The 143,311-nt window shown below is 42.0% G+C and overlaps 2 long non-coding RNA genes and 1 pseudogene across 2 annotated transcripts; 1 reads left to right on the forward strand and 2 right to left on the reverse strand.

The window, feature by feature from the left end:
- Positions 1-22,457: 22,457 nt before the first annotated feature.
- Positions 22,458-27,905, forward strand: LOC141988083 (uncharacterized). The gene is made up of 3 exons (XR_012639652.1): positions 22,458-22,496; positions 25,338-25,390; positions 27,770-27,905. It is a non-coding gene; the product is annotated as an uncharacterized LOC141988083 (long non-coding RNA).
- Positions 26,132-27,744, reverse strand: LOC141987884 (U6 snRNA-associated Sm-like protein LSm2 pseudogene; annotated as a pseudogene).
- A 2,402-nt stretch (positions 27,906-30,307) lies between the features above and the next one.
- LOC141987278 (uncharacterized) lies at positions 30,308-117,929 on the reverse strand. Its single transcript, XR_012639485.1, has 5 exons — positions 117,639-117,929; positions 110,206-110,321; positions 91,550-91,648; positions 76,495-76,602; positions 30,308-30,432 (listed from the first exon to the last, which is right to left on the reverse strand). It is a non-coding gene; the product is annotated as an uncharacterized LOC141987278 (long non-coding RNA).
- Between the last annotated feature and the right edge of the window lie 25,382 nt (positions 117,930-143,311).

Genomic DNA, 143,311 nt, shown 5'->3' on the forward strand with positions numbered 1-143,311 from the left:
GATTTGTAATCCTTCAATTTTATTTCTGCAAACCCTTTCCATGGAACTCTCATTTGAGCCAACTGAAGGAGTTGGGGATATAGCATGCAGAAGAATTCTGAGAGAAGGCCTTTGAACTTGTACAAAAGTAAAGAAAAATCTCATCAATTACAAAACCACAGCTTTGATTTACTCTGTGCTTTTAACTTTTCAAAAAGTACAGATCGAAGGCACGATGCACCTGATTCTCCATTGTGCTTTATCTTATGTAATCATTCACACTAGTGTAAAGTAGGTGTAAAACACTACCCATTCAGAGTTAGTAGCATTTTATATCCATTTTGGACTCCCATTGCGCTAGTGTAAATGGAGTACACAAAATGCAGGGCAATAGAAAGTCAGGTCCAATCCATCTTGATTTCAACAGAACTTCACATCAGTTGAGCAGACAAAGTTTTGTCTGTTATGTAGGCAAAATGGAAATTGTAAGTCAAAGCTAAACCACATGGATATATATTTGCAGTACTGATTGGTAAGGAGAGGCTGTTGAGATTCAGGAGTCAGATCTCTATGTGTAGAGATAAGGTACAGAGATTCATTTTTCTTTTTGTCTTGTTCACCCATCGCATTTAACTCATCTATACAAATCACCTAGCATCATTGCAAGTAAAATCATGATCCTGGGACCTACTTCTTTAGGTCATATGATAAAATAAATAAATAAATAAATAAATAAATCAATCTATACTTGGATCTGGCAATTTCTATTTACCACTATTTATTTACAATTCCAGGATGTTGTTACCTTATTTCCATCTTTGTGCAAAACAACTTTGTGCATTTTTTAAAATCCATGTGTCTGCAACAATAAAAGAAAGTTGAAGAAGAAAAAGAATGAAAAGAGGCAAAACTGCTACTCTAGAGACAGGGTCAAAGTTTGGGTCACTCGTTCATCAGGCCTACAGGACAGGAGAGCCTTGCACTGCTCGAGTGAGCTCTTCTAGCCGGCACTCTCAGCAGTGCTAGCAGGCTCCAGGAGGTTTGTTACAGTGACAAGAAATCCAAAGGCAGAACTAAGGGACTAGATGAAGGGGAAAGCAATGTTTACTGAAAAAAATCGAGAGAAAATAAATGAAAACAAAAGTTGAACTGATAAACTTGGCTGAGTCTCACTTCCCAGTTATTAACTATACAAACAAGAACACGCTTACATCCTAGGGATCATGCATGTTGGTCCCTGCCCTGTTGCTGACAGGTTCCATGCTCTGAGTTTGCATTTCAGGGTCTACACAATCCATCTCTTTCGGTCAATTTCTCCCCTCTTTTTAGGAATAAAGAGAAGAACATGTCAGAAACAGAGATGGTAAGCATTCTCATTACCATCTGACTTCTAATCCAACACAATTGTACAATGAGCAACAGGAGCCTCATGCAGTTAATTCCAAGTTCCAGTTTACCCAATATTTGAAATCTTTGGAAATTTTTGAGTAAAATTGCTTTTGTTTCACAAGAATTTCACAAACCTAAGAACAGGCAGTTTTGACAAAAAATCTTCACTATGAATATTTCATCCAGCTCCACAAATGAAAACCTGCACTCTCTGTGACATATCCATTATGCCAGTCTCCTTGCCCAGCATGATAAGCCAAGAGGCTTCTGTTGCTGCTAGAATGATTTCCATGTGGGAAATGGGCCAATGGTGAGATCCTGACAAATGGCAAAACTCTACATTTTTATCTTTTATTGTTGTTGTTGTGAAAATGCAGCTACCACCATGTAAACAGAAATGCCAGTGCCCTGTAAACTCACACATCCCCCAGCACACTCACCTTAATAAATTGTGAACTTCAAATCCTAATTTGGACAATTGAAATGCTAACATCATTAGCCATAGGTCATTTCTCCCAAACCCCCATTTAATTGTAAAGAGGACATGGAAATTAAATGCAAAAAAATTAATGTTGCATTCACATCTGTCATACAATTAGAGTCACAAAAGTTAGGAAATGGAAAAGCTAGTTTCCAACAGCAACTGGAACTCAACCATATTCATGTTTTATGGTGTATGTTGGACAAAGAATTATACTGTAATATTAAGACACACATTTAACGAAAAGAAAACAGGAATATAAACTACAAAGTACCTGAGTGAATGCTGCTGTTTGACACATTTTTTTATTTCCTGACTTTGTGATTCTAACTCTGCAACCTTAATAGTGAGCCCATGTAATTTTTGCATTTAACAACTGAAAAACAGAAGTGTCTGCATGTTTCTCCACTACTTAGCATATCCAAGCATGTCCCTGGATCACCCCTAAACTATACAGCACTGCTTCTCAGTTCCCAGACCCTATTAAGATTCGAGGAGACACTTAAAAAGCCAGGACACTTGAACATAGTGGCACTTATACTAGCTGATGAATGACAGTGATAAATGAGATAAAAAAAATATTGAGGCTTTGACTGGAAAGGCAAAACAAAGCACATCTTTCTTTCTTTCTCTCACAGCTTTATCTATATTCAGATATTTCTGTCACACACACAAACACACCCCTTCCCTACACCTACCTTTTTAAAGCTGAAAACACCAAAAGAAAACTGAGTTCCAGTGCAAAGGATTTAAACTTCAGTTTATTAACCTTCCTTAGAATCCCCATAAGCCAAAAATCAAAGACTCAGTCAAAGAACCTTGGAGTTTGTTTAACAGTGGAACTTTCCATTTGCAGAGAAGTATTGAGTCACATCTTTCTCTGTAAATGGAAAGTTACACAGTTAATCCATATCCTATAATTAGTTCGTTTGAAAACTAATTGGAAATGATCTCTCCCACTTTCTGGATATACTGTGATGCCTACTTTGAGCAAGATGTGGCTCACAGTACTGCAAAGCCTCTATTCCTGTGTGCTTCTTTGCAGATGGCTGAGTAGCAACATTACAGCAGTCTCAGACCAGGCCAACCGTGTGCCTCCAGAAACCCCAGGAGGAGTGCTGTACACGTAGCTCACTAAAAGGCTATTTTTCTAAACTACTTATTCTTTTTTGGAAGTAGAATGCCCACTGATTCATCTCAACTGGGTAGTGTCCTTCCCTAGAGAGCTCTGAGGAGCAGTCAGAGCTGTTCAGATGACCTAGCTCCAAAATGAATACATCTGACAGAAGCTGAATAAAAATATTCATGCCCTTGAAAAAAATCTCATGAAGGGCAGTTAGGTGCCTAACTTCTATCTGTGCCTTTGAAAATATGCCCTCTTGAGCTTTAAAGATAATGTTCCAGATCCTCAGCTGGTGTAAACTGGTGTCATCCATTGACTTCAACTGGAGTGCTGATGATTTTCAACAGCAAGGAACGGACCCAATGTGTTTTTATCACTTGAAAGTTAAGGGTTTTTAAAAACACCTATACACAGAAGAAATGCCCTGTCATATGAGTTGCCTACCGGAGTGGGTGGGGATTGGTGAATAAATTATTTCAGAGAAAATAAATTAACAGATTAGAAAAATATTCTTTTCTATTTTACCACCATTTATCATTATAGCAAAGTAACTCACAGGGAGAAATACACTCATATTTCCAGGGATGATTAAGCCCCTAATTTCTTCTGGAAGAGGAAATAGTTGAGGTCTTGTGCAGGGCCGTCCCTAGCTATTCTGGGGCCCTATGCAGGCTTCCGCAGCGGGGGGGGGGGGGGGTTGGCTTGGGGGGCAGGAGGAAACCACCCCCCAGCACTCACTGGCAGCATAGCTGGGGCTGGGTTGCTGCACTTCCCACCACCAGTGAGTGCAGGCCTGGTCCTGCTTCAGTCCTCAAGAGAGTGGGGGTGGGGGTGGGACTAGGGCAGGAGTGGGAAGGGGTGTTTGGCAGAGCAGGGGTAAAACCCTTTGAATGCCCTGCCAAAATCTTGGCTAAGCCCTGCTTTATGGTAGTGAAGCTAGATGCAGGGGCCCAGGCAGCCAGCAGAGAGCCCAGCTACAGGCTCTAACGAGGGCCAGCTCACAGCAATGACTTGAGCTAAGTAGCGGCAGCTGGGCTGAGGAAGGGAAGGTCTATAAAAGCCCTGGAGAAAGCTCAGTCAGGAGGCTAGGCTGGGAGGGGATAAGAGGCTTACAGCTTTGTCTCTTCACCAAAGGCAAGGCGCCAGGAAATCCTGGGAAGGGTCTGAATGGGGATAGCTATTGGGGGAATAAAAGGGACTATATGGTTGCACTGTAAATAGAGACACAAGAGTGAAGCACCAAAGAAGGTGTGGGGACTCTTTATTTGGCTGGCCGGCACAGGCACAAGGAGGTGGAAGCCTGTGCTGACCTTGTGATGGGGTGGAGCAGGGGTTGGAAGAGGCAGGGCTTGGGCAGAGCAGGGGCAGGGGCTATGGGAAAGAGGCAGGGCAGTTGCGTACTTTGCGTATTGCTAGGGACGGCCCTGGTCTTGTGATCCTCAGAACATTTCCTAACCACAAAGCTGCTATAGACTGCCTTTGATAGTGTATTGTCCAGTACAAGAGGGACATTCTGATGTTTGCGTAAGACTTTGAACCAAAATTTGATTTTAATAACAATTAGTTTCCCTTCCTTTTTTGCTGAACTTCTAAAATAAAGCAATTATATGAATCAGTTTCCTTGCAAAACTCATTGAGATCAGTACAAGAATAAACTATGACCTGTGTTACGCAGGAGGTCAGATAAGAGGATCAGAATAGTCTCTTCTAGCCTTATAATCTATGGATATAGACTCTTAGACTGAGGCCAGAAGGGACCAGCGTGATCATCTAGTCTGACTTCTTGCACATTGCAGGCCACAGAACCTCACCTACCCACTCCTGTAATTGACCCATAACCTCTGGCTGAGTTACTGAAGTCCTCAAATCATGATTTAAAGACTTCAAGTTATAGAAGTTTATAGTAGTTTAAAGCTGCAAGTGACCCATGCTGCAGAGGAAGGTGGAAAAAAACCCAAGGTCTCTGCCAATCTGACCAGGGGAAAATTCCTTCCCAACCCCAAATATGGCAATCAGTTGGACCCTGAGCATGTGGGCAAGACCCACCAGCAAGACACCTGGGAAAGAATTCTCTGTAGTAACTCAGAGCCCTCCTTATCTAATGTCCCATCACTGGCTGTTGTGGACGTTTGTTAATAGTAGTTGCAGATTGGCTACATGCCATTGTAAGCAATCTCATCATACTATCCCCTCAATAAGTGTAACAAGTTCAGCCTAGAAGCCAGTTAGTTTTTTTGCCTCTACTGCTCCCCTTGGAAGGCTGTTCCAGAACTTTACTCCTCTGATGGTTAGAAACCGTCATCTAATTTCAAGCCTAAACTTGTTGATGGCCAGTTTATATACATTTGTTCTTGTGTCCATAGTGGCACTTAAATAACTCCTCTCTCTCCCTGGTGTTTACCCTCTGATGTATTTATAGAAAGCAATCATATTTCCCCTCAGCCTTCGTTTTGTTAGGCTAAACAAGCCAAGCTCTTTGGGTCTCCTCTCATAAGGTAGGTTTCAGAGTAGCAGCCGTGTTAGTCTGTATTCGCAAAAAGAAAAGGAGTACTTGTGGCACCTTAGCCATGAAAGCTTATGCTTAAGCTGTAGCTCATGAAAGCTTATGCTCAAATAAATTGGTTAGTCTCTAAGGTGCCACTAGTACTCCTTTTTTTTTTTCTCATAAGGTAGGTTTTCCATTCCTTGGATCATCCTAGTAGTCCTTCTCTGCACCTGTTCCAGTTTGAGTTCATCTTTCTTAAACATGGGAGACCAGAACTGCACACTGTATTCTGGAGGAGGTCTCACCAGTGCCTTATAAAATGGTATTAACACTTCCCTGTCTCTACTGGAAATACCTAGCCTGATACATCCTAGGACTGCATTAGCCTTTTTCACGGCTGCATCATATTAGCAGCTCATAGTCATCCTGTGATCAACCAATACACTCAGGTCCTTCTCCTCCTGTCACTTCCGAATGATACATCTCCAGCTTATAGCAAAAATTCTTGTTGTTAGTCCCTAAATGATGACTTTGCAATATTAAATGCCATCCCATTTCTATTATTCCAGTTTTCATGTTCATCCAGATCTTCTTGGATGATATTCTGTTCGTATTAGCAATACCTCCCAAATCTGTGTCTTCCGCAAATTTTATTAGCACACTCTCACTTTTTGTGCCAAGATCATTAATAAAAATATTGAATAAGATTGGTCCCCAGACCGATCCCTGAGGAACTCCGCTAGTAACTTCCCTCCAGCCTGACAGTTCACCTTTCAGTATGACCCATTGTAGCCAACCCTTTAACCAGTTCTTCATCCATCTTTCAATTCTCATATTAATCCCCATCTTCTCCAATTTAAATAATAATTTCCCATATGGAACAGTATCAAACGCATTACTAAAATCCAGGTAGATTAGATCTTCTGCATTTACTTTGTCTAAAAAAATCAGTTATCTTCTCAAAGAAGGAGATCAGGTTATCCTAGCACAAGCTACCGTTTGTAAAACCATGTTGTATTTTATCCTAATTTCCATTCACCTCTATGTCCTTAACTACTTTTTCTTTCAAAATTTGTTCTAAGACCTTGCATACAATTGAAGTCAAACTAACAGGTCTGTAGTTTCCCAGATCACTTTTTCCCTCCTTTCTTAAAAATAGATACTATATTAGCAATTCTCCAGTCACATGAATGATCATCCTGTTAAAAGAATTCTTTAGTTTTTGGTCTGAATGCTAAGAATGTTACTTTCTATTTCTTTCTCCTTTGTTCTTTCACCCAGCTCTAGTTATCCCAGGGAACATTCCTTAGGCTTACCTATGAACAAACATAGTAGCGCTTTAACTACACCTGTATAAAAGCTGCAGCAGTGTTACACAGTTATACTAGGATAAAAGTGCTCATACTAGTCTTGCTTGTTCCTGTACAGGAAGGGGGAATAAGCTATTTTAATGTAAGGCCCCTTTGTACTGGTATATCTGCATCCACATTAAGGGTTGTACTAGTATTACTTTATCAGTAAAAACCCAACCAAACAAAAAATAACACCCCTTGCTGACATAGTTATCTTGGTACAACAACTGTGTAGACCACACCGTAAAATTATAAGGTTATAAAACAGGTATCCAAATGTGAAGACATTTAATTATGCTTTTCCAGGGATGTTTACATAGCACTTGCCTATTGCACAAATATTTCAGAGATCATTTATTGTATTCTCTTTGGTATTTTAAAGGAACATAAGAGTAATTAATATCAGACCATTAGTCCATCAAATCTGCTAACTGGCTGTGGTGAATCATAGAATCATAGAACTAGAAGGGACCTCAAGAGATCATCTAGTCCAGTCCCCTGCACTCAAGGGAGCACTAAGTATTATCTAGACCATCCCTGACAGGTGTTTGTCCAACCTGCTCTTAAAAATCCCCAATGATGGAGATCCCACAACCTCCCTAGGCAATTTATTCCAGTACTTAACCACTCTGACAGTTAGGAAGTTTTTCCTAATGTCCAACCTAAACTGCCCTTGCTGCAATTTAAGCCAATTGCTTCTTGTCTTATCCTCAGAGGTTAAGAACAACAATTTTTCCCCCTCCTCCTTGTAACAACCTTTTATGTACTTGAAAACTATTATTATGTCCCCTCTCAGTCTTCTCTTCTCCAGACTAAACAAACCTAATTTTTTCAATCTTCCCTCTTAGGTCATGTTTTCTAGACCTTTAATCATTTTTGTTGCTCTTCTCTGGACTTTCTCCAATTTGTCCACATCTTTCCTGAAATGTGGTGCTCAGAACTGGACACAATACTCCAGTTGAGGCCTAATCAGCACGGAGTAGAGCAGAAGAATTACTCTCGTGTCTTGCTTACAATACTCCTGCTAATACATCCCAGAATGATGTTTGCCTTTTTTGCAACAGCATTACACTGTTGATTCATGTTTAGCTTGTGATCCACTATTGCCCCCAGATCCCTTTCTGCAGACACCTTCCTAGGCAGTCATTTCCCATTTCATATGTGTGTAACTGATTGTTCCTTACTAAGTGGAGTACTTTGCATTTGTCCTTATTGGATTTCATCTTATTTACTTCAGACCATTTTTTCAGTTTATCCAGATCATTTTGAATTTTAATCCAATCCTCCAAAGCACTTGCAACCCCTCCCAGCTTGGTATAGTCCGCAAACTTTATAAGTGTACTCTCTGTGCCATTATCTAAATAACTGATTAAGATATTGAACAGAACCGGACCCAGAACCGATCTCTGCGGGACCCCACTCATTATGCCCTACCAGCATGACTATGAACCACTCTCTTGGAATGATTTCCCAACCAGTTATGCACCTACCTTATAGTAGCTCCATCTAGGCTGTATTTCCCTAGTTTGTTTATGAGAAGGTCATGTGAGACAGTATCAAAAGACTTACTAAAGGTTTATGAATAAGTGATGCTTCTGAAGAAGATGAAATCACAGTCTTACCCTTCCACAGGGGGAGCCATTTGGAGGATGGTCCAGTTTCCATTAACGTCAATGGAGAGACTCCTACTGACTTAATAGGAACTGGATCAGGTCCCTAATCAGCTATGGAATGCTGTGCATAAGAAGGTGCGTGCTGCAGGCAACTAGCTTATTCTCTGAAATAGGAACTTTTGTTACCCATATTTTCTTACCTTGCCTAACTACACATTAAAAGCAGTGCAATTATCCAGCCCTCTTAAAAACCCAGACATCATATTTCTTTTGATGACCTCCTGTAGCAGTAAATTCCACAGGCTTATACTATGTACTATATTTCCTCAAATGGAGTCTAAATCTCATTGTCCTTTAATAGTTGAATCCTTTGAGTTTCAGGTTTGACTGAAACCTAAAGCAGAACTCCCAGCATGCAAGCCCACACTGATCAAAGGCAAAGAAAGTGTTTGTTCAAACTCCTGTGAAGTGAAAGTGATACATTTCAGATAGGTCTTGACAATATTGAAACCCTCAATTCACTTTCCTGCTTAAAAGCTTCAGAAATGATTTAGACTGCGGTGCTGTACAATGGCTGTATGCACACTATAACAGCCAACAGATGGGAAATCAAAGTTTTAGCCACTGCAGTAACAATGTATGTAGCAAAATTGTTCCATGAGCCCATGCTCGGCTCTGGGGTTATGAGGGCTCAAGAGGCCTTCCTCCCTGCTTAGGCCCCACCTTATAATAGGATTGCCAGGCATTCAGTTTTCGACTGAGTTGAGGCTGAGAACAAAGCCCTGGCTGAAAGTTTTGTTTTTCTTTGGGGACCAAGGTAAAGAAGGCAATCCAGGTCTTACATCTTCTCCAGCGGCCTAGAACGGTAAGAGATGGTACCTCAGGGAGGAGGAAATGTGCCCAACTTTCTCTTTTAAAATTTTAACTCCTTTCAGTTGTCTCAGCTTTATTTGTACTACCCATGCACCCACTTCAATATGTTACTATACACTTTCATTTTCCTCTGCTTTGCTTTAAGGTTAATAGCACTTCAGACTAAGCAAGATTCTAAGAATAAGGCATTAATATAATAGTTTTTCATCTAATAATACCTATCTCTTATATAGTGTTTTTCATCAGTACAACTTACAGCACTTTACAAAGTAGGTCAGTAATTTTCTCCCCATTTTTCAGGTGGGGAAATTCCTATGGGGAGAGAAGTGACTTTCCTAAGGTCTTCCAGCAGGCCAGTGGCAGAGATGGGAAGAGAACTTAGGTCTCTTGAGTCACAGTCCAGTGCCCTATCCATTAGGTATATCAGGGCGTGACCAGAGCCCCTCTGTACTTCAACAATTCCCAGCTGATCCCTTGTCATGAAACTGTAAAGCAACAAACTGAAAACTAATAAATACTTTATTATACATGCATTAGTTAACATGTGGCACTCATTGAAAGAAAGAGCCTAAATATCAGACAACTACATGGATAATATATTAGACAATGATAAATGAATAAGGGATCTAAATCCTCATGCTTCAGGGCATAAGCCAAACACTAACTGATAGGGGCTAGGAAAAACTTCTCCTTTGGGCTGATTATGGGATTAATGTACTTTCCTCTGAAGAATCTGGCTCTAGCCACTGTCAGAGACAGAATACTAGACTATTCATTTGATCAGGTATAGCAATTCCATTGTTCCTAAAAGTCTCAGCCTTCAGAATAGTAGTGTGCTTTCTCTAAACTACCACATTTTGAACTATGCAAGCCATGCTTTCAGACATGGGACTTTCTTTGATTTTGAGAGCTATGTAATTTCTTTTTTGGCTGTGAACAATTGCATTTTATTGGTTACAGTCTCTTTATTCATAAAGAAGGTAGTTCTGCTTCCCACCAAGACATTTCATTGCAATATATTCTGTTTGTTTAATCCATTTACTAGGTGCTTTTTCTGAGAAACTTAAGCACCCAATGATAAAGACCAACTACAAAGGATTAAAAATCTAGGAAAACAAGCAACCAGGCAAATCAAGTGCACAGTCAGTGAGCAGCAAAAACATATTCCATCTCTAAAAGAATCCATTTCCAAAAAATTGGAAGAAGGGGAGAAAGCAAGAGCGTGCCAGAAAGCTAAGAAAAATGGAAATAGCTGAAAACTGCCCATGATAGGAGAAATGAAATAGTAAAATGGAACTGGATGTGTGCCCAAAAGACAGCCAGACAAGGATTCTGGTGGACCTCCTCTAGGAGGAAGACCCAATTTTTAGGGACTGACATTCCACTCCCATCTTTGGGAAGCTAGTATAATACAAGAGATTCAGTGTTTCTTCTGCCTACACAATTCTTAATGAAGTTAGTGAGCCTATTGGATTCCCAAGGAATTCAGGATTGATTCCCAAGGCTGCCCTGCCACAGAAAGGTACCATGCCTCCCGGGTCTCCCTGTATCTGTGCATCTGTTACTACATCTCTTTCAGTGTACACCTTACTCCCCACTACTGTGGCTGACCAGCTCAGCTGTCTAGCACATAGAGGTTGGAGCCATAGCCTTGCTTGTCTAGTCTCGCTGTTTCACCAGGGTTCCTCAGAGTCTCGCTGTTTCACCAGGGTTCCTCAGAGGAGTATGAAGGAAGAAGTCCCTGTGTTCCCTAGAATGCAAGGACTACAATTCTACTTGGCCTTTGCACAGATGACACAAGGAGGGGGAAGAGTCGTTACACCCACCACCTCGAGTGTGACCCACATAAGTGCCAGGCAGAGTCTGGCCCCAAGTTAGCATTATGTGTGTATCTCATGGAGAAGCATCAAACATTAATTTACAATATAAATACAAAAATATAATGACAAAAGATGCTCAAAGAATGTAAGCCTGAGTATAAAAATTAACATCAGTCTTAACATATGGACACAACAACATTACAAATTCAGACCTTATACTTACTTGGGTTTGGAATGTGCACGTGCTAGAAGTATGTGTGCCATATGTCTGTCGACTATATTATGGAATAGTCAGCAGAGCAGCTTAACTGAAGTAACATACAGAATTAACATCATGAATGCTAACCAGCACTATTTTGCAAAAGGAAGAGTCTATGAAGATAGTTTTCTGGTATAACTAACTCACTCACTCACTCACACACACACCATGGTAATGAATGAAATTACAAGAATAAGGACCACTGTCCCTGAATTAGATTCTCATGGTCATAGCCAAAAGGTGGCAACATTTTGAAGGTGGTAAGAGAAGACACTAAGCACAAAGCTGACATGAGCAGAAACTAAGCCAATCCTGTGCTTTAAGCAACAATACTTACAGAATCAGCAGCCAATATATATGGTGGAAAATACATAAGCTTTTATTAATCACAGACATGGTATGACCAATACCAGCTTCTTCAGAAAGCACAACTGTATTCCCCCTTTTCTTTAGCTGGTATCATAACAGCCTCCTTCCTATTAAATATTTGTTACACCGGACATTTAAGAGGGAGCATGGTCTTCATAGCAGGGGAAGAAGTGTCACCTTCTCTTTGTCCAGCCACTGTCCATCCTCTCTTATTGCTTTGCTTTTATGAAATCTTAGGTAAGAAAAAGTTAAAGCTTTAAGAAAAATGCTGATAGAGTCACAGCTCCCCTCTAACAAACAGTGCAGAATATCAGATTCAATCATTTCTTTTACCTTCATAATCTTGTTCTGTATTTCCTTTCCCATCAGTGCTAATGATTCTAGTATTTCTGAGGAAAGAAATGCTCTCTCTTTCAAGATCATCTTGCTTGATTCATCCAGCGATGTTGTAATTTAGTGTTTGGAACACCATTGTTTATCTCAGTGGAAGCAAGTGGCCTGAACGATATCTCTTCTCTGTACACAAATAGGCTGATAATAAGCAATGAGAGAAAATACTGGAAGGGTTGAGAATTCCATGGAATGTCAGTAAACTTGTATGTTCTATATGTTCCTTTCCATTTGTCTGTGCAGAGGGAAGGTCACCAGTAAAACCAACCCCAACTATCAAAAAACCATGAATACCCTCCCCCCCCAGGATCAGAAGATTCACTTAAAATCACAAGATTTTAAAAAAATAAGATAGATTTGGGGTACTTTGCTGACTCATTTGAGACTTTAGGGTACATTCTAGTCATGATTTCAAGCTTTTCCCTACAATCATGTGGGCTAGAAACTTACTTTAAAAAAAATGAAATCTGAAATTCTCATGTAATAACTTGACTTCAGGAGTTGGGGCTTTAAAAAATCAAATATCACAATAGTTGGCAACACTATCAAGTTATGTTGTGGGCAAAGAAGGGGCACATAGCAGCTCCACTGATTGTGCTTTCCTGATTCCATGGAGGCACCTGTATCCCAAATCCATAGGACCAGCTTCTGTAGGTTAAGAGTAGGCATGAGGGGGACAGAGGTCGGGCTCGGAGGAGGCTCTTGACTATTATGGAAATGCACCTCAAAGTCCCAGAAAACAGAGAGACCAGGCAGGACAGCGGGCAGCACTGCAGTGACCGATTTTTCCACAGGAGACGAGACTTTGGAGTAGAACTCAGTCAGTGTGGAGGGTCTATATAAAGCCTGTACTAAATCTTTGGTTAAACGTTTTCTTTGGCTTGGTTGTTCTATAAAAGTTATTTATTTTAGCCCAGGTTAAAGAGCTTTTGATGAGTAAAGCAACAGCTCTTTGTGTGGCTCTTTATGTATTTTGTAATCTCATTTAGCCTTGTTAGGTCAGGGAAGATTTCTCTGGTTTTATGGAGTATTGTGGATTTTACCTGTTGATTTACTCTGCTGGAAGAGTTCACACAGAGTTTTAAGTCATTGGGCCTTCTTCTGCTGTTAGAGAGCCATGCAAAACCCCTATTTCTTTAAGGCTGGGAATTTCAAAGGGGTATAAGGGATCTCAGTAGCCACTGAAATCCCACTGAAATCCACTAAGAGTAGGGCACTTAACTCAAGTAGGCACCTTGGAAAACCCCAGCCTTTACTGGTGTGACTGAACAAGAAAAGTTTTTCACATGAATGTTTTAAGATTAGGTATTTATTAACTGGTGTTTGCTTAACTAACTGTATCTACTACTGTTAGCTCATTGGGCTTTCACAGTCATTTGATGTACTGTGGGGTCAATAGACGTATATATTTATTGGTAATTCAATATTGTGAGCACAGGTTCCTGAGATTTATTCTTCCTGATAGGGCCTTAATGTTGAATCTATGGCAAAACTGCCTGTATCTCATTTTAAGGAATAGGGAAAGAGGTTACTGTGGTCATGAGAAAGAACTCACATAAAGACTATGCAATTTTGTCATGTAATGAATGTCTGCCTTCCAGCTCAATGTGCAATTCCTTCATGACCAAATCTCACCATCCATACAGAGCCCTTCCTTAGGCAAATCTCTCATTTCATTCAACAGGAGCATAGCCTGCATAAGCATTGACAGATTTGGCCCTCAGTAAATATTTATTTTATAGAGAGCTATCTAAGCACAGAACTAGCAACAAGAAACCTTTGAATGAACCATCAGTGTTCCCATCTATAAAATGGGGATAATAATGTTTAGTTATCTAGCCTACAGAGGTGTTTAGGAATTAATTAAATTAAATTAAGTATTTATAAAGTGCTTTGAAGGTGCCAAGTAGCAAATAATCAAACATCTATAAAGTATTTATTATAGGAAATCTGCTCTAACTGCATGAATACATTTATTAAAATACATTTATTAAAAATGTTCTGGATATAACTTGACTTTGTTTCTCAGTACTATTGTCTCCCCCCACCTTAATTTGGCGACTTGTGAGCACTTAGGGATGATCCAGTTCCCACTGAAGTCAGGGGAAAGACTTTAATTGATTTCAACAGCAGCTGCTCAGCAGTTATGGGGGGGAAAGCTATTTATTTAGGTACCTATTTTGTGAAACCATTTAAGAAACTCATCTATAAAAAACTGCAGAAGTGCATCTGTTTATCTAGCAGCAATTCTTTTGTTCATCACATTCAAAAGATGAGAAATTAGGTTTTGTACACAGTTTGACTGCTTCTCTCACAGCAGTTTTAACTTAGTGTGACTAACTTCACACTATTTAATCTATTTGTTTGATCCAACTATCTAATCTAGTTTATGTATCAACTAATCTATTTAAATTCTCATACAGCACGCATGTATCTGAGCATTTCCCAAAATTATAGCATGTATTTAAGATTATAGTCTTCTCTGTTTTCCTCTCCCTGCAGCAGGGAGTGGATATTATGCACAAGTCTTATACAAGTTAAGTGTAAGGCCAAATATGCTCTCTTGCTCACTCTCTTTCATTTATAAGCTTATTTAGGATACCTCAGTCCTCTCCTGAAATAGGACCCAATTTTGCAACTGTTGTGTACATAATAATCCTCACTCACCATAGTAGTTCCTTTGACTTCAGTTCAATTTTCATAGTAATTTCATAGTAATCAGAAAGAGCCAAGCAGAATTCCATTTTTTTGATATCATAAATGTTCTCCTGCTAACTGCTCATTCTTCAAACGTAGATGCCTAAATGGCAACATAGAAATTGTTTCCAAGCTCACTTTTTTCTGTTTCTTGTAAGTCTTATTTTGTTCAGGATGATTCACTGTTTCACAATAAGCAGCAGATTGCATAATTTTGGGTACCTGATCTGTATGCTCATGTTACTGAAGAGTCATCTTTATACATGGAGGCTGTACTACTTTATTATCTAGTGGTGCGAAATGGGGACTGCTTCTGATTCTGTCCTGACCCCATGTTTTACCTTGGGACCTAACTAATTAGTGTCTCACTTCTCTCATCCATAGTAACAGCCCCACTTACAAAGTGCTTTGAGATCACATATGAAAGCTTCAAGGGAAAAGTAACACATTATTACTGTTGATCTGCTGATACACCATTGGAGGCACACATATACTAGAAGCAACAGGTCATTTATGCTGCTTCAGACACTGAAATAATCTGGGTGTACATTTCTTTTGTGACTAAAAATCAGGGCCCAGCAGAATATTACCATGTATTCATCATGGACAGGGACTATTATTATTGATTTACTTACTTACACCCAGAGGTTTCAATCAAAATCAGAGATCCACTATCCTAAATGCTATAAAAAACCCAAACCAGCCATACCTGCTCTCTACCCCAAAGAACTTACAAACAAAAACTGCTATTTAATGAGTCACTGAATAGTCTCTAATTGATCTCCCATTTCATCCAGCCACCTGAGATGCCTTGAGTATCTATCTTCCCTGATCAGGATGACTAGACAAGAATCCCTTTGTAGCATAACAGTGCTGTCTGTAACCTGGACACGGGCAACCAGCACCATGGTTACAGCACATGTCAGTAGTCAGGAATCAGAGCCCTGGATTAGAATAAGATGCCAAGCCAAACTCAGGAATCAGAGCCAAGGGTCAGGACCAGGTTACCTGGCACAAAACAAGTCAGGAGCAGAACTGAGAACAAAAAAGCCTTGTCACAACCATGAACAAATGATCTGGATAGCCACTGATCTGCTTTTGGGTTTAAGAGCTGGTCTGATGACTCTTCTAACGAATTCAATGGCATAACCAATCAAGCAGCCTACTGAAGCCAGTGCACTTGTTAGGTTGCCCAGAGACTACCTCTGCTGTAGGCCCTGCTGTCTGACACATTTTACTCCCTATTCATGTCACGGTGGAATGGTATAAGGCATTTTCGTCCAGAAGTTGATCATGAAGTATGTTTCCTTACCATGAGATCAGAAGATACTAATCGGGAAAAAATACAGAAAGCTTGAAATGACATTGGTCTCCTAAAAATTCTCAAGGGATATGAGCCCATATAAAGGAAAAAGATCCATGCATTACTCTGAAAAGAATATTATTTGTGGAGGAAAACCTGACAATCCGTAATGTTTCAGAAGCATAAGATTTGTACCTGTCAGATTCAGTTGAATCTGTGCAGCTTGAAAGATGGTAGAGTTTTTCACAGCAATCAAGAGACCACAATTAATAATCATTATTTCTTTTTTCATTTTAATGTATTTTTTATTACAAAGGCAGTCATGTACAAGGCAGAATAACTATAGTACATATGGATTTTTTTTTTTTACGTGAGGCCAGGAATTCAACTGAGTAACAAGCTGATCATATTTGGGAAAGCTGTTAGCCTGAATTACCACGGCAGATAGGCTGTGGGTAATGGTGTCAGATGTCCTAGTGTAGGTCCATATTAAAGGTTTGCAGGAACTCCTGTAACTGACTATGCAAACAGTAGAGTTGATCAAAGGAGCGATATGCTAATAAAACTGGTTACCTGATTGCTTGTGTTCCCGAGAGTAGAGCCCAGGATGTCTGACTGAGGTATTAGCCTACGGGAGCTTATTGTTGAAGTCAATTTGGTATCTCAAACATCAAAAGATAATTTAGCTATTACTGGAAAGTCAGTTAGCAAGCTGAAGCTGAGGGGCTGATCTCTATGTGAAATTGTAAAATGAGAGAAATAGACAGTGAATAGAAATTGTGTATGGTGAGATACATGGTCTCTTTTAAGAAAGGCTTGAGGAAGCCTGAGTCTGAATGTAGAGAGGGGGAATGACTTAAGTATACTGGCCAAGACTTTCAAAATGTGGACACCTGAAGTTAGACTATGAGAGTTGTGAATGCTCAACACACTTGAAAATCCAGGTCACCTGTTTAGGGGCCTAACTTTAAGGACCCATTTCAGAAAACCTGAGCTCCCATGTTAACCTGGGTAAACTATTATTTTCTTGGGGTTTTTTAACCTGTTTGGTCTAATCCTGTATTTGCACTGTATCTTGTAAATAAATCCTATAGTTATTAAAATGTGAGCAACTGGGAGAACTGTACGTAATTTAACCTCACCTAATCATTTTATGCTTTTTTTAGTGCATGACACTGTAATATCTCAATGCCCTCCATACAGGTTAAAAAACAAGAGTAATCTGAGAAGATCTTAGTTTCCAGTTCCCCAGTGACTTTTCTGCACACGGTCTGATGCTGCAAGATGCTGAATGCTTTCTTTGTGGTGCTCAGCACCCTCAACTCCCATATGATTTAAACAGGAGTTCAGAATGCTCAGCACCTTTCAAGGTGCTCAATGCTAGGTTCAAGCACTAAGTGGGGCTTTCTCGTTTATTTGTTCCCTAGGCTGCCATGATTCTTTGTTCTATCTACTGAAGTCTCCATCTGTCTACAGTGATTGTCTCTTTCAAAAGCTGAGAATACAAAGTAAATGTTTTCACAAACCGACAAGGCCATAATTTAAGTGGAGAGGTCAGCTGATAATTGTATTTGCAGGTACATATAGTGTTTCCAGTGAGGTCAAACTGCACATTAGAGATGAGTGTAGTGGAGTACAAAGGAGAGATCAAGAAGAGAGGGTATTTGTGACACAGGCACAAGCATAATTCAACGTACACACATTTTGTGTAGAAATTTATAATTTAAAAGACAGCATTTCATTCTGGGACTTCAGGGGCAGAGTGTTCCAGCAGCCATCTTGGGAAAGGTAAGGAAGTGTTTCACGGCTTCACAAATGGGATCAGTATCATCATCTAATGTGACCTGTTGCATAACACAGTCCATAGAACCTTACCCAATAATTTCTGCATCAGGCCCATAGTTGCTGGATAGCTATGATAGGGTTGCCAGGCATCTGGTTTTGACCGGAACACCTGGTCGAAAAGGGACCCCGGTGGCTCCGGTCAGCACTGTTGACCGGGTTGTTAAAAGTCCAGTTGGCAGCGCAGTGAGGCTAAGGCAGGCTCCCTGCCTGCCCTGGCTCCACGCAGCTCCACAGCATGTCCCTGTGTCCCCAGGCACAGGGGCAGCCGAGAAAGCTCCGAGAAAGCTCCTGTCTCGAGCACTGAAAACTGGATATTGGCCGATAACTGAAGCCAGTGGGAACTGCGGGGGCAGTGCGCATAGCTGCCTGGCCAGGCCTCTGCCTAGGGGCCACAGGGACACACCGGACATTTCCAGGAGCTGCACGGAGCCATGGCAGGCAAGGAGCCTGCTTTAGCCCTGCTGTGCTGCCGAGTGGGAGCTGTCTAACGTAAGTGCCACCCAAACAGAGCCCACACCCCAATCCCCAGGTCGGAGCCCCCTCCCGCACCCTAACTCCCTCCCAGACCCCACATCCCCACCGCCACCATAACCCCTGCCCCAGCCCTGAGGCCCCTCCCTCCAAGCCCCTCCCCCAGTCCTGAGACCACTCCTGCACCCAAACTCCCGCCCGGAGCCCGCACACCACATCCCCTCCTGTACCCCAACCCCCTGTCTCAGCCCTGGGCCCCCTCCCACACTCCAAACCCCTTGGCCCAGCCCGGAGCCCCCTCTTGTAACCCAAACCCCTCATCCCCAGCCTCACTCCAGAGCCCACACCCCCCACATCTTTTTCAAGATGGATTTGCAATAAGAACTGGGCTATCACACTTGATGGACAAACTTTGGAAGAATTGCCATCAAAGGCCAAATTTTCAAAAGTGATTTTGGGTACCTCAGTTTTTGGGCATCCAATCTGATGCATCTAAAGTCTCATGTGCTTGAGATGATGAGCGCCTGCAGTTCCTTGTGATTATGATCTCTTGACTTAGAGCCTATCCATGAGCCCAGGTGACTGAACTGCTCTCCCAATTTGACAGTAGGTTGTGGGGTGTGGATGATTGGACCTTGGATACAGTTTACATGCTCCCATGTATTTGTTCAGAAATCCCTTTTTTGAAACAACAGTCTTCAGAAGTGCCTTGCCAAATTAACAGTGTATAACAATAAGACCTATGTTTGTATTAGTCGTGTCATAATTAGAACCTTTAATATCTTGTATATTACTGACAAATAACCACTTTGCTTGCTTGTTGTAGTTATGGGAAACATTTCTAGGCAGGTTGAAGATCATTAGAACCACTGTGCCTGAGTGGCTCAGGCAGAGAAAAAACAGAATTATTACAAAAAACGATAGGCATTATGGGCTCCATCTTGCAAGGCACTGAGCACTCCTGTGGCGTGCTGAGTGCCCTCAACTCCCATTGACTTACGTGAGAGTTGAGAGTCATTGGCATCTCAAAGGAGTGTTGCCTGGAATGGAGAAATGTAGTGGCTTTGGACAACAGCTAAACCTGAACATTCACCTCTCACAGACTCTGGCACACAGCTGTACAGCACATACCACAATGACAAGCAAAGAGTGTGAAGCCTTTGATGAGCTAAACTATTCATGCCCTATCTTTAGCATGTTAATTAAACAGTCATGCCCATTAATGTGATTGAACTGATTGAAATGTGAAGCTTTGAAGAAACTGTCATGTCATAAATCGCTTGCAAATTGCTAATCATCACTTCAATAACCAGTCAGACCTACTAACATGGATCACCCGTTCCTCTTTTCCATGGTGCACTGACAATGGCATAATACATTCTGGAGGACATTTAACTTCAAAACAGCTGCTCAGTACCATGCTTAATGGGCCAGATTTTCAGCTGGCCTTAACCTGGCTGTAACTATGTGTGTGCAAATTTTCCAAATGCACACACTTGCATGCTTATTTGCTGTGTTTCTTTGCCTAATAACAGAATTTGCAAGCACAAATATAGCATGCATGCATATTTGTACAGATGTGATTAGGGACCATGTTTTGAAAAAGTGTTCCACTGTGTCTATCACGTTAATATTGACTAAAAGAACAAAATTGTGTTCTCTCTCTCTCTCTTTTTCTCTAACTAGGTCTTATATGTCCCCACAACACCCACCAAACAACAGAAATTTCTCTCTCTCTTTTCTCCTTCCCAGCCTGGAGGAGAAATTACTTGATTAATATATAGGCTTATTTGTTTGTTGATACTTGCAAAAGTAGGTGTAGTATATGTATTTGTAGAATTTATGGGTATGTGTTTACTGCAGAGTTAACTCAGGTTATCTACATTCGAGTTACTTCTCTCCAGTTAGCCTAGCTTGAGTGAGAGTCAAGCTGCTGTGTCCAAACTGTCACTCTCTTGTGTGTATCATACAGAGTAGTCATGTGAGCAGCTGGTGAGTTGTGCTAACTTCAGCTTTAGCCGTTCGCCCTGGATGGGCCAGTCAACTTTAGTTAAAGCATCAATGTTTTTTGTGTGTGGACAGGACTCAGGTTATAACTCAAGTTAATTTTGCAGTGAAAATTGTTCTTCCTCACAGGATTTAAGTCAAATAAAGGTGCTTTTGCATTTAGAGTCCTATGTTCATTTCTATTTCTTTTTTCATAGTCTAGATCCAGAGCCTGTGAAAATTCTCCTCCACTCATGAGCCTTCCCCTATTGGTTGACATTTTCATGGTTCCAGTGGGACATAGCTGTTGCGGGATGTCATGCTCAGAGCACGAATAGCAACCACCCAGGTAGTTAGGGTCAACCCTATGGAAGGTTTTGAATATCACGACAGCAACACTGAACTGAACTCTGTATTGAATGGGGAGCCAGTGTAAAGAGCAGACCACCAGAGTGATGTGTTCACAAAGACCTATGTTGTTAAGCAGATGAGCTGTTATGTTATGTACCATTTGGAACTTTATACCCAGGAATGAAATCTGTGGCTTCATTCCTATATATAAGGGCTGTATCTCCCCCTCCATATGAATGTGTATGGAAGAGAGGAAACTAATCAATAAATTATGCATCTCTAAAACAGTCACTGTTTGGAAGGCATACTACCACTTTCACAGCAGGACTAGAAACAGTAGGGCAGGGGCAGTCTGCAGCCTGAAAAAAGCTTTGAGAAGGGATCCACTGGAAACCCTCACATATGCTCTGCAGTATCTGGCCAGATGCCTGCAGGGACTCTCATACTGTACTCTTTTTCTAAACATCCCAAGCACTGGTAACATAGCCAGAGCCAGGGCCATGCTGCTCTTAGCTTCCAGGCCAGAGCTGTGCTCTGTGTCACACAGTGCAGCAAAAAGAAAAGGAGGACTTGTGGCACCTTAGAGACTAACCAATTTATTTGAGCATAAGCTTTTGTGAGCTACAGCTCACCACGAAAGCTTATGCTCAAATAAATTGGTTAGTCTCTAAGGTGCCACAAGTCCTCCTTTTCTTTTTGCGGGTACAGACTAACACGGCTGCTACTCTGAAAAGAGTGCAGCAAGGAACTTAATGCTGTTCCATACAGTATGCAACTCTTTAACATGGTATTTGTGCCACGTAGCCACAGAACTATGCCACATGGAGCAGCTATTCCCTGACTTCACCCCATGCTGCCTGGCCAAAGTCCTTTCCCTATGTGTCCAGACTGCCCCGAAGGGCCTGATACCATTTATGCAGAGGGCAGAGAGAGGGTGAATCATATGATGATCCCACCTTTCTGCTCCACACAGGGAAATGGGTATTGGTGCTAACAAGGGCTGTTGATGTGGCAAAATGATGTGAGGTCAGTCATTTGGAGCTACAGGGCTTGATAAAAAACATACAGTCTTATTTTTAAGCCTCTTGGGTGACTGTACTTTTCTGAGCTGTTTCACATGTGAATTCTCTAATGGAAGCCTTGTGGACTTGGAAAGCTTATTCTGGTTACAAGTATACAGGGTGACAGGTAAATGATTACTTTTCCTCTATCACTACCTCTCAGCTGGGGATTTTCCACTACAGTGTCATTGCTTAGGGAAAGTTTTAAAATGGCAGCAGAATCTCAAACTGTCTGATTCTAGTGCTGATATAGTGGTGCTTGATTTGCTTGACTAAGGAAGCTACTGGCAAAAAAAGCTACAGTTGGCAATTTGCTTGTCTCCCTGCATATTTTGGCTCCATATCAATGTTTTAAAGTTTTTTCCAGACGTGTGCAGAATAATCTGAACAGCTGTCATGTGACCAAATGTGAATGTGATGAGAACATTTTACATATACAGTGTGATGCCACAACTTAGTGTGATATGTTATAAATAAATATCAGTGTTAATGCTACTAATAAAAACTATAATCTCATTTAAGAATAAAGAAGTATTTGATTCTTCACTCACACTGTATTAATATTTTATCCTGATATAGGGATCTTACCCAGCAAACCCTTACATGAATAGTTCCAACATTAGGATTGGAGGAAGGACTACTGGCATGAGTAAGTAGATTCAGAGTTCGGCCCCTAATTATCATCAAATATATAATATATATGAACTATTAATATCACAACCAGGCCTCAGGAGTTGATGTTCTCACAAAAAGCTAAATTGATGTAACTTACACTTACTGCTTGCCTCATCAGTGCAGAAAATACACCTATTTAAACTTCCTTAGATTCACCTCTAAATTTTGCCTTGTAATCCATACAGCTTGAAATAAAACTGCAAAAGAGACGTGTAATTACCTCACCTGTAATTTGTTTACTGTTACAGAAAGATAACATTAGTGACAGTAAGAGAAAGTAATGAAACCTAACAGTTTTCATTAACTAAAAACTTCAGTATATGAAGAAGAATCATTGTCATGAGAAAATGTGTGTGTTGAGTCATTGAAGGACATACCAGACTGCATCTCTTTAAATCCATATAGTTTTCCTATAAATTCCACTTACTTTCTACTGCAAAGTGCAGGGAATACTGAAATGGTATGCAGTGTTCATTTATCTGCCTACGTTTGCAAAAGAGCATTTCTCAAAGGCATTGCAGTGTTTTCAGCTTCCTTCAGTGTTGCTCCATTGGAGTCAATTTACACTAGCTGACGATCTGGAACATGATGTGTTGTAAAACTTTGCAGGTGTGGAAAATTTGCTTTATTTTCTTAGGGCCATGTCTTGCCAGCATGCCACATGTGGAACTCCCACAAAAGCTAATGGGATTTCTGCATAACAACTGATAGTAAGATAGAACCCAAAATTTGTAATAACTATGCAAGAATTTTATAGGTAGTAATACAGATCCATATATGTTTCTGCATATTTTATTTACATAAATCTATTGTGCATTTATTTTCTACTTAGATTTTTAAAGATCACGTTTTTATTTGTTCATTTTCTGAAGGTCTTCTGTTTTTAATTTTTTATTCTATTTTTTTTTAATTGGCACTCAGTCTGTGTTTTTAACATGTAGGTCTCAAAGTACTTTACGCAGGTAAGCAAGCATTATTATGCTCCATTTACATATGAAGAAATGGAAGCACAGAGAAGTTTAGACCAACATTTTCAAATGTATGTGCTTCAAGGTGGAATCTTTAGCTTAAAGGTAGAACCTATATCTAGTTGTCTGATTTTAAGAGGTGCTGTGCACCAGTACCTCCCACTGAAGTTAATAGAAATTTAAGAATCTAATTGTAGGAGCCCAAGTTTTTAAAAATGGCCTGAATGACTTGCACAGTATCACAGAGTAAGTCAATAGTAGAACCAAGACTACAATTTCCATCTCATGACTATCAATCTAGTGCGTTATGACTTGTCTACACTTCCTCCCTTTATAGGCCTTTCTGTGAAACCATCATCCCTGTCTCCTAGAATTGACTGAAAATGAACAAAACTTTCTCTTGCAGCTGCAAAACTAAAAGAAAACAAATATACTGCCTAGTTCACCTTAGAAAACTATTTCTTACTTTTTAAAATATACCTATTACTAAAGAAAAAAGTTATAGATGATATAAGGAGAGTCCGAGGGAACTGGGGTTATTTAGTCTGCAGAAGAGAAGAGCGAGGAGGGATTTGATAGCAGCCTTCAACTATCTGAAGGAGGGTTCCAAAGAGGATGGAACTAGGTTGTTCTCAGTGGTGGCAGATGACAGAACAAGGAGCAATGGTCTCAAGTTGCAGTGGGGGAGGTTTAGGTTGGATATTAGGAAACACTATTTCACTAAGAGGGTGGTGAAGCGCTGGAATGGGTTACCTAGGGAGGTGGTGGAATCTCCATCCTTAGAGGTTTTGAAGGCACAGCTTGACAAAGCCTTGGCTGGGATGATTTAGCTGGTGTTGGGCCTACTTTGAGCAGGAGATTGGACTACATGACCTCCTGAGGTCTCTTCCAACCCTAACATTCTATGATTCTATGATCTTCTGAAGTTTGCTAGGGGATTCAGAATGGGTTTGTTAATATTTTTACCTCCACCTTGTTTCTCTAAGAGGTTCAAAATAAATTACTCATGTACTCCTTTGTGTCAATTTGTTCTCATTAAGCCATATTGTGCCATAAGTTTTTAGATTAAAACTCCTCTTTGAAATCAGTGGTGAGTTCTGCCTAACTATTGATGGCACAGTATGGACCAAGGTGCTCCATTTGATCCTGAGCTGTTTGTTGTATTGGATATTCAAAACACAAAATTCAAGCTGTGTTTGTGAATTCTGATTGGACACATAGATCTCATGCTATTATTTCTGTTCCCTGATTGGATGAATGTAGAGTCAAGTTTTTCAATCAAATTAGTGTTCACAGAGCCATCGTGATAAACCCACCCACCTATAATCATAGTTCCACCCACTCTCAACCTATAATGAAGATATAATCTGCATTCATGCCTGTGTATAGTTTCAAATGTGTTATTCCCATCAAGCATTGTATTAAAATGAACATTTGGGCTGTGAAAAATTCTGCATTTTCAGTTTAGGGGGATTTTGTAGAACTCTTTCTTTGTTGTGGTTCATCTGCTGAGGTTTGGTTTGACTTTGGGGGTTGAAGTACATTTTATTAAGATGCTACGTTGCTCAAGGATTTTTCTAGACATAAGGTGCCATTCATAACCCCAAAAGAAACTCAGTTAACAAGGACACTGGTATATGTCACAACCTTTTTCATCTGTGTTAAAGTTAACTGTTTAGGTCTTGTTGCTGATGAATTGTCTCTTTCTATAGAATTAATAAAAGACATCTAGATAAGCATTTCTTTGACCTTTCAAAGATAAGCACTTTGACCTTTCATTTATTAAATAGTTTTTTCCATTGCAAGAATTTCCCTAATACAACTGAAACAATACATTTATGTCACAGACACAGTGTCTCCACCTCATGACTGCATAACACTGCAGGATGGCTGTCAAACAGTAAGTGATTGGTTCATAGTTTTCATTCTTTACAATTTGTCCTTTGTGCTCTGATGTCCAAAAACACCCATGCACCAATGGATCCAATAGTAGTTGTACATCATATATCCCCTCTGTCTCTGCCATTTAGAACAACAGTGCTACTTTTGATTGCTTATTTTTGCATGAGGGTAAAAGTCCCATCCAAACTGAAACACGGCACATTTGAGTTCAGCCTGGCAGTAAATTTCTCTGTCTTTCCCAGCCAAATCTAAAAAAAAAAAAATCTGATTTAACTGCCTGTTTCTCTCTCTCATCTGAAAACAAACCAAAGTTACTCAAGATGAGGTGGAAAATGAGCCAATGATCAAAGTCAGGGAAACAGGAGAAAAGAGACTTAGGGACAGTAGGTAGAGCCACATGTGGGGGACAGATGGGAGAGGAGCCAGATAGAATGGACTTCAGAGGGGGTGAAGGAGCAGGAAGAGGAGGAGGCTGGAAATAGCAACAAGGAATGAAGAGGAGCCCAACAATACTGAGGCAGCTACCTAATTGTGGGAAATGAGACAAGGAGGAGACAATGACAAATGTAAAGTCAAAGTCTTGTGGCTTCAACAAGTCTAAGGGGATCAACGGAGTGGGAGATAAAAGGTTGTGGATCAGGGTTGAGTCTTTAGGAGCTGCAGCAGAGGGAGCAGATGAAATGAAACAGGGTAGGGGATAGCAAAAAGGTTGGCAAGAGTAAATCCTGAAATAAGAATATCACTGCTTCTGCTGCATGGCCTCCTTGTGAGCAGCATCCTGGAGCAGCTGGGTATCAACCTCATCTGCCTGCAGCTGGACATAGCAGACAATGGAGCCCTGGATAAAGCAGTTCTTAACAGACAGCATGTGGGGTACTTCTCCAGGTCAGTCACTCCAATGTCAGCGTGATATTCAAGTACTGATCCACAGAGTGGAGGGCCTCGTAAGTGTACAACAACTAGACACCTGTGACTGGCCTGTGCCAACTGACTTGGGCTCGCAGAGCTCAGGCTGTGAGGCTGTTTAATTGCTGTATAGACTTCCAGGCTCAGTCTGGAGCTCTAGGTGTTGGACCCTCCTACCCCACGAGCCTCAGTCAATTGGCATAAGCCAGTTGCAGATTTTTCTTTGCTGCATAGACATACCCACAGACACTCAAATCATCCTTTAGTTCTACTACCACATCCTTTCCAACCAAGGATTTGAAGAAAGTATCCCACCAGCAGTTTTTTATAAAGCTTCTTATTTACTGACATTTTTCTTTAGAAAGAAAAAGTGCAATAAGGTAATCCCCATCCATGCAAAACAATCAGTATTTGGTATTTGTATGACTAATATTTTCCATAACAAGTATGGAACAATTCTGAATGACAATTAGAATTTACTAAGGAATGGCACTAGTTAAAAATGAAGCAGGTGACCCAATTAACTAACTCCTCCTCAACTTCTTGAAATTTTGCACACTTGATTTTGTTTCAGAGTAGAGCTTTTCTGGGAAGCAAGGTAAAAATCAGAAAAAGAGCTTTTATATTATAATGTTTTGAAAATGTACCTTTTTAAAAATATTTTTAACTTATTTTGGCTCATCATATCTAAAAAATGGCTTGGCCTAGAAACACCACATTTGTTTTGCTTTCATGGCCTTGCTGAAGAGAAGCGTCTTTTAGTTCTTCTGCAAGAGAGATGTCTTTGCTTTGTTGTGACACATAAGGTGTGTGAGAGCAGGGCTGCCACGAACCTTATATGCCAGCCCATTCAAAAAATTCTGGGACTCGTGAAAAAGCAGGCAAATTCCTACACAACATATTTTGCTAAAAAAGGAATTAAGAATGAAAATGTGTTTCAGTGGAGTCCAGCTATACTCAACTTTCTTTACAAAAATCCTATACCTTTCAAAAAACCTTAGACTGTCTAGAAATGAATGGCTAAGGGATCCCTGTAAGCCTTCACTGCCCAGTGTCACCCAACCTGATTTACACTGCCCACTGAATGTTAATCTTGCAAATATACACAAAAGTCAAAATAACAAATTGCTAGAAGATGATAAAATTCCATTTTCTATTCAAGAGATCAATTTCCAGTAATCTCCTTCTGCATGTATTTTTCCAAATGTTAAGGACAAAGTTAAGGTTGGGTGGGCAATGTAAATCGGGGATAGCAGTGACCAAGGAAGATTTATGTAGTGGTGCGGAACTGACTGTATTCCGTAACTGGTCAATGACACTCTAATTTGGGGGATTCTTTTTAAAACATGCAGTTTTTATAAAGAGCATAATATTGCTGGACTTCACTGAAACACACTTAACAATTGTTTTTATTTGTTTAGGAATAATATATTACATGGAAAACATCGTCTTGTACAATTTCTCTTCACAGGGCCTAGTTCAAAGCCAATTGTGTCTTTCCATTGGCTTCACTGGGATTCAGATCATGCTTAGAGGCAAGAATTATCCTGCAAATCATGGGATTAAACAAGCCGCTGGACCACTTCTAAGAAGGATTAAGACAAAACATCAGAGTACAATAACAATTTCATCAAATATTCCATTTCAACTGAGACAATTAAAAAAAGATTGTCTCTGACTCCAACTGATATACATTTTATTTGCTATTGTTAGTATTCAGAATAAATATCCTTCTTTAGAATGAGTGAGTTCTATTGGAATGTCTCCCAAAATGTAATTATAAGGCTTTTGATTAGAACATAGAACACTGAAATTGCCATACTGGATCAGATATAGGTTCATCTAGTCCAGTATCTTGCCTCACAGTGCCAAGAACCAGATGTTTCAGGAAAAGTGCAAGAAAACACAAGGTGGACAGTTATGGAATGATATCTTTACAGATATCTTTGAGCTAGAGGATATCTTCTGTCATGCAGCACAAGGGTTCATATGCCTTCTAATATATTTCAATCCTATCTGATGCAACTGTGGATGTTATCATTATTGCACTATACATATCAATGCCTAATTCTTGGTTGAATCCCACCAAACCCTTGGTCCACAAAAATCTAGTGCCCAGGGTTTACACCAGCTACATATGCATTCTTTTTATTGGTATTAAATGATACTTGAAATGTATTTGCTATGATTTAGGATTTAATATAACCCCAACATTAGATGCAACCAAAAGATGTGTAGTTGGTTTACTATTTGCCCATATCCTCTCTAAGAGAGATTTGAGCATTCTGGTTATTGTACATTCAATATAGGCTATTACAGGAAAATGGAGTATAGGAAAATGGGCTATAATTTCCCATAGACATAGAGGATTTAGTAGCATATGAACTGAACATTAGTCTGATTAAGTCTCATTTGGGATATTTGTATTGATTTCTTAATATTCAACAATTTCTCCATTGTATTACAATGTAGATTCTAGTCCCTTGGAGTCTAGCAAATGCAGCACAGCAGCTCCTTTAAGCAGCCTCAATAATAATTTAGCAGCATAACACAGCAGTAGTAGAAGTTCCTTCAGCTTTCATAGCCAAGGTCCCCAAACATGAACACTGGATAGAATAACTTTGTGAAAAAATTGTCCTTCTGTTGGAAAGAGGAAGAGAAGAGAAAACTCAAGTCTAGTGGCAGACTTCAAGTTAGAATTTAATATATCTGTTTTTAAAGTGATCAGATGCCATTGTGTAAAAACTTGGACAGATAGAATCATAGAATCATAGAATATCAGGGTTGTAAGGAACCTCAGGAAGTCATCTTGTCCAACCCCCTGCTCAAAGCAGGACCAATCATCAACTAAATCTTCCCAGCCAGGGCTTTGTCAAGCCTGACCTTAAAAACCTCTAAGGAAGGAGATTCCACCATCTCCCTAGGTAGCCCATTCCAGTGCGTCACCACCCTCCTAGTGAAAAAGTTTTTCCTAATATCCAACCTAAACCTCCCCCACTGCAACTTGAGACCATTACTCCCTGTTCTGTCATCTGCTACCACTAAGAACAGTCTAGATCCATCCTCTTTGGAACCCCCTTTCAGGTAGTTGAAAGAAGCTATCAAATCTCCCCTCATTCTTCTCTTCTGCAGAGTAAATAATCCCAGTTCCCTCAGCCTCTCCTCATAAATCAAGTGCTCCAGCCCCCTAATCATTTTTGTTGTTCTCCGCTGGACTCTTTCCAATTTTTCCACATCATTCTTGTAGTTTGGGGCCCAAAACTGGACACAATACTCCAGATGAGGCCTCACCAATGCCGAATAGAGGGGAATGATCACGTCCCTCAATCTGCTGGCAATACTCTTATTTATACAGCCCAAAATGCCGTTAGCCTTCTTGGCAACAAGGGCACACTTTTGACTCATATCCAGCTTCTCGTTCACTGTAACCCCTAAGTCCTTTTCTGCAGAACTGCCACCTAGCCGCTCGGTCCCTTGTTTGTAGTAGTGCATGGGATTCTTCCGTCCTAAGTGCAGGACTCTGCACTTGTCCTTGTTGAACCTCATCAGATTTCTTTTGGCCCAATCCTCTAATTTGTCTAGGTACCTCTGTATCCTATCCCTACCCTCCAGCGTATCTACCACTTCTCCCAGTTTAGTATCATCTGCAAACTTGCTGAGGGTGCAATCCACGCCATCCTCCAGATCATTAATGAAGATATTGAACAAAACCGGCCTCAGGACCAATCCTTGGGGCACTCCGCTTGATACCAGATGCCAACTAGACATGGAGAAATTGTTCACTAACCGTTGAGCCCGATGATCTAGCCAGCTTTCTATCCACCTTATAGTCCATTCATCCAGCCCATACTTCTTTAACTTGCTGGCAAGAATACTGTGGGAGACAATATCAAAAGCTTTTCTAACGTCAAGGAATAACATGTCCACTACTTTCCTCTCATCCACAGAGCCAGTTATCTCATCAGAAGGCAATTAGGTTAGTCAGGCATGACTTACCCTTGGTGAATCCATGCTGACTGTTCCTGATCACTTTCCTCTCCTCTAAGTGCTTCAGAATTAATTCCTTGAGAACCTGCTCCATGATTTTTCCAGGGACTGAGGTGAGGCTGACTGGCCCTGGATCCTCCTCCTTCCCTTTTTAAAAGATGAGCACTACATTAGCCTTTTTCCAGTCATCCGGGACCTCCCCCGATCACCATGAGTTTTCAAAGATAATGGCCAATGGCTCTGCAATCACATCTGCCAGCTCCTTTAGCACCCTCGGATGCAGCGCATCCGGCCCCATGGACTTGTGCTCAACCAGCTTTTCTAAATAGTCCTGAACCACTTATTTCTCCACAGAGGGATGGTCACCTCCTCCCCATACTGTGCTGCCCAGTGCAGTAGTCTGGGAGCTGACCTTGTTCGTGAAGACAGAGGCAAAAAAAGCATTGAGTACATTAGCTTTTTCCACATTCTCTGTCACTAGTTTGCCTCCCCCATTCAGTAAGGGGCCCACACTTTCCCTGACCTTCTTCTTGTTGCTAACATACCTGTAGAAACCCTTCTTGTTACTGTTAACATCCCTTCCTAGCTGCAACTCCAAGTGTGATTTGGCCTTCCTGATTTCACTCCTGCACGCCTGAGCAATATTTTTATACTCCTCCCTGGTCATTTGTCCAACCTTCCACTTCTTGTAAGCTTCTTTTTTGTGTTTAAGATCAGCAAGGATTTCACTGTTAAGCCAAGCTGGTCGCCTGCCATATTTACTATTCTTTCTACACATTGGGATGGTTTGTTCTTGCAACCTCAATAAGGATTCTATAAAATACAGCCAGCTCTCCTGGTCTCCTTTCCTCCTCATGATATTCCTCCAGGGGATCCTGCCTAGCAGTTCCCTGAGGAAATCAAAGTCTGCTTTTCTGAAGGCAGACAAACAGATATTGACTGTATAATTTTATTTTACATTTAGTGTGAGATTGGATTTGTTGCTTAGCACTTTGGAGGACAGGATTAGAATTCAAAACAATCTTGACAAATTAGAGAATTGGTCTGAAATCAACAAGATAAAATTCAATAAAGACAAGTGCAAAATACTACACTTAGGAAGGAAAAAGCAAATGCTCAAAATCAAATGCACAATCAAACCAAAAAATGGGGAATAACGGGCTAGGTGGTAGTACTGCTGAAAAGGATCAGGGAGTAATAGTGGATCACTGCAAAAAATGCAAATATCAATTTGGGGTATATTAGCAGGAGTGTCGTATGTAAGACACAGGAGGTAATTGTCATGTTGTACTTGGCACTGGTGAGGCCTCAGCTGGAGCCAATTCTGGGCCTCACACCTTAGGAGCAATATGGATAAGTTAGAGAGAGTTCAGAGGAAAGCAACAAAAATGAGAAAAGGTTTAGAAAACCTGATTTATGAGGAAAGATTTAAAAAACTGGACATGTTTAGTCTTGATAAAAGAAGACTGAGGGGGGACCTGATAACAGTCTTCAAATATGTGAAGGACTGTGATCAATTGTTCTCCATGTCCACTGAAGATAGAACAAGAAGTCATGGGCTTAATCTGCAGCACAGATTTAGGTTAGATATTAGGAAAAACTTTCTAACTATAAAGGTAGTTAAACTCTGGACTAGACTTCCAACAGAGGATGTGGAAACCTTCCATTGGAGGTTTTTAACAACAGGTTAGACAAGCAATCTACACCATCCTTGACATGCAATTTGGTCCTTCCACAGCACAGGGGGCTGGACTAGATGACTTCTCAAGATCCCTTCCAGCCTTACATTTCTATAATTCAAGGCTTTATCTTGTTCCCACTGAATCCAATGTGAGTTTTGCTAATAATGTCAAAGGGAACAGGTTGGGGCCCATTTGGTGGGTTGCCCCCATATGAGTATCATTATGATGATGGATGGTTTATGGGTATCATTATGATGATGGGGATTGGTCCTGCTTTGAGCAGGGGGTTGGACTAGATGATCGCCTGAGGTCCCTTCCAACCCTGCTATTCTATGATTCTATGACTATGACATTTTGAAATATACAGCTTTTTTAAAGATCCTGAGTATCTTAAGCTTGAGTCAGTGTGAGATGACATTCATAATAATGTGTTTTAGACAGGTCTTACAGGACATGCAGGAAAGAAGCAAGTGTGCAATGAGAGTCCCATTCTTTCCAATGTGTTTGTCCCCCAGTGCCTGCAAAATTCTATTTGAAAAAATGAGGAAGTGCTTTTAATTAGAACCATCAAAAAAAAATTAAACTGTCAAACTATCTGTTACATTTCCAAAACGAACAAAACAGTTCAATAGGTTTTGTTTGGAATTTGTCTTTGTGCTCACAGAGTATCCACTCAGATGTGCTTCTTCAGCCAGGGTAAAATTTCATCCCTTTCCTTCCCTCTGCTCTGCTTGCTTCCATCCTTTCCAGAGCTGTCTGTGATTCACTGGTATTGTGTATACTTAATGAGTGAATATCCTTGGGATGAATTATAAATGTAATAATTTTGGAGCTTTGTTTTTTAGCGAGACCAGAGGAACACACCCTCCATACAGAGACCTTGAGCGGGCCAAATTCTGCACCCTGGCTTGGGGAGAAAATTAGTGACTATCCCTAGGATTTGACTCAGCTCCGTAGTGGTGATATCAGGCTGAGCATGCAGCTCTGGCTGGCTCTGTTCCACAAATATTGGTCCACTATTTTCAAATAAGGGAACAATAGTATTTTTAGAGTTTTTCAAAACATTCATGATTAAATCTGAACCAGGCAATGTTCACTTGGTTTTGTGACTAACAAATTTATTTGGGTATAAGCTTTCATGGGTAAAAAACCCCACTTCTTCAGATGCCTGGAGTGAAAATTACAGATTATCTGTTAGTCTCTAAGGTGCCACCAGATTCCTCGTTGTTTTTGTGGATACAGACTAACCCGGCTACCCCTCTGATACTTGGTTTTGTATTTCATTACAAACCCAAATTTTGGGCTACTCTTCACTAGGAGGGATTGCTCAGATTTTCAAACCTTAACAAGCCTGGATCAAGATGTGAGTGAGCCTTGGCCAAGTTATGATTTTGAGTAGGAATTTGGCTGAGTTTCCCTTTGAGGTTCCCTTTGAGGCACTCAGTGGGGTGCAAACCCCACACAAACTGAAGTCAGAACAAAGCTGGAACCCCTGCCAACCAAAACTGCTGAGTTTCACATAGCTCTAAATATTTTACAAGGACTGAAGCTTTGTTTGCTCTTGTTTGAGAGAACTGTTGGGATACTGCTCATAGTTTGCCTGACCTCAGCCTGTAATTGGAAAGGTTTACTCCTAAGCATACCTGTAACTTTCCACTTCACACTCCGTCTCAGCTATCCATTCAGTACAAACCATCCCTGCGAGTGTTGAGTATGCAAAGCCAAATCATAGAAAAAGTCAGATTACAGCAGACCTTTGGGACAAATGCTGGTATTTTGCCATTTGGCCATTAATCAAAATGGTCATAAACAAATGCAACAACAGTAGCATTGATTTGTGCCCATATTCCACCCGGCTGTAGCATGGCTACATGCATGACCTCTTTACTCACATTACTCCTGCTAGAAGCAGAAATCATCTGCCTAGAGGGAAGGGATGTGTTATGGTTGCCATTGCAAGGTATGGGGCACAAAAGTACCACAGGCCTGCTGGATCCTAGGCCATGCCTTAGTGTGTCCCTCCTGTCCTGAGGTCGCAGATCAACTTCTTCACATTTTTTTGTAAGGGATGGCAGTTACAAAGAGCTTTGAAGGTGGTGTCAAAAAGCTTGAATGGAATGCCATAACAGATCGGGAGCCAATGGAGGGATTCAGGACGGGGAACGTCGTGATCAAATCAATGGATAGGAAAGATGATTTTAGCAGCTATATTTTGCATGGATGGTGGGAGGCAATGGTATTCGGAATCCAAAGACTAGGCTGTTGCAGCAGTCAGTGCAAGATCTAAGGGGGTGCTAAACAAAAGATCTGGATGTAAGAATGGAAAGAAAAGAATGTATCTTGGAGATACTGAGGAGGAAGAACAGATATGGGCTGGACGTGTTGGGCAAGAGAGAGGGAGGAGTACAACCTTCTAGATTGCAGGCCTGAGTGACAGGGAGGATGATAGTGTTGTCCACAGTCATAGAAAAGGGGAGAAGTGAGAAAATTTTGGAGGGATGATCGGGATTGGACTCATAGTTTCATCTCAATTAACAGGGATTTCCAAATACAGCCCCTACTCATGTTAATGAGCGGATGAACAAAATTAAAACAACAGACATCTTGACTATGGCAGTCGAGTATGCAGAGCAGATTAGAAGAGGGGATATAAAGATGGCTTTTCACTCTCCTGATCCTAAACCCTCTCTGTGCTGGCATAACTGAATGCTGTTCTTCATTATGCCTCGTGTCAGTGGTTCCCAGGGCAGAACACACTAGCAGGGGATCAACAGGGCATAGGAATGCCACCTTAGCCAAATCCCCTAGTCCCATAGCTGTGTGGCCCCTGCACTGGCACCAGTAAGGGGGTAGGTAGTGTAGAAGTCACAATGGAGTCTCAGCCAAAACCACATGATCCTCCCAGTGCCAGTTAAGCAGGCTTGGGGGCCACACTAGTGGACCCAAATCCACTGCAGCAGTGGATCCGGGTCCACTAGTGTCCTTTGCAGAAAGGAGTTTGGATGAAGGTGGTGAGGGAGGGGTTTATGATTTGACTATTATATTTTAGAACAGTCCTTTTATTCTGTTCCTCCTCCAAATTTCTCCTTAAAAGGCACTTTCCCCAGGAATCCTTCCTGTCTTGGTCTCTTCACCTTCCCCTACCTGAACCATTTTCCTGTGACTTGTATAGTCCTATCTATTTTAGATCATAAACTCTTTGGGTCAGGGACCGTGTTTTACTCAATGGCTGCAATCCCGCAATCTGATCCACATGAGCAGATCCTTGTGCCCAAGCAGAGCTGTATCCCCACATACTTCCAACTGTGGAACTGGGCCTATGTTTGTAAAGTGCCATGTAAACATACAGGGCTTGTGGCATGTAGATGGTTTTTATAAATAAAATAAATACTATAATTACATGTATTAATAAATGCTTTCTGAAATATTCATGTTTGATACAGATGGAATTGCCAATTTTATCTGCACTGCTTACAGTAACTTTAATTTAAAATATAAATTTATAATTTCAGTTAAAAGTAGCCACTTAGCTCACATTATTAAAGCTAAAGATTTCTCATTAGAACTGTAATTTTTTTAGATTAAACTAGAAAGATTAGATTAGATTAAAAAAACAGATTACAATACTTATCTTTACTAAAGTAAAGGTTATACATTTCAACTACCATAAACAATTGTGAAACTTCAGTATGTGTAGGGTTAAAGGCTGGAAATGGGCTATAACTTGCAGTGGAAATTTCCACTGCATGCTTTATTGGCAGTGGAATGAGCCAGACTCATCTGAAGGTGTGCACGTGTGTGGTCTCTTCATAAACACATCGGAATGCTGTGTCACATTATTTTTCCTTTCAGCTTTCTGACCAGCTTTTGTTTTCGGTCTTCCAGAGTTTTATGGAGTCACAGAGTACATAGTTACCCTGAAGTCAGTAGAAGTTGTGCCTGAATGAGGACCGCAGGTTTACACTTCAGCCTGCTCTGATTTTTCAGTTGTACTTCTGGTTCCACTGTCCTGCAGCTCTTTGTCATTCGTTCTTTTCTGGCTCTTGTTTTTGTACTGAGTGTAACAGTTTGCACATGTCATATTCCATACAGTATAGATGTTAGACTGTAAATACTTTGGAGCAAATCTTATGTCTTATAAGCACCAAGCACAGTATTTTCACTAAATATTATAATAATAATCCCCCAAATAAGGCCAGAAAGTGTAAAGCCAAGCCCTATTTGTCAGAGGCAGTTTAGAGTTTATAAAGCGATGTTTGTAGTGTTAAATATTCCGGGTGGGATTTTCAGAAGTCCTGAGTCTTGAGCTAACTGTACTCCTATTGAAGTCAGTGGGAGTTTTACCATTGACTTCATGGAGAATGCAGGTAAGCCCATGCTGGGTGCTTTTGAAAATCCCATTTAACTACCCATATCCCCTCCAGGTCAGAGTTTTAATGGTTATTCTTCTTTGGGTTTGTGTGTTGTAACCAGGTCTACATCGGTGTAGTGGTGGAATAATTGGCTTTGTTTATTTTGAAGAGAAATTTGAGTCAAAAATAAAAAATCATATGAAGTGTGGGGGCTCATACTAAACACAAATTAAATATAATACATTTCTATGTAGGTGAGTGTTGCTTTTTCTTATTTTTGCACTGTTTTAAATTCATCATTTTTGTCCAGGAGAAGGTCAAATGGCATAACCCTTATTCACTTTGATATGTCTATTGAAGATGATCTTCACCCAGGGGAAATAATGGAATGATACCAATGATTCAAAGGGGAAAGAAAATGTGTATATTTAAGAGTTTAATCTGTTTTTGATCAGGGTTTAATTTTATGTAACAGCTATAGGCTTTGGTTTACTATAACCAATCAATGGAAGAAATAGTTTAAAGCAAAGTGGAATTTTAGGAAGCTGTTCCCACTGTATTACAACACAGTTTAGTTGTAGGTTCCTTCTTCGCCCCCTGATCTTTCAAAAAGCTCTGTGCAAATGGACTCTCCTGCACCTGCACAGTTTGAGAGTCTAGGTAACAAAAGGGGAGAGGACCTAAAACAAGACCTGTGCTTTATGGAACTATTTTTCTTTTGTGCCACTTGTTGATCCAAAATAATACTAAAATGCTGCTTTGAGATTTTCACCTGGATATGCTGCATCTGAAGCAAAGAATTCAGAGGTAGGAGTAAATTGATTTTAAAAACTAAAAGGACAGCAAAAATGGTTACTTATCTGTACAATAACTGTTGTTCTTTACAATGTGCATGTATACATTCCATTGAAGGTGTGTGCTCAATACACTGGAGTTGAAGACTTTTTGCCAGGAGTACCATTATGTGGTGCATGCACCCCTGCCATCCTCATGCACTGACTCAAGGGCATAAAAGGGGCATGACTGCCACCTAATTAATGCCTGAAATAGTGGGGAAGGTGGGAGAGTCATGGAATGTGTATGTGCATAACGTGTCAAAGAACAATAGTTACAGTACAAGTTTCTCCTGTACAGGTTTTTTTCCTTTGAATGATTGTATATATACACATTCCACTGTAGGAGATTCACCAGAAATTTTCTTACAGATAGTAGGACTTCAGACTGCAGCTCTGACCCACTGAAGTTGGCTTCATCCCAGGAGCTTGATAGTGACAGTGTTGCATCAGGAAAAGGTACATACAGACAACCAAGTTGCTGCTTTACGAATGTCTACTATTGGTATGTTACTCAATGCTGAGGAAGTGGAATGAGCCCTAATGGAATGGGCTGTTATTCCCAGAGGAGGAGAAACCTTTGCTAGAGAATAGCAGAGCTTGATATAGTCAGAAATCCAGTATGATATACACTGGGCTGTAACCAGTTGCTCTTTAATCCTTTCACAGAAGGCTACAAAAAGTCTAGGAGATGACCTGAAAGACTTTGTGCAGTCCTGGTAAAAGAACTGAGCCCTCCGAATATCTACAGTGCAGGAGTGGATTTACCATGAAACAAACTATGCGGTGGCACGGGGCCCCCAATGACAGGGGGGGCCCCAAAATGCAGGAGAACCTGCCCCCAAGTCCTGGCCAGCAGCGCAGAGGGCTTAGGCAGCTGGGCTGCCTGCATGCCGTGGCTGGTGGCCCCATGCTGCTCCCAGAAGCAGCCAGCACTGAGACCTGCTGCTCCCCTCCCCGCAAGGGGCACAAAGAGATGTGCCAGCAGCAGGGCTAAGGCAGCTTCCTGCCTGCTCTGCCTCCCTCCCTCCACACCACTTCACTCCCGGAAGTAGCCGGCATGTTCCTGCGGCCTGGGGGGCATGCATGTCTCCGTGTGCTGCCCCCACCCCGAGTGCTGACTCCACAGCTCCCATTAGCTGGGAACTGCGGCCAATGGGACCTGCAGGGGTGGCGCCTGTGGGCAGCGGCGCACGGAGACCCCCTGCCCTGCCCCCACCCACTCCCTCCACCTAGGAGCTGCTGCCGGAGGGGGGTGTGTGCCAGTCACTTTGGGAGCCGTGCCACCCGAGGTAAGTGCTGCCCCCCACCCCCTCCCACACCTCAACCCCCTGCCTGCATCTCATACCAGAACTTCCTCCCAGAGCCGGCACCCCTCCCCCCTCCTCCCACACCCCTGCCCCAGCCCAGACCCCACACCCAAACTGTCTCCCAGAGCCCCCCCCCCGCACCCTCTCCTGCACCCCAACCTCCTGCCCCAATCAAGGTACCTCACTTTATTTTCATTTACTTCCCATTACTTATAATATAGGAGGAGGTTGAAGAAAAAAAGAATGAAAAACGGGGGGGTGGGGGGAGATAAGAGAGAACGTTCTTTTTCTTGGCTGCAGGGGTGTGGGCGAAAATGAAGCTGCGCACAGGGCACCACTAACTCTAAATCCGCCACTGATAAAGTGTGAAGCTTCTTTTCAGCTATTTTAGAATGAGGTTTTGGAAAAAAACTCCAGAAAATGAATGGTCTGATTGAGGTGGAATGCAGACACAATCTTAGGCATGAACTTAGGGTGTGGCCTCAGAAATAAATTGTTTTTCTGAAATGTCATGAAATATGGGTCAGCTACCAGTGCCTGGAAAGTGGACACCATTCACGCATATTTAATTGCTACCAGACATGCTGTTTTGATAGCAATGATAAGGAAGTTACTGCTAACGATTTGAAGGGGGAACCTATTAAACAGGACAAAACTATATTCAGATACCAAGAGGGTACTGGACTGGAGACAGGAGGGTACATATGAATGAGGCCCTTCAAAAATTAGGTACCAAGGGATGCAAAAAAGATAGAAAACCCATCTGCTGGCAGATGTTTTGTAGAGATTTAGGCTGACTGCACCCTCACAATTGATGTAGGCTGGGGTACCAGTACTGCCTTGGCCAGGCTGGGGATCTGAGGATTAAAGTTGCTTTGTCTCTTTTTAGCTTCCTCAACTACCTCAAAATTAGAGGGACAGGTGGAAAGGCATACATCAGAAGACCTGACCAACAGAGGAGGAAAGCATCTGTTAAAAAAATCCAGTCTGTGACCTGCTCTGGAGCAAAATTTCCTGTATTTGTTGGTCAGGTTGGTTGCAAAGAGGTCTATTACAGGGTAACCCCACTGATGAAAGATCTGGTGGAGAGAGAGAGAGTGTGTGCGTGCGCGTGCGTGTGTGCGCGCGTACATCACTTATGATGGTCTACGAAGTTCCTGCTCAGAGAATCTGCAGTAGAATTCTTCACCCCTGGGAGATGAAACCTCTTTAGCAAAGCATTGTTCTCTGTGCAGAAAATCTACAGGTGGATGACTTCTTGCCAAAACTGATTCAACCTCGCACCTTCCTGCTTGTTCAGATAAAACATATTGGTGGTGGTGAGTGTTTGAACCATCTGGTTCCTGATGGTGGAAATGAATGTCTCACAAGCTCTTTGAATGGCTCAAAACTCCAGTACGTTTAGATGGAATGAAACCTCCTGGGGCTTCCAAAGTGCCTGAGGTTGACACAGGTGGGTTCCCCAACTGTGGTAGAGGCATCTGTTACTAGGGTCATAACTGATTGTGGTGGCAGGAAGGGAGCCTCCTTGCATATATTTTGAGAGGCCATCCACCAGTTCAGAGACTGAAGCACTGGGGCAGGCACACAAATGAGCATGTCCATAGAATGCCTGTTTGGACAATACACCATGTGGAACCAGATCTGAAGACACCTGAAGTGAAATCTGGCATTCTGAGTTACATATGTGCACAAGGGCATGTGTCCTAACAGCTGCAGACACAAGTGCACAGTTGTCCTTGGATTGGGCTTGTGGGTTTTGGACAGAGAGACTATGGACTGGAATCTATCTGTCAGAAGATAAGCCAGGGCAGTTGTAGAGTCTATATCCGCCGCATGACATTTATTCTTTGTCTTGCTTGTAATATCAATCTGTCTATATTTAATTTTAGACAGACGAGGAAAGAGATGTCTGATGATTGGGATGTTTTGGATGTGGGACTTTGATCTTCCCCGAACCAGCCAATTGTCTAGGTAAGGAAATATTTAAATCCCTGAATGGCATACATGAGCTACTCCTGGAATACATTTAGTAACCACACTGAGGGCAGAGGATAGGACAAAAGGCAATACAGCATACTGGTGGTGCACATTGCCTACCATGAATTACAGTTACTTTCTGTGGCCAGGATGGATTGCCACATGGAAGCATGTGTCCTGCAGATCAAGGCAGCATACCAATCCACCATCTCCAAAGAAGGGATAATAGATGCAGTTGTGACCATCCTGAACTTGATTGTCTTGATAAATCTGTTCAACTTTCTTAGGTCTAGAATAGGTCAAAGATCACCTTTCTTTTTGGGAATCAGGAATTTGTGGGAATAGAAGCCTATCCTGTGTTGGTAAGGAACTTCCTCTATTGCTCCCCAATTCAAAAGAGACTGTAGAGGCTGTATTAATACAGCCTCATAGGGCAAGTTCCTGAAAAAGGACAGGGAATGTGGGTTGGGGAAGGGGAGGGAAGAGAACTGGATAACATATTCTTCTTCCTCTTGCGCACCCAGCTGTCCAAAGAAATTTCTGTCCATGTACTATAAAATAAAGATAAGTGGTTTCCAAAGGGGGATGTGTCTAAAATTTGTAGATGATTTACAGTCGGTATACTGTCCTTGGTTGTGATGTCAAAACAACTGTTTTGAAGCCGTGGTCTGGTAAGAAGGGACTGCCGTAGATGAGGTGACGTCTAGGAGGCTTAGATCTCCGCCATTTCTCCCGCATTTCAAGTCTTCTGAATGTGGAAGAGAGGCCCTGGCTGGTAGCAGTTACTAGATAGGCTTATTAGCATTCTGTGTTATTTTAATAAATCTGCTATGGTCTTCTGTTCTAAAGAGGTGTTCCGGTGAACCACATACTTTTCCTCAGAATGATCAGGGATCCCGATTATCTGTATATTCAATTTTCTGAGCCTGTTTTCCATCCAAAAGTCAATGTGTCATCATGCATTTCATTCAGAAAAAAAGAGTGGTGATTAATCTCCATTGCATCAATTCAACTGTCAGTGCTGAAACGTATGCAGGGAGATCAGAAATATGTATTTAAATTTTGTAGCTCTTGAGAGAATTGCTATATAGAGTTACTGGTACTATTGCAGACATCAGTAAACAGCATTTGAATGACTTTCCTCCATGTGCTGGTCAAGTGGGTTAGTAGCCTGCCTGGCTCAGGTATTTTTTAGGAGAACAGGCATTGAGTGAAGCTAGGTCTGTTTGTCATTTAATTTGTTTTGCTGCTTTTTTGAGCTTTCCAGCCTCATAGATTATCCTGAGGCCGTTCAAATCCCTTGATACAGCTTCTGATTAAGTTGTTTAATATGGTGGGATCCAAAACAGTATTGATCCTGATTTACAGAGGTGCTGACACCCACAACTTTCCACTAAAGTTAACTGAGGCTGCAAGTGCACAGCACCACTCAAAAAATCAAGTCCATAGTTTAAAGTCTTTAGAACGGCTATGCCTGGGAGCTCAGTTGCTTTCAGGTCGTTATTATCTTTGACTGCTTATTTATGAATATTAAAAATCTGCTCATATTGGCCGTATATTGATGAAAAAGCAGTATAGTCTAGGCAGGATGCTTAAAAAGTGAGGTTAATACTATATTTGCACTCTTTTAGGCCATGCTTCAGTTAACATATATGGTCTTAGCCCAAGAGTAAATGTTTTTTCAAAACTCAAAAGTCATCTGTTTAGCTGTTTGTGATGGGTAAGAGAGGACTAGTGTTTAAGGTGCTGCTTTGCATCTCTTGAGCTCAAAAATAGATCTTGTGGGGAGGAAGATGGGAAAGAGGCCTTTCTAGCATGGGGAAAAGAGAGAGTAGGTCTCATGGGAGCACCTACCTAATTATCCTGGATAAAACTCCTTAAAGTAGCATTTTTATTTACAGACATACACATAGACTTTCTTGATTATCTGATTCTTTGCTACTTCCTTTGAAAATGCCTAAAGGGAAATCTCAACCCAAGAACTTTATTAGCAAAATTACAGATTTAAAAAACAGAAATAATGTTTTTACCCAGAAAAGCCACAAAATGCACATCTCCCTTGAAACCAACTGAAAGGACATGTTTTCTTGAGACTCACTTTCAAGGACAGAATTGATGCAATGGAACAACTCATGGAGACTGTGAGCCATGTTCTGTTCTTGGTTACACCCTCATAGCTCTACTGACAGTAATAGGGTTGTGTAGTTGCAACTGAAGATGGATTTTAGCCCAGGGTAAATAAGGAGTAAGAAATATAAAGAACACCTGGCAGAACAAATCAGGACTTCTAAATGCATGGCATAAGAAACATTACTAAGCGACCCAAACAAACACCAGATCTAAAACCAGAGGCTAGTTCCTCATCCTCATTCCATTCCCATCATGCTGCTCTGGCAGCCTAAAATGGGGTAAAGGAGGAGGCAGGGACTTGGTTTCACCCCTTTACATGTCTTTCTCCCAATAAATTGGTAGGCCACATGGTAAGGAGTAACTTGCACCCATAAAGAGGCATAGCAGCAGATATGAAGCGGAGGCATTCTAGTGCTCCCACTGGGGACTGCTGCTTCATACTGCCCTTCATGATGGACTTGGAGCAAATCACACCATCTAGCCTGCAAGGATTATGTTGAGAAGTGACAAGACCACAATTATACAGACAAGGTGGGTGAGGTAATATATTTTATTGGATCAATTTATTGACAAGCCGTCACCAATTGAAGCTGGTCCAATAAAAGATATTACCTCACCCACCTTGTCTCTCTAATATCCTGGACCAAACACAGCTACAAAACTGCATACAACCACACTTTTTTTTTAAAAGTAAAAGTTACATTGCCCTGACTCACAAGATTTTAATAGAAATTTACTATGAAAAAATGTCAACTCATGTAGTTAGATTTCATTTAAAATATAATTAAAAGCCTATGAATAAATCCCCAAAGACAAGGTAACATTTTTGCATGAGATAACATATCTGTATAAATTATACATACTATTACTAAATCACAGTAGGAACTTATACAAACTGATGAAGAAAGAGAAAAATCCTTTGCAGTAATGTAAACTGTGAAATATCCTTAGCAGAAACCGTTTCCCAAAGAAAGACCTGGATATTTTAAAATAATAGCAGTATCAACTTCAGTATGGAAAGAAGTTTTAAAACATGGAGAACAGCTTAGGCATTTAAGTTGTAGAAGCATCCATAAATAATATGCTAGTGCCATGGGTCATGTTTTTGTCATTCCCTTTAAGATATCATTGTCTCTTTCTGAACAGTATTTTCTGATTCACTGTTTCCTGAATCCTATTATTTTAAACAAAATAGGAAAGTTGATAATTTCTAAGTAAGTGGGCAATTTACTTTGGGAAATGTTTTCATTAGCTCTAGATAGTAAGAAATGCAAGTCTGACACCTTCTGGCTACTTTTCAGAGTAACAGCCGTGTTAGTCTGTATTCGCAAAAAGAAAAGGAGTGCTTGTGGCACCTTAGAGACTTACCAATTTATTTGAGCATAAGCTTTCGTGAGCTACAGCTCACTTCATAGGATGCATACTGTGGAAAGTGTAGAAGATCTTTTTATATACACACAAAGCATGAAAAAATACTCCTCCCACCCCACTCTCCTGCTGCTAATAGCTTATCTAAAGTGATCACTCTCCTTACAATGTGTATGATAATCAAGTTGGGCCATTTCCAGCACAAATCCAGGTTTTCTCACACCCCCCCCACACAAACCCACTCTCCTGCTGGTAATAGCTTATCTAAAGTGACCACTCTCCTTACAATGTGTATGATAATCAAGGTGGGCCATTTCCAGCACAAATCCAGTGTTTAACAAGAATGTCTGGGGGGGGGGGGCGGGTAGGAAAAAACAAGGGGAAATAGGTTACCTTGCATAATGACTTAGCCACTCCCAGTCTCTATTCAAGCCTAAGTTAATTGTATCAAATTTGCAAGTCTGTCCAGTTTGACCAATGTACATGGCAGAGGGGCATTGTTGGCACATGATGGCATATATCACATTGGTGGATGTGCAGGTGAACGAGCCTCTGATAGTGTGGCTGATGTTAATAGACCCTGTGATGGTGTCCCCTGAATAGATATGTGGGCACAGTTGGCAACGGGCTTTGTTGCAAGGATAGGTTCCTGGGTTAGTGGTGCTGTTGTGTGGTATGTGGTTGCTGGTGAGTATTTGCTTCAGGTTGGGGGGCTGTCTGTAGGCAAGGACTGGCCTGTCTCCCAAGATTTGTGAGAGTGTTTTGTCATCCTTCAGGATAGGTTGTAGATCCTTAATAATGCGTTGGAGGGGTTTTAGTTGGGTAGGTGTTTGTCTCTGTCTGAGGGGTTGGAGCAAATGCGGTTGTATCGCAGAGCTTGGCTGTAGACAATGGATCGTGTGGTGTGGTCAGGGTGAAAGCTGGAGGCATGTAGGTAGGAATAGCGGTCAGTAGGTTTCCGGTATAGGGTGGTGTTTATGTGACCATCGTATATTAGCACTGTAGTGTCCAGGAAGTGGATCTCTTGTGTGGACTGGACCAGGCTGAGGTTGATGGTGGGATGGAAATTGTTGAAATCATGGTGGAATTCCTCAAGGGCTTCTTTTCCATGGGTCCAGATGATGAAGATGTCATCAATATAGCGCAAGTAGAGTAGGGGCATTAGGGGACGAGAGCTGAGGAAGCGTTGTTCTAAGTCAGCCATAAAAATGTTGGCATACTGTGGGGCCATGCGGGTACCCATAGCAGTGCCGCTGATCTTACATTGTACCCAAATGTAAAATAGTTATGGGTAAGGACAAAGTCACAAAGTTCAGCCACCAGGTTAGCTGTGACATTATCGGGGATAGTGTTCTTGACGGCTTGTAGTCCATCTTTGTGTGGAATGTTGGTGTAGAGGGCTTCTACATCCATAGTGGCCAGGATGGTGTTATCAGCAAGATCACCGATGGATTGTAACTTCCTCAGGAAGTCAGTGGTGTCTCGAAGGTAGCTGGGAGTGCTGGTAGCGTAGGGCCTGAGGAGGGAGTCTACATAGCCAGACAATCCTGCTGTCAGGGTGCCAATGCCTGAGATGATGGGGCGCCCAGGATTTCCAGGTTTATGGATCTTGGGTAGTAGATAGAATATCCCAGGTCGGGGTTCCAGGGGTGTGTCTGTGCGGATTTGATCTTGTGCTTTTTCAGGGAGTTTCTTGAGCAAATGCTGTAGTTTCTTTTGGTAACTCTCAGTGGGATCAGAGGGTAATGGCTTGTAGAAAGTGGTGTTGGAGAGCTGCCGAGCAACCTCTTGTTCATATTCCGACCTATTCATGATGACAACAGCACCTCCTTTGTCAGCCTTTATCAGCCACACTATCAGAGACTCGTTCACCTGCACATCCACCAATTTGATATATGCCATCATGTGCCAGCAATGCCCCTCTGCCATGTACATTGGTCAAACTGGACAGTCTCTACGTAAAAGAATAAATGGACACAAATCAGATGTCAAGAATTATAACATTCATAAACCAGTCGGAGAACACTTCAATCTCTCTGGTCACGCGATTACAGACATGAAAGTTGTGATATTACAACAAAAAAACTTCAAATCCAGACTCCAGCGAGAAACTGTTGAATTGGAATTCATTTGCAAATTTGATACAATTAACTTAGGCTTGAATAGAGACTGGGAGTGGCTAAGTCATTATGCAAGGTAACCTATTTCCCCTTGTTTTTTCCTACCCTCCCCCCCCCCAGACGTTCTTGTTAAACCCTGGATTTGTGCTGGAAATGGCCCACCTTGATTATCATACACATTGTAAGGAGAGTGATCACTTTAGATAAGCTATTAGCAGCAGGAGAGTGGGGTGGGAGGAGGTATTTTTTCATTCTTTGTGTGTATATAAAAAGATCTTCTACACTTTCCACAGCATGCATCCGATGAAGTGAGCTGTAGCTCACGAAAGCTCATGCTCAAATAAATTGGTTAGTCTCTAAGGTGCCACAAGTACTCCTTTTCTTCTGGCTACTGAGGCACTGCAACATAAGTTTTCATACCACATTGTTGATACTGTGGGAAAAGATTGGAATTGATTATTCGAAGTCATATTGTTTGATATAAATTTCAATTCACATGACAGCTGAAACATCTATGTGACTATTATTGGAGACTGAGATAAGGAACAACAGCTTTCTAAGTTTTCCACTAGCCCCTGGAATCTAGAACCATTGGATACATTTCAGAGTAGCAGCCATGTTAGTCTGTATCCGCAAAAAGAAAAGGAGGACTTGTGGCATCTTTGAGACTAACCAATTTATTTGAGCATAAGCTTTCATGAGCTACATAGGATGCATTCAGTGGAAAATACAGTGGGGAGATTTATATACACAGAGAACATGAAACAATGGGTGTTACCATACACACTGTAATGAGAGTGATCAGGTAAGGTGAGCTATTACCAGCAGGAGAGCAGGGGACAAGGGGGGGGAACCTTTTGTAGTGATAATCAAGGTGGGCCATTTCCAGCAGTTGACAAGAACATCTGAGGAACAGTGTGTGTGTGTGTGTGGGGGGGGGAATAAACATGGGGAAATAGTTTTACTTTGTGTAATGACCCATCCACTCCCAGTCCTTATTCAAGCCTAAGTTAATTGATACATTGTTTTTAATGTAGATTTTAGCTCTCATGTTAAATCTGTAGTAGATTATAGTGCTGCCCAATGAGATTCAGCACCTACCCTGTTTAGGCACTTTTGTAAGTCCAGATAGGCACCTATCTGCATCTCTATGTCAGTGTTGCCAACTCTCATGATTTTGTTATGAGTCTCACGACAATTATAATTTTCCTTAAAGCCCTAGGTCCTGGAGTCAGTCAAGTGGATATAGGATGATTTCAGCCTTCATTCTTAAAGAAAAAGTAAGTTTCTAGCCTGCGTGGCTGTGGAGTCAGCTTCAAAATGTGACTCCAGTGCACCCTAAAGACCCAAAAAACAGAAGGCAAATAAAAATAAATTAATTTTACATAATTTCACGATTTTAAAGCCAATCTCATGATTTCTGGGGGGCCTGACTCATGGTTTTGAACATCTGAGGTTGGCAATACTGCTAAGTGACTACATACTTTTGAAAATCTGGCTCTCACATACAAGTAACATGATTCTCTAAGTCTTATGGGAAGGATGCGTAGTAAATGCATCTGATTCCGGTTTCTGATTACAGAGCACACTCCCATTAACCCTGTATATGAAAAAAACCCCACAGATGGTGTTTAGTGTCACCTTTTTGTGACTAGAGGTGGTATGGCATGTTTGCTGATATGAGGGATCACAGGCCTTGACCCCAAGGCAGTGCTTACACCACCCATTAGCTCTTCCGAGTAATCAGGGAAGGATCTGGAGAAGGGTTAGCTTGCAGAGGACCCAGCCCCCAGAGCTCCACATTTAGGGAAACATCCAGCCCCCCAATTAGCTGAGGGACTCAATAGAAACCAGGAAGTAACAGGAAGTTGCCTGAGCAACAAGACGAATCCCTGGCTGGCTGCTACTATGGTCCCCTTCTGCTTACCTGACTCCTAAGCCTGGCATTCCTGCCTGCTCCTGGTTCCTGTCCCCCTATTCCGGACTCCAATCTACTCCTACTTCGTGTTGTTCTGCCCTGCTCCAGGTCCCTGCTCCTCTGCCTTACCCCTCTCTCTGGCTCTGACTTCTGGCTTGGCACTGCACTATTTTTGGTTTTGACCCTTGGCTCAAACCAGTAGGCCTGACTGTCCACAGCCCGGTCATTGCAGCCTCCTCCACATCATTACTCAATTCCCGCCCTGATCTGTTATTAGCCATTGCTTTGTCTGTCTAAATTAGAGTGTAAGTTCCTTTGGGCAGTCACGTTACTTTCTTATATATTGATAAAGTGTCATGCAAAGTAACTCTATATAATATAGAAGTGTGTGATACAATGAATTTCTACATTTACCTAGAATCTTTTAATAATATTTCTGATAGGACAATATCTACTGAAGAGAATAGCGTACCAGAGAAAAGAAGGTTATTTTACTTTTTGCAGACCCACGTCCTTCAAAATCTGCTGAGCTACTACCACCTGCAAAACATTAACTGAATAAATAGCATCCAGTAATTTAAAGCATCTGCTCTTTGTAAGCAAATCTGAAAAACAAACTGAAGGCTTTCTAAAACAATGCTCTCTAGCAGTGTAATCTTGAAGCAGGCTGCTCAGCTGCCCAATTCTTTCATGGCTGATGCCTTTTAAAACTACTCCCTGTCGCGTAGCTGTTTGATGTAATTTTTAAAGTCTGTTTTGTCTTGCCAGCTGCACTCTCCTTGTCCAGACTTCAAAGCCCATGCCATGCAGAGCACAGCATTTTCATTATAATTATAATAATTATAGTTTATTCTGTAGTGCCCCCAAATATGCTCGACATTTCACAGAATATATAGTATACAAATATATGCTCTCGCTCTGTCGAATTTACAATCTTTGTAAAAAACATGGCATGCCTGTCACTTCCCCTGGCTGAACAGATCTAACTGCAAGGAAATGTGAAGGTTACTGACTCTGTGAATGTTGGTGGAATCACTTATTTTTTCTCCCAAAAGCCTCAGATCGGCCTTGTCTTATGCCATCAAATAATTATCAGCCCCAAGCAGAACGGTGCAGCACCTCAGTCAGTTTTTGGCACTGCTTTGCTTACTTCTAATTTTGTAGATATAAAAATAAACAAAGTGTCTCCTGGGTGCTGACATATTATTTATAAACATGTTGGTACCTGTCACAGGCGGGCTGGTCCTTTAAGGGGAGTCAGGCTCAGCCTTGCCTGTGACCTAGCAGTTATCACCCAGTAGATCCTGATATGGACTCAATCACAATTAGTGATCAGGGTCCGGGTAAGCTACCTAGAGAGGAGCAGGTTTCAGAGTGGTAGCTATGTTAGTCTGTATCAGCAAAAAGAAAGCGGAGTACTTGTGGCACCTTAGAGACTAACAAATTTATTTGGGCATAAGCTTTCGTGGACTCACTCAGGAGCTGGAGGAGACCTCGGAGACAGGAGCAAAAGGAGTTCCTGCCCTCTGGCAAGAGGGCCTGATGAAGGCAGGCTGGAAAGAACCACAGGGCCCAGATCAGGCTCCTGTGGGGGGCCCTGAGATTGGAATCTCCCTGCTTTCTTACATGCCCTAAGGGAAGCTGCTGTAGTCTTGGGGAGGGGAGGAGAGGTAGAAGAGAAAGTTGCTGAGAAGAAGCAGCATGGAAAACTGCAGGGTCCAGAAGGAAAGAGAAAGAACAGAAGACTTCAGCATAGCCCAAGAGGGCCAGAAGAATTATTGGTTCGACTATTTATTTGGATTTACATTTGGACTTTTGTTACCATAGAAGGGGACTGAATTTAGGTGACCTGGCTAGAGGGCTGGGCCACAAAAGACCCAGACAGAGATAGGCCATGACAGGGCCAAAGAAGTGGTCAATAGGGGGCATTAGAGATTAAGTCTCCTGCAAAGCCATCTTCTAATGCCACCGGGTGCTACAAAAGTGAGTGCAACCACTTACATACACAACCCTATCCTTTTTTTCAAATTTGGATGCCATATTGGATTGGTTAGCACTAACACTATTTTATAAAGGGACTGTCTTACTCTTCCCACCCCCTTGCTGGAATTTTCCGTATTAGAAGAGCAGATGAATCATGATTTTCTGAGCTCTGCCTTCCTAATATGGAAAAAGTCAGCAAGGGGCCCCTTCTTCTAACATTCTTCTCTAGTACCCTTGCACCACATGACCTCCAAATATACATATCTACTCCAGAAGAATCCTTTGGTAGAACAAAGATCCAAGTATGGCATGGGTAACAAAGTAAACATTTCATGTCAGTATTTTGATTTAATTAACCCACAATTAACTTTGCTGACATATTAAATGAATTTTACATTAAGAGGAATTATGTGAAAAATAAATGTTGTTTTACCCAGAAGAGCTTTGTGTATAGCTTCAGTTTTCAATTACAAAATTCCTATAATCCTATTAATACCGAGTTTCCATAAACAAAGATGTTGCCTGCTTGAATCAAAGGAAAAATTTAAAGGGGACAGGGCTAAAAACCCACTTCAAATTAGAGCAATAGAAATAGTTAATAATACACCAGTTAGATGCCTGTAAGCAACAAACTAATAGCATCACCAATATTTTTACATTATTAGAGAAATACTAGTTCTTACCTGAAGGTGGTGCTTATGTGCCATTAAATAAACCATTCATTTGTTTGGAAAAAAAATATTCCCAGACAGCGAAACATATAATAAATCCATCACATAATTCCAGCTTCTCTTTTTAAAAGACAGACCATGGATGGAACTATGACAGGGGCCAAATCACATCTTTTTTCTATAGGAGGTGAGTTTCCCAGGTCATGTTCATAGCTATTTGTGAAATGGGACTGCATCTTATTTTGCATGCAGATTAATGGTGAAACACTCTTCCTGTGTGGCCAAACATTAGTCTTTATAAAACACAACAAAAGAGTATTCTTAAGGAATACTTAAAAAGGAAGAGGATATATGCAGATGAAATGCTGGAACAAACATTTGGCTATCCAAACCTGCATGACTAAGTACCTGCCAGAAGCTGTAGTTTTGCTAACTGGCTTCTGTTAATTCAGATTGAGAAGAAGTTGTTTAATTGCAAAAAGAGGAAATTAAAATATATTCCCAACAAATAAACCAAAAGGTGCACTTTTAGATGAAACCCTGAAGTGTTTGGATTTAACTGACTTCCTCTAAAGTTGTTTGCAGTATTGTTGTAACTGTGTTGGTCTCAAGACATTAGCGAGACAAGGTGGGTAAGGTAATATCTTTTATTGGACCGACTTCTGATGGGGAAAGTGATAAGCTTTCCAGCTACACTGAGCTTGACCGTGACACAAAAGACTTGAAAAAGAGCTCTGTGTAGCTGGAAAGCTTGTCTCTTCCACCAACAGAAGTTGGTCCAATAAAAGATATTACCTCTCTAAAGTTGCCACTTAAAAGAAGCCAATAAGACTTTTAGAATTAATAATATATACATTTATATAGTACCTTTCATCCCACAGGATCCCAGGATGCTTCACAAACTATTTTTGAGGTTGCTAGCAATCAATATAGTTTAAGATGCAAAAGCGTTTTCTTTATAAGCCTTCTTCTTGTTATCAGTCACTCGTAACTTTCGGAATGGTTCTCCTGTTGGTCCGAAACTTTATATGCTTGGTCTCTGTCTGAAAGTAACTGCTCTGATTCTGAGATGTCAGACACAGGACCCAAAAAGTGAAGGGGTAAAGGTACCTTTATGCTGCAACCTTTGTGACTTCCTAGTTTTGTCTGAGCATACATTAGACTAGAGCACCTGCAGAGCTGCCCTAATGTGTATCACACCAAAGGCCATTCTGACACCCAACATAACAAAAACAACAATAGTGCTCTGGCCATATTCCCTTTCCCGAGGAAAAATGCCCTACTCTAGGGGAATGAGGAGGGTGGCATATAGCCTCTACCGCAGCTGTGTTCCAGGCATGGATCTTCCCTTAGGGCAAGTGAACTCACCAGGTCTGGATACATCAATTTTATGGCCCCTTTTTTTGGAGTAAAAGGGCCATAGCCTAGCAAGGAGTCAGGTGCATGCTTCCACTGGCTCTGCTAGGGTAGTGTCCCTTCTTCAAACCTTTTCTACCATATGTTGCTTCAAGCCTCAATTCAGCCAATAATGTTTCAATAATTATAGCACAAAAATCTAATCTCACTTCCTAGTGTGTGCTTTAAAATAAAATTTGGTAAGTTGTCTGTGAGAGTTTAGCTTTTTCAGAAAGCACTTACAGATAACAGGATTTTTCTTCTTGAGGTCCCCCCCTTCCCCTATTTGAAATAGCTCTTTCAATATCTTTTAACTAAAGGGGAGTTGGAGTAGTCAGGCACATTCTAATAGTCAGAAGCATTCAGATATCACAGTGGCAGATATCACATACAAATAGTTTCCTGCATCTTCTCTATCCCTGTTGTAGTCTGTATGAAGGGATGGAAGAGAGGAGGGAGGTTGAAGGAGAATAGAAGAGGGGAGTTCTTGTGGGTGATTCTCATCATTAGTGACATCTAAAAAGAGGAGACAAAGGCTGTCTCATTATTTCTCAGTAGTTTTTACCTCTCAGAATTGCCAGCTTAGTCATTGTGCAGGACAATCACACCTTCCATTGACATCAGTGGGAGAGCATATTTAGAGGGAGTCTAATGATTTCAATAAGCTTTGGATCAGCCCCTTATACAACACTTAAATGAACGTTCATACACTTCAATACCATCTGCACTGACAGAACACAATATCTATTCATCCACTACACTATTCAGCACTCATACCTAACAAAACCTTAACAACACATGATTTCATAGTAAATAAACACTTCCATTTCATTAAGAGTGCTCTGGCTCTAATTCAGCTCGACTTATACAACCTCATGGTGTGCAGAAAAACAGCCTCAAGCCCCCTCCTCTTCCCACACCAAGATCAGATACAATGACGACCCTTTAAAAGACGAAGTTGACGCATAAATTGGAAAATCCATTAACAACTGGAAAGTAATAAAAGGCAAAACTATTAACCGTTATCCACCATACCACCCCCACCCCATGTTCTGGGGGTAGGGGTGGATAAGGCCATGTCCTCCAGCCCACTGTTTCTTGCCTCTTAATGGTGGGGCCCTCTTTCCTTATATCTTGCAGATCTTTTCCCAGTACATGTCTGAAAAAAATGTTGCTATTCCTCATGAATTTTGCCTCATTGTCTGTGGATGCTGTGAAGCTTCTCTCTCCACACAAGATAATGTAAACAAAAGCTCTTATATCAAGAAATAGATGAACAGTATGGGTCAAAAATAGGCTTAGAGACCCTGAGTGTCAGACACAGCTAGCTAACCTATTATTTCCTGTTTATTTCTTGTTAAGTCATTGATGTGGCAGTTGCTCCAGATGGTAAATGTATCACCTTTCAAGAGGGAAGTGAAGCAAAGGGCCTGAATGTGGGGTATGGAGATCTAACAACTGAAGTGACTTTGAGTGATTATTGTGCCTTTAAGACCCAGAACATCCTCGATGCAGAGTTAAATGAGACTTGTTATTTGCAGGCCATTGCAGCTAAAGTTAAATGTAGAATGAATCTAAGAATGAAGGGCAGCTGGATGTAACTTTTAAACAAGGACTCTTTCATGGTGCAAATTCATTCATTTTAGTGTTGTTTCATTTTTTGTTAATCTAATCCAAGCCTGAAAGTCTCTCGTCAAATTAAAAGGTGAGATTGGCTGATGGATTTTGGTAGATATCCCAGTAACAACTAACTGTTATTATTAAAGACCCATGGCATTCTTCATCAGTGTAGGGATATTAACCTGTGTCCTGACCGGATTCTTACTTCAATGTTGTTGTCCCTTTGGCCTGAGTGGTTAGCCAAAAATCTATGGCCTTGCTGAGTTGTTGCCATTAGGATGAAAAATCAGTAATAAGAGTCAGGTATATTGTTGAGGTAATCTTATTTATTTACAGAAAATGTACACAAAGTCCTCTTTCCCTGAACACAGCACAAAACAAACAAACAATAGCAGGCAGCTTCCTGGCTGAGAGATGCCCAATTCTACCTGTACAGTGAGTTCTGTGCCCAATAAGCCCTTTCCCTCTGCTTCCTCTCAGGGTCAACTCACAATTCCTTCTCTGGGCTTTCTGCCTCCCACACACATACAACCTACAATTGATATCCTAGCCCCTCGGATTGCAACCAGGAAACCCCCTCGTCCACATGGCTTAGTTCTGACCTGCCATGTGCTGGTGTGCTTTGGGTAGTAGCCCCACAGTTCTCAATACATAAAGGGGCTTAATTGCTCCTTCTGTAGAGCGTGAAAGAATGCTGGACAGACCCATTGGCTTTAATGAGGTGGGTCATTGCCTTTGGACCTGAGACTCCCTTAATGGCAGCCTAAAAATATTTACAGAAACACTGGTCAGCATTCTACTCACCTAAATCTACTCACCTAAATCTCACCTGTAGATTCAACCAGAAAATGATTTTCCATTCACTGCTGTACACTGTTGTGTAGCTCTTGCTTAGGGCTTGTCTTCATGGGAAAATTGACCAATATAGCTATAGTGGAATAAGCAATAGTTATTCCAGAATAGTTTCCAGTGTGGACACTCTGGGTGGGATCCACAAAGGCAATTAGACACCTAAGTCCTGGTTTTAGGCACCACTGCAACCCACAAAACTCCTGCTTGGCTGCTGCCTAAGCTTATAGGTGCTAAAGTCACTCAGTGCCTACATTTTTGCAGTAAAAGTTCCCTAGACTTCTATGTGGCACCTTAGAGACTAACAAATTTATTTGCGCATGCTCAAATAAATCTGTTAGTCTCTAAGGTGCCACATGTACTCCTTTTCTTTTTGCGAATACAGACTAACACGGCTGCTACTCTGAAACTAAACTTCTACGTTTCTGCCTCTGGCATATGCATTGCTGCCTCCCTCTAGGCGCCCAGGCACTTATCTCCCACTTAAACCCCAGTGCAATTCCTGAACTGGGGGAAAAGATAGGTATTCAGCCATTCAAGTAATGAGTGGGGCTTGACTGGTGGGTGTGCTCAGAGACCACCCTAACTCCACAAAATGGGGGGGCAGGGGGAGGGAATGGACCTTCCTTATAATCCTTAGCCTACACTCATTGTTACTTCAGCATAGTGGGTCCATATGGGGAGCTACTCCAGAATAGCTTTTGAAAAATATCTTATTGTGCCACAGCTTTGCCCATGTAGACAAGCCCTATTTCTATTAAACCACTGCCACATTTCACGCTGAAGTGGCTGCAATTCCATACAAGCCAGAGAGATCACTATGTATAATTTATACATCAGTTACACTTGCAAAGACCTTGGGATCCTTTGGGATGAAAGGCTCTGTATCAGTGTAAGCTCTTTATCACAGGGCATGTTCTAAATTAATTATTTTCTGGATAAAAATATTTTGTTTGAAAATAGTTTTGCCCCATGTATCCTTAATTGTAGGCATTTCCCAAGACTAGTTTAAAGAAGCTAGCTATTTCTATATACCCACTATCCCATGTCACAGCATCCTGAAAGATTACAAGAATATTCTGTCCTAGAGCTATATTTGCCAAAAACCTCTTCTATGTTTACATAATGTTTTACATATTTGTGCCTGCCATTTAACTACTAATGATACTACATTTGCTTAGCATTTCTACAGCTCTTTTTCATCTTCAAACACTTTACAAACATTAACAAAGATAATCCCCTTAATCCTTTTAATTAATCACTTAAGTTCTTCTTGCTATTTCTGCCCCTCCCCAAACAGCATGGATGTAACTGAAAGGACCAGTGGCCAGCACAGCATTAGCTCCACCTCTTATGGAAATTACCAAGAGCCTCTTTTGCATGCATCTAAACCAATCTCCAGGCTGCTGTGGAAACACCAATTTTAAGTAGGTGTTTTTGGTTTACAAGTGAGAATACTAGAAATGTACAATTTACAGCAAAAAGGGTTTTAAAATATCTTCTTTACTGCCTGCAAAACAACAAGAGATTTTCAAAGTATTTGCAACCATTGTGAAAGAGAAATAAAAGAAGCTTTAGTTTTTTTGGAAACAGCTCTATACCCTTTCCCTATCTATCTAGGGTACTTATTAGGCACCTATGAGCTTAGCTATCCAAACGCTAAAGAAAATTAAGAAGCAAAAGAATCCAGAACAAATTATTTTTCTTTATTCCATTACAGGGAAGTATGAATGTATAAATTCAGGGATTTATTTACTTAACAAGTGTTCTTCCTGGGAAATGGCTTATTGAAAGTGCATTTTATACTTTAATCTGATGTGGGATGAGTGTGATCTCTTCCAGCAAGAATAACAAGGAGTCCTTGTGGCACCTTAGAGACTAACAAATGTATTTGAGCATAAGCTTTCGTGGGTCAGAACCCACTTCATCAGATGCATGGAGTTCCCTAATCAGGGTCCTGCAGATAAAAATGCCTAGCACCTGACAGTCTAAACCTAGGTGTCTCCATCTGCATTATCCACAAAGGAGCACAGCTGATATGGATGGTCCTAATCTGCAATGACCTGTTACTTTAATTCTGTCCTGAAGTGAATGGATAGCCAGTGGAGATTGTGAAGCACAGGTATAATGTGTTGGCTTTGGCCTTTGCAGCTTGTGAATTGAACTGTTGCATGTTGTACCACTTAAGCCTTTCTGTGGTGGTTACACATAGCTCAAGTAGAGTGAATTGTAGTAGTCTAATTTGGAGGAGACAAAAGCATAGATCAAAATGGTGAGATCCTTCTCCAAGTGTTCCACATAACTGGCAATCTGTGATTATTGTGTGTGTGGAGCAGGGATGAGACCAGCATGACTCCCAAGGACTCACACCACTTAAGTACTGTCACCAGCCTCTGCAACTACCTTAGTGTGGTGTACTTAACCAGAATTTGGTTAAGACAACATTATTTAGCTTAAGAGCTGACAGAACCACAGCACAAAGTTATAGGACAAGAAGCACAATCCACTGTAAGGAGAGTGATCACTTAAGATGAGCTATTACCAGCAGGAGAGTGGGGTGGGGGAAGGAGAAAACCCTTTGTAGTGATAATCAAGATGGGGCATTTCCAGCAGTTAACAAGACGGTCTGAGGAACAGTGGGGGGGGGGAGAATAAACAAGGGGAAATACTACAAAGGGTTTTCTCCCTCCCCCCCCAACTCTCCTGCTGATAATAGCTCATCTTAAGTGATCACTCTCCTTACAGTGTGCATGATAAACACCCATTTTTTCATGTTCTGTGTGTATATAAATCTCCTCACTGTATTTTCCACTGAATGCATCCGATGAAGTGAGCTGTAGCTCACGAAAGCTTATGCTCAAATAAATTGGTTAGTCTCTAAGGTGCCACAAGTGCTCCTTTTCTTTTTGCGAATACAGAGTAACACAGCTGCTACTCTGAAACCTATTTTTATTATATTAAATATAAAAAGTAGGGTTTAAGTGGTTTCAAATAATAACAGACAGAACAAAGTAAGTTACCAAGCAAAATAAAACAAAACACGCAAATTTAAGCCTAATCCATTAAGAAACTGAATACAGGTAAATCTCACCCTCAGAGATGTTCCAATAAGCTTCTTTCACCGTCTAGACTCCTTCCTAGTCTGGGCCCAATCCTTTCCCCGGGTATAGTCCTTGTTTGTTCCAGCTCAGGTGGTAACTTGGGGATTTCTCATGACTGGCAGCCTCCTTTGTTCTGTTCCACCCCCTTTTATAGCTTTGGCACAAGGAGGGAATCTTTCGTCTCTCTGGATCCCCACCCCTCCTTCTAAATGGAAAAGTACCAGGTTTAAGATGGATTCGGTTCAGGTGACATGATCACATGTCACTGTAAGACCTCCTTCTTCATTACCTAGTAGCTGGAAGATACGTAGATAGGAAGGCTTGCAGGTAAACAAACCCATTCACGGTTCATTGATTCTGAAGCACCCTTAATGGCTTCCACTTAACATGTTTACATCAGTAATACAAGTTTATATCTTATTCTCTTAACTCCTGACATAGAAATAATACATGCAAACAAATAGGACGAACACACTTGGTAGATCATAAGTTTTGTAACGATACCTTACAAGAGACTTTTTGCATGAAGCATATTCCAGTTACAACATATTCACACTTATAAACATATTTCCATAAAACTTATGGAGTGCAACGTCACACCCTCCCAGGATGTCAGGAGTTGGGTGTACACTGCTGTTCTTGCAAAAAAAAAAAAAAAAAAAAAAAGGCCTAAGCACCTGATTCCAGAAGAGGGTTCCGAGCTGTAGATTACGAACAGATAGGTGTTTCCTTGCAGCAAGGATTTAGATGCTGAACTCTCTTGGAGGGGTGGGACTTAGGACACAAACCTTTCATCAGCATCTGCTGTTGCCTAGTCTAGTTTAGGCATATGCCCTGCCTCGTAGGGAGGTGGATTACCTACACCAATGAGAGAATCCTCCTGTTCGTTCAGGTATTGTCTACACTGAAGCGCTACAGCAGCACAGGGTTGTTGCTGTAATGTTTTAAGTGTAGACAAGCCCTTACCGTCTGAAAGAAATTATCTGGACTTAAATTATTTACTTCATTGCTGAGAGGCTGCCATCATCAACTCTCTTTTGCTTCTGTCTTTTGAAAGAATAGATTGTAAATGTTCAGTCATATGCTGTGAAGACACTGATCTGTCAAGTGCTATAGTCGGTACCATGGGTAAGTGGGAATGACGAAGCACTATAGTGTCTTAAGGAATTACTAGTTTCCATCTGCACTAAAACAATAAAGACTGTAATGGCACAAACCTCTATTTTATCAATCAGGAACATTTTCGAAGTTAAAACACACAGTTCTGAAAAATTCTCCAAATGTAACTTCCAGTATTAATCTCCTTCTCCTCCCAAACCCAGAAAAGCATTTGGATGGGTTAATATGACCACAAAGTTGATTAGCATGACTGTACAAGGATGAAGGATAATTAGGATGCTAGAAGCCACATTATTTTATGGTGCCTGGTTTCTGAATAGTACTTTAAAAGTCAGCTGCTCAAATAACTTAAAGGACTAGCTTCACAAGGGAGACTTGGGCACCTGGCTACCCATTTAGGCACCTATGTTCTAACATCTGGGCATCACTGGCATCATAAAACTCCCACTTAGCAGTTGCCAAATACTGTAGGTGGCTAAAATTCCTACACTCCTCACTTTCATAGATATTTAGATGCCAAGGCCAGAAGGGACCACTGATCATTTAGTCTGACCTGTATAACACAGTCCATAGAACTTCCCCAAAATAATTCCTAGGGTATATCTTCTAGAAGAACATCCAATCTTGATTTAAAAATTGTCAGTGATGGAGAATCCACCATGATCTTTGGTAAATTGTTCCAATGGTTAATTACTCTCACCATTAAAAACTTACGCCTTATTTCCAGTCTTGTAAAGTCGTTTAGGTGCCTGTGTTTCTGCCAGTAGTGTGAGTGTATGCACAGTCACCTAAGTCCTGGCACTACCAAGCAGCTTGGTACCTGACTCACGCCTAAGCCCTGTTGGGATTCACAAACTAGACATTCCACTGCCTATCTCACCTGCAGCTCCCAATCTGGTAGGCATGCTCTGTGCCTCGTTCTCAGAAATGACTAAATTGTTTTGGCTTAAATTTTCCAAGAAAATTCAACCTGAGGCTGAGGAAAATTTCAGCCCAAAGGGCTACAGTTTGCAAAGTTGTAAGCAACTGAAAATAGGGTCTTCTAATGGGAAGTGTTTGACAACCTTAAACATGGGTCCAGATTCTCATTTACATGAAGACCACTTCACACCACTCTGGCCTTAAGGTGGGGGTAAGTGTAATTGGTAATTTAAAATGAAAGTGTAAAGTAGCTTTGGGGTAAACAAGAAGCAGGCCCTTCAATCCTACAGCTATCTCCATTATTGTGATTACACTGAGATTCATACTTGTCTGATATATTGTATTTCATTTGGTACAGAGCAACTGTACATTAAACATGCATCCACAGCAGCATCCACAGCACTCACTTCATAAACTACTGAAACTTTTTGTGGGAATAGATGGTCTCTTCCCCCCCCCCACCCCCGCTCTTTTTACTGACATTTACCTCCCCTTTCTCTCAGACCTGGTGCTATTCTCCCTGAATTATTTACAAGTATCTCAGAATGCTGCATCTTGTTACTGACTTTAAACCATTCCAAGCTTCCTCCTTTCCAGTTTTGTGCTCTTTCTCTCATTGTGGAGTCTTTGTCCTGTGTTTGGTGCAGAAAAGGATGACAGTTACTATGTGTTTAACTAATTTTTTTTAAATGATCCACCTTTGTTGTCTGTCTAAGCAAAAAGGGAAAATCCAAATATAAATTACCGAGCAGTTATCTCCCAAAAAATGAGATCTTGTTCTGTTTCAGATGTGAGAACAGGCTGTCGCCATTTGCAGTCAACAATAATTGAATGGAACGGAAGGGCTCATTTGAAGTTTAATCCATGAGAATCACAGTTACAATGCTGGTTCCAATGTGTTGTATTGTTTTTGTCCTCAGAGTGACCCTTCAGGGTTCATATCCCATGTCTCACTATCAATGCAGGTAGCCCCCTGAGAATGAGCACTCCCTAATCTACCTTCAGAAGCCTAGAAAGATTAAATAATAGATGCAAGATTTACTTACAGGACACTGGAATGCTGCGGTGTTACCTTTCTGTGTTACCTAGTTCAAAAGGTCTCACAGAACACCAGATGATAGGGCAGGAGTTAGAATGATGCAATTTAAATAATTTTTCTTTAAAAAAAAAATCTACCAGGAAGGAAACTTTGTTCTTTTTGAGCCAAATCACAATTTCGTTGAAGTCAATGGCTTTAATGATAAACTCCATTGTCTGCAAAGGCATCTCTAACATATTTTCAGTTTGAAGATGTATAACTGCAGTTAATATTGTATTCTTTAGGAAAGCCATTTATTTTTCAGCTGCATGACACTATGCTTTTCAACAACAAACTTCACTTTACTCATTAAACACAAATCTTTAAGGAGGAAAGGAAGGACTGCATTTTAGCAAAAGGACTGTGATATAGTCATAATAAATACAACACCACACTGCAGTGCCCCATCCATTTCTCCACACTCCTTTTATGAAAAGAAGACTTAGTTAAACCACTGAACAAACATTACTTCCTGACCATGTGTCTCTTTGGAAAATAATTTCATTATCAGAAAGCTAAATGCAAAGCCAGCTTTTGGAATGTCCAAAACCATAAGGTGGGACTTACACTGGAGCAGGATCTGGCCGTTACTTTATCTTTAGTGCCTGTCACCAGGTACACTACTCACTGCTAGTCTAGTGCCTCCTCTTGGTCACTCTGGGAATTAGTTCTTGAGGTCAATACCCCCTTCCACAGCTTGTATGCTGTTGTTCTATCTCCCTCACAGGTCTGCAGCTCCTCTCTCATCCCACAATCTGCAGCAACCTCTTAGTGACTCGGCCCTCCAGCCAGGTCACTCAGTGTTCTTCCCTTCAGGGTAGTAAGTACCTTCTCCCTAGCAGTCCTAGGCAGTATTCCCTCTCAGTGCCCCATGGCGCCACAGCCTCAGTGTCTGTTAGGGGAAAACGGGCCCGCCCGCTACTTTGGGTTCCAGTCCAGGGACCCTTAGCTCAGCAGTTCTGGGCTTTCCTCTCTCAGCCCTCACTCCTCCATCCTGGACTGCTTCCTACCACATCTGGTTCCTCTTCTCACTCTGGGTGTACCAACTCCACACCCACCTCCCTCTTCCCAGTGCGTGACTGCTGCCTGCCCTCCTGCAGTCTTTCCCAGCAATCCCCCCTACTGCTCACAACTCCTGGCCTTATTAGAGGCCCCTCCTGTTCCTGCATAGCTGAACCTCTTCCAAATAGTTCCTTGCTCTTTGAGTCCTCCTCCAGGTGTGGCCTGTGGAGTTAATTGGCCTGCCTGGCCATTTTAACCCTTTCCAATCCTGAGTGGGTTGGGCACCCCATCACAGTGCTTTACTATCCAGCAGGGATTGTGCCTGCTATAGTCAATGGCGTATTAATGCCTAGGCTGACAAGGCCTAGGCCTAGGGCGGCAAATTTGCAGGGGCGGCAAATTTATAATAGCAGCCAGAGGCTGCTTTCCCCGGCGCTGGTTCGCGCCCTCTGCCCCCGCCCAAACTCCACCCCTTCCCCACCCCCATTCCCCTCCCCCTCCCTGCCCCTATTGGTCCCCTTCCCCAAATCCCCACCCCGGCCCCGCCTCCTCTCCTGAGCGCACCGCGTTCCCCCCCAATCCCCCCCTCCTTCGCGAAGCTGTTTCGCGCTCAAGCACTGGCAGGGAGCGGGGAGAAGTAGGACCCTGCGACATGCTCAGGGGAGGAGGCGGAGGCAGAGTCAGAGCGAAGGTGGGCTGGGGCGGGGGCGGGGGGACGGCAATTATTTCAGGGCCTAAGGGCGGCAATATCTTTAATCCGCCACTGTCTATAGTGAGTTTAATATTTATAGCAAATTCTGATTTCAGTTATTCTGGGGTAAATTCAGAGTGCTTGGACATTTTGTAGCTGTCAATTACAGTTAATGCAAGTGATTAACATAAAACAAATTAACTAGGTTAAAAAAGTAGTCATGATTAATCACAGTTTTAATCGCACTGTTAAATAATAATAGAATACCAATTTAAATGTATTATAAATATTTTTGGATTTTTTCTAAATTTTTGAATATATTGTTTTTAATTATAACAGAATTTGAAGTGTACAGTGCTCATTTTATATTATTATTTTATTACAGATATGTGCACTGTAAAAATGATAAGCAAAAAATAGTATAGATAAACAAGTACTGTAGTGCAATCTCTTTATCATGAAAGTGCAACTTACAAATGTAGAATTATTTTTTTACATAACTGCACTCAAAAACAAAACAATGTAAAACTTTAGAGCCTACCAGTCCACTCAGTCCTACTTCTTGCTAAGTCAATCATTAAGACAAACAAGTTTGTTTACATTTATGGGAACCCAGCCTGTGTATTAACAACTGTAAACTGCCTGCAACATCCAGTGGGGTGAGGAAAGCTGTTTGATTCAAATCTTGCTTAGTCTGTTAAAGTTAGAATTTAGACTGTGATCCTATTTTTATTTCTTCTGTAACCAACTTTGACCTCCATGCCTAACACTTATAATCACTTAAAACCTATCTTTCTGAAGTTAATAAACTTATTTTAATGTTATATCCTTGCCAGTGAGTTTGTCTAAAGTGCTTGGGGAATCTGCTCAGACTACAAAGGCTGGCACATGTGCATTTTCCTTTGACAAAGTGGTGAATTAATTAATGAGCTTCCATGGTTCAAGAGAAGGTCTTGAGCAGTGTTAGATGGGACATCACTGGGGTGCAAGGCTCGGGGCTGGGGAGATTTGCTGGTGTCTCTCTCTGTATGCTTCATGAGTGGCTTATAGAGCATTCATGCAACTTAGCTGGGTGTGTCCCTGCATGTTGTTGGCTGAGTGATCACAGCACCTGGAGGGGTTTGTTGCTTGTCACTAGCACAGCAGTGTAAGAGACAGCCCAGGGAGGAGAATCAAGGGGGCAAAGCAGTCCCATAGTTCCAGATGGTACCCTGGGGGTATGTCACACACATGCAATGGGGTAAAGTGAATTTGGTGAAAATGCTATATGTCGCATAAGAAAGATGTTTGAATGGAAAAAAAATTCCATTTTATCTTAGGGGACACTCTTACAGTTTCTTCTGTCACCACATGGCAACCCTTAAAAGTTCATCTAAGGAAACTCTAATGCAATGCACAGAATGACCAGAAGGGATTGGATACAATCTAGTGGATAGGTCACTGAACAGGGATGTAGGAAATGTGTGTTTAATTCAGATTTCCTGTGTAACCTTAGGCAAGTCAGTTAATCTGCCCTCAGTTCTCTGTCTGTAAAATGTGGCTAATACTTCCCTGTCTCACAGAGGTGTTGTGAAACATTAATGATTGTGAGATGCTTACATATTATACTGATGGGGCCATATGAGTACCTAGCTAGATACATGAGACTGAGAAGACCCTTGGGCCCAACTAAGGTTCTGTAGTGCACACAAGAGTGGTGACTGTTTACTCCTGATACTGGTAAAAGCATGTCACCTTATAACACATGTATTTATGCTGCACAACACATAACAAGGCAGAAATGTATCTGTACTTAAAAAGAAAGGTGAAGCACCTGAGAATAACCAGGTCCTTAATCCAAGCAAAAACATCTGGAAAAAACTCTTGGCACATGGCTCATATAATCCAACCATTTTTAACTGATTGGCCTTTGGCCTGATATTTGCTCCATTCAACTATATATTCACTGCAATCATCCTGGTACATGCCTTTATATTCACAAAGCTATTAGCAACAGCATGCAGTACATTGTCTGAAATCAGCTGTGTCTATCAAAAATAATTTAATGAGCATAACAAGTTTTGAAAGACAGGAGACTACTAATTGGAAACACTTTTTTCTTTTAAACTACTGTAAAAATTGTATATAGTCACACTGTGTATGGTTAACTGGTAGGTTTAGGAAGATATTCTGTATTGCAGAGGTAGCTTAATGGTCCATCCACTGAGTAGGATGTATGCAACTTCCCATTCTGTATAAATAATGGGCAATATCCAAAGGGTCTTGCAGTGGTGCAGAAGCCCAAGTCTTTGTTTGTCTTACATCACTGGTGTGAAACTTCTATCATTTATTTGAATAGTGTATTTGAATTGCTTCTATTGCTACCATTTGCTGCCTCCACAGGAGTCAACAGCTCAGTTCCCATGGTGCTGTGTACTTTCTTAAAAAGGTTGCATACATACAGTACCACATGTTTCTGTGGTTGCTAAGGTAATGAAAGTACTTGTTTTTTACAAAATGGTTGAGATTGAAAAATAGGGACATAAAGCATAGAGAAAAAGCTGCAGAATAAGGACTGTTTGGTTTTTTAAATCTTTTTAAATAAGTAGGGGCATTTTGTAATTGATTTTTCATTCGATGTACTTCTTTTCTGTTCAAATATTATTGACTTCTATATAGGGTGACCAGATGTCCCATTTTTAAAGGGACAGTCCCGTTTTTGGGGACTTTTTCTTATATAGGCACCTATTGCCCCCCACCTCTGTCCTGTTTTTTCCACAGTCGCTATCTAGTCACCCTATTTCTATACACACTGTTGCAATTAGATGGTATAGAGGCAATGTACTGTACACAACACCTTTGTTTAATACAGAGAGGTTTTATATGTTCAACTAGTGCCAGTTAAATACAAAACAAATGAGTGGCATATCAGAGCAAATGTAATATTGTATTTTTCACTATATTATTATTATGCATCATATTGAATATTCACCCCATTCTCATTTATCCCTTTGCTACTGTTTTTATTGAACAACAACAATATGCTTCGGCCTGTACAAGAGAAAGACAGAGGTTCAGTCGCTGCACCAAAGAGCTAACAATTTAAAGTCCAAATGCTTCTTCCACTCTCATGAGAGGTGGGGAGTATAAAGATTCTTATAACTGGAATGTCATTTACCGAGGGTAAAACCTATATAGAAGAGGGAGAGAAGGACAAAGGGCTGGAAAGGTTGTCATATATCAACAGTTACAAGTGTTAACAATGGTGAGGAGCTATTGTCTGACAAGGAAGAAATGAGAAATTCTTTAGATAAGGTTACAAAGAATGAAAACCAAAGTAGAAACAATTATGGGCACCTCCTACTGACCACAAGGAAAAGAAGAGAATACGAATGACAGCTTACTGACCAACTTCCAAGTGCTCTGAGCCACAAGATACTGAACTTATTGGTAATTTGAACTATTTACATGTATATTTAGTAATAAATACAACTGAAAAAGCAATTTCTAAAAGTTACAGACATTACCTATAAAGCAATTTATGTTCCAGAAAGCAGAGAAACCCCAACCAAAAAGAGAATTCATCTTGGATCAGCTTCTTACAGATAGGAAAGGACTTACTGAATATGTGAGAATAAAGGAACAAATGATGACTACAAGCTATTGGTATTTAGCATACTCAGAAATGGCAATATAGAATGCTGCAGTGAAAGGATGTTATAATTCAGTAAAGCTAGTTTTGGGAGTAATTAAGCCTATTAGTGAGGGTCAATAGGAGAAGTATTAAAATCCATCAATGTAAAAGCAGGTTTGGGAGTTAGAAAAAAAACATTGGGGCCAGTTCTAATTTTTTTCTCTGGCTACTTTGTGCCATTCAATCACGGAAAATTATTTTGGACAGGTCTATGACAAGTGAATATCTACTAGAAGACTGGAAGAAAGCAAAACTCATACTGATCTTCAGAAAAGAAAAGAAGACGGATCCTGCCAATTATATCCCATAAAATAACGTTAACAGATGACCACAGTTGTTTCTCCTCTGGTTTTCATTCTTTGTAACCTCTCTGCCTCTCCAGCTCCTGGAGCTTTGCAGCAGGTTGGAAGTAGAGCAATAGGATCAGGGAGGATCAAATGATACGAGGCAGTCTCCTTGCTCACAATTCCAAGCCTACCTTTCCAGCCAGCATTCTGACCATAAAGTCCTCTCTCAGGGCCACACTACAAGTACTTCACCTGCTTTCTGGTTCATTTTTTACCCACACAGAGACAGACAGATGCAACCAAATCTAGAAAATTATATTGACCTAATTTACATTGGCATAGAGCCACTGCAGTTATTAAATTGCTTGTGTGTGTGCACAGTTGGCTCCTTGTGTTAGCGGTGCATGTCCTTACTAGGAGCACTTGTATCGATTGTATTGTCAGTGTGGGCATAGCGAGATGGTTCTTGAAAACCAGTAACAGTCAATGTAATTCTATGCTGCTTGGAGAGGTGGTGTTACTAAACCAGCACAGAGAGGCACTTACGTTGACGGCAGCCAAATTTAACTGAAGACACTTTCACAGCTAAGTCAACACAAGGCAGCTTACATCAACCTAGCCCTGTAGTGTAGACCAAGCCCACAATCCCCAGCTCCTGCACCTGCATTCAGTCCACAGGTGCCGACTTTTCAAACTGCCAGGGGATGCTTGACACCAGCTCTGTCCCAGGCCCCGTGCCCACTCCACCCCTTCCCCCAAGGCCCCACCCTGCCCCGCCTCTTCCCATCCCATCCCCGCCCCACCCCACCTCTTCCCGTCCAGTTCCGCCCCGTCCCCCGAGCACACCACATATTCACTCCTTCCCCTCCCTCCCAGCCTCCTGAACACCACAAAACAGCTGATTGCAGCAGGCGGGAGGATGGGGCAGGAGGCGCTGACCTGTGGGGCCCGCCGGCAGGGAGATGATAGGGAGCTGTTAGGGAAAGAGGGAGCTGATAGGGGGCTGCTGGTGGGTGCTCAGCACCCACCATTTTTTCCCCATGGATGCTCTAGCCCCAGAGCACCACGGAGTTGGCACCTATGATTCAATCTATTCTGTGGGCAGAGGCTTCCATTGGTTCAGCTATCACTAAACAAACGACTGAATGGAAGGTGGCTAGCACACACATCCATCAGCTTTATCAAGGTCTCTGCGTGCCTATAGATCAAAGATAGCATCCAAATTTCAGCATAACAATACATTTTTAGAAGCTTAATGCCACTCATGAGCTACAGACGGCACTGATCTCCAAATGAGGGACTGTGCCTTGCTATGTTTGAACAGATGGAAGTAACATGGACACTGAAACAGTCATGTTTACCCAAACAATTACATTTCCTGGCCAGACATAAGAATCTGTTTTGGGGCAGGTTGCCTATTGAGAGGGATACAGAATATTTTGGCAGAAAAGTGCTATAACTCTTTAAATAAACCAGCAGTTCTCAAACTTTAGTAACCTGAGGACCCCCATTCTGATTTAAAATGGAGGACCCCCAAGCTCCCTGCTCAGTCCCAGGCCCTGCCCCCACTCCACCCCTTACCCCAAGGCCCCGCAACACCTCTTCCCACTCCCACTCCACCCATGCCCCTCCTCTTCCCCGCCTCTTTTTGCCCCCTTCCCCGAGTGCCCCCGTTCCCCCTTCTCCCCCTCCCTCCCAGCACCTCCTGCACACCAGGAAACAGCTTTAACATATCTCCCTTTAGTCATTTCTTTTCTAAACTAAACAGTCATAGTCTTTTGAGTCTCTCCTCATATAGAAGCTGTTTCCTATCCCTAATAATTTTTGTTGTCCATCTCTGTACTTTTTGCAATTCTAATATAACTTTTTGAGATGGGGTGACCAGAACTGCACACAGTATTCAAGGTTTGGGCATGCTATTAGTTTATATAGTGGAATAGTGATATTTTCTGTCTGATTATCTACCCTTTCCTAATGGTTCCTAACACTCTGCTTTTTTGAATGCTGCTGCACACTGAGCGGATATTTTCCGAGAGCTATCCACGATTCCATGATCTCTTTCTTGAGTGCTAACAGCTAATTTAGACCTCATGATTGTGTATGTATAGTTGGGATTATGTTTTCTCATATTCATTACTTTGCATTTATCAACACTAAATTTCCTCTGCCATTTTGTTGTCCAGTCACCCAATTTTGAGAGATCCCTTTGTAACTCTTTGAAGTCAGCTTTGGACTTAATGATTTTGGGTAATTTTGCATCATCTGCAAACTTTGCCACCTCACTGTCTACCCCTTTTTCTAGATCACTTATGAATATGTTGACCAGAACTGGTCTCCATAAAGATCCTTAAGGGACCCTGCTATTTACCTCTGTCCACTGTGAAAACTAATAATTTATTCTTACCCTTTGTTTCCTGTCTTTTAACTAATTACTGATTCATGAGAGGACCTTCCCTCTTATCCCAAGACTGCTTACTTTGCTTAAGAGCCTTTGGTGTGGGACCATGTCAAAGGTTTTCTGCCTTATAACATTTTGTAATAATGGTCAGAGCTAATATTGACACTAAAAATGTTTTTCAAAGATCACCTGGACTGTGCTAAAGCCCAAGATGTTCCCTATATTAGTATAATAGTGTAATATTGTGTACCATAAATGCTGGTATATATATAAGTGGCTTGGGACATGACTATTCCAAGAAGACTGCATCTCTTCCAACATGATACTGGCACAGTTGTGATCAGCTAAGGAACTTGGGCAACAGATGGCATGGCATTTTCCATAAAGGGTCTAAGATTCTGGAAATGGCTCTCCATCTTGGTCCAACAGAACCTGTTTTATAAGGATTAGGGCACCCGCCACGATTTCTCTGAAAGTGCATGTACTCATGCAATTACAAGTTGTCCTACCATGTGTAAGAAAGCAGAATTTAATGCTGTAAATGGAACCATAATTTTGGTGTTTCTTTACTTCTGAGTATTTAACCAGGCAACATTAATATTTTTCTTAAAGTAGTTAGTTTGGTATTAAACTATTTTTTGCATATGCAAAATACAAAAGTGTACATTTAGAGCTCTGAGTTTGTGTGTAGAATCTTCATTAACGAGTTATTATAGCATAGAATTCTAGATTAAAAAAACAGGTAGATTTACTTATTTTGAAAGTTTTTGTTTGAAATGTTTGATAATTTTTAAAATGTAGAAGATTCCAGCTGGTTTTTAAACTTTGAGGCGGAACCCTGGCCCAATCAGTTAAAATGTTTGTTTCCTTCTTATTTTCATCTGGCTGGCTCTGAGCCTGGTGAAAGTGAAGAGAAACCATAAACAATTATATAGTTGTGTTGGCTTTGAGGGACCCTACACCCTCCCTCGCACCTTTAGTCCAAAATCACTCATACCCTTCATCAATCATCCTGATGTTCCTCCATCTAAGGTGAGCATTGTTGTGACAATTTTCCATTGTATCATAGTAATGGCTTAGGATCAGGCCCTATGGAATTCAAAGTGAATAAAACAATCTCTGCAGAATTCGATGTGATGGCTACTGATGTTTTGAAAGGAATTTTTAGCAGTGAGCTCATTGTTTTGTAGATTTATGCCATGTTACTTCTTAAACTTTGAAGAAATATTTCATGGCCTTCTCTGACTCTGATTCAGCACTATAAAATTCTATCCTATTCCCCATTACTATGTCCTTTCCATTTATTTCTTTTCTGCTCTAAATGTGTTTAAATTACCATCTGTTTCTTTGAATTTTCTGTTTCCTTTGTTATTTTTGAGTGCCATCAATTAAAGCTTGCCAAGCCCATGTACATTGATAAAATTCAAACAATGGGGGAAGAATGGTTATGTGGTTAAGGCACGGGACTGTGGGTCAGGAGACCTGACCTTGGGCACGTCACTCAAGCTGAAATTTTCAAGTGTGCTTGCACAATACAAGTTTGTGATTTGTATACACACTTTGGAAATTGGCAGCCTATTAAAGATGGCCCCTGCATATCACGTTCCTGTATAATCAGCAGATGTTCAGCAGTAAGGATACATGCATATTATTTACTGATTAATTTACTAATGGTTTATCTTAAAAATTGTGAAATTCCTTAATTCCAGCACACACACATCTTCACAATATTACTCCCGCTATCAACAGCAAATACATTAATTAATAAATAAACGTTGAATTTTCTGGTAATGTGCTATGAAACTAATAGTTCCATGCTTCTTATTTGACACATCTATATTAGTTGTTAATTAATATATATATATGTCAAAATATTAATATCACAATAAAATGTACTAAAGATGAGGCTGAGTTGGGGTGGCAGTTTTCAAATAGATCTGACTGAATAATAATTTTAAATACATCATTTCATTAATTCCATTTTATTTTTGAAATTGATATTTCTTCACTGTTTATTAGATTTATATATATATATAATTCACCCTATTACGACATGTGGAAAAATATATTGTACTAAGCAAAAATGAATTATTTTCTTTTCTTTTATCTTGTTAAGTTATTGTAAGGTGTACGAAAACCTTGTGTTGAAAGCCAAAAAATAGTTGGTAATAAATTGTGATTCTTGTCTCAGAAAGATTAACAGGGAAAACTCCAAAGACTAAAATTCAAAGGCAGACTGTACTTCCTGTCTTTTAGATCTTCTAACATGTAAATCGACCGTTACAAACAGGATTAACTATTAGAATTGTATGAGTGAACTCCAACATTCAGCCCTGTTCTTTATCCACAGCAAGAGAAGACCAGATGTCCAGAATCCTAATGGCCTTCTTTTCAGTTTAGGTTTATATGATCCGCATACTAAGCGCAAGTCACCATTGTTTTCTAACTTTAATTTATCGGTGGCCTTAAGAACTGGCTATTTTACTGCTAATTGTACTTTAAATTGTTAGCACAAAGCCTAACAGCAATTGGGACTCTAAACACGCACTTTCATGAAGTACAGTTATTTAAAAAGACTTTAGTTACTTTAATTTTATTTTGCTTTTCAACAGTTTATTTTATCATTAGGGTCTTGGATTTATACTGAGATTTCATTTATGAAAAAAAGGAACAATTTTTTATTACACAATTATTTCACAGTGTTTTAATTATCTTAATGGTTTAAGCTCATCATTTTCTGAATAAAGCTTTAGAGGCTGAACTAGAATTGGGCTAGAGATGTAAGAAAGTAGATTCCAAAAGTAACAGTGTTTGTACCATAGGCATGAAATCATTTCTGTGCAATTAAATAAAGAATCCTCATATAAGGAAATATGCAAATCAAACCATCATGTGGAATTTTAGTATATTTCCCTATAAATAAAATGCACATTGATGTGATTGTTATATTAGGCAGCCATTCTGCCATAAGCTCTGATCTCATCAGATATCGTATGCTAAGGAACGACAAGGTTGGTCAGTACTTGGTATAGATTTGCCTACAGTGAAAACTCGGGTGCTGATGAAAGATATTTATGATTCAGTATGCAGCTCTCTTCTCTATGAGTCAATACTGAACCAGTACCCCCACCATGGTGCATTTGTAAATAGTCCACGTGTTTTTTGTTAGAGTAGGCCCAAACATTCTGGCCAAATTCCACTTTGTAGAATTATATTTTACCTACCTAAAATTCCCCATATGGTTTCAGTTGGAAAAATATGGAAAGTATTCTCACTCTCCATCCTGGAATGTTGTGTTCTGGACTGTTGATATCTGCTGAATTTCTCCCAAGGTGTATTTTAGTGGTGGGTGAAGTAATCTCAATGTATGTGGCTTAAAAAGTGCTTTGGGATCTACCTAGTGGAAAGACCGTATATAATAATAATAGTAGTTTGCACTTCTGTCACTTTGGAACGCAAAGCATTTTACAAATGTGATTGAAGTGGAAAACAACTAGTATTAGTCCCGTTTTATGGGTGAGGAAACTGAAGCACAGAAAGGTAAAATGATTTATCCAAAGTCACACTGGAAGCCTGTGGCAAAGCTAGGAATGAAGTCCAAATCTTCTGGTTCCCAGACCATACCCACAAGAGCATCCTTCTTCAAAAACATAAAGCATTGTCACTATCATCTTGTAATACAGAAATCAGCATCGAGTACTTTGACATGAGAAGTGAATTCCTGTTATATATTTAATAGAGGAACAGGTATTTAACAGTGAATTTGAAAATACAATAGTATCTTACATTTATGTTTTGTATATTTTGCTTTTGAACTCAAATGATCCCAAAGTATTTTCAAACTACATAATCTACATGAGTCAACTCACCCACCATTGAAATGCAGTCACTTCTAACGGGCAGCATAGTAGCTGACCAACAACCTGCACCAACACTGCACATATGTTGAGGACGGGCATTGAAGACAGTTGTTCAGATGAAACTGCATGAAAATTTAAGTGAGCAGAATATAATTAAGTGAGTTTGACTTTGGCCAAGATACTCAGAAAACACCCCTACTTTTTAGAATAGTGCTGTAAGGATCTTTAATGTTCAACTGTGGCCAGCAACTTGATTTTACATTTCATTCAAATAACTCCAGTAGCACAGTCGTCACCATAATGAGTGACTGGTTCAGTACTGACTCAGAGGAGAGTGCCTGAATCAGCAGTACCATTGACTGCAGCACAAAAGGTGCCCTCTTTCAAAGTTTGCCATTCAAATATTGACCATACCATGCTTATTTTGAGATACCTGTTGAGATCAAAGCCTAAGAGAGGATTTAGTTATATGATATACATCTGACATAATTTCCTTTCCTTTGGAAAGGTCTGAGAGGCTGGGGAGAGACTTTTTAAACTGTGTAGTTGAAAAATTAATGGTATTCATCTACATTGTGGCATACTTAATTTTAATTTGTATTCTTTTCAAATGCATGAAGTAAAAGTGCTTATTCTTGTGTTCAGTTAATTTCTTCAAAACAGGAGCAGTTAAATAATACACAGTTATAAACTTTGAGAAAAATAAGCAGAGTACTGAAACTGTACAGAGCTCTTAATTTTCAAGACTCTTCGTAATCAGCCTTTAGAAATTTGACACTGTCATGTGATAGAGTTTTGGCATGGTCATAGAATGTGCACAGTAGTTCTTTTGTTGGTATCTAGGGCTGACATAAGTTGTATTAGAATCACAAAGCTTCAGTTTCTTTCTCATGTGTTTAAAGTATGTAAACACTAATGTCCAGAACAGAGATACAATGATTCAGCCTGCTAGGATAATATGGCATTCGCATGGTGGTAGTGATTCATTTGAAAGATCAAACCCTCATATAGCATGTCAATAATAGTATCTTTTGTCAGTTTATTCTAGAGACGTGTGGGAATGGTGTACATTCCCAGTCTGGTTGCAAATATGCAGACTGATACAATGCTACTCACTTATTCTAGCTGTTACATAGCTCTTCTTTTCATTCTGCAAACTTAAGAGTTAACCATTGATCCAGCTCATGTTTGGTTAGCCTATTTGCTATTAATGCATGTATCTGAGTTATGCGGAATGGATTTCTGTGTCCATATTAATCGGAGTGATCTACACTTGTATAGTACTTTCCATTAATGAGTTGAGGTAAGGAAGTATTTTCATCCTTATTTTGTAAATGGGAGACTGAGGCATAGAGTGGCTAAGGACTATATTTTCAAAAGTGTCCAAATTAGTTTTGAGAATCTCAGCACTTGAGTGGCCAACCTGAGACATCTGAGGCCTGATTTCCAGGAGTTTTGAACACCAATGACTCCTTTTGCCTTGAGTGGGAGGTATAGATGCTCCTCTCTTCTGAAAATCAAGCAATAGGTTTCCCAAGAAGCCCATAAATAATTAGTGGACACTTTAGAAAATTTAGTCCTAAGTGGCTTCTCAAAGTACACAGGAAATCTGTGAAAGATCCAGGATCAATACACTGATTTGCTGACTCCTACTCCTATGTTTTATCCACAAGACCATTCTCCATCCTCTGCACTGTTACTTTCAAACAGATTGCTACAGAGTCTAGCAAGGAATTTAAAAAAGCATTCAGCCCAGTCAGGTGAGCAGAAGCAGTAGTTAGTTTCCAGTATGACTCACAGACACTTTGCTCAAAGAGAAGATGCATTTGAGGTTTCTCTTGGATGACTGCTTTGCTTAAGGAGTTATCCAATAGAACAGAAAGTCAAGAAACCTTCTTGATAGTGAGCATCTTAGATGCTATTAATCCATTTTTGTTGTTCTAGCTCTCATCAATAATTTAAGAGAAGAATCATATTTTACTCCTTTTTATTCAGTGTCAGCAATAAAACCAAGCCCACCAATATAGGTTTACTAAATTTGAAAGAGGACAGACATATTTTAATTTAGGCCCCATTTTGCCTTTGGATGCAGGTACATGAATCCTATTTACTTTAGAGGGGCCCATTCATGCAGCTAAAGTCAGAACTCGCCCCAAATGATCTATAATATTCAGGATTCATCCAAATCTCACTGAAGTCAATGGACAGATCAGCACTGACTTCACTGGGTTTTCAATGTAGCTTTTAGGGAGGAAATCTATTCTCAGATTTACACACCCAACTCCCATTGACTTTAATGGGAGTTATGCACTCACCCAGACCAAAGAGGTGAGGAATGCGGAAGAAAGCCCCAAAAATGTATACATTGACCAAACAAATTGATAGGTCAGGAGGGTCTTTTCTGAACTTTGTATAAAGAACTGCAACAGAAGCAAAAACAAAATGGTCCACTAAGAACTACTGGTTATATAAGCAAGGGAAATTGTTGTACAAATAAGAAATAAAACTAGGGATGCAGAGAACAATCTGAAATCTCTTATGTTAAAATGCCTTTTATTTTCATCTTGTATTTTTTTGTCTGCCAACTCAATGCTTATTCAGTTTTATTTTGTCTGAAGAGATAGGGATATTAAAATCACTAAACATAGTAGAGAGAGATTTCAATTCAGAGGTGGAAGCCAGAATTAGAACTGGGGTTATCCACATTTTTCTGTGTCCATACTATCAGATTTACAGATTCTTTGGCTCAGCATCTGTGGAAGATGGCCAGATTAATTTTAGGGGCTGGGGTTCTGTCAGGCACTTTTTGTTTGTATTTATGTCATTTATTGTATATCTCTCTGACTTACAGCACAAAGTTTTAAAGTTAAAATCCATTAGAATTTTTTGTTTCAAAATGAATAATTTATCATACAAATGCATGCAGTATTCTTAAATGATGGAATTTAAAAGCTTTGCAACATTGTATTTTGTCCACCCATTTTAGTAATTTAAGGGTTTACCATATTTCACTACTTGTGAAATCTGTTAAATCTTGTTCATGAAGCTATTACTCATGGGAAATAACTAAAGAAGAATCTACCAAAAAAAGCCTACTTTAAAAAGTCTGTTGCGTTCTGACTGTATAGCAGCCCCATAACATAAATCCATTCTCTCTCAGTTCTGTACTCCTGGCCCTAAATGGGCAGAATTTTTTTCCCTTACAATGTTATCGCCTGCTGTACTCAGGATAGGATCCTAGCTAGTACATTTCCTTATCTGGGAATCCTTGATTGGTGTCTGGTCGATATGTTCCATGAGTGACACAATCTCTCTTGAAAGGTCCATAGAACCAGATTGTTCTGGTACCAGTAAACAACTGAGGGATGGCATGCTAATGTCAAAGTCCAACACTGTAGGCAGGTAGGTGCCATGGTCCGTACATCCTTATTGTCAATGAACTGTCCCACAAACGGTTATGATATTTCAGAATGGGGAAAGGCTTCCCATAGAGGTACCGACAGAATTTTTTTTTAACTCCAAAACAATAACTAGTCATTCTTTCTCAAGTGGGATTAGCCCCTTTTAGCTTTAGTCAGTGACCTGGAGACATAACCAATTGGTTGTTGTCTGAGATGCCCCAAATTATGAGACAAAACTGCCCCTACCCCATATGCCCATAGGGCAAGGCATCACATGCCCAGATTAATCCTTTGCCCAGGTCAAAATGAACAAGGCACTCCAAGGTCTTGAGTGGCTTTTTAGACTCCTGGATAGCTCTCTCGTCTCTTTCCCCAATGCCAGTGGGTCTCACTTCTCAAGAGATGATACAAAGGATCTAAAAGGGCTGAAACATTTGGGAAAAACCTGTGATTATAATGTAACATACCTTGCAGCTCAGTTGTGTTCTGAGGGGCTGAGGCTTGTTCAGTAGCTGTGAATTTGTCTGCCACAGGGTAAATCCTCTCTTTGTCTTTCCATAGCCAAGGCACCACTTCTGGTCCAAAAAAAAAAAAAAAGTATTTGCTTGTTTGAAATGAAGTTAATAGATTCTGAGAACAGAAGGGACCAGTGTGATCATTTAGTTTGACCTCCTGTATAATACAGGCTAGAAAACTTCCCCCAAATAATTCCTACAGCACATCTTTTAGAAAAACATCCAATCCTGATCTAAAAATTGTCAGTGATGGAGAATCCACCACAACCCTTAATAAATTGTTCCAATGGCTAATTACTCTAACTGTTAAAATAATTATTTCTTATTTCAAGTCTGAATTTGTTTAGCTTCAACTTCCAGCCATTGGATCATATTATATCTTTGTCTGCTAAATTGAAGCGCCCACAATTAAAGACTTGTTCTCCATGTAGATAGTTATAGACTGTATTCAAGTCATCCCTTAACCTTCTCTTTGTCAAACTAAATAGATGGAGCTCCTTAAGTCAATTACTATGAGCATGGGCGGCGTATATAAGAGGCTTGGGAAGGCTAAGCCTCCCCAGATTAAAAAAGGTTGGCCACATAGGGGGCAAATGCCGGATGCAGATCACCTCCCTTTGGAGGCCAGCCAGCCCCCCGCCTTTGCGCCCTGGTAGCACAAGCACTGGAAGCTCTCTAGAAGTGTGTGGGAGGTGGTCAAAGACATCCGGACCATGGCCTTGCTCCCACTCTGCCCCCCACAAGGCCCCGCTCACAGTTTGCCCCTCCTCCCTGTTGCTCCACCCCAAGGACTCGCCCCTGCTTGGCCTCTCCCACCGGGGCTCCGCCCTCTTCCTGCCCAAACTCCAACTCTTCTCCTGAGACCCTGCCCAACACTTGTTCCTCTTCACCCCCCCATAAGGGCAAGTGACAGGGAGCGGAGAGGACTGAGTGGTAGGCAGGGTATCAGGGGAAAGAGGTGGAGTGGGGGCAGGAAGAAGTGGGGTTGCAGGAGAAGAGGTGCAGCAGGGACGGGGTTGTGGGGGTAAGAGGCTAAGCAGAGTCGGGGCCTCAATAAGAGGCGGAGTGCAGGTGGAGCCTTGGGGGGAGGGCAGATTGAGACGGCAGGGCCACGGTCCAGGTGCCAGTGGCCTCCCCACTTCTAGGAAGCTTCCAGTGCTACTGGGAATAGCCTCCCTAAAGAAAAGACTCACGAGCTGCCTATGACTATAAGGCATGTTTTCTAATCTTTTTATCATTCACGTGGCTCCTCTGAACCCTCTTCAATTTATCAACATCCTTTTTGAAGTGTGGGAACCAGAACTGGACACAATATTCCAGCAGTGGTCACATCAGTGTCAAATGCAGAGGTTAAATAACCTCTCTTCTCCTACTCATGATTCTCCTTTTTCTGCATCCCAGGATTGCATTAGCCCTTTTGGCCACAGCATCACCCTGGGAGCTCATGTTCAGCTGATTGTCCACTGTGACCCCCAAATCTTTTTCAGCATCACTGCTTCCCTGGATAGAGTCCTTCATCCTGTAAGCATGGCCTACATTCTTTGTTCCTAGATGTATACATTTACATTTAACCAGATTAAAATGCATATTGTTTGCTTGCATCTAGTTTACCAGATTGCTCTGTATCAGTAACCTGCTCTCTTCATTATTTATCACTCCTCCAATTTTAGTGTCGTCTGCAAACTTTATCAGTGATTATTTAGTTTTCTTCCAGGTCATTGATAAAAATGTTAAATAGCATAAGCCCAAGAACTGATCCCTGTGGGACCCCACTGGAAACATACCTGCTTGATGACAATTCCCATTTACAATGATATTTTATGACCTCTCTCTTAGACATTTTTTAATCCATATAACGTGTCACACTAATTTTATATCATTTTGGTTTTTTAATCAAAATGTTGATCAGTACCAAATCAAACATCTTATAGAAGTGTAAACACATCAGCACAAGAGCATATGCTGCAGGATAGATTGGTTGGTGTAATTAATAATAATAGAATCATAGAAGATTAGGGTTGGAAGAGCCCTCAGGAGATCATCTAGTCCAACCCCATGCTCAAAGCAGGACCAACACCAACTAAATCATCCCAGCCAGGGCTTTTTCAAGTCAGGCCTTCAAAACCTCTAAGAATGGAGATTCCACCACCTCCCTAGGTAACCCATTCCAGTGCTTCACCACCCTCCTAGTGAAATAGTGTTTCCTCATATCCAGCCTAGACCTCCCCCACTGCAACTTGAGACCATTGCTTCTTGTTCTGTCATCTGCCACCACTGAGAACAGCCAAGCTCCATCCTCAGGTAGTTGAAGGCTGATATCAAATCCCTCCTCACTCTTCTCTCCTGCAGACTAAATAAGCGTCTCCTCATAAGTCATGTGTCCCAGCCCACTCATCGTTTTCATTGCCCTCCGATGGACTCTCTCCAATTTGTCCACATTCTGGAGTATTGCATCCAGTGGGGGGCCCAAAACTGGATGCAATACTCCAGATGTGGCCTCACCCATGACAAATAGAGGGGAATAATCACTTCCCTCGATCTGCTGGCAATGCTTCTACTAATGCAATCCAATATGCCATTAGCCTTCTTGGCAATAAGGGAACACTGCTGACTCATATCCAGCTTCTCAACCACTGTAATCTCCAGGTCCTTTTCTGCAGAACTGTGGCTTAGCCAGTCAGTCCCCAGCCTGTAGCAATGCCTGGGATTCTTCCATCCTAAGTGCAGGACTCTGCACTTGTCCTTGTTGAACCTCATCAGATTTCTTTTGGCCCAATCCTCCAATTTGTCTAGGTCACTTTGGACCCTATCCCTACCCTCCAGCACATCTACCTCTCCCCCCAGCATAGTGTCATCTGCAAACTTTCGGAGGGGGCAATCCATCCCATCATCCAGATCAGGGGTGGGCAAACTTTTTGGCCTAAGCGCAGCATCGGGTTTCTGAAATTGTATGGAGGGCCGGTTAGGGGAGGCTGTGCCTCCCCAAACAGCCAGGCATGGCCCGGCCCCCGCGCCCATCCGACACCCCCCTTGCTTCTCGCCCCCTGACAGCCTCCCTGGGACTCCTGCCCCATCCAACCCCCCCATTCCCTGACAGCCCCCCGGGGACCCCTGCCACATCCACACACCGCCTGCTCTCGGTCCCCTGACCCCCCCGACCCTCCGCCCCTAACTGCCCCCCGCCCGCCCCATCCAACCCCCCCTCCTGACTGCCCCCCCCGGGACCCCTGCCCCATCCAACCACCCCTTCTCCCTGACTGCCCCCAGACCCCTTGCCCCTAACTGCCCCCCCACCCCATTCAACCCCCCCTCCTTCCTGACTGCCCCCCCAGGACCCTTGCCCCCATTCAACCCCCGTTCCCCACCCTCTGACCATCCCGATCCCTATCCATGCCCCTGACCACCCCCCCGAAATCCCCTGCCCTCTATCCAACCTGCCCCCCCCCCCGCTCCCTGCCCCCTTACCACGCTGCCTGGAGCACCGGTGGCTGGCGGCATGGCTGCACCAGGACAGGCAGCCACGCCGCGCAGCACGGACCACTGGGTCAGGCTGAGCTCTGCAGCCCCGCCACCCAGAGCGCTGCCCACACAGCGGCATGGCTGCGGGGCGGGGAGGACAGTGGGGGGGGGGCCGGGGACAAGCCTCTCGGGCCAGGAGCTCAGGGGCCGGGCAGGACGGTCCCGCGGGCTGGATGTGGCCCGCAGGACGTAGTTTGCCCACTTCTGATCCAGATCATAAATAAAGATGTTGAACAAAACCGGCCCCAGCACCAACCGCTGGGGTACTCCGCTTGATACCGGCTGCCAACTAGATATTGAGCCGTTGATCACTACCCGTTGAGCCTGACAATCTAGCCAGTTTTCTATCCACCTTATAGTCCATTCATCCAATCCATACTTTAACTTGCTGGCAAGAATGTGGGAGACCACATGAAAAGCTTTGCTAAAGTCAAGATATATCACATCCACCGCTTTCCCCATATCCACAGAGCCAGTTATCTCATCATAGAAGGCAATCATGTCAGACAGGCATGACTTGCCCTTGGTGAATCCCTGTTGACTGTTCCTGATCACCTTCTTCTCCTCCAAGTGCTTCAAAATGGTTTCCTTGAGGACCTGCTCCATGATTTTTCCAGGGACTGAGGTGAGGCTGACCAGTCTGTAGTTCCCTGCGTTCTCCTTCTTCCCTTTTTAAAAGATGGACACTATATTTGCCTTTTTCCAGTCATCCGGGACCTCACCCGATCACCATGAGTTTTCAAAGATAATGGCTCTGCAATCACATCAGCCAATTCCCTCAGCAACATCGGATGCATTAAATCTGTACCCATGGACTTGTGCATGTCCAGCTTCTCTAAATAGTCCTTAACCTGTTCTTTCACCACCGAAGGCTGCTCACCTCCTCCCCATATCATGTTTCCCAGGACAGCAGTGTGGGAGCTGACCTTGTCTGTGAAGGCCGAGGCAAAAAAGGCATTGACTACTTCAGCTTTTTCCACATCATGTGTCACTAGGTTGCCTCCCCGATTCAGTAAGGGTCCCACAATTTGCCTGACCTTTTTCTTGTTGCTAACAAACCTATAGAAGCCCTTCTTGTTACCCTTCACATCCCTTGCTAGCTGCAACTCCAGTTGTGTTTTGGCCTTCCTGATTACACTCCTGCATGCTCAAACAATATATTTGTACTCCTTCCTAGTCATCTGTCCAAGTTTCCACTTCTTGTAAGCTTCCTTTTTGTGTTTAAGCTCACTGAAGATTTCACTGTTAAGCCAACCTGGTTGCCTGCTATATTTTCTATTCTTTCTGCACATCAGGATGGTTTGTTCCTGCACCCTCAATAAGGCTTCTTTAAAATACAGCCAGCTTTCCTGGACTCCTTTCCCCCTCATATTAGCCTCCCAGGGGATCCTGCCCATCAGTTCCCTAAGGGAGTCAAAGTCTGCTTTTCTGAAGTCCAGGGTCCATATTTTGCTACTCTCCTTTCTTCCTTTTGTGAGGATCCTGAACTCAACCATCTCATGGTCACTGCTGCCTAGGTTGCCACCCACTTCTATTTCCCCTACCAATTCTTCCCTGTTTGTAAGCAGCAGGTCAAGAGGAGAATGGCCCCTGGTTGGTTCCTCCAGTAGTTGCACCAGGAAGTTGTCCCCAACACTCTCCAAAAACTTCCTGGATTGTCTGTGCACTGCTGTATTGCTTTCTCAGAAAATGTCAGGGTGACTGAAGTTCCCCATTAGAACCAGGGCCTGTGTTCTGGAAACTTCAGTTAATTGTCCGAAGAAAGCCTCATCTACCTCATCTTCCTGGTCCTGTGGTCTATAGCACATGCCCACCATGACAGCACCCTTGTTGCTCTCACTTCTAAACTTAACCCAAAGACAGTAATGACAGTATTCATAGACCACTGCTGGAAGAGGGGAATTTAAATTGGTCCAAAGCAGTAGAATTGACATCAGCAAAAAGCAGCAGTGAAAAACTTACAAGATTTTCAATTAGAATGCAGGGACAGTCAAACTAATTCAATAAACAAAATGCAAAGTGATATGGAAGGGGCTCATGCTCCTGAGGGGTGTTTCATAAGAACATCAGAATGTCTGTACTGAGGAACCAATCAGGGGTCGTTCTCCTCTTGACCTGCTGCTTACAAACAGGGAAGAATTGGTAGGGGAAGTAGAAGTGGGTGGCAACTCCATGCTCTGTGTGTCCCTAGGCCTCTGACTGCCAGATGCTGGGTGTAACGGTCTACGCCCCGAGGGTCCAGGCAGCATGGCCTAGCAGCCAGAGTCATTAGGGCAGCCCTTAGGTGCAGGGCAGCACAGCCTAGCGGCCAGAGTCTATAAAGCAGCCCTTTGGTGTAGGGCAGCGTGGCCTAGTGGCCAGAGTCTATAGAGGCAGGATGCCCACCAAGGGGTGTGGTGGCCCCGGTAGACCTAACAGTGGCATAGCAACTTGCCACTGACTCAGCGGGGGGGGGGGGCGGTCCAACATGCTGAGGTTTCCCAGGTGGGAAGTACCACTCCGTTACCCTTCCTGGGTCACTTCCTACCAGTGTCTGCATTGGGGTCAACCATGAGACGTCAGGTTCTCCATGGTCAGCTGGGTCGGTCACCTCCGGTGGCTCCTCCAGTCACCAGGATTCAGGTGGGTCCAGCAAGGCTCTGATTCCTGGTGCAGTCATTGGCTGTGGCTGGCCCTCCACAGGAGCTTCCCCTGCAGCCTTCCACCCAGAATGAGCTGGGCTTCCTCCCTTTATACTGCTAGAGCATTTGGAGCATGCCCAGTCCCACCGGGAAGGCGGGACTTCTGCTGTCAGTAATATGGGCTTAACCCTGTCTGGGCTAGTGCAGGGTAAGCAGACCGCGTCACACTGAGACTGGACAACAGGGGATGGATCGCTTGATGATTGCTCTGTTCTGTTCATTCCCTGTGAAACATCTGGCACTGGCTACTATCTCCCACTGTAGAACCTGTCTAGGTGGTAGGTTCTGTGCTTGTCCTGGTAAAATATAAAAGCCCAAAGAGAAGTTTACCAGTCCTGGTAATCCAAAGGCAAAAATCTGTTAGGCAGAGATTGATTTCAAGAACTAAAACTGAACTATGAGGAAATTTTCAAATTAGACCCTAGAAAAACACCAGACAAGAAGTCACATAATATTGTTTCTATGTCCTGATTTGACTATCAGTCCTACAAAACAGCTTTTTAAATGGTTGTTTCAACACTTTCAGTGCAAATATTTCAGCAAAACCAAATTCACATGTGAATTGTAACACATTCTCTTTTCATGAATACTGTTGCAAACAAAAATTCTCTCATAGGAATGTCTAAATGAACAGCACTTAGATACTATGGTGATGGGTGTTACAGAAAATCTTTAATAAATAGATTACCATTAAACCAAATTCATAGTTTATATTCAAATGAATGTTTGCAAATACCAGCTCGAGATCTCCTACATACAGTTTCACTAATCATCTAGTATTTTGTAATAACAAAGAATGGATGCAAACCCCATGAAATATAAAACATCTCAGCAATACACTTCTTCAGAGTTCCCTTGAGGCAAATCAGGGTACCTTATATAAAATTATTAGAAGTATTCAGCCAATGAAGTTTAGTAGCCTGCAGCTCATAAACAGAAATGATAATGTCATAAGAGAAGAAGTATAAATAAAAGGAAAAATAACGAGACAAGAACATAACTTTCCTAGATATTCTCAGGTACAACACGTACTGGCAAAAGGGCGTGGATGTTCTCCAACAGACTTCACTATACTGAAATTTCAGCCAATTAATAGCAGCCACAAAATGGCTGATAACATTCTTACTCTCATGCAATGCACAGCAATTCTTCCACCACTTCCCATCCAGCGTTTCTTGGTTATCTGAGCAGGCATGGACGATAGTATATAGCAGTAATAACAAGCATAGCTCTCATGAATTATTCTTTGGGCCCTTCCCCTCTGGCAAAGTTTTATAGAATCTAATAGAAAATTATAAACTTTTCATAGTTGTTTTTAACTATCCTATAGAATTGCATTCAGAGCATATTCCTGCTACAGGATGGTTAAAAAAAACGATAGAACAAATACAATTCCCTACGAATTCGTATACGTTGTCAGAATAATTTCTACAAAACTGTACTGGTTTCATCCCTACTAAATACCATATTGTTTTTCCATAAACGTTTCTCCCAAGTACGTCCTGAGTTGCTCAGCTATTGCAAGAATCTTGATTTCAGAACTTTAATTCATTGACTCCCCACCAGTCTCCTCAGACAAAGTAAGACATTTGGATATTTTTACATCTCTACAATACTTCAGGTTTCCCACATAAAGGGAGAATTCACTTTATAAAGCCACTGTTGTTAGCACATTGGGGCATATCTCCCATTTGCCTGCTTACTCCTCCAAGTCGGAGTTTCATTGCTTGTGTTCTCTTACGAATTTCATTGCACTGTCAGCCTTGAGATTTATTTATTTAATGGTTATGCTTATTAAGTTTAATTTCAATAGCAGGAAAATAACTGGGACAAAATGGTTGAAATAACCTACTTTGTACTATTGCACTTGATAGCAAGTGTTCAGATTAATGAGCAGGATAGGGTGGATTTCCTAATTTTTGGTGGAGTTCATTCCACTCTGAGTAACACTAAATCATCCCTACCAAAGACAGCTCTTGTTCCTGGCTCATAAATATCATATTTTTACCTTTTAGAATGCACCCAAGTGCAGGAACCAGGCACAACTGTTGTTCCTCCTAGTGCCCCTATGGGCACAAGCCTACCCAAAGGGGGAAAGAAGGTGTCTGGGCTTTAAGAACTCATACTGCTCCTCCACAGCAGCCAACAAAGCTTTCAAGTACAGAAATAATATGCTCCCCTTGCAAGCCAGAGAATTCAATGATGTACTATGTCTCAGAGCTCCCAGGTACATTTGTGAGCCCTGTATCCAAGACTGTGTGTTTCAGGCACAACAGATTGCTAATTCTACATGTATCAGATAGATAGGATATTGTCCAATACTAATTTTGTGTCATACAAATATACTATTACAACAAAATCTGTACAATAAAAAAAATACACCTTTAAAGTTGATTTTTTAAATACATTTAAACTCTAGGTATCATAAAGTCAATGCAGCATAAGTACCTTCAACACAGATGCTAGAAAAAAAAATCTTTCTGGGTTGTTTTTCTATTGAAAAAATTACAACCTGAAAAATGTGGGTCTAAGATCCCCCAGCAAGATCTGCATATTCTGCCCTGTCACTCAGATGTAACAAAGGGCAAAACTTGGCTCATAGAGCATCTTCAAATAACTAGCTTTTCAGTGTGCACTGGTGCAATGAATAGCAATTCATTCCAGAGAAATACAATGACTGGAGGTACGAATGGCTTTACGATGTCTGGAAGTTTTCATATTTGCCTCTAACTGAGACCCATTGCACTTAGTACTGGATCCAGTACTATGACACTCTGAAAAGGAAGCCAAAGCACCTACTTCTTTCTGGGTGCCCTTAGTGGAAGTCAGAGTGCTCATTTAAAAAAAAAAACTCCCTTCACTCTTCACTAATGTCAGGAACAACCCACAGGGCTGCTGCCTGCATCTCTTACCCACCCTCCCCCAGCTTCAATCACATAACTCATTTGTTTACAATTACTATGGCAACAATGGATGCTATGGAAACTATTAATAAACTGTCACTGGGAAAAAAAATCAAGAAAGAGTAATGACATTTTACAATAAATTGCAGGAAGATAAAACGTTTCAGATTTTCAGCCTAATTAATTTAGGGCAGATTCTAATCTCCTTTCTCACATTCAATAGTACCTTACTCCTTGAGTACTCCCAGTGGGTATAGTACTACTAAGCTAGAATAAGAGTATCAGAATCTAGCTATAATTTGTTTTCAGTTTCCCATTCCTACTTAGTTCTTTTCGATTCTCTCTCTCTTTCCTTTTTGACTGAAAGAAATTTCTTTAGATGAGGCATGTTTTTAAATCCACTATTCCCTTTATTTACTATTAACTATCTAGTAATGTGGGCCTTATAGTAACTGAGCACTTCACAATCTTTAATATATTTATCCTTCCAACAGCCCTGGGAGGTAGGGAAGTGCTATTATTCCCATTTTACAGATGGAGAAGTGAGGCACAGAGACACTAAGTGACTTTCTCAGGATCACAGGGAAAGTCTGCAGTGGAACTGGGAATTTAATCTGGGTCTCTAGGTGCCAGTTTAGTACCCCAGCCACTGGATCATCCTTCCTTACCATAGAAGTTTTATTGTAATTTATGGTTGGTTTCAGAGTAACAGCCGTGTTAGTCTGTATTCGTAAAAAGAAAAAAGAAAAGGAGTACTTGTGGCACCTTAGAGACTAACCAGTTTATTTGAGCATGAGCTTTCGTGAGCTACAGCTCACTTCATCGGATGCATAGCATATCGTGGAAACTGCAGAAGACATTATATACACACAGAGACCATGAAACAAAACTTCCTCCCACCCCACTCTCCTGCTGGTAACAGCTTATCTAAAGTGATCATCAAGTAGGGCCATTTCCAGCACAAATCCAGGTTTTCTCACCCTTCCCCCCCCCCACCCACACATACAAACTCACTCTCCTGCTGGTAATAGCCCATCCCTCTTTGAAACCTCTCTTTATAATGCGCATGATAATCAAGGTGGGTCATTTCCAGCACTAATCCAGGTTTTCTCACCCCCCCCCACACACCCCCCTCCAAAAACCACACACACAAACTCACTCTCCTGCTGGCAATAGCTCATCTTACAATGTGCACAGCAATAATCCAAGTTTAACCAGAACGTCTTGGGGGGGGTTTGTAGGAAAAAAACAAGGGGAGATAGGCTACCTTGCATAATGACTTAGCCACTCTCAGTCTCTATTCAAGCCCAAATTAATAGTATCCAATTTGCAAATGAATTCCAATTCAGCAGTTTCTCGCTGGAGTCTGGATTTGAAGTTTTTTTGCTTTAAGATAGCGACCCTCATGTCTGTGATTGCGTGACCAGAGAGATTGAAGTGTTCTCCGACTGGTTTATGAATGTTATAATTCTTAACATCTGATTTGTGTCCATTTATTCTTTTACATAGAGACTGTCCAGTTTGACCAATGTACATGGCAGAGGGGCATTGCTGGCACATGATGGCATATATCACATTGGTGGATGTGCAGGTGAACGAGCCTCTGGTAGTGTGGCTGATGTTGTTAGGCCCTGTGATGGTGTCCCCTGAATAGATATGTGGGCACAGTTGGCAACGGGCTTTGTTGCAAGGATAGGTTCCTGGGTTAGTGGTTCTGTTGTGTGGTATGTGGTTGTTGGTGAGTATTCGCTTCAGGTTGGGGGGCTGTCTGTAGGCAAGGACTGGCCTTTCTCCCAAGATTTGTGAGAGTGTTGGGTCATCCTTCAGGATAGGTTGTAGATCCTTAATAATGCGTTGGAGGGGTTTTAGTTGGGGGCTGAAGGTGACGGCTAGTGGCGTTCTGTTATTTTCTTTGTTAGGCCTGTCCTGTAGTAGGTGACTTCTGGGAACTCTTCTGGCTCTATCAATCTGTTTCTTCACTTCCGCAGGTGGGTATTGTAGTTGTAAGAATGCTCGATAGAGATCTTGTAGGTGTTTGTCTCTGTCTGAGGGGTTGGAGCAAATGCGGTTGTATCGCAGAGCTTGGCTGTAGACGATGGATCGTGTGGTGTGGTCAGGGTGAAAGCTGGAGGCATGTAGGTAGGAATAGCGGTCAGTAGTAATTTATTTCTACTATCGTATAATTTATTTTTTTCTCTAAAGTATAGAGACAAATAATCAAAACTTTTTTAAAGGGTACAATATAGAGAAATAAGACTGCAGTGACATGGGCTATTCATAGGTGTCAGCCTCCAAGGAAGTTCTCACTGGATGTATTTCAGCAGTAGAGAACAGCTGGGGCACACACCAAGTTGTCCCTGGGTCTCATACCTAAGCATTCTAATCAAGGTTCTGAAAAGCTTGCATTTCTAACAGATTTTTGTTCCTCTTGACTTGTCTGAAGAGTCTAAAGAGGAAGATGGATCTGCGAAGATAATACCTTTGAAGAACCCAGTTATTGCTAAGTACCATTCCTTTCTCCTTCATAGATTTGCCTCTGTAGATTAAGAAGTAAAAAACTGAGAAGGAATGCTGGAGAGTGCTTTACTGACTAGATTCTGAAGGTACGCCTTTCCGGATTGAACACCTGGTTCAGATACAGGCTTGAGAATGAAAGTGTGAATCAAATTCCAGGAGACAGTCGAATAAATCTAAAAGATAGAAATATTACTGAGGCAGCTAGACTTCCAAAGCTTTCTGACAGTGTGATAACACAACAGTGCAAAGATTCAGACAATTTTTGAACAAAGATTGTTTCCTCTTAAGAATCCCCACATTCTATGAACAACCATGATGATATGGTAAAGGATTTAGCTCTCCAAAAAAGAAAAAAGAAAAGGAATACTTGTGGCACCTTAGAGACTAACTCTAAGGTGCCACAAGTACTCCTTTTCTTTTTTCTTTTTACGAATACAGACTAACACGGCTGTTACTCTGAAACATAGCTCTCCAAAGTAACTAAAGGTCCTTTTAATATCCAGTTTGACCTGGAGGACCTAAAAGGATGTGATCTACTATAGATTAAACTCTGACACCATCTTGGGCAGCAGGACGTTGGGTTACTTTGTACTTATGACAAATTCTAAAGGTCATAAACCAAGGCAATGATCACCCAAAAGAGCTGCCTATAGGAGTCCTAGCAGCCACATTGAAGCAGATTCTTATACAGGAAATTGAACTAAGAGCTGAAAGGCAGACTTCTGAGGGAAACAGGTCCCCAGCTCCATGAAACCCGGGGGGGGGGCGGGCGGAATTTAGAACAAAATAACTATACAATCAGTATGGCCAGAATTGATGTTTATACTCCTTTCTATACTTATACAATTTACATCCTTAGCTAAGACACTTTGTCCTTCAGTTTCTATTTCTGACAATCACTCAGTATTATTGTGGATTCTGTTCCTGACTCTTTCACTAAATCACTCTATGATGTCAGCAAATCTTAACTCTTGTTCAGCTTGCTTTGTTCATTTGGAAAATGCAATGAATGCAAATGCATACAATAATGCATAGCTACTTCACAAGGTGGTTGTAAGGCTTAGTCCCTGATCATTGCTTGTAAAGTGTTTTAGAGCCTTGCATGACAAATCACCCTACTTTCACGAGTAATTTATTATGAGCAACAAGACTGCCGAGTTCAACGGCGTAGAAGGAATTAGAATCACTGGGGAAAATCATAAAGGCTGGCACATAGTGGTATAAATTACTGGCCTCCATACCTGAAGCTTATTTGTTAAATTGTTCCTTGAAAGTGTCTTCTAATTGTTGTCAGCTCTGCGTAGAGCCCAGCACAATAACCTAGGCCCCACTTCTCCTGCAGTGGGAGAATAGTGATGGCACTCTGATTTCCAAGCCCTTTTTACATAAAACAAGGCAGCAAAGCTTCAAGATGCTCCCTAAAAAATCTCACTGAGCTTCCCTCAAATCCTCAAACACTCATTGCACAGACCAGGGTGGTCATGATGGACAGGAACTATTTACAGGACAGGAGAAGAAGAGCAGGGGTGTAAAAATTGTTTTACAGGCCCACCCCAAAATTCTAAGCCTGGCTCTATAGCCCTCTAACTAACCTCAGGGGCATAAATAGGAAAATAAACAGTTCTATAGTATGAAAAATGTCTGAGAAACTGGATTTATTTTATTGATGTCTGAACTCACCTTTCTGTAAGGGGATGGAATAAGAAGCCACAAAGGCTGTGACTTTCGTATCTAGGTAACATGATTATGGCATTAATAAAAACTGTGAACTCTAATTTCACATAAACATATAAACTGGTCCAACTGTAATGAGGGAATTGTGTGAAAATGCAGAAAATACCATTGCTAGAACTGTCACGTTCACAATTAATTTTAAGGAACCTTGAACAAATATTTCTTTTTTTTTTCTCCTTTTCCTTTGGTTTGAAGTTTCCCTCTGGCTACATGTAAAGTAGGTTCTCTTATTTTGCATTTGTTTGCTGCTAAATTGTTAGTACTTGGATGTCTTTAAAGACTTTTAACAATAAGTAGGCAATGGACTGAATGCTTTAAAAAAAAAAGCCTGGAGAAACGTTTACAGGGCTAACTAATGTTGCATATTAAGTTGCAAAACTGAGGGAAGTAAAAAGAAGAGAAGCTATTTTGTACTCACCATTCAGGGTTTTGGGTATCCAAGCTAAAGTAATGGTCCAAAGAACAGGAAGATAAGGTCATAGCTGTACCACATGAAGTGGACAGAATCCAAAAAAATCTTTTTGAAGGTATCCATTCTTGTAACAGAACAGAATGTACTCTTAGTTTGAAACAGCCAGATTAAAATATTGCTGAAGACCTATGCAAAGGACATTCATAAAAAGACTATATACAGTTCTCACAGTTAAAAAAATCCACCATGTTTAGATTAAAAAAATCTCTTTCCTTATGCTGCCTAACATTATGAATAAGAACTTTGCATCAGGCTAAGAGAAACCCTCCATTTGAATGCTGTAATTCTTTGTTGTGATGAAGAGTGTTGAGTGGGATGCTGTTTGCAGCCTCACCAGATCAATATTTTCAAGATAAGGAGGTGATTCTTGTGCTCTTTCTTCTCATTCATCCTTGACATGTGATATAAAGCCAAAATCCTGAACAAATGTGGTCATTGAACATCCCATGGCACTTTTTGATAAGAATAAAGGTGTTAACTATGACCAAATCCTTGTCAAATTCCAATCTGGATACTTAAATTTTTCACACCTAAATGTCTCCCTGCAGTTTCAAGTGGATACAGTATTCTTCTTCATTTACTGTTCTAAATTGTTTTTTCCGAAGGCTAGTCTAGATAAACTGCTAGGGCTCAGCTGATGCGCCAATTTATAGCACACTAGCATTCTGCACCAACTGTCCATGTGGACCCTACAGCTGTGCCTTAAAATTTCCCTAGCGCATTGACCTACTCCTGTTTCAGAACTTTTAGTGTGTGGCGCTTGGTGCACACCCTGCTATTGTACTGCAGATTTACACCCTAGCTTGCTGCACGCTAAGTGTTGATCTTGCCAAGTCCATAGATATAATATTGCTGCCACATTTCACTCAAGCAGTGGCCACACTTGAGCGATAGGAAAAGTCAGAATTTTGTTAGACTTTTTAGAGGCTTCAGGATCAAAGGTGCTATCTCCTATTAATTAACTTTGTGACTGGATTTTTAATGTGACAGTGAGAGAAAATTTTTACCAGGAACTTTCCACCAGTAATGCACTTAGTCCTTATTACTGATGTACCTGTTTTCACTTTGTAATTTAACCTCTCTGACTGTACAAGTGTTCCTATGTCATCTTCAGTCAGGATGTCTCTGAAGAACTGTTTAATATTTTTAACATATTTTAAAACAATGTGGCTTATACTCACTGGACCATTAAGTCATCCTCTTCCTTCCTGTCATCTTTTGTAGGATGAAAACAAAAATGTGGTGCTTTCATACAAAGGCTGAAAGCTCCAATAGTCACTCTGTAGAGGGGAAAAAAATATGATTACACTGCCAGTCTGAATACCTACTACACTAGCATTTAGAACACACAGCAGTACACCAAGCCTATGTACTCCAAATAGCAACGATACTTTAACCAAATTCCAAATCCATTTATTATATGGATGAGATGTTGAGGATTAACAACACTCATGGGAGTCACAACTTTCTACAAACATGTAGTGTAAGATTTGTGAGAATTATCAATTATCCACCTCAAAGTATCTTCTCCCACAATATATCTGGTAGTTTTATATGCGTCCTCTTATAGAACGTCATGTTAATTGGTCATAAACGCTATCCTTTAAATATCAATACAAATTTATTTCAATAGTTATTTACTAATAAGAAGTTCTATCAATTATATGATCAATTCAGTATTATAGTTAGAATTAGTTGAATTATTTAGATTTTTTCATTAAATACATAATTGACAAATATTTTTCCTCTGTCACTCAACCAGTTGTATAGATGGCTTAACAGTGTTTGGCAAATAATTTAGCCAACATTTTTTATTCTGTCAGTCATTGATTAAATTCATTCTGCTCCAAAAACAAGACTAGCTCCCTCTGCTGTACACATCTGAAATAAATAGCATATTATTAGCATATGCTAACAGCTCAAGGATAGATGGAAATTGTGGAGTTCTGCTGGCATCAACCCAAGGGGAGAAGCCCAGTGGCACATAATCTACCAAGGGCTGTGGTTACAGTGACACGTTTCGGGAAGAGGATATCCGGGCTAGTACAGCATAAACAATGGACACTGTTCGCTGAAGAAGGGAAGTGGCCTGGGCAGCAGAGAATGCACAATTTCAGGTAGATGTTAAAGCCTCTCCCCTGCTGCAAAAATTAAGGGAAGGCAGGACCCTGCCCTCAACTTGGTGAAAGGGGTTTACGTGGCACAGGGAGTAGGTGACAATTTCCTAACTTTTTTCAGCTTGGCCCAGTAATTTGAATTCCTTCTAACCCAATTAATCAGGATGAGTTTTTTCCCTGTATTTTTATTCACAAGTCCGTATGGTTTCTTATGTGATTCCAAAATAAAAGATCTTATTTACAAAAACACTAACAAGAAATGGGACAAAATTATAGCTAGTTTTATGCAAAATGTGAATATGGATATATATCCTAATGACAGATTTCATCTTTGCAATCTTCTTCAAGAACTTCAAGGGAAGCTCAATGGCAATAGACATCTAGCTGAATCCTGACATGTCTTGACTTTATCAAGGCATGAATATTAAGGCTGTGATGGTTTGGATAACCTGTCTGTGTATAATTCACAAATTTTGATGGATTTTATGAACTCTATGTATAATTCCGATCTTCAATATGTAGTAATCAACCATGGAGCGACAAGGACTCTGCCACATATCACACACCCTGTTTGGAAGAAGCTACAGAACAAACAGAAGAAGTCATTAATATGTAACAACTGTGCTCTGTCATGATAGTGGCTATACTAAGGAGGGTGCCTGAGCTGGAAGAATCCATTTATTCAAAGTGGTTTGCAGGGAGAGGGGGTTGGAGGAGTGGAAACTCCCCAGAGGGGAATAAAGAAACCAGGTGTTAAAAGTGGCTTTCAAAAACTGAAAAGTTGAGAAACCAAGGGACATGCTTCTCAGGCAAGGACATCTTGATTACTGCACCAACTGAAGCTGAAGAGATCTTGGCTGTAGGGGTCACAGAAGAGATGCCATGATCCAGAGGACAAGCCTGAACTGGAAAAGTGAGGACCAGGAGAAGGGACCTGGAACCCTGAAAGGACTCTGATCAAATCCCAAAGAATGCTCAGGAGTAGTGAGGAAATTGTGGCAGGGAATGACATATAGGTGTTCCTTTTTTTGCATGGCTCTGTGTATCTCTTGTGCTGTCTAACATAAAGAGTGGTTGGTTTACAAATCCTTCTACATCAGGGGTTCCCAAACTTGGTTCGCAGCTTGTTCAGGGTAAGCCCCTGGCGGGACACGAGACGCTTTGTTTACCTGAGCATCCACAGGTATGGCCGCTCGCAGCTCCCCTTGGCCAGGAACTGCAAACCTCAGCCACTGGGAGCTGCGAGTGGCCATACCTGTGGATGCTCAGGTAAACAAAGCGTCTCTCGGCCCACCAGGGGCTTACCCTGAACAAGACGTGAACCAAGTTTGGGAACCCCTGCTCTGCATAGTCTGTGTTATTTGCTTCAACTATCATATGAAACTATGAACCAGGGTAAACTATGAACCAGAGTACTGCATGAAGGTGGCGCTCTGGAGAGGTTGAGCTTAAGCTACTGAAGAGTCTTGGGACCAGGACAACTGGACTGTAGGGTCCCACTTCCAAAGTGGGGTGCCAGACAGAGAGTCTATGTCAAGGGAGTGAGCCTAGCAGCTGAAGAAAGAGATAGTGCCTAGAGCCTACGCAGATCCAGTGCTAGTTAAAAGCACATGGATAGAGTGCTGGGATCCAAACACAGCAGCCTGGTGAGTGTCCAACAAAAGGAAGCTTGACCATAGCTGTGTCAATGGCACTGAAGATAGATGAAATGGGTAGTTTCCCTAAAGCTTGCTTTCTTACATTTTGGCAAAGAGATACTTTAGGTTGAGGATATTTTATAGGGGTGTTTGGCCAAATCCCGACTCCTATCCATATGTGCATTCATAACATAGTAAACAAGGTTTTTACTATTCAGAGCTGAAAGTTAACTGTGAGACATGTCAAATAGAAATGAACAAACATCTTGCATTTATTTGCAAGTGTCAATTACCTGCACTGCCCATTATAATGCGTAAAAGGTGGCCTCTCCCGTGTAAGAAAGTAGCTTTTGCCCCTATACCAGTATGAATCATTCTGCAGTAGAGAGAGCCAGGAAAAACTGCAGTAACCATTGTAAGAATATTAGAAGCAGGATGAAAGAATACCAGGCACTTCCCTTCCCAACCCTGTAACAATCTTGCACACATAGCAAACAAAATCGGAAGGAGGAAGAAAAAGAGACAAAATCAAACAACTTCTGGAATGACTGCCAGTCAGGACTAGTACTGTCCACCTCCTTATCTCCATTGAATCCTAAAGTGCCCAGTACAGGTTTTGTATCGCACTCAGATTTTTTAGCCTGATGTTATTCCTTTTTCAGAATTTAAGTCATTAAGTGTATACTCAAAATGTGTCAAAGAGAACTCCATGAGAGCATGATAATGGGTCACATATATGCTGTGGATACATAGATGTCACATTCTCAGTTATAAGGAGTGCCATAAATCTAGACATTGCAACTCAGAGGATAACTGAGCTATATTGATCATGTCGGCTTTGATCGAGTATTCACACATCAAGTATTTATTCATGAAACTTCCAGGGCTCTGTCATCCCAGGAAAGAATTTTCTGTAGTATCTGGCTGATGAATCTTGCCCATATGCTCAGGGTTTAGCTGATCGCCATATTTGGGGTCGGGAAGGAATTTTCCTCCAGGGCAGATTGGAAGAGGCCCTGGAGGTTTTTCGCCTTCCTCTGTAGCATGGGGCACGGGTCACTTGCTGGAGGATTCTCTGTTCCTTGAAGTCTTTAAACTACAATTTGAGGACTTCAATAGCACAGACATAGAATCATAGAATCATAGAATATCAGGGTTGGAAGGGACCTCAGGAGGTCATCTAGTCCAACCCCCTGCTCAAAGCAGGACCAATCCCCAATTAAATCATCCCAGCCAGGGCTTTGTCAAGCCTGACCTTAAAAACTTCTAAGGAAGGAGATTCCACCACCTCCCTAAGTAACGCATTCCAGTGTTTCACCACCCTCCTAGTGAACAAGTTTTTCCTAATATCCAACCTAAACCTCCCCCACTGCAACTTGAGACCACTACTCCTTGTCCTGTCATCTTCTACCACTGAGAATAGTCTAGAACCATCCTCTTTGGAACCACCTCTCAGGTAGTTGAAAGCAGCTATCAAATCCCCCCTCATTCTTCTCTTCCGCAGACTAAACAATCCCAGTTCCCTCAGCCTCTCCTCATAAGTCATGTGTTCCAGACCCCTAATCATTTTTGTTGCCCTTCGCTGGACTCTCTCCAATTTATCCACATCCTTCTTGTAGTGTGGGGCCCAAAACTGGACACAGTACTCCAGATGAGGCCTCACCAATGTCGAACATAGGTGTGAGGTTTTTTGCAGGAGTGGTGGGTGAAATTCTGTGGTCTGCGTTGTGCAGGAGGTCAGACTAGATGATCATAATGGTCCCTTCTGACCTAAATATCTATGAATCTATGAATCCCATAAGCACAACTTCCATTGACTTCAAAGGTAGTTACTTGGATGTACTTTATGGCATAATTAGATCCATAAAGTCCTGTCCTAGAATGTATTGCACACTAAAACCCAGGACAAATCCTTGCAGGAAGGGAGGAGAGTCATTTTTGTTGTAGCTCCAGAGTCCGGATCTATAGGCTTTGTTCCCAAGACATTGAAATATATGAATTATTTTTCCAATCAGGATCTTAATTTATAGAAGACCTAGTCTTGAAATGCCTCACACAGGCACGTAAAGGCCTCTTGCACCTTAAAAGTTGTATGTGTGAGTGTATGGGATTTCAAAGCAGTAGACGCCCTGTGCAAGGACTCTCCACAGCCACTGGTACACCACTGAGACATTCATGACTCTCTGTGGAGTCGGGGATGTTGGTTTTCAGAGGCATGGTCAGTGACTGCTATGAGGCCAAATGGCACAAATCCTGCATAGCACAGAAGCAGTAGTTGCATCTATTACCCTCATGCCCCTCCGCCCCCCCCTGCCCCCCCCATCTCAAATGTCTATCAGTATTTGGAGGTGGCCCAATTATGCATGTACTCCATCTTTGCCTTGCTTCCAAATTGGGGGTTAAAAGTCCATCTCTATAGTAAAGTCTTTTTCTTTGGCTTTAGTTGTGGGCTCAGGATTGGGTCTTAGCTGTATGCTATTGTAAATGGGCTTTGGGAAATAGCATTCAGTGATCCAAGTACAGAAATTGATGTTGTTATGTTTTAACCAAAAATGTAAATAGCTTGAATTTTGTTTAGATGTTCCTGGCACATACAGATTGTGTTTTTGTTGCACAGGACTAGTGAAACAATACTGGAATGTTCACCACACGATACACGCAAAGTTATTGCACCATTAAGGTGGATATTTAAAAATGCAGGAAAATTAGGACTTTATTTCTGTTTCCTTTTGAGGAAAAAATATATTTATGAAATAATTCACAATCTTATTCCTAATGGCCTCACCATCCTTAAGACTATGCAGTTTCATACAGTGTGTGACACTCCCATATGGTGTACTCTACAGCAATGGTGGGCAACCTGCGGCCTGTGGGCCTAATGTGGCCCATTGGGGTAAGCTGATGGTGGGCTGCGAGACATTTTGCGGATGTTGACTATCTGCAGTCATGGTCCTCCACAGCTCCCAGTGGCCACGGTTCACCATTCCCTGCCAATGGGAGCTGCGGGAAGTGGCAGCCAGCACGTCCCTGCAGCCCACTGCTTCCCACAGCTCCCATTGGCCGGGAACGGCAAACTGCAGCCACTGGGAGCTGCTGGGGGCCATGCCTGAAGATGGTCAACGTCCACAAAATGTCTTGCGGCCCACAATCAGCTTACTCTGATGGGCTGTTTGCAGCCCGCAGGCCGCATGTTGCCCACCACTGCTCTAGAGTGAGGCAAAATGAGCCAAAAAAGAAATCCGCCTTTCAAACACCCACTTTAAAGTCTCACCAAGTGTTTCAAAATAATTTTGTACAACTGCTACATTCTGGGGTTCAACCCAGATCAGTGAGAAGTTGTGTCACTTCCTGCCCTGTAACCCTGGGGGCCTTAAATGCTCTGCTGCTGTGGCTCACAGCCCAGACATCAACAGCCAGCCTAAGTGTCTGTGTACTGTGCAGCCCTGGTTCATCACTATGACCCAACAGCCTGTCTACAACACAATAGGCCCCACCCTGGTCTTCACCAGCCTTGGATACTACTTGCAGGGTGACTCCAGCACATTCCCAGTCCCGAATTTCCACAAAACCATCTGCCCTGACGTGCCCAGCCCACCCCTGGACCACTCAGAGAAGTAATAAGGTTCACTGCACCTTTAAAGAGACAAAAGCACAGCTTATTACTTTAATTGGAGATAACAATCTCTTGAATTCAAACACAGAACTCAGTTGGTTCAGACTGAAAGTAAAACAAGTTTATTTAGTCAAAAAGAGGTAGCTTTTAAGTGACTTCAAATATAAGAGATAAAGACAAAAATGGTTCAAACAAATAAAAAAGTTAAAATATGCTATCTAATGGCTAAGTCTTAACTTAATAAGCTATAGTCTTTGTTCAAGAATGATTTCCTACCAATCTTTCTTCTTTCCAGTCATGTCTGACTTTCTTTCAGTCAGGACCTTCCACAAAAGTACAAGGTGCCAGTTTCCCTGTCTTCCTAGGTGAAAGATAAAGATGGAGTCTCTCTCTGTTCCTTATATTCCCCAAGTGATTGTTTTTGTCTTACAAGTTAGCACTAGCATTTCTGGGTATTCAGTGTCTTGTGTCTCTCTGGAGTGCAGGAGCCATGTTAATTCTCAGTGTCTTGAGTTTAGGATCAGGATAACTCCTGCTGATTTAGCTTGATGGCTTTGTTTACTGCTATTATGTAAACCGAGGTAAACTGATAATCCTTTGTCTAGGGAAGATCTGTTTATCACCTTTACCTAAGCTAGCCTGTCTTGTCTTAAATATGTTCTAGTAACATCATACAGAGGGAATTCATATCTTCACCTATAACATTCATACATGCATTTTACAATGATATTACTAAACAGCAAGGTATTGGATTTTATATGATACCTTACATGGTACCTTTTGGATATATATAATGACAACAGGGTGTTGGGTGTAGTGAGTTGGTTGGGCCTAATGAGAGACAGTGTACCCTATGCCAGTGGGCAATAGGAGTCTTAGGGTCATAACAACCTTTAGTTAAAGGCTAATCTTTCCTCAGGAGCTAATATTTGCCAATATTCTGGGTGAACTCTTAAAACAAGTTTCACTGTATACTTTGAATATCTGTAAACAAATCTCCTTATTATCACAAGACCCCTTCTGAACAAACTGACTCATGTTTTTCCTCAACTATTGCCGAGTGCCCAACAGATTTACTTTGGTTTTGGTTTGTGTGCTGGACTGTGTATGGTGGAAACTGAACTTAACATTTACAATGAAGAAGAAGCCATATGAACATCTCCATTCCTCCTTGCATTAACACCACACAGGTGGCTCCACCAGCTTTATTCTAACTGCATCGGGCCACTTTTTATACCACTCTTCAACTTTCCAGAAGGACTATGGAGCAATGTGAGGCTTTCAATCCCCTCATATGCTCTCATTGGGGCTAAATACGATGTTTTTACATCTCATGGAGCCCTGCTGCCATAACAGAACATGGGACTGGAAATGGAAATGGAATCTGTCTCCTTCTTCATAGCAGTGCACATACCCACCATTAGACCTCCACGTCAACTGAAAAAAGAAACAATGTATACATCCTTACAACAACACACCCCAAGATCATTCTCCTGATTCCTGATACAGATTGCAAGCTATCTCCAAGGAGCATGTGTAAAGCAATGCTCCTACTTGCTGCCTTTCTCAGCTTTTGTGTGATCACCTTCTAGTGAGAATATCATAGTAATGCCCATAATCCTTAAGTCTGTCAAAATATGCTACCACTGACAGCAGTGAAACTGTAAATTGATTAGCACTCTGAGTGATGAAGTCAGGCAAAACAAAACTCCTGTTCTCTTGAGATGCTTAAAGGTAAGTGCTAGACTGGAGTTCTCTCTTATTCAATGTTCAAACATGCAAAAGTAATAGTTTCTCTCTTGTTTCACAGCTCAGAATAAAAGACATTCTCCCAAAGGCTTATTTCCCCAGTGCCTGTGTCTTTCCTTTCCCCCAGAGGAACAATGTAATACATACTATACATGAATCCAGTTATCAAAGGAGACAAGAAAAAATAGTTTGCAGGAAGAGAAGAAGACATGAGAAATATTGATGAGGAATAACAGGAGTAAGAGGTTGTCATAAATATAAAGGGAAGGGTAAACCCCTTTAAAATCCCTCCTGGCCAGAGGAAAAATCCTCTCACATGTAAAGGGTTAAGAAGCTAAAGGTAACCTCACTGGCACCTGACCAAAATGACCAATGAGGAGACAAGATACTTTCAAAAGCTGGGAGAAGGGAGAAAAACAAAGGGTCTGTGTCTGTCTGTATGATGCTTTTGCCGTGGACAGAACAGGAATGGAGTCTTAGAACTTTTAGTAAGTAATCTAGCTAGGTATGTGTTAGATTATGATTTCTTTAAATGGCTGAGAAAAGAGCTGTGCTGAATAGAATGACTCTCCCTGTCTGTGTGTCTTTTTTGTAACTTAAGGTTTTGCCTAGAGGGATTCTCTATGTTTTGAATCTAATTACCCTGTAAAGTATCTACCATCCTGATTTTACAGAGGTGACTCCTTTACTTCTATTAAAAGTCTTCTTGTAAGAAAACTGAATGCTTTTTCATTGCTCTAAGATCCAAAGGTTTGGGTCTGTGGTCACCTATGCAAATTGGTGAGGATTTTTACCAAACTTTCCTCAGGAAGTGGGGTGCAAGGGTTGGGAGGATTTTGGGGGGAAAGACGTGTCCAAACTACGTTTTCCCAGTAAACCCAGTTAAAGTTTGGTGGTGGCAGTGGAAATTCCAAGGGCAAAGGGTAAAATTAATTTGTACCTTGGGGAAGTTTTAACCTAAGCTGGTAAAAGTAAGCTTAGGAGGTTTTCATGCAGGTCCCCACATCTGTACCCTAGAGTTCAGAGTGGGGAAGGAATCTTGACAGAGGTAAGGAAAAGAGACCGGAAAGAATGAGATGAGGAGAAAGCTTGGAAAAGTGGAAGTGAGCCACAATAGTGGTGGAGGGTAGGAGAAGCAAAGATCTTTGGTCTTTTATTCAGCATATTGGAAAGGTGGTAACACTAGCAATGGCCTCTCTCAAGCCCTATTGCTTACTGCAAAAACAGACCTTTTTGATCTTCTCTTCCCCAAATTCCATTTATTCCTAAATGCTATAAAATATTCCCCAGCGTTTCAAATAAACTCAGCTGAGTGCTTGAAGTGAGCAAATCCTTGATCAGATCCTTGGTTCTGAATAATCAACTTTCCATAATATGTCAAGAATCTGGCATTGCTCATCAGCACTTTGTGCCAGCAGCAACCTGAATTTCAGCCATTTGAAATAGGGAATGGTCGAGAATTTAATTGTGAGTGCCAGTGACATGCTTGGCTTAAAAGGCAATATTATGCATCAAATATTTTACAACAAAAAAAGCTTTTGACAATTTTACCATGGTCCCTAAATTGCCTGATCCCCTATTTAATTTTACATACAGCTCCCAACCAACATGTCCAAAATACCCCTCCTGTTCTTAAGCCATTTGCCCCCAATTAAGATCAGAAAGGGCATTTTTGTGTAACAAGCTCCTTTCTCCATGACCACAGCCTTCCCTCCAGACAGCAAGAACCTTGAAAATAGGGCCTGTATTTATTTATTCTAATTGTTATATAACACCCATCCCCATGTAACTGGCTGTGCTACAAAAGTTAGCAACAACAATAAATAAAATAAGTCTGGACCCAGTGGCCCAGAGAGAAGCAGCTGCTCTGCCAAGAGGAGAGCCAAGGAAAAAATAACCCAGAAAAAAGAGCTGGTTAGAAATGGGAAGACAAAATGGTCAGAGATGCACTGGTCAGAAAGATCAGCACAGTTTGTATATCTAGGTACTCATATGCTGTCATCACTGCTGTATGTGAGCACCTTAAACTCGGTCCCAAAGACAACTGCAGGCAGACATATTCAGGAAGTGTATCATGGAAACAAGAAGGTTCTGTGCCTGTACGGAAATCAATGAGGTGCAATGAAGACATCAACAGCAAGGACAGATCTTCCAAAGTGGATGCAGTTTGTGGAACACTGCGGCAGCAACAATCACTTACTACCCTGATCTTAGATTTTCAAGGATTTTCTGTATCATTAGCATAAGCAAGACCTTGAAAATCCAAATCTTTTCACCCCGGGGGATATGTTAATGTGCAGGGTACTTGCAAGAGGACACAGAGTCAGTGTCTAATTATAGCTCCGTCACATCCCGTTTGAATTCAAAGATGCCTTTGGATGTACATAGCACACCCTGTAGTACAACCAGCACTTTCTAACTCAACTTAGAAAAGGGTAACTCCAGCTTCACTTTGCCCTTACACAGACGTTTGGGTGAGAGCTATGAGAATAGCTGCTGGTGAGCATGTCAGAAGGCAGGTCTCCGTCTTATTTTTCTTATGGTAAGTAGTTTTGACTAATGTTGACAAAGATTTGCTCCTGCAGAACAATCCAGTTGTTTACTGATGTCCTGTTTCTGTTAAGTCACCCCCGCCCCCCCCCCGTTCACAGGCATGCTGAAAAGCACCAGTCAGTGTTCTGCTATGGTAGCCAGGCTGTGCTCACTGAAGCACTACTACCACTGCTGCTGCTTCTTTGCACCTCCTCCTGGAACATACAGGTGTGCACTACACAATCTGGGGCACTGAATGAGCGGAGATATACTTATTTTACTTTGATCTAACTTCCTCAGCTTTCTGAGTGAGACCCTGTCAGAGATGCTCATATGGCCACTGCCTATTGCCTCATCAACATTCCTCTTGGTACTGTACCATCAAAGAGGTTTAGAAGTTCATCTTTCAGTAGGGATAACTCTAATCTACCTTAATCCAACAGCTATTATCTTTGGATAAGCGTTTTAGTTTTCTAATGATGCAACCTGTATCTCTAATTATATCACTTAAAAACACATTTTCTGGTCTAAAATAAAGAAAACAAGCTACAGAATACTGCGTGCAAATGTGGTCGGCCCATCTCAGAAAAGATATATTGGAATTGGAAAAGGTTCAGAAAAGGCAACAAAAATTATTAGGGGTATGGAACAGCTACCATATGAGGAGAGATGAATAAAACTAGGACTTTTCAGCTTGGAAAAGAGACTACTAAGGGGGGATATGATAACGCTCTATAAAATCATGACTGGTGTGGAGAAAGTAAATAAGGAAGTGTTATATACTCCTTCTCATAACACAAGAACTCGGGATCACCAAATGATATTAATAGGTAGCAGATTTAAAACAAGCAAAGGAAGTATTTTTTTCACACAACACACAGTCAACCTGTGGAACTCCTTGCCAGATGATGTTATGAAGGCCAAGACTATAATGGAGTTCAAAAAAGAACTAAAGTTCGTGGAGGATAGGTCCATCCATTGCTATTAGCCAGCATGGAGAGGGATGGTGTCCCTAGTCTCTGTTTGCCAGAAACTGGGAATGGGCGAGAGGGGATGGATCACTTGATGATTGCCTGTTCTGTTCATGCCCTCTGGGGCATCTGGCATTGGCCACTGTTGGAAGACAGGATACTGGTCTGACCCAGTATGGCTGTTTTTATGTTCTTATGTACCCCCTAGCTACAGAAGGGATCCAATATTTATGGACAGCCTCCAGCCTAGAGACTGTTTCTGGATAAAAACCTCAGTGCTAAACCTGCTTTTAAAAGGCTTTTTTCCTTTTATTCCCCTCTCTCAGTCCATGGTGACTCATGATTATTCAGAATGGGGAAATTCCCTCATGACTTGATGCTTGGAGCCAGAATGTTCTTTTCAATATCTTGACATGGTTCACTACTCTGTTTCTGGGCTGGACAGTGGTAGTTCCTGAAGCCCATTTCATGTAAACAACTGGCTTTGGAGATGTCCCTCCCTGCCTGACTGCTCACCACCCTGCTGTGAGGTGGAGCTGAAATTTATGAGCATTTTTTCTATACGCACAATTATATAAAATCATAGCCATGCTCTGTATACATGTCATAATGACTATTAAGTTCAAAACATTACAAGCTTTCATAAAAGACCTTACTCAATGTATTTTATTGTAGAATAACACAGTATGCAATCAATTGGTTTAACTGTCTATTGGGAGGTTTAGACCTTCTGTTTTCCCCTTCGGGTGTCTGGACCCTGACTATCACAATCATCCTTCTCCCCTCTTTTCTGTGAGTGTCCCTCAAAGCTCCATTCTTGGCCTTCTTCTTTTCTCCTCCTACGCTATCTCTCTAGGTGCTCTTATCCCCTTTATGCAGGTGATTCTCAAATCTACCTCTCCGCTGATGAGCTATCTCCTCTCATCCAGTCTAGTATCCTGGCCTACCTTTCTGATATTTCTTCCTGGATGTCCAGTTGTCATCTTAAACATAATATAGACAAAACTGAGATCTGGATTTTTCCCTAAAGCCCTCTCCTCTTCTTGCTTTCTATATCACTATGGACAACACCACAATTTTCTCAGTCACTGAGGCACATAAATTAGGCGTCATACTTGATTTGACTCTTTCACTAGGCACTCATTCAAGCCATTTCTAAGTCTTGCTCATTTTTCTACATTGTATCTCTAAAATACAGCCTTTTCCTTGTCATAATAACATAAGAATAGTCATACTGGGTCAGACCAATGGTCCATATAGCCCAGTATCCTGTCTTCCAACAGTGCCCAATCCAGATGCTTCAGAGGGAATGAACAGAAATGGTGGAAATACTCAACTGATCCATCCCCTGTCATCCAGTCCCAGCTTCTGACCGTCAGATGTTCAGAGACACCCACAGCATGAGGCCACATCCCTGACCATCTTGGCTAATAGCCATAGATGAACCTATCTTCCATAAATTTATCTAATTCTTTTTTTTTTAACCCAGTTATACTTTTGGCCTTCACAACGTCCCCTGGAAATTAGTTCCTCAGGTTGACTGTGCATTGTGTCAAGAAGTATATCCTTTTGTTTGTTTCATTAGGTGACCCCTAGTTTGCATATTATGTGAAGGGGTAAATAACACTTCTTTAGTCACTTTCTCCACACCAGTCATGATTTTATAGGCCTCAATCATATCCCCCCTTAGCTGCCTCTTTTCCAAACTGAATAGTCCCAGTCTTTTGGTGAGGGACTGTGTCAAAGGCTTTCTGCCAGTCCAAGTACACTATATCAACTGGATCAACCTTGTCCACATGTTTGTTGACCCCCTCAAAGAATTCTAACAGATTGGTAAGGCATGTTTCCCTTTACAAAAGCCATATTGATGCTTTCCCAACAAATGGTGTTCATCTATGTGCCTGATAATTCTGTTCTTTACTATAGTTTCAATCAATTTGCCTTCTATTGAAGTTAGGCTTACCGGTCTGTAAGTGCCAGGATCAGCTCTGGAGGCTTTTTTAAAAATTGGTGTCACATTAGCTATCCCGCAGTCGCCTGGTACAGAAGGTGATTTAAGTGGTAGGTTACATACCACAGTTAGTAGTTCTGTAATTTCATATTTGAGTTCCTACAGAACACTTGGGTGAATACCAGCTGATCCTGGTGACTTATTACAGTTTAATTTATCAATTTGCTCCAAAACCTCTTCTGCTGACTCTTCAATATGGGACAGTTCCTCAGATTTGTCACCTAAAAAGAATGGTTCAGGTGTGGGAATCTCCCTCACATCTTCTGTAGTGAAGAAAGATGCAAAGAATTCATTTAGTTTCTCTACAATGGCCTTGTCATCCTTGAGTGCTCCTTTAGCTCTTCAATCAACTACTGTCCCTCCTGATTGTTTGGCAGACTTCCTGGTTCTGGTGTACTTAAAAAACATGTTGCTGTTAGTTTTTATGTCTTTTGCTCGTTGCTCTTCAAATTCTTTTTTGGCCTGACTAATTATTTTTTTACACTTGACTTGCCAGAGTTTATGCTTCTTTCTATTTTCCTCAGTAGGATCTGACTTCCAATTTTTAAAGGATGCCTTTTTGCCTCTAGATGCCTCTTTTACTCTGCTGTTTAGCCATGGTGACCTTTTTGGGGGGTTCTTTTAGTCTTTTAATTTGGGATATACAATTTAATTTGAGCTTCTATTATGGTGTTTTTTTTAAAAGATTCCATGCAGCTTAAAGGCATTTCACTTTTGTGACTGTTCCTTTTAACTTCTGTTTAACTAGCTTCCTCATTTTTGTGTAGTTCCCCTTTTTGATGTTAAATTCTACTGTGGTGGGCTTCTTTGTTATTTTCACCCAGACAAGGATGTTAAATTTAATTATGTTATGGTCACTATTACCAAGTGGTTCAGCTATGTTCACCTGTTGAACCAGATCCTGTGCTCCACTTAGGACTAAATCAGAAATTGCCTCTCCTTTCATGGGTTCCAGGACTAGCTGCTCCAAGAAGCAGTCATTAATGGTGTCTAGAAAGTTGATGTCTGCATCCCATCCTGAGGTGCAAGGTACCCAGTCAATATGGGATAGCTGAAATCCCCCATTATTATTGTGTTTTCTATTTTTATAGGTTTCAGAGTAGCAGCCGTGTTAGTTTGTATCCTCAAAAAGAAAAGGAGCACTTGTGGCACCTTAGAGACTAACAAATTTATTTGAGCATAAGCTTTTGTGAGCTACAGCTCACTTCATCAGGTGCATGCAGTGGAAAATACAGTAGGGGGATTTTATATACACAGAGAACATGAAACAATGGGTGTTACCATACACACTGTAATGAGAGTAATCAGGTAAGGTGAGCTATTACCAGCAGGAGAGGAAAAAAAACCTTTTGTAGTGGTAATCAAGGTGGGCCACTTCCAGCAGTTGACAACAACGTGTGAGGAACACCGGGGGGGGGGGGGAGGGGGGGAATAAACATGGGGAAATAGTTTTACTTTGTGTAATGACACATCCACTCCCAGTCTTTATTCAAGCCTAATGTAATGGTGTCCAGTTTGGAAATTAATTCCAATTCAGCAGTCACTCCTTGGAGTCTGTTTTTGAAGTTTTTTTGTTGAAGAATTGCCACTTTTAGGTCCGTAATCGAGTGACCAGAGAGATTGAAGTGTTCTCCGACTGGTTTTTGAATGTTATAATTCTTGATGACTGATTTGTGTCCATTTATTCTTTTACGTAGAGACTGTCCAGTTTGGCCAATGTACATGGCAGAGGAGCATTGCTGGCACATTATGGCATATATCACATTGGTAGATGTGCAGGTGAACAAGCCTCTGATAGTGTGGCTGATGTGATTAGGCCCTATGATGGTGTCCCTTGAATAGATATGTGGACACAGTTGGCAACGGGCTTTGTTGCAAGGATAGGTTCCTGGGTTAGTGGTTTTGTTGTGTGGTGTGTGTTTGCTGGTGAGTATTTGCTTCAGGTTGGGGGGCTGTCTGTAAGCAAGGACTGGCCTGTCTCCCAAGATCTGTGAGAGAGATGGGTCGTCCTTCAGGATAGGTTGTAGATCCTTGATGATGTACTGGAGAGGTTTTAGTTGGGGGCTGAAGGTGATGGCTAGTGGCGTTCTGTTATTTTCCTTGTTGGGCCTGTCCTGTAGTAGGTAACTTCTGGGTACACTTCTGGCTCTGTCAATCTGTTTCTTCACTTCAGCAGGTGGGTATTGTAGTTGTAAGAACGCTTGATAGAGATCTTGTAGGTGTTTGTCTCTGTCTGAGGGGTTGGAGCAAATGCGGTTGTGTCATAGAGCTTGGCTGTAGACAATGGATCGTGTGGTGTGGTCTGGATGAAAGTTGGAGGCATGTAGGTAAGTATAGCGGTCAGTAGGTTTCTGGTATATGGTGGTGTTTATGTGACATCGCTTATTAGCACTGTAGTGTCCAGGAAGTGGATCTCTTGTGTGGACTGGTCCAGGCTGAGGTTGATGGTGGGATGGAAATTGTTGAAATCATGGTGGAATTCCTCAAGGGCTTCTTTTCCATGGGTCCAGATGATGAAGATGTCATCAATGTAGCGCAAGTAGACTAGGGGCATTAGGGGACGAGAGCTGAGGAAGTGTTGTTCTAAGTCAGCCGTAAAAATGTTGTCATACTGTGGGGCCATGCGGCTACCCATAGCAGTGCCGCTGATTTGAAGGTATACATTGTCCCCAAATGCGAAATAGTTATGGGTGAGGACAAAGTCACAAAGTTCAGCCACCAGGTTTGCCGTGACATTATTGGGGATACTGTTCCTGATGGCTTGTAGTCCATCTTTGTGTGGAATGTTGATGTAGAGGGCTTCTATATTCACAGTGGCTAGGATGGTGTTTTCAGGAAGATCACCGATGAGTTGTAGTTTCCTCAGGAAGTCAGTGGTGTCTCGAAGATAGCCGGGAGTGCTGGTAGCATAGGGCCTGAGGAGGGAGTCTACATAGCCCGACAATCCTGCTGTCAAGGTGCCTGAGATGATGGGGTGTCCAGGATTTCCACGTTTATGGATCTTGGGTAGCAGATAGAGCCCCGAGCAGGGGTATTCTATGGGTGTGTCTGTGCAGATTTGCTCTTGTGCTTTTTCATTTTTATAGCCTCTCTAATCTCCCTGAAAATGTCACAGTCTCCATCACAATGTTCAGCAGGTGGTCGGTAGTATATTCCTGTTGCTATACTCATTATTCAAGCATGGAATTCAAGCATGGAATTTCTATCTATAGAGGTTACCTAGTATAGTTTGATTCATTTAAGATTTTTACTATATTTGACTCTGTTTTCTTTCACATATAGTGCCACTTCCCCATCAGCATGACCTACCCTGTCATTCCTATATATTTTGTACCCTGTGGTTACAATGGTACATTCCACCAAGTGTCTGTGATGCCTATTATATCAATATCTTCATTTAATATCAGGCAGTCAAGTTCACCCATCTTAGTATTTAGACTTCTAGTATTTGTATATAAGCACTTACAAAATTTGTCACTTTTTATTGTCTGCCTTCATGTGATGTACTTGAATGGGACTCTTTTTCATTTGACTGTTTCTCTTCTGTACTTTATCAACTTCCATACTCTCTTCTTTACTAGAATATAGAGAATTCCTGTTAATAGATCCTCCCCATGGGATGTCTCTGTCCAAACCACGTGCTCCTCCGCACCTGTCAGCTTTCCTCCAGCCCTATGTCTAAAAACTCCTCTATGACCTTTTTAATTTTTCATGCTGCCAACCTTTTTTCGTTTTGGTTTAGATGCAGCCCACCCTTCCTGTATATGCTTCTCCTTTCCCTAAAGATTCTTCAATTCCTAATAAACCTAAAACCCTCCTCCCTACACCATCATCTCACCCACGCATTGAGACCCTGCAGTACTGCCTAACTGGCCCTGCATATGGAACTGGAAACGTTTCAGAGAATGCTACCATGGAGGTCCTGGATCTTAATCTCTTACCTAGCAGCCTAAATTTAGCCTCCAGGACCTCTCTCGTACATTTCTGTATGTCACTGGTACCTACATGTACCATGACCACTGGCTCCTCCCCAGTACTGCACATAAGTCACCTTGTCCACACAACAAAACTCTCTTCCAAACCATCATCATTTCTTATCTTGACAACTGTAACCTCATCTGTTCTGGCCTTGACTACAAACACCTTGTTCTCCTCAAGTCTATTCAGAATGCTGTGATTAAAATGATCATCTTGGCTTATTACATGGGGGTCGTGAGCTGTCAGCCTCCACCTCCAAACCTCTCTTCACCTCCAGCATTTATAATGGTGTTAAATATAAAAAATGTGTTTTTAATTTATAAGGAGAGGCTTGCTGTGTGAAATGGGTCACCAATACAAAAGTTTGAAACCACTGAATTGTACAATGACCTCATATAGTAAATGGATACATAAATGATACATAATGATACATAAACTTAACACAGTAAGATCTCTCAAAGCTATTGCAGGAAATTGCCATATCTGTCACACAATATCCCACAATGGTGTACACAGACTGGTGTATACTGCTCAGGCAATGAGATAGCAAACAATGCAATTTTCACATTCAAATCTGAAGTTCTGTACATGTAAAAAAAACTGCAGAGATCATGCTGAGCTCCCTTTGAGTATCTGACTCATAAATACACAGTTCTGTGCAGAATTACCAAACCACCATGCAAATATAAGTAGTGTTTTCTAGCCTGCTCATCACCCTAGGGCCAGACAGAACTAGCATGGAGATTGAATTACTTCTCACCCATGGAGAGAGTATTTCTCTCTGGTTAAGGTGTTAATAGGTTACTGGCAAGCTGCCTGTATCATACAGCACTGTATCTAACTGGAGGTTAAACAGCAGACTCCTACTGTGCCAACTCTTCATTCTTTGTAAACGAAGTATGAAAAATAAGTAGAGGCAAGAGTATATTATGCCAATGATACATGCAGCATTTATTATTCAAGTGCATATGCTCTGAATAAAATAATCTTTGCCAGGAGCTCCATTGCCACTCTCCTTCAAATTTAGGCATTTCTAAATGCATTAGTGCAGTGAGAATACTTTTTAAGTAAAAATTTATACAATGGAAAAAATGATTGAAGAATATATTACTTCACTGTTTACTTTTTTATTTTTATTTTCCAACTATACTGTAATATGATTAATAAATTAAATAAATTAATAAAATAAAATAATAATAATTAATAATAAATAATGAAAAGTAACTCACCCCAGAGTACGAGTCCTTCTTGTCAAAAGGGAGCCATCCTCTTCTGGGTTTGGAATCAGCTCTTTGGTGGAATCTCTTCAGGCATATCACCACTCGCCTTTTCAATTACCAACTTCCTGCCATGGAGAAGGTTACACAACTTTCAAACTCATGCTCATTATGGAAAGTTTGTAGCTTGGGGATAGAATTTCAATCCATAACACTGCTCTAATGATAAAGATATTTTAATTCATTCAACAGCGTTTCTTTTCACAGCTGCAATTGTTTAAAACAGTTTGAGAATCACAAAACTGATTCACTAATCTAAAACACTTCATACACCCTTTTGCATTTTTGGAAAGTACGTGAAAAAACTAGTTTACTAGAGCTATTGGGCTAACCAATTTGGCCCACTTTCATGTTTTTGATGAACCTAAATCCAAGTTTCATATAAGCCTCCTCTCATCCCACTTGTGCAGGGCAGGCGTTATGGCTATGGAAGAATACACCCCTGTATTCACACCCTACACACTATTGTAATAAATCTTTCTACAAAGTATGCCTTGTAAGGTATCATCTGAAAACTCATAATTTGCTGGTCAGTATTGTCTTGATAAAATATGTGTGGCAAAATGGTATGCAAAGTTATGAGATTCCCCTGTATGGTGTTAGCGCACATTTCAAACCCCACAGCCCTGCCCAAACAGAAGTTGTCAAATAGGTCTGTCCTAAACAAAGGAATGTTTGCTCTGCTTAATTCACAAACACTCCAACCTCTTCCCCCTCCTCTCCTCCCCGCCGCCTATTGCATTCACTGCACCTGAAGAGACAAAGGAAGCAGGTATTGGATTCTGGGGGAGGGGTGTGACCTGAGAATTTGGTCAGTAATCTAATGAAGCATGTGGTGAGAAACTTTGCTTGAATCTAATATAAGTTGTTAAGTTAGGCATTAGTAAACATTTTATTTTTACCTTTCTTGTAACCATTTCTGACTTTTATGCCTCATACTTGTACTCACTTAAAATCTATCTCTTTGTAGTTAATAAACTTGTTTTACTGTTTTATCTAATCCAGTGTATTTTAATAGAAGTGTCTGAATAACTATTTGAAATAATAAACTGGCATATTATTCCCTTCTGGAATAATGGACATAAAATATTTGTACTGTTCAGGAGAGGGCTGGGCAGTATTGGACGTGTATTTCTGGAGGAAAATCTAAGACTGGAGTGTGTGTTGGGACATACCCTGCAGTATAACCAAAGCTGGTGAGAACCAGAGTGTAGCCCAAGTGTGGCTGGTAGGCTGCAGTTACACACAAACATTCAGAGTGTGGCTTTGTAGCCAGACAGCCAGCCCCCCCCTCAGACCAGCATTGCTGGAAACACACGGGAGCCAAAACACCAGGGCACTCCAGCACAGCCTTTGAAGCTGAGAGAAGCACAGGTGTGCTGCGACAATGTGCCTCTGGGAACGTATACAACAATTGGGCTCACAGCAGGCAGAGGCGCTGTGACAGACATGGCTCTTAGCCCCCACTAAAACAGCATGATGCACACACACCAACATCCTAGGTGGGAAAATATTTACCCTGATAAAAGAAGTGTCCAGTAGTCGAAACTTATTGTTTCTCCCTTGCAAGTGTGAACTACTCTTGCGAGAGCTGGCGTCACCCCGACAGACCAGCCCCAATTTAGCATAGAAAGGAGAAAGAGAATAAAGGAGTACAGAGGTATAAGTAGGGGACCTACAGCACCATGATTTTTGAGTGCTTTTCACTATCTATCTGCTGGTCAGATAAGTGACAGCCTCCCAAGGCTTCTGCAGCTAAGAGGGTCCCTAAGCCTTGTCCCTTATTCGTCTTTCCGCGGAATTGAGTGACCGATCCTGGCTTGGCACCGCTGGAATCGAGAGATGCAAGGAGGGTAAGAAGCACCCACACCTGATCTCCTATCTTTAGTGTACACATATTTTGAAATAGAGCTCTATACTTTGTTTTCTTTCTTTGGGATTGTAGCTTCAGTTTTGTAACTTGTTTGTGTGTGTAACATCTCTACACTTAAATAAGTAGGCACTAGCAATTTTGTAACCACATGATTAGAATCTAGTTTAATAAATTTTGGTAACCATTTATGCATAAGCCTGACTTGTTTCTCTGGTTTACTGTAAAGCAGCCAACACAATTAAAAGAACCTCAGCCGTTTTGGCTATAAAGCCTGGCCATTAGGTGAGAGTACTAAGAGCCTAGCGTTGAGTTGTGCCGCCTCCACGGGGCAAACTCTTGGGGCACCTGTCAGTCAATCCTGACTGCCCGCTGCGAAGGAGCTCTGAGCTCTAGCAGTTAAAGTCACGGGTGTGGAGAGGCTCTTAGTGCTGCCATTGGGGCACCTGTCAGTCAGTGTTGACTGCCCGCTGCGAAGGAGCTCTGAGCTCTAGCAGTTAAAGTCACGGGTGGTTAGGACCTTGGGGCATCCGTCAGCCTAGCCCGGGCTGCCCGCCGCGAAGGGACAGTGCGTCCTAGCGGTTAAAGTCACGGATGGTATAAACGGGCATAGCTGGCACCTCACCAAACATCCCTGGCCATCGGCTAACAGGCTTGCATGCTGGGAGGCTGTTTGTGAGCAGCCCAGATGGGAGCTACTTCAGCAAGGCATTGTAAGGCACCCAAATTTGCAGGGCAGGGGTAACATAACCCTTACATTGGTCTGGAGTGTACCTTGGTATGTTACAATGGCTTAGACTCTAAGCCATTCAAAATTCTGTAGTTTCTTCTCAATTTGCTTTGAGATTTCACATTTATTGAAAACCAAAGCTTAGACCATAAGAACAAAACAAAAAGTTATTTGAACCTTATTTGAGCTGGAACCACCAAGTTTTGCATAAGCTCCGAGAGTCTACATTCACTTTTCATTCACAAGGAATCCATGTGTACCACTATAACAAGTATTGAGCCAGGAGGAGGACAGCTTCAAGATCAAAGTACCGATTTTTCAGGAAAACAATACAGAAGACGACGACAACCACCTCGCATTTACTATATGAGGTCACTGTACATTCCTTTCAAGATGATTTTACTCATTACCATATTTGTGAACAGAGGGAAGTTGCAAGGCAGCAGGCTGAACACTCAGGCAGAGTGATGTCAACAAGGTAACATTAGTGTAATTCAGAGAATTTGACCCCAAGTTTGGGGTATATGTAATAATTAGCAAATGGGTGAACACTCCAAAGTTCAGAGGTTTAGATTCTCTTCTGAACCCATCAGAACCTCTTTGTTCTAAAAATTGAGTTGGAGATATCATCAGAATCATCTTCTCTGAAAGATTTCCTGGCAGTAGCTGATGTAAAAATACTGCAAAAATAAACCTTTCTAATTTCACTGTTTTTATTTCTGGTGCCAGTTGAAAGAAGGAATTGTAGAAGCATGTTTGGGAGGGAAATAGTTAATGTTTTCCAACATGATGAAATATTCAGTTCAAGTTCAGGTTAATCTTTTTTTATCTGAACTGGTTAATTCATCCCTAGCTGTTAGACCCTTATTTTAAAAGTACTGCAGTATTTTATACCAGCGATTCTCAATCTTTCCAGACTACTGTGTCCCTTTAAGGAGTCTGATTTGTCTTGTGTACCTCCAAGTTTCACCTCACTTAAAAACTACTTGCTTACAAAATCAGACATAAAAATACAAAAGTGTCACAGCACACTATTATTGAACAATTGCTTACTTTCTCATTTTTACCATATAACTATAAAATAAATCAATTGGAATATAAATATTGTACTTCCATATCCCTAATAATTTTTGTTTTATACTACTCTATATATTATGCACTGAAATGTAACAGCTGCCGTATGAGGAGAGAGTAATAAGATTGGGATTTTTCAGCTTGGAAAAGAGATGACTAAGGGGGGATATGATAGAGGTCTATAAAATCGTGACTCATTGGAGAAAGTAAATAAGGAAGTGTTACTTATTCCTTCTCATAACACACGAAGTAGGGGCCACCAAATGAAATTAATAGGCAGTAGGTTTAAAACAAACAAAAGGAAGTATTTCTTCAGACAACACAGAGTCAACCTGTGGAACTCTTTGCCAGAGGATGTTGTGAAGGCCAAGACTATAACAGGGTTCAAAAAAGAACTAGATAAGTTCATGGAGGATAGATCTATCAAAGGCTATTAGCCAGTATGGGCAAAGATGGTGTCCCTAGCCTCTGTTTGCCAGAAGCCAGAAGTGAGAGGAGATGGATCACTTGACGATTACCTGTTCTATTCATTCTCTCTCGGACACCTGGCATTGGCCACTGTTAGAAGACAGGATACTGGGCTAGATGGACCTTTGGTCTGACCCAATATGACCACTCTTATGCTCTTATAAACAAGTCATGGTTTGTATGAAATTTTAGTTTGTACTGACTACACTGGTGCTTTTTATGTAGCCTGTTGTAAAACTAGGCAAATAGCTAGATGAGTTGATGTACCCGCTGGAAGACCCCTGCGTACTCCTAGGGCTAAGCATACCCCTAGGGCTAAGCATACCCCTGGTTGAGAACCACTGTTCTATACTAATGGCCCAAACACTATAGTAACTGTGTTTAAAGTTGTCATGACATAGTCACTTCTACAGAATACAGCAGGTTCTCAACCTTTTTTTTCATGGACCACTTGAAAATTGCTGAGAGTCTTGGCGGACCACTTAATGATCTTTCCAGATGTTTGTACCATTAGCTAACTATTGTAAAGTGCTTTGGATAAAAGCACTATATAAAAAAACTCCTAATAATTAACTTTTTTGTTCTACAAATAAGAGCACACAAGTCATATTTTAAGATCAGTAGTCTTACCTTTCTAATGCGATGGATGTGCCCTCTCTCCCACGCCGCAGCAGCCCCTGAACTGGGGCTAGGAAGGAGGGGGGTCTCTCCCCAGCAGCCGCAACCCTGGAGCTAGGGAAAGTTGCCTCTTTTTCTGGATGCCGCAGCCCTGCACCTCCCAAATTCCCCCCACCCACTCTTCTCACCCCACTGCCCCCTCCCACCTACCCCCTATTCCCCCCAAGGCCACCACCTCACCTTACATGTGCATCTTCTCCAGGCACCTAGTTAGTGGAGCCATGCCTGCAGGGCTCCACTAATTAGGTGGGTGGCCCTTCATTCTCTTGTGTGCGGCTGCCCAGGTGCGCACATTAGAGGGAACTATCCGCGGACCACCTGAGTGGAGCTCACAGACCACTGGTGGTCTGCAGACCACAGTTTGGGAACCTCTGGAATACAGTATACTTTAATTGTGTTTACAGCCATTGCTGGTACTCCCTTCTTTGGGTTCAAAATTGAAACTAGAGGCTGATGATTTGTAACCAGAAGGTTTCCCATACTGATATTGATTAAACTTTTTAACTCCCAGACTAAATTTAGATAGCTTCATTATCATTTTGACCACAGGTATGTTCTACAGAGATCTAGAAGCAAAGGCAATATAGATTTTTCAATATGATCTTCCATCACATATGAAATTACTGCTGCTATTCCACAGGGGGAAGTGTCACATGCTAACTTTACACGCAAAGGTGCATTATGGTGTGTAAGGACCCTTTCAGATGTTATCAGTTTCTTGGCATCATCAAAAGCTCTGGTCCACACAGTATATTAACACCATTCCTGTCCATTGTGCAACACTTTGTTTAGAGGCTATAACACTGTTGTCATGTTAGGCAGGAACCTATGGAAATAACTGCCCATCAACAGAAAGGAACATAACTATGACACATTTTGTGGCTGTGATGAGGGGATAACTTCAGCTTTGTATTATGATTTATACAAACTAGATATATCAATGGGGTGGCCCTGCTCAGACAGCCTTGCAGATCCCTTCTGAAGGTTCTCAGGGTGCTTTTCATCTCTAGCTACCATGACCAGTACATGTCCAAGCAACAAGTGAGTTAAAGGAATAGCCAGTAATACCTACTCCATGGCTCACTGCCAAATAATGGGTGAAGCTACTACACACACTAGTCTCTTACAGTGAAATAACCCCTGATGTGTGTTAATCATGAGGGTGTTCTCCACCTACTGAGAACCTTAAAAATATACTTGAAGCTTTTTCACTCCAGTGATATGTGCAAATTTTACTTTATAGTAGAAAAATCAGAGGCATATAGTCAAAGCAGCCTTACCTGAATACGCTATTTTCTACCATGCCTGCATTGCTATCCTAATAATATGCTTCCCCTCCCCAAACTCTACTAGTGGTGATCTGTCTTCTATATTTAGAAACCTGCTAGAGCATCAGTGTGCAGAGTGCCTGCCAATAGTGGGCTCAGTTCTTGTGAGCATGGTCAGTACAAGCTAAGCCGCAAATCTGCAGGGGCACATGACCCCACATGGGCCCCCAGCGTCACCTCCGGCAGTATGTATATATATGTAGCTAAGCTTTGCATGTTGTGTATAGTTAGTAAACAGTTATTTGAACCCCACTATGACTATCTAGGTCTTCCATATTACATTTGTTGTGTAAAGAGCAAAACATGTATGAAACGTTCACATTCAATACTTGCAACAATTGAAGACTTCTTCTAATTACTTGACTCTAACATCCCATTTGTATATGTTTCCCTAATTTTCTTTCTCAGCAATTAATGCAAAATTCACCATTTTGCTCAACTCATACAAATGTTTCAACTGGCTTCACCTGTAAAGTAAACAAGATTAAAAAGGAAAAACTTCAAGGAAAAGCCATAGGTAACTGAGACATTGAACAACTCTTCACAAGCAAGGATGGCATGGACTCTAGAATATCAACAAAAAAAATAGTATAAGGACGCTGCATTCCCATTCGGGCTGCAATTAAAAAGTTTATTTAAATATATTCTGAACTCTGAAAGCAATCTGATATCTTTTTTCAAACATATTCTATAAAGGACAATGTGTAGTTAACTCTCTCTTTTGATGGTTTTACTGACAAAAAATTGTTTAGTAATATAAAGGGTACATAATGTCCTGTTAAAGAAAAAAAGACACCACAGTGCCACAAACTGCAACTTCAGTTTTTATTTTAAAATAACTTTATCACGTATTATAACTGTCAAACAGTAGAAAATATTCTTATATGAAAGGATATACAAATAAAAGCAAGAGAAACTTATGAAGTTAACAATTATAGTTGATCAATTTTCTATACTCTGAATATGGTAATACACAATAAAGTTTACAGAGAATATGGACTGGATCATCAGCTGGGATGAACTGGCATAGCTATATTGAAGTCAACAGCTGGTCTCATGTGTACACTATACATGAATTTTCACACACATGTCTTTATGTACCGGGAGCATGTGTGTGTCAAGAGAATCAAACAAACATAAAATGTCTTAAAAATATTTTTATTTGCACAGCTGTCCTGCTGAGTTTGGACAGAAGTGTGCTATAAAAAACAGAAGATTATAATAGAATTGCTCTTACTTTTTGAAGACCGCTGTGCATCCTGAGCTCTGGGCTCTCAGTGGGAAGTAATGCATGGAGATTTTGAATGTCCCTTTATTGTACTGTGTTAAAAGTGCCTGTATGAAGTGAATAGCGCCGAGATCTTGGAACTGTGGGAGAGGTTATTATAATGTTCCAATACCCTACTGCGGGAAGTGAATATCTTCCCTTCTCAGAGCTCTTATCTTGAGCACTCAGATAGAAACTGAATAGAACAGTGAATTGTTCTAACACTGCTTGGAAGACCAGAGTAGCAGACCTCCTCTGGGAAAACAGTTTAGTAATTAAAAAAAAATCAAGGGGAAGCTGAAAAGGTCTTCAAACAGCAAGGCTTTATTATTGTAAGCTTTGTAGCCACACTAAAACGGAAAATTTGAAGGTTGGAACCTACTCCATACTTCTGAAAAGTGCAATGGCAGAAACTGTTACTTACATCAAGTGTCAGTTCAGCAGGAAATGGTTCAGTAAATTTCACCTGTGCAGAGGAAAAAAACCTTCTTACTTGCTTCTACTAGAAAATATTTTATATTCATTTTGGCTTCAGTCCAGTTATATGGTCTCCATCACCACAAATTTAACTCTTTCAGCTTTCAGATGATTTCTATGCTGAAGTTTAATCACCAAACCCAGACAGCCACTCTCTGGTCAATCTGCCAAAGGGACAGACAGGCCTGGTCCATCAACTCATAGTTCTTTTCTGTTGTCTGAGGCTAGATGCAATTTTCCAACCTCTTTTTTTTTTTTTTTTGGTGCATCATGTACCACAGGAAAAAAGTGGTTACACTCCAATCTCTTATCAGATTATATTTAATGACCAACTAATACCAAAGGCCCTGATCCAGCTCTCATTGAAATCAATGGAATGACTATAAAGTGGGAGTCTTTATTGATGCTTCTGGACACAGATTCTATAGTTCCCCCTGGTTCTACAGCTCCCATATGAGTTAAGCATGGCCTGTACTGTCTACTGTCACCCCACAGGGTCTCCTTCATGCCCATCCTCAACTAAGCAGTCATGGAATGGACTACTGACTACAACTCCACATGCTGGGCAATAAACAACCACAAACAAAAGGCTATTTCCCTTCCACCTTTCAATGATAGTCCATAGCCACAGAATTTTACCCTATACCACAACGGTGCACTGATTTAGGTTAAAGCAACGCAAGACTTTTGGTGCCCTTCACTGGAATTGAATTCCACTTAACAGTACTGTGCCACAATAAAAGTGGCCATATATTTCTATTAATACACGTAAACTAAAATAAAATTGAATGATTCATAGTTGTTTGGTGGTTTGTTCTGTAGTGCACAGCATATGTGCGAGCACAAACGTAACTCCATTTACATGTAGAATATTCACTACCGTTATTCAGGATTATGGGCCCAATTCAGCATTGCTCTATACCTTGAGTAGTCATGTCATAAATAGAAAGGGAAGGGTAAACCCCTTTAAAATCCCTCCTGGCCAGAGGAAATCTCCTCTCACCTGTAAAGGGTTAAGAAGCTAAAGGTAACCTCGCTGGCACCTGACCAAAATGACCAATGAGGAGACAAGATACTTTCAAAAGCTGGGAGGAGGGAGAGAAACAAAGGGTTTGTGTGTCTGTCTACATTTTGTCTTTGCCGGAGATAGACCAGGAATGAAGCCTTAGAACTTTTAGTAAGTAATCTAGCTAGGTATGTGTTAGATTATGATTTCTTTAAATGGCTGAGAAAAGAATTGTGCTGAATAGAATAACTATTTCTGTCTGTGTATCTTTTTTGTAACTTAAGGTTTTTGCCTAGAGGGGTTCTCTATGTTTTGAATCTAATTACCCTGTAAGGTATTTACCATCCTGATTTTACAGGGGGGATTTCTTATTTCTAATTACTTCTATTTTTATTAAAAGTCTTCTTGTAAGAAAACTGAATGCTTTTTCATTGTTCTCAGATCCAGGGGTTTGGGTCTGTGGTCACCTATGCAAATTGGTGAGGCTTTTTATCCAACATTTCCCAGGAAAGGGAGGGTGCAAGTGTTGGGAGGATTGTTCATTGTTCTTAAGATCCAAGGGTCTGGGTCTGTAGTCACCTAGGCAAATTGGTGAGGCTTTTTACCAAACCTTGTCCAGGAAGTGGGGTGCAAGGTTTTGGGAAGTATTTTGGGGGGAAAGACGTGTCCAAACAGCTCTTCCCCAGTAACCAGTATTTGTTTGGTGGTGGTAGCGGCCAATCCAAGGACAAAAGGGTGGAATATTTTGTACCTTGGGGAAGTTTTGACCTAAGCTGGTAAAGATAAGCTTAGGAGGTTTTTCATGCAGGTCCCCACATCTGTACCCTAGAGTTCAGAGTGGGGGAGGAACCTTGACATGGTGGCAGAGTGGTGGGATTAACCTGAAATCATTTTGAGATCCAGTTGAGATTTTTTTGAACTAGAAATACAGATTTTAAAAAAAAAGGAAGTCCAGAAGCAGCTGAAACTGAAAGCAGCTTGTTTTTCTCTGCTTTGTGGCCAAGCAGAGACAAAAGGGGATTATCTTTGTGAATTGCAGGTTTTCTTTGCCTGGAGGCAGGGTACTTAACTCCTGCAGGGAAATTCACAGTCTTCCAACCCAGAGTTTTTTGTTTCCCTAAAAGTAAATAGAAGGAGGGGTGTTCTACCCATTTGCCTGGAGACAAAAGTGGCAGGGTTTTTTTTTTTTGGATTTTGATTTTTTACAAGGAGCACAAGTTTAAAAAGGAAACTTGTTTTTTCTTTGGGCTGGGTAAACAGGTTTCAAAGTAGTTGGAAGTTTTTGCTTTGATTTGGGCCCAGAGCAGAGACAAGGGAATTGTCTTTTTCTGTAGGCTGACAATCACTATCAGAGAATAGGTATTCTATTCCAGCACAGCAAAATTTTACAGCCAAGTTTTGTTTGTTTATTTCTAAGCCTCGGGTGTAAAGTTAGTTAAAAACAGAGAGGTTAGGATGACAGAATCCACAGCACAACAAAAGATGGAATTAGCCAGATTTCAGGCTGAGGAAAAACAAAAGGAACATGAAAGACAGATAGAACTCATGCAGCTGGAAAAGGAGGTACAGGAGGCTGCCCACAGGAGGGAAATGGAGGCAAGGAAGCATGTGGAGGAGGAGAAGGAAAAAGAGAGGAAGCATGTGGAGGAGGAGAAGGAAAAAGAGAGGAAGCATGTGGAGGAGGAGAAGGAAAAAGAGAGGAAGCATGCACTGGAGATGGAGAAGGTAAAGGCTCAGCAGAATATACCAACAAACCCTAGCAATCCTTCTCCAGGTACCACTCCCCATCCCAGAAAGTTCCCCACCTACAAGGCAGGTGATGATACTGAGGCCTTCTTAGAAAACTTCGAAAGGGCCTGCCTTGGGTACAACATCTCTACTGACCAATACATGGTAGAGCTGAGGCCGCAGCTCAGTGGACCCTTAGCTGAGGTGGCAGCTGAAATGCCTAAAGAACACATGAACAAGTATGAACTGTTTAAATCCAAGGCGAGAGTCAGAATGGGGATAACACCCGAGCAGTCTCGTCGGAGGTTCAGAGCCCTAAGGTGGAAACCAGACGTGTCATTTACCCGACATGCCTACCACATTGTGAAACATTGGGATGCCTGGATATCCGGAGCAAGTGTTGAATCTCCAGTAGATTTGCCCTTCCTAATGCAAATGGAACAATTCTTAGAGGGTGTTCCTGAGGAAATAGAAAGATACATCCTAGATGGGAAGCCCAAAACTGTAATCGAGGCAGGAGAGATTGGAGCCAGATGGGTGGAGGTGGCAGAGAAGAAAAAAACTGGTCGCAGTTGGAGCGGAGACCAGAAGGGACAACCCCAGGCCACACCCTATTACCGGGGGCCGCCCAAAGCCCCACCTACCTCCCAAAGAACCCTCCAGACCCCTTATCGTCCCACCACCCCGTTCTCCAGCAACCCTCCTCGCCCCAGTGACCCGTCAGCTGGACGATGTTTTAAATGTAACGAGCTGGGGCATGTAAAGGCCAACTGCCCCAAGAACCCCAACAGATTACAGTTCATTGCACTGGAATCGCACCAGAGGTCCACAGGCCCAGATACCTCCCAGATACCCTTGGAGCGGAGGGAAACTGTGAGTGTGGGCGGGAAGAAGGTCACCGCGTGGAGGGACACCGGAGCACAAGTGTCAGCTATCCATGCTTCCTTAGTGGACCCCAAGTTAATCAACCCAGAGATCCAAGTGACAATTCAACCCTTCAAGTCCAACTCTTTCGATTTGCCTACAGCCAAGTTGCCTGTCCAGTACAAGGGCTGGTCAGGAACGTGGACTTTTGCAGTCTATGATGATTATCCCATCCCCATGCTGTTGGGGGAAGACTTGGCCAATCATGTGAAGCAGGCCAAGAGGGTGGGAACGGTCACCCGCAGCCAGGCTAAACAAGCCGTGAGGCCTAGCTCTGTTCCGGAAACTTCTATCAGTACCCGGTCAGAGGTGATGGACCCGGACCCCAGACCAATGTCTGCAACAGCAGTAGTGGATCCAGTCCCAGAGACCCAGACGGAACCAGTCCCAGAACCGGAACCAGCCGAACAACCAACACCAGACCCATTGCCAGCACTGAATCCAGTACTTGCAACCTCAACACCAGAGGGCCCCACCGACCCTGAACTGGTAGCAGCCGATAACCCTACACAAGAGGCTCAGCCGGAGCCTGAATCCCAACATAGTGCACCAGCGGAGAGCGGTTCACAGTCAACAGAAACAGCTCCATCCCCTATATCACTTCCAGAGGGACCAAGCCTAGGTCCACAATCCAATGAGGAACTGATGTCTCCAGCATCAAGGGAACAGTTCCAGACCGAACAGGAAGCAGATGAAAGCCTCCAGAGAGCTTGGACGGCGGCACGGAGCAACCCACCGCCTCTCAGCTCTTCTAATCGATCCAGGTTTGTTGTAGAAAGAGGACTTTTATACAAGGAAACTCTTTTTGGTGGACACCAGGAAGACTGGCATCCTCAGAGACAGTTGGTAGTTCCAACTAAATACCGGGCCAAGCTCTTGAGCTTAGCCCATGATCACCCTAGTGGCCATGCTGGGGTGAACAGGACCAAAGATCGTTTGGGGGGGTCATTCCACTGGGAGGGAATGGGCAAGGATGTTTCTACCTATGTCCAGTCTTGTGAGGTGTGCCAAAGAGTGGGAAAGCCCCAAGACCAGGTCAAAGCCCCTCTCCAGCCACTCCCCATCATTGAAGTTCCATTTCAGCGAGTAGCTGTGGATATTCTGGGTCCTTTTCCGAAAAAGACACCCAGAGGAAAGCAGTACATACTGACTTTAATGGATTTTGCCACCCGATGGCCGGAAGCAGTAGCTCTAAGCAACACCAGGGCTAAAAGTGTGTGCCAGGCACTAGCAGACATTTTTGCCAGGGTAGGTTGGCCCTCCGACATCCTCACAGATGCAGGGACTAATTTCCTGGCAGGAACTATGAAAAACCTTTGGGAAGCTCATGGGGTAAATCACTTGGTTGCCACTCCTTACCACCATCAAACAAATGTCATGGTGGAGAAGTTTAATGGAACTTTGGGGGCCATGATACGTAAATTCGTAAATGAGCACTCCAATGATTGGGACCTAGTGTTGCAGCAGTTGCTCTTTGCCTACAGAGCTGTACCACACCCCAGTTTAGGGTTTTCCCCATTTGAACTTGTATATGGCCGTGAGGTTAAGGGGCCATTGCAGTTGGTGAAGCAGCAATGGGAGGGATTTACACCTTCTCCAGGAACTAACATTCTGGACTTTGTAACCAACCTACAAAACACCCTCCGAACCTCTTTAGCCCTTGCTAAAGAAAACTTACAGGATGCTCAAAAAGAGCAAAAAGCCTGGTATGATAAACATGCCAGAGAGCGTTCCTTCAAAGTAGGGGACCAGGTCATGGTTTTAAAGGCGCTCCAGGCCCATAAAATGGAAGCATCGTGGGAAGGGCCATTCACGGTCCAGGAGCGCCTGGGAGCTGTTAATTATCTCATAGCATTCCCCACCTTCAACCGAAAGCCTAAGGTGTACCATATTAATTCTCTAAAGCCCTTTTATTCCAGAGAATTAAAGGTTTGTCAGTTTACAGCCCAGGGAGGAGACGACGCTGAGTGGCCTGAAGGTGTCTACTACGAAGGGAAATGTGCTGGTGGTGTGGAAGAGGTGAACCTCTCCATGACCCTTGGGCGTATGCAGCGACAGCAGATCCAGGAGCTGTGCACTAGCTACGCGCCAACGTTCTCAGCCACCCCAGGACTGACTGAACGGGCATACCACTCCATTGACACAGGTAATGCTCGCCCAATTAGAGTCCAACCTTACCGAGTGTCTCCTCAAGCTAAAACTGCTATAGAACGGGAGATCCAGGATATGTTACAGATGGGTGTAATCCGCCCCTCTGAAAGTGCATGGGCATCTCCAGTGGTTCTAGTTCCCAAACCAGATGGGGAAATACGTTTTTGCGTGGACTACCGTAAGCTAAATGCTGTAACTCGCCCAGACAACTATCCAATGCCACGCACAGATGAACTATTAGAGAAACTGGGACGGGCCCAGTTCATCTCTACCTTGGACTTAACCAAGGGGTACTGGCAGCTACCGCTAGATGAATCTGCCAAGGAAAGGTCAGCCTTCACCACACATCTCGGGCTGTATGAATTTAATGTACTCCCTTTCGGGCTGCGAAATGCAACCGCCACCTTCCAAAGACTTGTAGATGGTCTCCTAGCGGGATTAGGAGAATATGCAGTCGCCTACCTTGACGATGTGGCCATATTTTCGGATTCCTGGGCAGACCACCTGGAACATCTACAAAAAGTCCTTGAGTGCATAAGGGAGGCAGGACTAAACTGTTAAGGCTAAGAAGTGTCAAATAGGCCTAAACAGAGTGACTTACCTTGGACACCAGGTGGGTCAAGGAACTATCAGCCCCCTACAGGCCAAAGTGGATGCTATCCAAAAGTGGCCTGTCCCAAAGTCAAAGAAACAGGTTCAATCCTTCTTAGGTTTGGCCGGATATTACAGGCGATTTGTACCGCAACACAGCCAAATCGCCGCCCCACTGACAGACCTAACCAAAAAGAAACAGCCAAATGCTGTGCAGTGGACCGAAAAGTGTCAGAAGGCCTTTAACAAGCTTAAAGCGACACTCATGTCTGACCCTGTACTAAGGGCCCCAGACTTTGACAAACCGTTCCTAGTAACCACAGATGCGTCCGAGCGTGGTGTGGGAGCAGTTTTAATGCAGAAAGGACCTGATCAAGAATTCCACCCTGTAGTGTTTCTCAGCAAAAAACTGTCTGAGAGGGAAAGCAACTGGTCAATCACTGAAAAAGAATGTTACGCCATTGTCTACGCTCTGGAAAAGCTACGCCCATATGTTTGGGGACGGCGTTTCCACCTGCAAACCGACCATGCTGCACTGAAGTGGCTTCACACCGTCAAAGAAACTAACAAAAAACTTCTTCGGTGGAGTTTAGCTCTCCAAGATTTTGATTTCGACATCCAACACATCTCAGGAGCTTCTAACAAAGTGGCTGATGCACTCTCACGTGAAAGTTTCCCAGAATCAACTGGTTAAAATCGTCCTTGAGATGTGGAAAATATTGTTAGTCTTTATGTACTTGGTAGTATATTTAGAGATGCATGTGTCTTATTAACTCTGTTTTCCTAGAGCTCCAGGAAGAAATCCCAGCCAGTGTTTCACCCTAGCTGAGATTTGGGGGGCGTGTCATAAATAGAAAGGGAAGGGTAAACCCCTTTAAAATCCCTCCTGGCCAGAGGAAATCTCCTCTCACCTGTAAAGGGTTAAGAAGCTAAAGGTAACCTCGCTGGCACCTGACCAAAATGACCAATGAGGAGACAAGATACTTTCAAAAGCTGGGAGGAGGGAGAGAAACAAAGGGTTTGTGTGTCTGTCTACATTTTGTCTTTGCCGGAGATAGACCAGGAATGAAGCCTTAGAACTTTTAGTAAGTAATCTAGCTAGGTATGTGTTAGATTATGATTTCTTTAAATGGCTGAGAAAAGAATTGTGCTGAATAGAATAACTATTTCTGTCTGTGTATCTTTTTTGTAACTTAAGGTTTTTGCCTAGAGGGGTTCTCTATGTTTTGAATCTAATTACCCTGTAAGGTATTTACCATCCTGATTTTACAGGGGGGATTTCTTATTTCTAATTACTTCTATTTTTATTAAAAGTCTTCTTGTAAGAAAACTGAATGCTTTTTCATTGTTCTCAGATCCAGGGGTTTGGGTCTGTGGTCACCTATGCAAATTGGTGAGGCTTTTTATCCAACATTTCCCAGGAAAGGGAGGGTGCAAGTGTTGGGAGGATTGTTCATTGTTCTTAAGATCCAAGGGTCTGGGTCTGTAGTCACCTAGGCAAATTGGTGAGGCTTTTTACCAAACCTTGTCCAGGAAGTGGGGTGCAAGGTTTTGGGAAGTATTTTGGGGGGAAAGACGTGTCCAAACAGCTCTTCCCCAGTAACCAGTATTTGTTTGGTGGTGGTAGCGGCCAATCCAAGGACAAAAGGGTGGAATATTTTGTACCTTGGGGAAGTTTTGACCTAAGCTGGTAAAGATAAGCTTAGGAGGTTTTTCATGCAGGTCCCCACATCTGTACCCTAGAGTTCAGAGTGGGGGAGGAACCTTGACAAGTCATTATACACCAGTGCAGGGTGGGTGTAAAACACTACCAGATTAGAGTATCAGCATTCTACACTTTACACTAGTGCGAATGACTACATAGGGTTCAGGGCAGGAAAAGATCAGGCCCTGTGTGTATGAATCAGCAAAAGAATGGGGAAGTGGAAAAGAACAGACTAACATTTTACCAGAAACTGAGCCATATTCTACCTTCATTCTGTACACAGATGCAGGCCCGCTGATGGGGGGAGCAAAGGGGGCAATTACCCAGGGGCCCGGGTGATTTAAAAGGGCCCAGGGCTCTTTTAAATCGCCCGAGTGGGCTGCAGGGCTCCTAGGCGTGTGTGGGTTGGTAACGGTGGCTCTTTTAAATCACGCAGGTGGGCCGCAGGGCTCCTAGGCGTGCGCGGGGTGGTACCACCGGTGGCAAAGGCAGCCGGGCAAGCATGTGGAAGCCCTGACCATGCCGGAAGAGCATGCCCAGCAGCGCAGCTGGCAGCTCGCTGGGCATCAGCCAGCACAGGCGCAGCACCGCACACACACACATACACACACAAATTCAGTGCATGCCATTGGTACTTCACATATTTGTATCTTAAAAAAATATCTAGCAATAGTCAGGAAGGCATCTTTGTCTATGATGTTTTCAGGAAGTTCAGTATATCACTATCAATAAGATTGGTCTCTGTCCAAAGATACAAAGCCTCACATTCAGCACATCCATACAAATGACTTTTCCTCTCAAGATCAGATAAAGTCCAATATTTTTCCTAGCAATGAACATTTGTGTTGTATGTTTTATTTCAACTTCCTCTTCCATAGCATATGTAATGTATGTGATCCTTCATATCCTATAAAGAATTAATTTCATACCAGGTAGCTGAAGGCTGCTATCGAATCCCACCTCATTCTTCTCTTCTGCAGACTAAATAAGCCCAGTTCCCTCAGCCTCTCCTCATAAGTCATGTGCCCCAGCCCCCTAATAATTTTCGTTGCCCTCTGCTGGACTCACTCCAATTTCATTCTATAATGTATTTATTTAATTTAAATATACAATTCAAAATAACAAATTCTACATCTTATATGTAGGCTCACAATTTGTTTAATACTGGTGCTGTAACTGGAAAAAAAATTAACTACATCAAGCAACACCACAACTTCCATATATTGGGTTCCAATGTGTTATCAACAGGATAAAAAGTAGTGTCACAAACCTCACTCATCCCTTTCTAGGGGGCCCATTGACTGTTCTGCCCTGGGGCCTGGAATTCCTGTCAGCGGGCCTGCACAGGTGGCATAATGACTGAAGATAGTTTAAATAACTGTACAGATAATAGTCTAGCTTCAATTTTTCTAAATATGTTATTATAAATAGTAATTTTTTCAGTTTTTCATTAAAATTTTACATACAACTTTAACAGCTCATAGTGACATGAAGCCCCGGGAATCTTGTTTAAAGTTGTTTGAAGGCAACATGAACAATGCTGATGATATTAATAAATTCATGGTATACAGCTCTCATTTTATTCTCCTACCATGAGTTTTGGAATTGTTGGAGTTCTATCTGTAATAATTTATTAGGGACCTGAGCCTGCAATGTGTTGAGTGGTCTCAACTTGCACTGGAGTTACTGGGAGCTGAGAGCATCCAACACTTCTCAGGAAGAATCCAGCCACCTTATGGGATCATGTCTTAATCACATTACACACCAGTCTATAGTCCTGTCCCAGATGATGTGTTTCAAGATTATGGAATGAATTGGAAGTGCGAGTTAACAGCACAAAAAGGGTTTCTATAGTGATTTTAGAGGCTAAATGAATCATCATCAGGAAATGGAAATCAAGACACAGCTGACTCAGGCCCGTATTCAGAACTTCTGACTCACTCCTTCTGCAAGTAAAGCTCCCAGTGAAGACAATGGGAGTTCTGCCTGAGTAAAGAGTGGGTCAGGAGTGTTGAACTCCCATTGTCTTCACTGGGAGCTCTGCCTGCATGCAGAATGAGTCAGGAGCAATACTGAATGGGGCCCATTCACAGAGCAGCTAAGTAAGACACCCAATACATCACTGTTTTGAAGTTAACGGTAGGTGGTAGGCATAACTGGAAGAAATACAGGCAGTTTGTGGAGTTATGTGAAAGACTTTGTATAAAGTGGCATTTTAAATGAATTCACTTGTTTGGCCTTATATCAGCCTTTAAATTTTAGTTTTGCAAGGTATCTGGTTGTTTGCTCTTGAGGTCATTTGAGTTAAACAAACTAATTAAAACGATGAGTTTTTTACACTCCATTTGTAGGTTAACGGGATGTCCCTGCTTTGAGGGCCAGACCTTGTGTCCCTTGCTAGTTTACTGAAAATGGGAAATTGTTTCAGTTTCAATATATTCTAGGCATGTTTGATCATCCCAGGAGATTTCCACCTACCTCCACTATTCCCATTATGCTGCTCTATGTGCTTCACACAGAAGCATAACCAATGGCAGCTTCTCCGCTGGTCTGTGTGTCAGAGGGAGTCAGTCACATCTGTTGCTGGCTGCAGCTAAGTGATACAAGAGGCAGCAGGAATAGACTGGCAAGGACTCAATGCCCATAGCTCAGCATGAGTAGAACTTTCAACTTTATATCCAGATCCTGGTGAGAATGGGTGTTGTGGGATGGTTTGTTCTTTCAGCAGGCCTAGTGATCTGGGCCTCTAACTCCAGTCTATCAGTTTGTCGCAGGGTGGTTTAGTCAGCCAGCAGTCCTACTGTCTGGGCCTCTGACTCCAGTCCTATCAGTCTGTAGCGGGGTACTTTGGGTGCTCAGCAGACCTATTGGCCTACGCCTCCAACGCCAGCCTCTCTGTTAGTTCAAGGTGTCCCTGCCCTCTGGATGAGGCCTTAGCTACAGTGGCCTCTTTGATGGTAACCCTTCCTTGGGGCCAGAGGCATAGCCCCAGGGTGGATAGAGGGACCTGAGCTCTCCCTCTCCACCAGGTTCCAGCCCATGGCCCTGAAACTGAAGCAGTGTGCACTGGCCAAAATTTGGCCAGTCCACTTGGTCACCTTCCCCATGGCCACTTCCTACTACCACTGCATCTCAGCTTAGGGTATGGTCACAGCAGACTTAGGCCATGTCTACACTAGCACTTATGTCAGCAAAACTTTCGTCGTTCGGGGTGTGAAAAAACTCTCCCCTGAGCAGCAAGTTTTGCCAGCAAAAGTATATCAGTACAGCTGTACCGCAGTAATCTTGTAAGTGTAGACATGACCTGAGAGTCTACTTCCAAAGCCCACAGTCTAGGGCCAACATCTGCAGCCTTCTCAAGCCCTTGCCCATAGTTTTCCCTTCCTCTTGAAGAGCATCTGGTTTGTGGGGGGTGGAGGGGAGAGTCACAGTCAGATCCTCTCAGTGGAAGCATCCTCTTCTCTTGCTGCAGAGAAATTCTCCTCCAGGAAATGGCCTCTTTCTGCCTCTGGGGCTGCTGAAGCCCCCTTTACGCTGGTCTTCTCCCAGGAGCATGCTCAGCACTGCCTGAGCGGCAGGGCCTCTCTGGCCCAGTACTGCTCCAGCCCTTCTCTTCTCCCTGCCTTAGTCTGGAATTTGTAGACACCAGTGTAGAGGACAAAAGAGAGGACAGAGAAGAGAGAGAGAAAGGGGGAGGCTTTAAAGACAGAGAATAGAGGATGCCAGGGAAAGAGAAAGGAAAAGGGACAGAGCCATGGAGACATAGAGCAGGAGGGGAAAAATGAAGGAACAAAAACCAGAAGGACAAAGGCACAGGTGTTGTAACTAGGGGTGCTGAGGGTGCTGCTGCACGCCGTGGTTTGAAGTGGTTTCCATTATATACAGGGTTTACAGTTTGGTTCAGTGGCTCTCAGCACCCCCACTTGATAAATTGTTCCAGCATCTCTGGACAAAGGATACATCCAGAAGGAGCACAAAATAAGGTATAACTGGGAGTCAGGGGGTCAAGGAGCAAGAATGAGAAAAGATCATTGGAGAACAGGTTAAAAACCCTGAAATCTCCTATTGAAGTCAATGGTAAAACTCTCATCGCATTTCAGTGAGAGTGAAGTCTGTCCCCCTAAAAATGGAGCTAAGAGAAAATAATGGGGAAACAAGGAGGTGGAGACAGAGCTATAGTCAATGGGTGCGGGAGATCACTGTACCAGGCTGACAGGAGGAAGTGAAGAGTTGCGGCTCCACCGAGGAAGGGAGCATAGGAGGAAGTGTGAGAGACCTACTTGCGAGAGGGAAAGCAACAGAAGTGAGAGCGGCAGCAGGAAGGACGGAATGGTTGAACGGGTGAGAGAGCAGATAAGTGTGTACACATATGAGTGACTGGACAACTGTGTGGGAGAGAGGGTGAGTGAAATACAGAACAGATGTAAATGAGGGAACATGAGCAAGTGGAAAAATGAAAGCAATACAGTGGGCATTTAGATAAGGGAAAAGGGTGGCTAATTTAGGAGCGGGAAGGGGTTTTCCACATTGAAAATCTGATCACCCTACACAAATAGGGGAGGAGCAGCATATGGCACTATAACCCCACCACATATTTTGAGTATCAGACACCACTCAATGTATTAAGGATCTTTTTGAAGTTTATAAATATTTTATATGGCTTTTTTTTTCAGCTTACAGAAAGATCAGATCAAAACTTTATTATTTATTTTTAAAACCATGTGTGACAAGGCAGTTACCTACAGAAACTATTAGACTTGGACTTGGGATGTGCTTTAGAAGAAAATCATCCTTGCTGCTCACCAAGCAGATTATGCAAGTTTCTGATAGATTCAACTAGTAGTACAATTTAAGGCCTACATGAGAAATGAGAATAAAAAAGTGAGACAAACATCCAGGCCTTGATCCTTTAAGTTTTTGCTCTGTGCAAACTTGTATACAACTTCAGAGCAACTATGATGAAGGTTGTATGTCAGCACAAATGCATATGGAAACCATTTATGAATTATAGGGCAGAAATAACATCTAATTAGTACATGAAGTAAATAAAAATAATTTGATATTAGTACATAGTAAATTTTTGGGTGGGACAGGGTACTGTTTGGGGTTTGATTTTCATTTCTTGGTAGGTTATTGTCTGGTTTGGAGTAGTTTTATTCTTGTTTCTACAATTGTGTTTATAACATATCAATAGTGCTTTATTTAGTAGGGAATGAATTTAAATAAATAATGTACAATGTAGTGATCACAGTTGCTGATATGCTTGCCCTCTAAGCAAAAGTTTAAATATACAACACTTTAAAGATCTGTAATTTTTCTAAAATACATCTTGTCTGTTCCATGAATACTCACTTGACATGAGTATTGAAAGAAAGAACCTAGTGCCACCCAACTGAGCAAGCTGAAACCACATTTCACGTAATGTTGTGACATGTCAGCTCTCCACTGAAGAGTTGGCCACTGTGCTGTGTAGCTCTTCTACCAGCCTAATTTTCATATAGTGTCTGAAGGCTGCCCTCTGACCATCTTTTGAGATTGAGAAAGGGTAGTGGGCAATAAAGGCCTGACCCAATGCCCTTTTAAATCAATGAACAGACTCTCACTGTCTTCCATGGGCACTGGATCAGGCCCCAGCAGAGGACAGGCTTTCAGAGAGAAAAAAAAGGATGACTACTACATAGCATGAATGGCAGATGCCAAGGATACTCTGAAGCAGAATGGCATTTTGAGTTCTCTCCTGTGTTATATGAAACAGAGACCAACTAGCAGAACATAATGACTTGAAATCATCTCAGTCGTTATGGATTGATTATATACAGAGACAGTAACACAAAAGACTTTTTGCCATTCTGTTTTCTAAACTCGAAACTGCATTTGCCCCTTGCTAAAAAATTTGCATATTTTCTCAAAGCTTGTTTCTTTCTCACAATAAACAATGCATAGCACTCCTGCCAAAAAAGTCCAAATGCTAAACAGTTGCTATAATAGTCGTTATTATAACAGCACTTTGAGCTGTGTGTTTTAAATTATAATTATTTTTTCAAAAGATTTCTATGTGGTCTTGATTGCTATAATTATGATTCTATAACAGTAAACATGTATAAAAAATTCACATTAACATAATGCTCCACATAAATGAGTTTCCTTAATTGAGCTTCATTTAAATGAGTGGTGTTCTTTGTATTTGTATTTTATTTGCTAATGTAAAAACTACCCAGAATTCATTTAGTTTAGATACAGTAATTTCATTATAGGTAAAATGCAGATGCATAAATGAGAGTGTGGACACAATATGGGCTTCATACAGAGATGCTGTTGGAATTAATCCATTTTAGAAATAATAATTTCCTTTAATCATGCTTCTCGTTTGTCTGTACTGCTTTCATGGGGGCAGAATGTCTAGAAAACAGAGGGGAAGAGCAAGAGAGAAGGATCCAGAGTGACCATGATCATTGTATGGGCCAGATCATGCCCTGGTGATATTTCTGTTCCTGGAAGAGAGTCATCCACTATCTCCACAGCATCTGTATCCCAGGGGTGGGAGGATACTCAAGGTGGGAGGGTGAGCAGCAGGATCCAGGAAATTCACATTGTCCCCTACTAATCCTGTGAGGAATCTGCAGAGAAGTTAGCACAGCCTCAAGCAGGTATTCTCACCCCCAGTAAAGCGAGTGAGAAGCCTTGAGCCTTTGCACTGAGGCCTGCTATGAGGTAGCAAAGGAATACATGTACTGAGCACTGCTGGCTCCACCAATAGCACTGGTCTCTCTGGAAGGGGCAGGAGTGGAACCATGGCTCTGTTCGCTTGCCACCTTGGCCAGCACTGACCTCGAAGGGTACAGCTGGCACTGCAATTTCCCAGGCAGAACTTTTCCTGGGGACTCTCAGTAGTTCAGTTAATTCACAAACTGGTTAAGGTTAGAATTGATTGGCGAGAAGCTTAAAAAAAGAGGGAAGGAAAAACAGAATGGGGATTAAGTGACATGACAGAGAGGAGACTGCAGGATTCTGGCTGCAGTGCAGTCCCCCCACACCTCTTTCCATAATTAGTCCTGAAGTTGCTTTGGAACCCCACTAAGAGGCAGAATGTTGCCAGAAGCTGTGATGGAGACACTGCAAGGCATCTTGGAACCAAAATCTCCAACAGCCATTGTAGAGTCCTCCAGTATATCCCTGATACATGGAGGCCAAACCCCTAGCTTGTTCTATGGGGCAAACTACCTCATTGTACATTGTGTATACACACACACATACATACCCTTGATGTAATGCTTTCAGGGGGGGGGGGGAATGCCCCAAGTTGCATTCTCTACTTGCATAAATCCATTACATTTTCCTCCCGCATATCCTAGGGCAGGGGTGGGCAAACTTTTTGGCCTGAGGGCCGCATCGGGTTTCAGAAATTATATGGAGGGCCGGTTAGGGGCGGCTGTGCCTCCCCAAACAGCCAGGCATGGCCTGGCCCCTGCCCCCCTGCTTCTCACCCCCTGACAGCCCCCTCCGGGACTCCTGTCCCATCCAACCCCCCCATGTTCCCTGACAGCCCCCCCACAGGAACCCTGCCCCATCCACCCCCCCCACTCCGCTCCCTGTCCCCTGACAGCCCCGAAACCCCCGCCCCTGACTGCCCCCCGCCGCTCCATCCAACTCCCCGCCTCCTTCCTGACTGCCCCCCCAGGGCCCCTGCCCCATCCAACCACACCTTCTACCTGACCGCCCCCAGAACCCCTGCCCCCATTCAACCCCCCTGTTCCCTGCCCTCTGACCGCCCTGACCCCATCCACACCCCCGCCCCCTGATCACCATCCCAAACTCCCCTGCCCTCTATCCAACCGCCCCCCCCCGCCCCCTGCATCCTTACCGCGCTGCCTGGAGCACTGGTGGCTGGCGACGCAGCTGTACCAGGAGAGGCAGCCGCACTGTACAGCACAGAACACCGGGTCAGGCCGGGCTGTGCAGCTGCACTGCCCCAGGAGCTCGCAGCTTTGCAGCCCCGCCGCCCAGAGCACTGTGCCAGCGGTGCAGTGAGCTGTGGCTGCGGAGAAGGGGGAACAGCAGGGGAGAGGTCGGGGGCTAGCCTCCCTGGCCAGGAGCTCAGGGGCCGGGCAGGAGGGTCCTGTGGGTCAGATGTGGCCCACAGGCCATAGTGTGCCCACCTCTGTCCTAGGGGGCGGTGATCTGTCTCCTTATATTTAAAGGAAACAAGGTTGCCTGTTCAGCTATAGTCATGCATACAATATATGTGAGGGTCCAGTCAATCTATGATGTTGAATGGCGATATCAGAGGTTCACATTTCTCTGCTGAGAACTTTTGCAGGGCAAAGAGGAACATTGCAGTTGTAGGTCTAAAGCTGTCAGAAATCTCAGCATAAAGTTACAACTTATATTCATGGCAAAAAAACTTTTAAATGTTCTCTAATTAAAATGAAATGGCTTTTAGAGAAAAGAAGTAAAAACAAAATGAGAGGATTTGTCTGCTGGCTACAGTCAGCAGAAACACAGTAATGCAGGGGAACGGCCACCACTGTAATTTGAAAACCAATACAAATTTAGATATAAATCACTGAAAATATGAGTCCTGCAGATCAGATAGCAACTGTTTTGCCTAATCTCAGAGAAGATGTGCTTCCAAAACATCACACTTCTTGTGGCTCCGTAGGATTTTATAATCATCTCTTATACTCCATCATCAATAGAATGGCCCCTTGGCATTCTCCTCCACAACTTCTCCATCATAAATCACATTGGCTTACTGACTATTTGCAACAGATGAAGTGAAAAGAGATGGCTGAAGTTGCCAGTAGAGGAGGTTTCACATTGATGACCAATTATGACAAGAAGGTCTTTTGCCATGGCTGAGCGAAGAAGAGGTTCTTTGCCTCCTCACAGCATCTGCGTAATCTTGAGCACCAGAGTTATTCTATGTACTCCATAAACTGCTGAATCCATGCTATCTCTCACCGAAGCTCATTAGAGTACCTTCTATTGGAAGGAAACTGCCTTTTATTTTGCAAAGAAAATTGTTCAGATTAGAACTGAACGAGGGCCCTGTCCCCCCATTTCACACTGGCTCATAGAACAGACTATAGCATAACAGGAACATGCTGCAGTATCTTAAAGGATCCTTGCTCCCTTACATTGACTAGCAGGGCACAATCTAGCCCTGCATGATAATTTAAATGAAAGGAGAAATGCTGGATTTCAAACACATTCATACATTTGGTGAAAGGAGATGCAGTTTGATAATGTAATTTTGCACTGGTGTTGATAAACATCCATCAAAATGCTACAAATTGTAATTTGTTATTTATAACTGTACAGCATAGAGGAAAATATTGGATTTCCCTTTATCACATACAGCTAAGTAATAAGCACAGGACTGGGTTTGAAACCACTCCTGCAGGGAATGGCAATGGCCACACATTCTTTTTCCTGATGTGACAGCATACCTGTACAAACATGTACCTGGCACAAGCCACAGACAGATGCAGGCATGTCTACTGCATGTCAGAAGTGGAGCTCTAAAATAACCTGACATACGATTGCCATTAATCTTCATCTGTCTCTTAGTTCTGCCATTTACTCACTATGTCACCTTGGGCAGATCATATAAACTCTCTGCACCTCAGTTTCTCCACCAGTACAGTAGGGGATAATGATACTTACCCACATTTCTAAAGTTGTCTGAGGCCTATGGATGAGTGTTAAATGCATTCTGTCCCACTGGATCAAAGGCAGGACATATCAAAAACCATATATGAGAACAAGTTCTCATGAGATTTCCATACCAGTTTTTCTGATATAAGATAATTTGAGTAAGGCTTTGACAGGCCGTTCATGAGCGTGTCTAAACCTCCAGAACTTTTGAGATTCACCCAGCATTAGTATACAGTGATCATTTGCTTAGAGGTAAGAATGTGTTCACTTTAAATGGTTAAAATGCGTATTTCAGCTGGGATCAATGCACTCATCTGTGTTACATATATGATTATTATTATCATCATCCAAAAAAATGGTCATATTGAGGTTTATTATGTATTACTTAATTTCCACCTCTTACATTTTTTACAGCTGGATTGGCTTGGTTGCTGTTTAATAGTTTGATGTATCTATAGAGATATAATAACAATACTTTACATTTATGTAGAACCTATCATCAAAGTGCTTCACAAAGGTACTCAGATACTTCAGTGATGGGCACCAGTAAAACCCTACATAGACAAAGAAATACGTATTATCTCTGTTTTAGAGGTAGAGAAATTGAGGCATAAAGAAGTTAATGTAATTTGGTAAAGATCATACAGTGAGGCATAGATAGGCATAGATAGGTATAGATTACAGGTCTCTTAATTCACATTCTCCTATTCTAGCCACAAGACACACTGCCTTCTCTTTCTTATATTCTCTTTGTTGATTAACTTCATTCTAATATTATCATGTTTTAAGTACCTTTTCCCAGAAACAATAAAAACTCTAACACTACTGGAACCATAGGTTGAATTTAAAATGCTAAACTTTGAGACAGCTCAATGTCCATTTTCTCATTAGGTTTCAATACTAAATTCATTTCCTTTCACAAGAAAATACTACATTTTCATAATATCTACAAGTAGTTAAATGAAGATATACTTGCAAATCACCAGTATATACTGGCCAATGTACATGGCAGAGGGGCATTGCTGGCACATGATGGCAGATTGGACAGTCTCTACGCAAAAGAATAAATGGACACAAATCTGACATCAGGAATCATAACATTCAAAAACCGGTAGGAGAACACTTCAACCTCTCTCCCACTCAGTCAAAGATTTAAGGGTGGCAATTTTGCAACGGAAAAGCTTCAAAAACAGACTCCAAGGAGAAACTGCTGAGCTTGAATTAATATGCAAACTAGATACCATTAACTTGGGTTTGAATAGAGACTGGGAGTGGCTGAGTCATTACGCATATTGACTCTATTTCCTTAAGTTAAGTATCCTCACACCTTCTTGTCAACTGTCTAAATGGGCCATCTTGATTAGCACTACAAAAGTTTTTTTCTCCTGCTGATAATAGCTCATTAGCCTCTCACAGTTTGTATGGTAACTTCCAACTTATCTGTATGTGTATATATATAAATATATATCTTACTATATGTTCCATTCTATGCATCCGATGAAGTGGGCTGTAGCCCATGAAAGCTTATGCTCAAATAAATTTGTTAGTCTCTAAGGTGCCACAAGTACTCCTGTTCTTTTTATTAAAAACACAGAAAGGCTAGAATGACTGACAGTGATGTCCAAAAGAAATTAGAATTAGCCAGATTCGAAGCTGAAGAGAGACAAAAAGAACATGATAGACAGATGGCCTTAAGGCGCTTGGAGATGGAGGCAGAAAAAGCCAGGGTGGAGGCAGAAGAAGCTGTCCACAAGAGAGCCCTGGAGGATAAAGAAAGAGAGAGGAAGCATGAAGTGGAGTTAGAGATGGCAAAGGCTAAGCAGAATATACCAGACAATCCTAGCAATCCTTCTCCAGGTACCGCTTCCCAACCCAGAAAGTTCCCCACCTACAAGGTAGGCAATGATACAGAGGCCTTCTTAGAAAATTTCGAAAGGGCCTGCCTTGGGTACAGCATCTCTACAGACCAGTATATAGTGGAGCTGAGGCTGCAGCTCAGTGGACCCTTAGCAGAGGTGGCGGCTGAAATACCCAAGGAACACATGAATAGTTATGAACTTTTAAAAAAAAAAGCCAGAATCAGAATGGGGCTAACACCTGAGCATTCCCGTCCGCGGTTCAGAGCCCTAAAGTGGAAACCGGATGTGGCATTTTCCCGACACGCCTACCACATTGTGAAAAATTGGGATGCCTGGATATCAGGAGCAAGCGTTATATCTCTGGAAGATCTGCCTTTCCTAATGCAAATGGAGTAGTTCTTAGAGGGTGTTCCTGAGGAAATAGAAAGATACATCCTAGATGGGAAGCCCAAAATTGTAATCAAGGCAGGGGAGATTGGAACCAAATGGTTGGAGGTGGAGGAAAAGAAAAAAACTAGTAGCAGTTGGAGCGGATATCAGAAGGGGCAACCCGAGACAACACCCTACCACCGGGGGCAGCCCAAGGCCCCACCTACATCCCAAGGAAAACCCCAAACACCTTATCCTCCCACCACACCCATCTCCAGCAACCCACCTCGCCCCAGTGACCAGTCAGCTTGGCGATGTTTTAAATGTAATGAGCTGGGGCATGTAAAGGCCAACTGCTGCAAGAACCCCAACAGACTGCAGTTCATTACATCAGAGTCACACCAAAGGTCCTCAGGCCCAGATGCCTCCCACGTACCCTCGGAGCGAACGGAAACTGTGAGTGTGGGCGGGAAGAAAGTTATCGCATGGAGGGACACTGGAGCACAAGTGTTGGCTATCCACCAATCCTTAGTGGACCCCAGCTTAATCAACCCAGAGGTCCAAGTGATGATTCAACCCTTCAAGTCAAACTCTTTTGACTTGCCTACAGTCAAGTTGCTTGTCCAGTACAAGGGCTGGTCAGGAATGTGGACTTTTGCAGTCTATGATGATTATCCCATTCCCATGCTGCTGGGGGAAGACTTGGCCAACCATGTGAAGCTAGCCAAGAGGGTGGGAATGGTCACTCGCAGCCAGGCTAAGCAAACCTTCACACCTAGCTCCATTCCTGTGCCTTCTACAAGGGCCCAGTTGGCGTTACCAAAGACCCAGACTGAGGTGGTGGAACCGGACACCATGCCAATGTCTGCGACAGCTGTAGTGGTTCCAGTCACAGAGACCCAGGCAGAGCCAGTCCCAGAACCAGAACTGGTGGAGCAACCAGCACCAGAACCATTCCCAGCACTGAATCCAGCACTTGCAACCCCGTCTACAATTCAAATGCCAGAGGGCACCACTGAGCCTGCTCTGCCAGCAGCAGCTAAACCTATGCAAGAGGCTCAGCAGGAGCCTGAACCACAACATAGTGCACCAGTGGAGAGCGGTTCACAGTCAACGGAAACAGCCCCATCACTTGCATCGCTTCCTGAGGGACCAAGCCCAAGTCCACAATTCAATGAGGAACTGATGTCTCCAGCATCAAGGGAACAGTTCCAGACCAAACAGGAAGCAGATGAAAGCCTCCAGAGAGCTTGGACGGTGGCATGGAGCAACCCACTGCCTCTCAGCTCTTCTAATCGATCCAGGTTTGTTGTAGAAAGAGGACTTTTATACAAGGAAACTCTTTCTGGTGGACACCAGGAAGACTGGCATCCTCAAAGACAGTTGGTAGTTCCAACTAAGTACCAGGTAAAGCTCTTGAGCTTAGCCCACGATCATCCTAGTGGCCATGCTGGGGTGAACAGGACCAAGGACCATTTGGGGAGGTCATTCCACTGGGAGGGAATGGGCAAGGACTTTTCTACCTATGTCCGGTCTTGTGAGGTGTACCAAAGAGTGGGAAAACCCCAAGACCAGGTCAAAGCCCCTCTCCAGCCACTTGCCATAATTGAGGTTCCCTTTCAGTGAGTAGCTGTGGATATTCTGGGTCCTTTCCAAAAAAGACACCCACAGGAAAGCAGTACATACTGACTTTCATGGATTTTGCCACCCGATGGCTGGAAGCAGTAGCTCTAAGCAACACCAGCGCTAAAAGTGTGTGCCAGGCATTAACAGATATTTTTGCCAGAGTAGGTTGGCCCTCTGACATCCTTACAGATTCGGGAACTAATTTCCTGGCAGGGACCATGAAAAGCCTTTGGGAAGCTCATGGAGTGAATCACTTGGTTGCCATCCCTTACCACCATCAAACAAATGGCCTGGTGGAGAAGCTTAATGGAACTTTGGGGCTATGATACATAAATTTGTAAATGAGCACTCCAGTGACTGGGACCTAGTGTTGCAGCAGTTGCTTTTTGCCTACAGGGCTGTACCACATCCCAGTTTAGGGTTTTCACCATTTGAACTTGTGTATGGCCGCGAGGTTAAGGGGCCATTACAGTTGAAGAAGCAGCAATGGGAGGGGTTTACACCTTCTCCAGGAACTAACATTCTGAATTTTGTAAACAACCTACAAAACACCCTCCGAACCTCTTTAGCCCTTGCTAGAGAAAACCTAAAAGATGCTCAGGAAGAGCAAAAGGCCTGGTATGATAAACATGCCAGAGAGCGTTCCTTCAAAGTAGGGGACCAGGTCATGGTCTTGAAGGCGCTCCAGGCCCATAAAATGGAAGCGTCGTGGGAAGGGCCATTCACGGTCCAAGAGCGCCTGGAAGCTGATAACTATCTCATAGCATTCCCCACCTCAAACCTAAAGCCTAAGGTATACCATGTTAGTTCTCTAAAGCCCTTTTATTCCAGAGAATTAAAGGTTTGTCAGTTTACAGCCCAGGGAGGAGCTGACGCTGAGTGGCCTGAATGTGTCTACTACGAAGGGAAAAGTGACGGTGGCGTGGAAGAGGTGAAACTCTCCATGACCCTTGGACGTATGCAGCGACAGCAGATCAAGGAGCTGTGCACTAGCTTCGCGCCGATGTTCTCAGCCACCCCAGGACGGACCGAACGGGCATACCACTCCATTGACACAGGTAATGCTCACCCAATTAGAGCTCAACCTTACTGGGTATCTCCTCAAGCCAAAACTGCTATAGAACAGGAGATCCAGGACATGCTACAGACGGGTGTAATCCACCCCTCTAACAGTGCATGGGCATCTCCAGTGGTTCTAGTTCCCAAACCAGATGGGGAGATACGCTTTTTCGTGGACTACCATAAGCTAAATGCTGTAACTTGCCCAGACAACTATCCAATGCCATGCCCAGATGAACTATTGGAAAAACTGGGATGTGCCCAGTTCATCTCTACCTTAGACTTAACCAAGGGGGTACTGGCAGGTACCACTAGATGAACCCACCAAGGAAAGGTCAGCCTTCATCACCCATGTAGGGCTGTATGAATTTAATGTGCTCCCTTTCGGGCTGCGGAATGCATCCGCCACCTTCCAAAAACTTGTAGATGGTCTCCTAGCAGGATTGGGAGAATCTGCAGTCACCTACCTTGATGATGTGGCCATATTTTCTGATTCATGGGCAGAACACCTGGAGCATCTGCAAAAAGTCTTCGAGCGCATAAGGGAGGTAGGGCTAACTGTTAAGGCTAAAAAGTGTCAAATAGGCCTAAACAGAGTGACTTACCTTGGACACCAGGTGGGTCAAGGAACTATCAACCCCCTACAGGCCAAAGTGACTGCTATCCAAAAGTGGCCTGTCCCAAAGTCAAAGAAACAGGTCCAATCCTTCTTAGGCTTGGCCGGATATTACAGGCTATTTGTATCGTACTACAGCCAAATCACTGCCCCACTGACAGACCTAACCAAAAAGAAACAGCCAAATGCTGTTCAGTGGACCGAAGAGTGTCAGAAGGCCTTCAACCAGCTTAAAGTGACACTCATGTCTGACACTGTGCTAAGGGCCCCAGACTTTGACAAACCGTTCCTAGTAACCACAGATGCGTGCGAGCGTGGTGTGGGAGCAGTTTTAAGCAGGAAGGACCGGATCAAGAATTCCATCCTGTCGTGTTTCTCAGTAAAAAACTGTCTGAGAGGAAAAGCCACTGGTCAGTCAGCAAAAAGGAATGTTATGCCATTATGTATGCTTTGGAAAAGCTACGCCCATACGTTTGGGCACGGCGTTTCCACCTGCAAACCGACCATGCTGCGCTGAAGTGGCTTCATACCGTCAAGGACAATAACAAAAAACTTCTTCGATGGAGTTTAGCTCTCCAAGATTTTGATTTTGAAATACAACACATTTCAGGAGCTTCTAACAAGTGGCTGATGCACTCTGCTGTGAAAGTTTCCCAGAATCAACTGGTTAAAATCATCCTTGAAATGTGGAAAATACTGTTAGGTTTTCTATAATCAGTAGTATATCTAGAGGTGCATGTGTCTTATTAATTCTGTTTTCTCCTAGAGCTCCAGAAAGAAATCACAGCCAGTGTGGAGCAGGCTGTCCAGCACCGTCTGTGATTTGAGGGGCATGTCATAAATATACAGCTAAGGGTAGCATAAAATCCCTCCTTACCTGTAAAGGGTTAAGAAGCTCAGATAACTTAGTTGGCATCTGACCAGAAGGATCAATGGGGAAAGAAGATACTTTCAAATCTGTGATGGGGGGGGGGGGAGGCTTTGTTTTGGTGCTCTGTGTGTGTTCTCCCCGGAGACAAAGGGAGAGACCAAGCAAGTAATCCAGCTCCCACTGAAATGATACATCTAATATTACAGAAATAGTAAGTAATAGCAAGAAAATGCGTTAAAGTATCTTTTGTTTTTACTTGTGAATTGTCCCTGTGCTAAGAGGGAGGTTTATCCCTGTTTTTGTAACTTTAAAGTTTTGCCTGGAGGGGAAATCCTATGTGTTTTGAATCTTTTTGTTACCCTGTAAAGTTATCTTCCATCCTGATTTTACAGAGGGAATTCTTTTATCTTTTTTTAAATAAATTCTTCTTTTAAGAACCTGATTGATTTTTCATTGTTCTTAAGATCCAAGGATGGGTCTGTGTTCACTTGTACCAATTGGTGAGGATATTATTCTCAAAACTTCCCCAGGAAAGGGGGTGTAGGGCTTGGGGGAATAAGACTCCAAGTGGACCTTTCCCTGATTCTTTGTCTAAATCACTTGGTGGTGGCAGCATACTGTTCAAGGACAAGGTGGAATTTGTGCCTTGGGAAAGTTTTTAACCTAAGCCGGTAAAAATAAGCTTAGGGGGTCTTACATGTGGGTCCCCACATCTGTACCCCAGAGTTCAGAGTGGGGAAGGAACCCTGACATATGCATTCATCCAATTTATTGGCAGTTCAAAATGAGTTCAATTTTGATGTTTGTTTTCTTTACTCAGCACTAAATATCTAAGTACCAGATTCTTCAGGCTTTACTCAGCATTTGGACCTAAATTAACTACAAATGTTCTTTAATCCAATATTCTTTGTGTTTAAAAGCAACATTGTTAAGCAGAGTAGACAGTAATTATCCATTGACTCTGCCTGGTTTTGATAGAGATCTTTTTAGATACTCCTCATTTT

This window comes from Natator depressus, chromosome 5 (assembly GCF_965152275.1).
Source record: "Natator depressus isolate rNatDep1 chromosome 5, rNatDep2.hap1, whole genome shotgun sequence".
Taxonomy (NCBI): domain Eukaryota; kingdom Metazoa; phylum Chordata; order Testudines; family Cheloniidae; genus Natator; species Natator depressus.